General features: G+C 35.2%; 5 protein-coding genes and 3 long non-coding RNA genes across 8 annotated transcripts; all 8 read left to right on the forward strand.

Annotated features, from left to right (window-relative positions):
- Positions 1–362: 362 nt before the first annotated feature.
- Positions 363–1,124, forward strand: LOC126830734 (uncharacterized). Its single transcript, XR_007683951.2, has 3 exons — positions 363–402; positions 572–713; positions 1,007–1,124. It is a non-coding gene; the product is annotated as an uncharacterized LOC126830734 (long non-coding RNA).
- Positions 1,125–1,987: 863 nt separating this feature from the next.
- LOC126830507 (uncharacterized) lies at positions 1,988–8,196 on the forward strand. Its single transcript, XM_050560895.1, has 13 exons — positions 1,988–2,172; positions 2,647–2,895; positions 3,068–3,282; positions 3,556–3,664; positions 3,798–3,914; positions 4,212–4,347; positions 4,638–4,812; positions 5,090–5,360; positions 5,598–5,784; positions 6,410–6,627; positions 6,986–7,218; positions 7,514–7,667; positions 7,979–8,196. The coding sequence occupies exons 2-13, from the start codon at positions 2,841–2,843 to the stop codon at positions 8,194–8,196; spliced, it is 2,088 nt and encodes a 695-aa protein (XP_050416852.1). The 5' UTR covers positions 1,988–2,172; positions 2,647–2,840.
- A 172-nt stretch (positions 8,197–8,368) lies between these two features.
- Positions 8,369–48,228, forward strand: LOC126830716 (uncharacterized). The gene is made up of 12 exons (XM_056102838.1): positions 8,369–8,486; positions 8,681–8,846; positions 9,477–9,618; positions 9,839–9,960; positions 10,233–10,372; positions 10,519–10,666; positions 11,142–11,345; positions 11,916–12,119; positions 12,526–13,272; positions 13,529–13,741; positions 45,976–46,071; positions 48,221–48,228. Exons 1-12 carry the CDS (start codon positions 8,445–8,447, stop codon positions 48,226–48,228), a joined length of 2,232 nt encoding a protein of 743 aa, XP_055958813.1. The 5' UTR covers positions 8,369–8,444.
- On the forward strand, positions 43,373–45,558 carry LOC130013977 (uncharacterized). Its single transcript, XR_008788948.1, has 4 exons — positions 43,373–43,570; positions 43,956–44,159; positions 44,527–45,273; positions 45,428–45,558. It is a non-coding gene; the product is annotated as an uncharacterized LOC130013977 (long non-coding RNA).
- Positions 48,229–78,937: 30,709 nt separating the features above from the next.
- Positions 78,938–82,724, forward strand: LOC130014035 (uncharacterized). Its single transcript, XM_056102839.1, has 6 exons — positions 78,938–79,015; positions 79,809–79,949; positions 80,152–80,503; positions 80,701–81,004; positions 82,098–82,218; positions 82,470–82,724. The coding sequence occupies exons 1-6, from the start codon at positions 78,986–78,988 to the stop codon at positions 82,722–82,724; spliced, it is 1,203 nt and encodes a 400-aa protein (XP_055958814.1). The 5' UTR covers positions 78,938–78,985.
- A 386-nt stretch (positions 82,725–83,110) lies between these two features.
- LOC126830728 (uncharacterized) lies at positions 83,111–84,428 on the forward strand. Its single transcript, XR_007683946.2, has 3 exons — positions 83,111–83,317; positions 83,459–83,733; positions 84,322–84,428. It is a non-coding gene; the product is annotated as an uncharacterized LOC126830728 (long non-coding RNA).
- Positions 84,429–85,004: 576 nt separating this feature from the next.
- On the forward strand, positions 85,005–88,434 carry LOC130014036 (uncharacterized). Its single transcript, XM_056102840.1, has 5 exons — positions 85,005–85,223; positions 85,355–85,505; positions 85,722–86,005; positions 86,296–86,496; positions 88,246–88,434. Exons 1-5 carry the CDS (start codon positions 85,029–85,031, stop codon positions 88,432–88,434), a joined length of 1,020 nt encoding a protein of 339 aa, XP_055958815.1. The 5' UTR covers positions 85,005–85,028.
- Positions 88,435–90,047: 1,613 nt separating this feature from the next.
- Positions 90,048–106,540, forward strand: LOC130013974 (uncharacterized). The gene is made up of 28 exons (XM_056102641.1): positions 90,048–90,146; positions 90,434–90,623; positions 91,098–91,346; positions 91,520–91,734; positions 92,009–92,117; positions 92,251–92,367; positions 92,662–92,797; positions 93,062–93,236; positions 93,514–93,784; positions 94,036–94,222; positions 94,833–95,050; positions 95,410–95,642; positions 95,939–96,092; positions 96,396–96,574; positions 96,768–96,905; positions 97,105–97,270; positions 97,494–97,635; positions 98,003–98,124; positions 98,397–98,536; positions 98,684–98,831; positions 99,426–99,629; positions 100,067–100,270; positions 100,713–101,459; positions 101,716–101,928; positions 102,247–102,342; positions 102,984–103,318; positions 104,884–105,088; positions 105,369–106,540. Exons 1-28 carry the CDS (start codon positions 90,057–90,059, stop codon positions 105,644–105,646), a joined length of 5,661 nt encoding a protein of 1,886 aa, XP_055958616.1. The 5' UTR covers positions 90,048–90,056; the 3' UTR covers positions 105,647–106,540.
- The last annotated feature ends 17,401 nt before the right edge of the window (positions 106,541–123,941 follow it).

Below are 123,941 nucleotides of genomic sequence, written 5' to 3' on the forward strand. Positions count from 1 at the left end.
AAATTATTAAACAGCCTTATTCATAACTACAGTGTTTACGAATAAAGATTACCTCACAACCACATTTTTTACGAATACACATTGCCTCGTAAATACTGTATTGATGATTCAATTTAGATTACCCTTTGACATTTGACATCAACTATAATATCATTTCATAAACAATAGTTGGTGTAGGCCGACAGCAAGGGACACATTTATGTCTCTTGTATTTGATATTAAGTACTGCTGACAATGTACAATGCATACTATGGCTATAAATCTATTTTACTCCTTATTTTAATCCAAGTTTTTTCAAATAAAACATCACATTATATGCCTATCCTTATACCATATTACTTTTTTTTCACTTTAACAGACATAGAAAGACTATCCTGGCTACCAAACCACCATTCGCAACAGGTAAACTATTTTCCTAATATTAGTAAGATAAAAATAGTACAATATTGATTTTATTGAACTGATACTGGAAGTATTAACAGTTATTGGTATTATCATTTTTCATTTATTTATCTATAATAAATTCAATTAAGAACTCTCAAATATTATACGCCATTTTTTTCTGACACAGAATTCAAGCTCAGATTGTGAGTCGGATATTGACTATCAAATATCAACATCTTATTACATGGCACATTGGACAATATCAAATGCATATAAACATATGTATCCTGATATTAAATGGACGTTACAAATGAGACAGAAAAACACAGGTAAATAAATGATTGAATTAATTTGAAATAAATAGTTAAATTACTTCGAAATAAATGATTGAATTACTTTGAAATAAATGAATATAATGCATTGGTATGGGTTGATATTGTTGACTATAGCATTTGGATATATTTATAATTAGAATAAAAAAATAGAATCTGTAGAGTAGTAGCGTTTGATTGTTAAAATTTACATAAATTGTATGGTTGATAAAAATAAAGAACTTTGCACGGCAAACTGATATTAGAATGTTATTGTTGTTATTATTAAATTATTATTCATTGTTTAACAGAGGATATATGGCACAATGTAGAAGATAAGAAGTTTCTATCAAATTCTGGTCAAATCTTCCAACCAGTAGCATTAGATTATTGTAAAACATATAGAAGTAGTGTGAGGTTCTGTTCGGGTGATGTTTGTTCTCAACCTGTAGTCAGTAATGGTGTAACAGTGTTGAGCAAACCTGATATGCCACATATAGATATACTCCACAAAAAGATGCATGGTTCCCAGGTAATTCAAATATAAATAATATAATCCAACTAATTAAGGTGTTTTTTTTCTATATGTCCAATATTTATATACAATCAAATATTTAATTTGCAGCTCACTATAGTAATTGTTGCTGGCAGAATGATAACACAATCACCCAGATATCAAAATGTAACGTTGTACCAACACATTAATAAGCACAGCGACTGCATAACCTAACGAAGTATACAATTAACACTGTATGAACCTAAACTCTGCCAATGAGCTACTAAATGTAATCTGATATGAAGGTTTGATTTATTATAATACGGTTATCATTTTATGTTTTATTCCATATATCAGTTAGATGTTAGCTTGACTTACAAGAGTAATACCGAAGATAAAGTGTGTTCTGTGGAGTCTACCATAGATAAATATATGTGGAGTATAACAGATAATAAACACAATAGTCATTTATTAACTAAATGGAGTAAAGTAAACAATGTGCAGAAAATCACTGAGACAATGGTAAGAATCTAAATTTTAAGATTGTCTGTATGTTTTTATAAATCTGTTACAGCTGTATACATTATGAAAATGCCCTAAAAAGTAAACTTGATTACAGGTTTTAGGCAAACCAATAGACAGAAAAGGGATGGTAAGCACCACACAAAATGTTGCGTTGAAGCAAAAACATTGGTTCTTTTCAACATGATAACTATGCAACCACGCGAACCTTTGTTCGAAATTGTGCCATAAAGACAAACTATTTCATGTAATATTTTTTTATTTCTTAGTTTCAGTTTAGAATTAATTTAGATGGTGAAGTTGATTTTAGTGAATGCAGAAGATTGGCTGTACGAATATTTAATAAAGCTGGTTTATCAACAATAATATCGTCGGATATTAAAAACTGTTCATCTGTAGATCCGGTATTAATTATACCGGCTATTATTATAGATGCTATAGGACAGCCATTAAATAACGGTAAGTACTCTTTGAATATATCGTGAAATTGAAATAAACACACACACACACACACACACACGCACACTCGCAGTTGTGACAGATCCAATAATTATGTTGTTGTTAGTTAGTTGCAGGACGGAGGGGCTGACAAGGAAAGCTGTCTAGTAGTTCGGATGGGACGAAAAACCGAGGTCCCGTGTACACATTGGCGTGCACGTAAAAGATCCCTTGGTAGTTGGAATTCGATATAAGAGTAGGCCGTAGTGCCGCTGTCCGGGCAAAATTTCCGTCATAGCACACTGTATGGCGTATGCCCGTCTTCATTAGCCCAGGTTAGGAGCAGAACAGTAGGACGTTAAACCCCATTTCATTTCATTTTGTTAGTTAGTTATATTTTACGTCCGCTTCCACCGAGGTGATATCGCAGACATGTCCACCCTTTTATGAGTAGCGTTTGAATAATTTGAATATGTTGTTTGTTTTGTATTTCAGATCCCAACACAAATGAACTAGGAACATCAATTTCTCTGGATCAGAACGCAGTCTGGTCTAAACCAGATGTGGACTATACACCTTATAAAAATATTATATCAGCTGTATGGCCCACATTAAGACATAGAAACTATACTTGGGGTTTACTGGAAGACCCAGCATTCTCTACTCTAACACATTTTACTCAACCGAAGATGATGATAAGAGATCCTTGTTCACATCCAGATGTTATAAAGTGTGGACAAACCGGTGAGGGAGTTTCGGTAATCTTCAAACGTCATTAAGCTTTATTCTATTGATTCCGTGTGCCATTTCCTTAAGCCTAACAACTATAATATGAACACGTACTTTGAAGGAGTCTTGGTTGACTTCATCATTAAGACTCCAGTTTTACCGCATTTCTTTATATTTCTTTTCACAGAAAACGAATACATCAATGTATTAACTCAAAATACTTTAAAACACGGAAGGCGGTATTATATCTGTATCCATGCTGATGCTGTTGTTGCTGGTCATGAAAAATGGACGGAAGATTTGGAAGAAGTAAACGCATGTAGTGATGGTGTAACTGTTGATTTGACTCCACCAAATGGTGGTCGGGTGTGGGTGGAGAACTTGAAAGATATTAAATATCAGGTAAATAGTTCTATATAAATATAGTCGAACCCCATTATCTCTATCCTAGCATACTTGAACACGTATAATATTTGGTGCGTCATTCATTCCTTGTAATTCCCTGTTAGCCCGATTAATAGTGTTTCGGGATAATGGTTCCATCCTCGGATAATATGCTATATAGCTATCGGTTGTTTCTAGTATTTGATTATTGCTGCTTTAATAAACTTTACATCAGTACTGAATTAATGTATTTGTGATAGTTTTATATGAATAACCAATATATTATTTCAGTCATCCGACAGTGATGTAGCTGTCTACTGGGATAGTTTTCTTGACGTAGAAGAAAATGGTGGAAAAACTGTTCATCCAAGTGGAATATCAAAATATCATTTATATATCGGTAAGGTTAATTTGTTTCAAGGATACGACAGTGATCGCTGAATCAACAAGTTAAAAGTGAACGAACATACCTTATTGTCAATCTGTAAATATGCTGTTCTTTACATTCTGTAAATTTTCTTTTACTTATAAAGGTTCTATAGAGGGAGGTGAAGATATTGTAACTAAACATAATGTTGGTTTGATAAATCATAAAATATTACACCATCTTTCTTTACAAAATGGCCACACTTATTACGTCACTATAGAAGGTAGGTATAAATTCATGTTTCTGTTTCACAATTAGAACTATAAAAAATGTATAACTTAAATAAAAGCAAATAGAAACCATTAGATTAAATTTGTTAATCATGTATTAAAGTCGTGTAATTAATTATAAACCTACACACCCCAATCTTCAATAGAAAATAGATTGATTTCTATTGCCCGCTAGGCAACATTGCTCGTTTGTTAGAATTCACCCATTTCTTTCATCCCCTGGTTCCATAAGCTGGCTCCACTATTGCTTGTTTAGTGCTATTATTGTTTTTTTTTGTTGTTTTTTTCAGCAATTGATTTTGTAAACAGGACAAAAACCGTTTCATCTGAAGGTTTCATAATTGATAATAGTCCACCAGAAACTACATCTAAACCTATACAATTTACTAATACATATATACAGTCAAATGATGTATTGTCTGCGTGGTAGGTTTATATAGAATCTAGTGTTAGTAAACAAAATAAAATGAAAGCCATTAACCCCAGCCAAAGTATTTGGTTACCGGTGTTTTTGAAGGCGTGAAATAGTAAGCCTACCTCGACACGTGTACAATACCTTTTATCATTTATAGATCGGAATGCCTCGGTTTCGATCCCATGTAAAAGATCCCTTGGCAGTTGGAAGTCTCCCCTCATAGCACAAGGATGTTGGTGTTGAAATTAATTGTAAATAATGTATTAAAGAGCCTGAGCCCTTGTATTTGATTTATTTACAGTTGGAGTGGATCATTTAAAGACACCGAAAGTGGTATAAGTCAGTATCGGTGGGCAATAGGTACTAGACCAGGTCATGAAAACATTAGGGCTTATATGATAACCGATAATGATTGTGATGAAGCGAACCTAGAACACAAATTGCAAGATGGACACGTTTATTACGTCACAGTTCAGGTATATCTCTTGTTGTAATTTTACATTACGTTTTTAGATAGAAAAAAAGTTTAATGAATTATGCTTGATGTAACTATAGATAAGTTGGGAATAAACATTGTGCTTTATTATTTATCCCTTAATTATTTCAAAGAAATTGACACTAATCGTTAAGACGGTATGCTTATATTTGATGTAATTTCCAATAGAAAATTTTTCAAATTCATGCTATATGCTGGTTATCTTTGTATTCTATATACCAATTTTACAATAACTCTTGTCTATTGTGGTGTTTCAGGCCATTAATGGTGCAGGGTTATCTACTACATTAATATCTCATCCAGTGACAGTAGACACAACTCCTCCTACCACAGGACATGTGATCGATATTCTTAATACAAACTATACCGGAGATGACGTAGATTATATAACTAAACAATCACTACTTTCTGTTAGATGGCAAGGATTCCACGATCCCCATTCATCCATGCAATACTATACTGTTAAAGTTGGTACCTGTGATGATTGTGATGACATAATTCCAGAAATCAAAACAGGAATATCTACACGTAAGGAAAATATTATTACAAAGCACAATCCAACTTTTCTGTCATAGAACTATTGATGATATGGTTTAGTTTTATTGTAAAAATAGGGGCTATTTTCTTTAAAATAAAATAGGTAGATGTCGTAACAACCGATATTTCAGATTTTAGTTAAGTTTTATTGTAAAAATATGGACTATTCTCTTTCAAATAAATTAAGTAGATCTTTTAATAAATTTTAAAAACCGATACATATTTCAGATTTTACTTTTCCACCGTCCAAATTTACTCCTGGAACAAAATATATCACCATGGTAACAGGGTGCAATATGGCTGACATGTGTACGTCGGCCATTTCTGACGGGGTAATAATTGACGTGACACCACCGGACGTGGGACGAGTTTTAGATGGAACGAAAGATTTAGATGTAGAATTCCAAGCAACCAGGTAATTGAAACACGATTATCAAGTCTGTTTAGTTTTCAGAACAAACTATAAAATAGACATGAGGATCCACGAATATGATTGGATCACGTTTATCGAGTCTCCTCTGCTATGGGACCGCTGCAGTAGATATTGTCTTAGAAGGCATTTTACAATAAGCCATTTTTATACGTGGTCGTATATTGCAATCGCCCCCGTTCGCCCGTCCGTCCGTCCACAATTTCTTATGAACACTCTAAAGACTACATTTATCAACTGATTGTTTTAAAATTGATATTATATGCCTACATTATTGATATGAAGATTCTATTTAACAAAAGTTACAATCCTATCCGTATGATGTTGATATGCATCATTTAAACTAGTGAAACGAAGAAGCCTATTCAATATTTAATTTCGTCAATTTGTCCTGTAAATGACCTCATATGCTACCACCCTTGTCGATCGCCCGAACGATTTAGCTGGAAACTTATCTTAATTAGATGATTGACATTTATAAATTGGTTCTTAGCAGTTAGGGTTATATAAGAGTGTTGCAATTATTATCTTCCAGAATCAGATTCTACTACTGAATAAGTTAACATAATGTGTTGTGTGCAATTTTTAAGGATTGTCATCCTGATTTCAGAAACTTTGTTGGTGCCAAATGGCATGGGTTTAAAGATGCACAATCTGGTATAGCGAGATATGAATGGAGAGTAGGAACAACCATTGGAGGCGAAGAGTTACTTAGCCCTCAAGATTTACCAGTGGTCGAACTGGCCTATAGATCTAATTTACCTGATAATAAGCTATTGCCTATTGATACTAGAATTTATATTACTGTTAGATGTTACAATAAAGCAGGTACGACTCAAATTATTTTAATGACGCTAATGATGCTTACAAAAACAATAATTTAAGTTATATCTTACTTGAACAAGCATTACTGTTATGGACCCAATGTATAAATTCGCAATATAAGTAGTAAAAGGGTTCCTACACGAAATATGTTCCCTTTCTAAAATTGGTTAGAGTTATTACCCCTTTGCGGGATAGAATATAGAAACATGAGGGCATGTCCTCTAGACCCGGCTTCATTGTAGACGAATCGACATCTTTCTTTTGTAAAATTGCATAGGATTACTATTATATTTATATCATCATCGTTTGTATTATTTGTGTATTTCAAAGCCGCCACTGCACCTAGATTTTATATTATTAGGTTTATACAGCGAAGTTACATCAAATGGTTTTAAGATCGATACAACATTACCAGTAGTAGTACAAAGGGCAGTTCCCGTCTCATCGTTTAGTTCTATTTTACCTTCAACTACCATATCAAAATCTAGTATTAAAATTGAATGGAAGTTTACTGATGATGAATCAGATATAGAAAGACAATACATTTCTATTTCACCTCATTTATTGGGAGATTTTAATTCTTCAGCTATGGAGGTAAGTCCTATCGATAATTTTAAACATATTTTGTTTTTTGAAAAATGAAACATTTTGATAAAAAATAAGCATGCCTATAATGAATTCAGTAATTTAGAAAAATACAGTGGCATTACGAGGATGTCCACTGGACAGTGCCTGAGTAAAATTGCATAGTTGGAAAACTGTTAAGGGATAGATTACTATTTTAAAAATACAGTGGTTTCACAGGTTTGTCTAACGAACGGTGACGAAGTTAAATTGTATAGTTGTAATACTTTTAGTTTTAGAGAATATATTACTATTTTTGTTTCAGATTCCTAGTGTGGTAACAGAGTTCACATTTTCTGGTCTAGCTCTACACGATGGGAGTAAATATAAAGTTAAAGTGATTGGTTGTAATTTAGCTGGTTTGTGTCTGTCGAGTGTTACAGATGATATAACAGTTGATTCTACACCACCTACCAGAGGTACGTGTATTGTTTGTATCGATTAAAAGTGCTAATAGTTATATAACATTATATAAGAACAAATGTCATGATATCTGATAACTCATTCTTGATCTAAATAAATCCACGTACTCTAAGAAAACAGGCAATTTTAATTTTCATTTTTTTTTATTTGTTTTCCACTTTAAAATGACTAAGTAATCTGATAATTATGAAAAATCTGAACTCGATGTCGTTTTGCTTTTGTTCTGGTCATTTTGGAGAATTAAAGTTTTACCATATTACAAATTGTGTATCTTCCCCAATGAAATAATTAGTGAATGTTGTTTCAGGTATGTTTGCCATTGATACTGACCACGCCGCTAACTTAAACAGAGATAGGAATAACTGGAACCACTGGTCTACTACGTCTATTAAGTTAGAATGGTTGGGATTTGCTGATCTACACACTGGTATAACCGAGTATAAAGTCAGTGTTGGAAGCAAACCTTTCTTTACAGATCTCAACGAGGCAAGTATCTCTAATTACGGTAATATGTGGTATTCTTGAGCATAATACAATTTTTGGCGTAAATTAGCAGCATTCAAACACCCAAAATCTTATAAATAAAATGCTTGGTTTCGGTCTGCAATTAATCTTAGGTAATATGACATATTGTTTTTTACTTCACGAAATTCTTTTATGAAAAAATGTTTTAACAGGGCTATCAACAAACCACGTTTCAACATGTGGCTGGAGATAATTTTAATGATGAAGGAGTCGTACAATCAGTTACAATAACTACCAAGACACTTCATATGGGCAATTCTGTTTTCATATCTGTATGGGCTGTTAACGGGGTAATTATTGCTATTTAATCATTTTCTAGTATATCATATATGTACTACAGTAGAACAAGAGAAATTACACCTCTAAATCGGATGTATCAGACTGAGGCAAAATTGCCACTTCAGTATCCGTATCTATTAACTACCAATATGTTTTACTTCTAGTCGTTTTATTGTGTTACATATCATTTTTATTTTTGACATAGGTTGGATTAAAAAGTCAACCTGCTCATTCTGAATTTGAACTTGTAGAAGGAGGAATGTTAGATTTAGCCAGGAGATGTCAACCGTATAATTGTCTTGGACATTGTGTTTGTGCTGCACAAGACAAAACATGTTCAGATGCTGACAACTGTAGAGACATCTCAACAGGTATATATCTATCAACTTTATTTAAACATACATTATGCAAGAGCTAAATCTGTCTAATGCAGGTCTTTCTTTAGGCCTGAAATGTTATCTAAATTATTAATTAGACATTAATTAACCTATCCAGACCATAATCAACTCTAGATGGTATCGCTAGCCTGTGATCTTAAGTGGATTATGAGCCGATTTACTGACTAACTTTCGTTCACGAATTGACGATTAAATGGATAATCGAGTCTATGCTGTTTATCGTACTGACTTTAGTAATGATGATAGAGGCTAGGCGAAAATTTCAAACGCTTAGTTCTCGGTTCATAGTGGATCAATTTGAATGAAATTCAGCAAATTGCCTTTACATTATCTAGTTTTTAATTATTATAGTGAAAACTGCCAACTCGTTATCAAATCTCCCATAATGTATCTTTAAAATTATTCATATTAATTAATTAATTCTTTGTGAATTTTTCTGCCAGCTTTTCCTTGGCATTCGCCACAGTAATGGCCCACCGTGTTTAGTCTACCTTAAGTAATTCCAGATGTTATATGCCACCCTATTTCTGTATTTCTATGTTTTTGTATATTTTATGCAATCCGCCATGTGATTGAATGTTTTATTTATACTCATTCTTGCAGGGAATCCAAATAACATTATCCAAGTTACAGACATGACTAATTTGATGTCATCTGATGCTACACAGTCTTACTACACATCGTCTGATAATTTTCTAGCTGCCAGATGGAGGATAATAAACCCACAAGGCATCTCTCCTATAAGGTAATTTAAACTTAGATAAATTAAACCTCTTTAATAAACCAACACGGCCTCTCATCTATAAGATAAATTAAACCTCTTTAATAAACCAAAAATATCATACAACTTGGCGCAGGCCCGCTAGATCATGGTGCTCTTGGCTTCAGCCTGCCAAGACCAGTTTAGTTCATTATTAACTACATAGCAATTACCCTGAATTCAAACTCAGCATATGGTATTTTAGATATGAATGCAGTGCCGGACATTCCGGTGAAAATTCACCCAGTGGAATATATGACACTGATACAGAAAGGACATGGTTTGATGTTGGTGAAAATACCGAAACTATAATTACTTTACCTACAGGTATACCTTTTAAAAATGTTATTCATTTCTTTCAAGAAACAATTATTAATACTGTATATTTATTAGTATGTAATATTAACAAATCACACAAACTTCACTCAGTCACAGTAGGATACCTTATCAATACATTCAACTATAAACATTGAAACATACGTATAAAGCTCTATAAACAAAAATCTTCTTGCTTGTAAAGGTGTGTCACAGAGATCGGCTTAAGGTCCCACCGTGTTTCTAGTACATGTAATTTCGTAATATTATTTTATTTATTCCAGCTAAAGTTTTAGATAAGTCTATAACATATAGTGTATTTGTGAGGGTATGGTATAATGCAAATCAATATGCGATATTTAAGTCTCCTGGTATTACACCACTGATGTCTGCTCCGAGTGTCAGTCACATAGCGGGAGCTGATGTAAGTACTTAAAAATAAGTTAAAAACACCAAGCTATTTAATAATTATAACTGTCATTATATCACGATTTTTCCCCGTTTTGATTAACCTATTTTAAATAGAATTATTGATTTGATTTTGAGATATTTCTCTATTTTTTTATCCAGATAAAAGAATTAGAAACTATATTAAGTGTTAAGGATTTAGATTACCAAACATCCAGCAATCAGATTATTGTTGGTTGGAAGAATAAATTTAGAGGAGGAATTCATGGATTCGATTATTTTAAGCCTTATATAAGCACCCATCCACAAGGTGGGTTTTAATACTAACATAATCACATTAAATGTTTCACGGAAACATGTATTAATTAATTGTATGACAACATTTTTAAACTGATGTTTCCATTCCTAAAGATATTTTTGAACCAGTCCCGACCAATCTCATTATTAAGTATAGTTAGTCTTAAAGATTGCAAAACTTTATTTTTGCCTCAAATGTTATCAATTATTAGAAATTTATTCACAAGAAAACACGTAATCAACTCTCTAGGCCATCGGAATGTCAAGATTTGAAATACGATAACAATGGTTACATTAAAAAAAAATCGAGACTACGCTATTCTAAGCAAAACCTCAAACACTGACAACTTCCCTCAAAATAGAGAACTGCAATTTTCAATATATTTTTTTTTATTGCTGTTTCATTATCTATTTATCTAAAACTTACATATTGCATCTTTAATAATGTAATAAATAACGGTCTTGGGTTTTTTTCTCCTGAAATGTAGGCCACAACGTTCATCAGTCATCTACAAGAGTACCTGGAAATACTAGTGTATATACAGCTACTAATCTAAATCTACAAGAGAATAGAGAATATTATAGTACTGTACTAGCTTATAATAAAGCAGGATTATTGAGCTGGGCCAATAGTGATGGAATATTAATAGACAATACAACTCCCACTTCTGGTATTATATATGATGGTAATGGTAAGTAAACTATTGAAATTATTGAATATAGAGTGGCACCCCCAAAAACCAGAACACCGTAAAATTTTTATTAAATCCTACAGCTTCTTGAACTTAGTCTGCGTACGATCATGGTATCTTGGTCGCTTTGCACAAAAGTCATGTTCTTTCCAAGAAGAAAATTTACAATCAACAGTGTTATTCAAAGATTTGTGGGTTCTTGGGGGTGGGGGGGGGACGTTGCGGCCACCTTTAAATTACCCAACACTACTCATAGACTTATTTTAGCCGATTTCAATTTTTTAATCTTTTAAATCTGATACATATTTTCATGACATTTCCCTAAGAAATTTCCTGATTTGTGATAATAATAAGATAAAACCAAGTACGAACAATCCAAACCATTAGACAAAATTCGAGGTCCTAAATAAACGGTATAGGCAAAATGGTGTAATCAGCAAATGGACTGTTCACCGTGTACAAAATACACGACAAACAGTGGTAACAGTGATAAGTTTTATTATTCATGCTTTTTATAGACAACCATGATAAATTGGGGGATACAGTCTCTTACTATTTCATATTGTACAGATATCTATGATAAAGATTACCAAAACTCTACAACAGTTATATCATCATCGTGGTATGGTTTTACTGATAGTGGTACTAGTATAGTTAAATATTACTGGTGTATTGGTACTGGTATTAGTACTACAGATTGTAATATACACGACTGGAAGAATGTAGGATTAAATACTAGAGTGTCTGTAAACCTAACCTCACCTTTAAATCATGGTAGGCATTCTAAACTTTCCATATTAATTGAATAAAATCGAATCTCAATTTCGATTAGATGAAGAGTTGACTATTAAATAAAAATCATGTCATTATCGTGACATTATCTATACTACAGTAGGGATATATCACTCGTCATATTTTTGTCTTGCCCCGACACGTGTGATACTGGTCCCTTGCTGTAGTATAGTGGGCAAGATAATGAAAACAGTTTTTTTTATCTCTTCAAATGCCTTTGGAAAGAGTCCCCTCAAATATAATATACCTCCAGACCATCCCATAACGGCTCAAGCCATCTGTTTCCAAACAATGAATTTCTGAGTGTTTTGTTTTCAAATGTGATATATTATTATCAAAGTATTAGTGCCACCGTAACAAATACCATTACTGTATTTTATTGTTATAGGTATGAAAATTTATAATAAAGTGTATGCTGTAGATGGAAGTGGGTTGAAATCTGATGTAGCAGTGTCTGGTGGTATTACAATTGATATCACGCCCCCAGTACCGGTTGATATAGATTATATTGGAGAAAATCTCATCGCCAACCCATCATTTGAAGAAGGCGTGACAGAATCAAATAAGGAATGTGATGACCAACCACCAGCTCCTTGGTATATTGACTCCACCTCGTGTATTAAAATCATCCAATCACAACCTTCCGTTTCAAAAGAGGGTGGAACCTATATTAAAGTGAAAGGTCATATTCAACAAACAGTTTTTGATTTAAACACCCACAGTGCTTATCATGTTATAGTACATGTCGGATATCCACATGATGTTAGCATTCAGCATCACAACGTGGAAGGTTTCGTGCAATTCGGACAAGAAACTCACACTTTCAGCCTTGACCCAGAACGATGTCGGGGGATATGTGACATCAACCAACAGCCATTAATATTATGGAACAAATTTACTTATGTATTCTATCCAAGAGAAGCAAGCGAAGTGATAAGAATTGGTACAAGTAAATTACATATGATATTAGCTGTAGATGATGTATATGTACAACAAGTTAATTATATAGATATAACCAGTGATTCTAATCATTTAATACATCATACAGTGTTTAGACCTTATTGGTCATCTCTTCATCTTACCTGGCATTTTAAAGATGATCAAAGTCCTATTACAGATTATCAATGGGCACTAGGTAATTTTAGCTTGAATACATGTACTACTGTATGTAAATATATCAGTGACTATAAGTAATACAATAGTGTTTAAATCATGTAGGTATTTAGTTATAGCAATACATTTCCTGTTTTTGTAGATTTTATTTAGCAATCCAGTTGATTTTGGTATCAAATATATTTACTGATTACATTGTAAAATTACCCAGGGAGCATTCTTATTTTCTAAATCGTTTTGACAACGGTTTTCAATCAAAACAATCATTTTAATTTCAGGAACTGTGAAAGGTGGAACCCAGATTCAGTCGTTCACAAGTGTTGGCAGAAATCAGCACGCTACAGCATCTGGTCTAAATTTAGCCCATAATACATTACTTTACTTGACGGTGATGTCAACCAATGGCGCCGGACTAACAACTGTCAGCCAATCAGAGAGTATTGTTGCCGATATGACTCCGCCAATAATATCAGAGATGAACGATGGTATAGGTAAGAAATTAATTGTTGATTGTGGGGTACTTTAATGGAAAATATTACTGACCACCACAATGAAAAATCAGCTATTTAAATAAAATTGACAGAAGCCTATGTTATTATCAGAATGGTTATCCACACCAAGTTCAGGGTTAAAACTTGCTTATTACATGACAGTTTTTTTTACTGTTTACTAAGCCAGTCACAGTTAATATTTGATCAAAACCACGTAACCTTTGTCATCAGAACTCTGAAGGACGAATTCGCATCAACTCGAGTGTTTCTTGTCTGTCTTTCTCTTTTGTTGATTTAAATATGTTTTGATCATTTTAGAGGATGATGTAAATTTCCAGCTAACCAAACTCATATCAGTTAACTGGAAAGTAGGAGATCTAGAATCAGGAGTAGAATATTGTCAATGGGCTATAGGTAATACTTCACTATTTTCAACGTTGGAATAACGTAATTTGTTAATCGGTTATAGACAAGATTCCCCTCGTGGCCCACTGTATGGCGAATGCCCGTCTTTATTAGCCCACCAAATGTAGAACAGTAGGACGTTAAATCCAATTTCATTTTGCATTACAACATATAACAAATACCGTATCTCTATGTATGTAACCTAAGTCGACGGTTGGCTGTAATTATTGTTAATTTCTACAACATACAATCTACTATTTGTATCAACAAGAGAACATGTAGGCAGGGGCGGATCCAGGAATTTTTGCAGCAGGGGGTTTGCCAGGTTCCTGAGACAATGTATCCCCCCCCCCCACCTCATGGTCTCTATCGTCATTTGGGCGTATATACATACACATTAAGCTTTTTAAACAGAGAAATTCAACACCTCGTTTGACGTCAATTTTTATTATGAATTAATACAATGACATTGTGATTCAATCTCATGGGTGCAAAGCATTAATTGTGATATCACATAATGTTTATATCATTATCTCGTGCTTTAAGTGCCCATCCTGTCCCACATCTGACGATAAAGGACAAAGCACACGGCTGAGAAACTTTTCTCATAAAAGTGTTGATTTACAAAAAATTTATGTAGCTGAGCAGGGGCGGGGGGTTATTTAATTATTGACACGTTTATTCATTTGTTTTACATACTAGGTTCAACGCATGGCGGTGTTGATATACAGCCATTTACTCCTGTACCAGATAAACAATCATTTGCTCAAGTAGAACTCCCCGTTGATCAAATACAGAACTCTAAACAAGTTTATTCTACTGTAAGATGTTATAATAAAGCTGGGTTACCAACTACAGCTACTACTGATGGCGTTCTTCTGGTTATAAACAAAATGGCTGCCATAGCAGAGGGGCAAATCGCTATTCATCAAGATGGAGTATCTGCATATCCGGTGAAGGATGATTGTTATCCATTGACTAATAGTTTACGATTAAAATGGGATTTAGAAAATACCAGAATTGGTACCAAGTCTATACAGGTATTCAATTTTTAAGAAAATGAGAAATTCCAGACAGATGGACTTTTAATCTTATCTGTGCACATTTGAACGCCAAGAATTAGCAGTGTCTTTTTTCATAATAAAACGAGTTAGTGTTTCGGTTTAGAATAAGCACCCTGACTGAAAAACTGATCAGCCGTAGATATTAGCCAGGCTGCTACATCGATGCTGCTTAATGGGCCCCACAGATTAACTTTTTTGTTCTGCAAATGAAATTGTTGAACATCTGTTTTAAGGTTTAGAAAAATAAATAAAGGTTTTGAAAAATATGTCCTATTTAGTGTAAATGTCTTATGTAAACAATGCACGCACCATTGAGCCAATGATTGACGCCGTGTGATGTGACGTCAGGTGTTGAAAGCAGTCATCATTTACAGAGTTATTGGAAAAATTTCGTAATCCTCTGTGAAACAGATTGTCTTCTTTACACGATTTACATTGGTCGTTACAAGTATTAGATTTATGTTCTTTTATTACCAGGTATCGGTGTATGGTCCAGGTTATAATTTAGATAAGGAAGTTCGAGTTTCAGAGATCGGTTATAACCAGGCTAAATTAAGAAGTTTATCACTACAACCTAACTCTAACTATAATGTTAGTGTTTCTACTATTAATGTATTAGGAAGACAAGACAATTCTATATCAACAGTAATATCATCTGTAGCACAACCTCCAATTTTACAAGGTTTGTATAAGTCATTCTGCCAATAGAAAAATTTCAAATTTGATCTATGATGTGTAAAATTATCCACGGGTTACAAAAAGTCTTTACTTTTTTATTGGATTATGTCAGAAATTAAATTTCATTTGATCATCTTTAATTTCGTTTATGAAGTGGAGTTCGAAAAAATTTTAGTTCAACTATTCAGCTGTAAATTTGCAACGATAGCGCGTTTAACCGGATGTTTTGGCCCTGTTTTTAGAAATATGCTCATTTTCGTAATATTATTTGAATGAACCGTGCAGTGTGACTACTGGTTTATATTGAATGGTATATTCTGAATGAATAAAGTTACTATTATTACTATTCTATATATTTCAGCGGGTTCAAAATTATTAATTGCCCGATCATTTGATGGTAAATCTATGGAAATGTCATGGAGAGATTTATTTACGTCCCCATGGAAGAACCTGTATTATGAAGTCAGTTTAGGAACATCGCCAGGAGGAGCGGACGTTATACAATGGCAAGAGACAAAAGTTGCTTCCCTTACCATCGAGATGCCTGATATATCGAAGTTACCAAGAATATATTTAACAATAACAGCTGTGGACCCCTGCGGTCTTTTCCTACATTATAATCATACTATTGTACTTTAACATACTGAAATTATTAATTCCAGATATCTTTGTAGATGTTACAATATTACCTATACAAATAACATCTTGTTGCCAATCTTTATAATTTGTTCCTACATTTTCATACAATAGATATATAAATATTAAACCGCGCGGTGTTTCCCGTCATTATACTTATACAGCAAGAATATTCAACGTTGGATAGTAGATCTTTATAATTCTTTCCTGTATAATTATAGTGGCTGCTGTAAGTAGTATTCCTATATTATGATTAGATATATTACAGTGCCCGTTAGTATTTCCTATCTAATTAGGGGCGGTCTAGAATAGTTGTCAACCGGGTTTCAAGCGTTTGATATCGCTTCTTGGAGTATATATTCCACCGGGTGCCATTTGGGAAAAATCACAAGTATAGTTTTCTAGGTGTCAACTATTTACCTAGAAACGTCGAGTTTTCTGGGCAGTCCCCAATACATGTTCTATTAACACCATAATGACTAACTATCTTGTTATAAATTTCCATTTGACCTAATTAGAAAATACAGTTGCATCGGAGATGTTCGAGTTCGGCCGTATGTAAAATTTAAGACAAAGCTTCTATTCCATTGTATAAATTCATAGCGATTTGTTTACAGATTTTAAGTATTCAAGGATTTTCTATAATTTATCGCGTGTAAGGGTTTTTTTGGGAATTTTATAGAAAAAATTGCATCCTATTTTCTTCCTCTGAAATAGTACCCTATATTGATAATCACGGGACAAAAATGTAAGTATATTTTTAAAAGGTATATATTTACTGCATTCCTGACCTGTTTTGAAATTTCTTCCTTGTTCTTTCAGTTTAGCTTGTTTAATAGAGCGTTTGCACTGAGCGTAACCCTCATCCACGTGTTGTATTATTTGGCCTTATTATGTTGGATTGTTGCTCAAAATAAACTGAAAAATATCCTCTTTTATTTATGACAAACATGTCACGTGGTTGTATGTACTGATTTATTTTATTGGATGTATAAAAAGCTTAAGCCAGTGTTGTGTTTTTGTCCACATAGTAAACTAAGATTCAATCTTTAGAAACATAAATTGAATTGTGTAAAGATTACCAATCATTAATAACACATCAGGTGAATCAAATTCAATATTTTATTTTGGCCAAATCTAAAGAAGATTAGCCCCTCTTAACATCTATGTAGGTATATACAATTTGCCCTTTAGCCATGGCTGGGGGATCACGTGGCTAAGTGGGTAAGACGCTAGCTCGCTAGCCTGGAGGTCGGGTGTTCGATCCCTGCATTGGCCGAGAAAGTTCATCCAGATTTTCCGGCGTGGTTCTCCCTTGTCAGTGATGCAGGACGGAGGGGCTGACAAGGAAAGCTGTCTAGTCGTTCGGATGGGACGAAAAACCGAGGTCCCGTGTACACATTGGCGTGCACGTAAAAGATCCCTTGGCAGTTGAAATTCGATATAAGAGTAGGCCGTAGTGCCGCTGTCAGGGCAAAATTTCCCTCATAGCACACTGTATGGCGTATGCCCGTCTTCATTAGCCCAGGTTAGGAGCAGAACAGTAGGACGTTAAACTCCATTTCATTTCATTTCATTTAGCCATGGCTGTCAAGTGTCAAGTATTGCTCTAAATCTAACCGCCTCCAAAAATTATACATTTCTCTACCATATACCTAAAGGTTTTCACTAGAGTGGTACTCCTGTTCCTCTTTTGGATCCACTGTAATACTTTTAGTAGAATTTTTGCTCGAGAAATAACATATTCGCATAATATGTGATATGTACTTAAAATATTTAAATCAACTTAGGGTTTGAATGACATATTGTGATATAAAAACACTTGTAGGGCCATAACATAACTGGTTCTATGTCAACAACATGTTAACAGATATCTCACGAGAATATTCTTCAGTAAAATTCCATTCCACCATATAAGGGTGGGTTGTCAACGTCATTGGGCTCAATTAACCAATCTCTATAATTATTTACATCATATTTGACCAATTGGATAATTGGATGTCCAAAACCAGTAGATACAAAATTAGGATACTGGTGAGAATTCGCCAGGCTTCTATTAGGTTCCAGAGAGCTTACATCTGAGTTACTAGACAGCCGCGAGGCTGGCTAGGGTAGAGAAATGGTTTTAGCTAGTATTGTTATCTATTATGCTTGTATACCTGTATTCAGCTATATATATACATAAAATATGTAGAAGCAAACTGTCGCATTGTTATTCCTGGTAAGACAGACGTCTTAAGAAACTGTAAGAAGTAAATACACAACGTGAAGCAGAAGTAAAGACAGCTAGAGACAAATTCTAGACGATCACAAGGCTACAGAAAATATGTAGTAAGAAAAGATGCATGGGTCGTACGTAGGATGTGGCGACCGGTTTTACAACATTTACGCCCGCTCTCCACGTCAGACAAAGGACCTATGGTGCTACACCACCGCTGGCTATATGACGTAAAAATTATAACGTCGGCTTCCACCGGGTGATCTATATCTATCTAAGGCATCAAATATGTGAAATGGTTAGAACTTAACTTATCAATATGAATAATTTTTGGACCTGATAGTGTCTGGTTTTAAACTGAATATTCAATGTGGTATGTTTATACTACGTCATCATGAGAATATAACTAAGGTAGTAGAATTGGTTGCTCTAAATAAAATGTAGCGCATAAAGCAGGGTGACTGCTCTGGAGAGGCGCTAGACACCGTTTTACATTGTTTTTATAAGTTATGAATCTTAATCCATTAGTCCATTTCGATACGTTTTGATTCCCGTGGAAGTGATGAAACTCAATATCATCCAAAATCTTCGACAATGAAAACACGATTTTTTTTTAAAATTTAAATCAGCATTGGTGTTGTGGTCTTACCTGGAAAAGATGGGCTTCTGATATCCAACATTTAAGACAAAATAAACATTTTACCATTGGTACACGAATCGTGTACCATAATGCGTTTCAGCGCCATTTGTAACAAGTTGCTCGAAGAATGAGGCTAGACATATTCCACAAGTCATGTCAAACGGTGATGCCATATTCTTATTTGGAGAGCATGCGCAAAATATACTATCGGTGTTGACTGGAATAACCGGACGCTAGAAACTGTCTTTCCGTTGAGACTTCTGGCGTATTTCGCCGAACATAACTGATGACAATTCACAGTAAAACGGAAACGATTGAATGTAAAAAAGTTTATATAAATTCATATTACATTATTATATGTGTTTCGACCCATTTGTGCCAATTTCTAGGCCCAAAAGCTAAATCTGACTATAATGCGTCTTTTGTTTTCGCTTCAAATGATATATGAACTATTACTTATGTATTTATTAGCATAATAAATCTATATTAAACTCTAGGACATCGGGTGGCAGAGATTTAGAAGGATTAAAATACGAATGTCCTGTCCCGTTGCTACGATAATAAACGATCCGCGCTACATCTTCCAACACCGATAATTTCGCTAAGAATAAAGTAATTTCAATGAACTTTTTAACATATTCATTTTTCATTATCTTTTTTCAAAACCACTATAGCAAGAATGGCCATCTCTTTATGTAAATCTTGGCGAGCATGTAAAAGATGCCTTGGCAGTTGGAATTCAATATAAGAGTAGGCCGTAGCGCCGCTGTCGTAACCAAATGTTCCTCATTGCACACTGTATTCAATACAGTATACAATAAAGATGGCGCCTAGCTAGCTGCACATGTAATGGCTCTCTGAGTTTTTGGATAATATATCATAAAGTGGATTAATTTGTGGATTAATACTCGGCATACTGTTGTATTACACTATAGAGCTTTGTTTGTGTCTATTTCCATGAAATTTGGATATATAACTTTGGATATATTTTAAGATTTATGTCTTACATTAAGAATTTTATTGTGAATTTTACTTTCTGTGTTATTTTCCTGAACCTTACTCAGAACTCTACTCATTATAGTGACTACAACTTGCAAATTAATCACTGGCCAGACTCATTTAATCACACCTTGACTGAACATTTAATGATCTCTTACTCACCTGCTGATCTGCTGACTTACAGGGACATATCAAAAAGTGTTAAACTATCCAGTGAACTGTTTTCTCACATGAAATCTTTAGATATTTTAAAGCGTTTTCGTGGAAAACGTGGTGGCTCAAAAAATAAAACAAATGTAAAACATGTAATCTACGATCACGAGGAAAAGGACTTACATGCCAAGAAAGAAACCAAGTTTAAACCCAAACTACACGTTGCCCTTCTAAATACACGATCTTGTCGCAATAAAGTTTTTGACATTGCTGATTTAATTATTGATGACAAAATAGATGTTTTGTTTTTGACAGAGACATGGCTAAAAGCCGAAGGTGACGACTCCAGAATATCTGAACTTACACCTACCGGATATTCCTTTATTAATGCACATAGATCAACTGGTACCGGTGGTGGTATCGGAGTTCTATTTCAATCTTCTCTTTGCATTGAAAGACTACCTAATTACCAAACTTTTAAAACTTTCGAAAGCCTTAACCTAAAAATCAGCTCTTACAACACATGCGTTCATGCGATTTGTTTGTATCGCCCACCCTCATCTAGTAAAAACAGATACAAAATATCTGACTTTGAAGAAGAATTATCTGTTCTTTTATCAACAACATCAAAAACCAATTCTGTTATTTTAGGTGACTTTAATATTCACTATGACAAACCAGATTGCGCTAGCAGTAGGAGGGTAGTCAAGATTTTAGCCTCGCACAACTATAGTCAACACATTCAGCATACCACACACAAATCGGGTCACATTCTTGACTGGATTCTGACCCCAGAGCCATGTACTCTCATTCAAAGTGCATCAGTTACTGATATTCAAATATCAGATCACTATCTCGTTTCAACCCTATGGAATTTTGAAAAACCGAAGTTGCAGCCAGTTACCATTTCCTTTAGGAAGATTAAATCATTAGACAGGGAAGCTTTCAGCAACGACCTGAAGTCTTCAGATCTCCTATCAAATACACCTATAGAGCTTAACGAACTGTGCGGTAAATTTAATAGCACTTTACTTGCCCTACTTGATAAGCATGCCCCTATTGTGACTAAGAAGGTATATCTCCGGCCTGGCAGGTCTTGGTATAATAAAGATGTTCTCATAGCAAAAGAAGATCGTCGTAAAGCGGAACGAAAATATCGCCATTCTCTGCTAGAAGTTCATCGTCAAATCTACCGAAAAGCAAGAGGTGCATACTCAAAGACAATCAAAGATGCAAAATCCGCATACTGCGTCCAAAAGCTAACGGATGAATTTAAGTCTCCCAATCAGTGTCATAATTTTATGAAATCACTACTTGGTACTACAACTGAGATAATTCTACCAAAATCTGACGATGATGACAATCTTGCAAACTCTTTCTGTCAATTCTTTTCATCCAAAATAAATCAAATACGTGAACAATTAGATCACTCCAGTGAAAATGAAGAAGCTGAAGGCATTACACCTTTTTCAGCCACATGTGGAGATTATCTAACATATTTTGAGTCATTCTCTAACGATGAAATTGAAAAACTTATCAAATCATCTAAGAAGACAACTTGTCTACTCGATCCTCTTCCAACAAATATCCTTGTTGAATATCTTGATCTGCTTCTTCCAGTCATTACTCAGATTGTGAACACAAGTCTTAGTACAGGAGTATTTCCTTTAATATATAAAGATGCCGTTGTAAGACCCCTTATTAAGAAAACTTCTCTTGACCGGAATGTGCTTAAGAATTACAGACCCGTCTCAAATTTGTCATTCCTCTCCAAAATCATTGAAAAGGCAATAAACAATCGACTACAGTCCTTCGTAGTTTCTCGAAATCTTTTAGACAAATTTCAATCTGCTTACAGACCACATCATAGCACTGAGACAACTATCCTTTGTGTGCTAAATGATCTGCTGCGCTCCGTAGATAGTGGTAAACTTGTGTCCTTGACCCTGTTAGATTTGTCTGCCGCATTCGATACTGTCGATCATGAAATTCTCTTAAGAAGACTTTATCAAACTTTTCACATAACTGGTACGGCCTTACAATGGATTAAATCTTATCTTACTGACAGAAGACAGAAGATCATTATAAACAAATCTCATTCCGAGTTTGCAAACCTTAATTGTGGAGTGCCTCAAGGATCTGTTCTTGGACCGGTATTGTTTATACTGTACACACGATGTGTGGGGGATGTTATAGACCAGTTTGATATAAGCCATTTCTCCTACGCTGATGATACACAGTTAATCAGTAAGTTTAAACAAGACAATGCTCATGATTCCTTTGAAAATACCACTCGCTGCTCCAAAGCTGTTAAATCCTGGATGAATAATAATAAATTGAAGTTAAACGATGAAAAAACAGAAGCAATACTTGTTGGAACACCACAGCGTCTCGCATCAACTCCTGATTCTCGTCTTGTAATTTGCGACTCTAGTATTGAATTTGCAACAAGGGTTAAAAATCTAGGTGTTATATTTGATCCGTCTTTAACAATGGAAAAACAGGTTGATCAGTTATGCCGTGTTTGTAATTTTCATCTCCGTAGTATAGGAAACATTCGTCATCTATTGACTACTGCTGCTTGTCATCTTTTGGTGCGGTCTCTAATTTTTTCAAGATTGGACTATTGTAATAGTGCCTTGGCTGGAATATCTCAACATTTATTAAAGCGACTTCAAATAATTCAGAACAACTGTGCCAGAATCATCACAAGAACAGCAAAACGTCAACATATAACATCTGTCCTTAAATCGCTTCACTGGTTACCAATAGAGGCTCGTATAAACTTTAAAATCTTAACACTGGTCTACAAGTCTCAGCATGATTCAGCTCCATCCTATATCACAGATCTTATGCAGCCTTATGTACCAAACCGACCACTCCGTTCACAGAATAATCTATCACTTGTTGTACCTTCAACTAAATTAAAATCTTTTGGTGATAAAGCCTTCAGTGTATATGGTCCACGACTATGGAATGACTTACCTGACAAAATAAAGTGTTCAGAAACAGTTGCTCAATTTCGATCTAGAATTAAGACGCATATGTTCACGATGTATTATCCACAGAAGCCATTAACTTACAGCGCTTAGAGCATGCTCATGGATGGATTAAGCGCTATATAAATGTACATTATTATTATTATTCGTCCAGTCGGAGCACAAATTACAGTAGGAAGTTAACCCCCATTAGATTTCATTTCATTTTATGTAAATCTTACATAATGCATCTTTAAGTAAATGTCATGTTATTTGATACACAGGGAACCGATCTTTTCCTAGAAAACTGATTTAATAGCATGGGCGTTGCTATTTATGAAATCATATTGCATTCGGCATTCAGTTAAACTGAATACAAATTTTTGTGCTTAGTCCATTCAGATTATATCATAGAACGACATCTATCTTTATGTATTTCTTCTGAACTCACTGAAGTACGATTTATTAATTGAAGGCTACAATGAACCGAAGTAAATAATTGCAAATGTTATAAAAGGATTATTCGCGGGTTTACTTTTATGTTTTTATTTTAATGAAATTCATGCCAGGTAAGTATTTCATGACTTTATTTCAGAATATTTATAAAATTATATTGATTTATTTTATTATTTCATGCCAGGTAAGTATTTCATGACTTTATTTCAGAATATTTATAAAATTATATTGATTTATTTTATTATTTCATTCGTGGAATTAATTTAGAAATATTAATTTTATATATAGTATGGCACTTGCAAATCCCAAATCCAATTGTCGACCAGTTGTAGGTAATGACCGGATGATCTAAACAGACAAGGTGCGATGAACCCAGCGGGTACCCTCCCATTTCGACTACAGCTTTATAACAACAGGTTATACCTTCGGTGGTTTTATTATCCTTACTTATATACCCTCTCTATAGCTAAAATACATTCTTCCAAAAAACATCCCACTTTCGGCTACAGCGTACAACAGATTATACGGTCTAGATTCTTTCATAAAAACATATTAGATTTATTGACATAATTGGAAATAATATGTCAATAAATAGATCGTTCGCACTTCTTTATATTTCCAATTATGTCAATAAATCTATAGAGGTTAGGATGACTGTTGGGTATGTTTTTTTTTAGTCTTGAATGGAAACCTTCTAGGTTGTTTTATTCCTGGGTTCAGCAATTTCAAGGTGGTTCCATAAACAAACAGAAAACTAGTATTGGTAACGTTATCATTAAATTCATAGGCGTTGGTGATGTTTGGAGTTTCCTTTATTATTGACATCCAGGTTTCCTGTTCCAAATGGGCTGGTAATAATGCTAAATCTACTACTCTGCTAATCCAAGTCCTAACTTTTTTCATCTTCTTTGTATTGTACTGCAAAGTCTTAAAGCTTGAACTTTACGCCACATACACCGCGAAAAATGAAACAAAACATCCTTCATATCCACATCAAATTCTACAGTAGCAGCTTGGGTTGCAGGTAGTTCAAAATCTGTTTGAATGGTGAAAGGTTGATTTAACAAGTCTTCTACACAAGACTTCAATTTCACAAACAGGCGGCAGCAGTTTGTCTTCACCGATCTGGTAGTAAAGTAACGCAAACACAAGTGGATACATCACATTTCCATCTCTAGCATGAATAACGCACAGATGGTTCCATAACAAGGAGAATGTTGAAAAGGTACCATCCGTATATAAAACGTCGGTGGACTGCAGCAGCGTAAGTTGAGCATCTATCTAAAATACCACCATCTTGTCATACTTACCATTTTCAAATAATTAAAATCGTTTTTCGTCATTCGTCAGTGACCATGGACTGTCTAGTAATGTCGTAATATGGTCTCTGTGACCATATTGTCTCTATAGCTGATTATTGGTTTCACATATTTTAGAGAAGTCATATTTCACGCACGCAAATTGAATGAGTGATAGGTTTATGTATAAAAACAGTGATAATTTGGTAAATAAAAACACTGATTATGTCATTTACATTGTCAAAATGTCAATCAAATTCTCTCTTGTTCATGAAATGTGTTAGGTGGACCAAATCAGGTAATGTTCTCCCCTCGGTCTTCGGGGTATTGGGGATGCTTATTCTATATTTGGGAAATTTGCACCAAGGTCAGTCTATAACGTAAAGCAATTAGGGTGTAAGCAGATGTAAAGGGTGTTGGGCGAAATTCATTACAGCCCATTCATAAATGAAAATACAGTATGTTCTGATTGTCGTGTTTATAAAATATAGACTGATGTCCTGGTGAACGAAACTGTAGTCGTTTGCTTGGGACATAGTTCTAAATAATGTTTACGTACCACTAATGTTGGAGTCCGAATTAATTAATATCTCTGGCAAGTTAATAGATTCACATATTTGTACGTAAATCAAGTTAGCGAATGGGTGACAGAAGGTTACATAAAAAAGAGTTATAATGTGGTAAACATTCAATTCTAGGTTGATAACAGATATCTCATGGGAAATTTCTCCAGTAAAGTTCCATTACCATATAAGGGTGGGTCAATTAACCAATCTCATGGGAAGTTTCTCCAGTAAATTTCCATTACCATATAAGGGTGGGTCAATTAACCAATCGCTTTAATTATTTACATCATATTTGATAACTGAAGGTCCAAAACCCAAGCTACAAAACTATCATATTTGTGAGTAATCGCCAGAGAGCAGACAGGTTCTGGAAGGGAAAATATGTAGCAGTTTCTATCAGCAGACTCGCCCAGTGAGCCTGGCTGGCTAGTGTTTGAGAATGACTTTAGTATTGTAATCTATACTATGCTTGTATCCATGTATCCGGCTATGATATATAAAATGTAAACACGAACTGTTGCATTGTTATTCCTGGAAAGACAAACAGTAAGAAGTAAATACACAACGTGGAGGGGAAGAAAGACGACAGGTGAAAATACTAGCCGATCACAAGGCTAATAAAATATGTAGTAAGAAAAGATGCATGGGTCGTACGTAGGATGTGGCGACCGGTTTGAGAAGTTCTACTCTCCTCGTCTGACAGAAGGCCCATGGTGCTTCATATTAGATTTGGTTTCCGTAACCAGAATCGACCTTCAAGGGAATCTAGAAGAATACATATTTGATTTGGTGCACGTGACTAAAAGATCGAGTACCCTCGAAGAAATCTGGAAGAAGAAATCCGTAGAACCAGTACCCCAAAGCTCTGGTGGGAAAACAAATTGGTGGAAAAAATCTGGTGGAAGAACATTTTTTTTTTTTGCTGGAAATATTCGCAGAATTATTTAAATACATTTTGTCTGGCAAATTGAATTTGTTAATTTGTTTACAGACCAGATAATAGTAAGATAAGATTAAAATACAATAAATGTTAAAATGCAACTGTATAGAGAATAAAATATAGTAATATTTTGATAGACAGGTTTATAAAAAATATAATATCATTAGTTAGGTATGTATATTATCAGGTTAACATGACCTGTAGTAAACTTGAAATTAAAGTGGGGTAGTTTAAAAAGAAACGGAATAAGGAATAAAATAAGGAATTAATGTTGTCTCCGGATCAAAGTGGGAAGATGGCAGAGCTAAAAATAGAGTTGGCATGTTTCTGCTTTGATTCGTTAAAATGTGTGTTTTTGTGTCGTTCGTATATGTGGTTAGCTAATAAAGCTAATATAGTTTTGAGACTCTTAGTCCAAGTTTCAAAATTATGGTTTTAGTCGAGTAAGACTAAATTGGGTAATTTAGCTTTTGAATAAAAGGTTGAATTGCTATTATTTGTGTTTTTGTGTCGTCCATATATGTGGTTAGATAAGTAGACCTTATGTAATTTTGAGACCCTTAGCCCAGGTTTCAGAATTATGGTAATTTAACTTTTGAATAAAAAGTTAGGGTTTGTTAAAATCTATGTAAATCTAGGGATGTAGGTATAGTTTTCCTGAAAAACAAACTAAAATTAACGGCTCGTTAAATTGTGAGATTATCGCAAAGTCATTAATACGGGGTTAAGGTAAGAATAAGACACTTTTTAGAAATGTGGGGGATTATACTGTAAATTGTATCCGTATATAATTTTATGTATTTAATTTTTGATTTAGAAACGTAATATAAACGTTAAATATATATTTGCTAAATGCTATTTGGTCATTAATTAAATTTTGCTTTAAATTGTTTATGCGAGGTGATTACGAATGAGTAATTTGACATTATGTCTGGTTATTATAAACAATAGTTTTCACACTGTGTAAAATTTGACGTGTGTGAAAGTCACGTGATGCGTTAATATTTTGGATATAGTTAACTATTTGTGTAATTAAAAGCTAGGTATGTCATGTTAATATAAATATAGACTGGTGTTTGTGGGGAATGTTCTATTCTAAATAAATTATAGTCTAGTGTTTTCATACGTTTGAGCTCAGATTGTGTCAGTGTCAGTCTTATAGGAAATATTTATGTAATGTTAGGGAATGTTTATAAAAAAAAACCGAAATACTAAATTCTAAATGATTAGGTCAAAAGGTCACATAACTGTGACGGGGAAATATAAAATAATGTAATTGTTTGGCGGAATTCTAAAACAGAAACGGAAATTAAAATTATAAAATTGTAAGGTCAAGAGGTCAAAGTTAGTTTGGAGATTTATAATTAAAGAGACACATCAAAGTTTATAAATAATTAAATGAAGTTTGATTTTAATTATAAGTAACAGGAATTAGGCATAGTTAGTTCTTGGTCTGATGGCAATGACATGTTTGATTGACGGATAAAATTTGTATTTTGTCTCAAACCAATGATACTTAGAAGACAGTTTCAACTTGACACTATGGTAGCTGAAACAGACCAACAGAAATCCAAGAAGAGGAAATGGTTTACCAATTTACCAAATTGAGATTGCCAGTGACAGAATTTAAAGTGAAACCTGAACTTTATAAATTAGAAGTCATGTGTTATAGTGTTTTGAAATTAGGACACATGAAGATTGTGTTTTCCGTGTTTAGGCTTACTGAATTTTCATAGGACTTTTCAATACCGTGATGAACTTTTACAGATCTTTTGCATGCGATTTTTGGTTTTTATTTGTGTTTTCATTGATACTTATGTTTTTAGAACAGATTGATGCAGATTGTGATCATATGTAATCTTGTATGTTAATTATATAGTAATCATATATATGTGCATCTTGCATAAATAATTATAGGGTTTAGTACATGGAAGTTTTAAAGTTCATCTCGGGGGATTTTATGGACTCCTCAAGACTACTTCACAGCCAGGAGGGCCGATCTCAAAATTTCACCGTTTTCGAGAAACAGCCTCTGGGTGATTTTTGGCCAATTTTGCCATTTTTCAGGTCATTTTGGTCAATTTTCAGCCACCTATCAGTCCCCATTCGGTTCCCAATTTCACTTATTGCTATGTAATGTGCTAAAGGACGGGCCTTAATGTCCTTAATACACTCTTTCAATCTATTAAGTCATTTCATTGCTCATATCTTGGATATGTACCACATTTAATGGCCAAACATGAGGAAAACCCGCAATTTTGTGCGCTTTCGGGCACGCCCATCTTGGATAGGATACCAATTTAAGCCTCATCAAAGAGACTAGTTTTGCTCGAGGGGGTTTCAAGCTGCTACCAGTGAGCGCGAGCGAATGATTTATTGAAGAAACGGAGAGAGCTGGCTTAACCTGAATGAAAATAGTTGGCTATTTCATAGACAATGAGAGATTTACAATAGGGAAAATTCATCAACTTTGAGTTATGATTTCGCATTGATTGAAGAGAGGTGACAGAGATTTTATTTCTTATATCGATAGAGGGAGTCGAGCAGTGCATAAAACCATTTCGATATTTTGACCTACCCCCGCATCATAGAAAATAGAGCTAATCTTCGCAGGTGTGTATTTTCGGCTTTATTCGCCATATCTTACAATTTTGCTGATCATTGCTCCCAGAGAATAGATGCGACTTCATGGTCTTCACATTGGGGCACAGGAAGACCCCCACTAACACCACCAATCACCACCATTTTCATTCAAACCCTAGCTGACTGAAAATTGACCAAAAATGACCTGAAAAATGGCAAAATTGGCCAAAACCCACCCTGAGGCTGCTTCTCAATAACGGTGAAATTCTGAAATCGGCCCTTCGGGCTCTGAAGTAGTCAGGGCGAGTGCATATATTCCCCCGGAGATGAACTCGATCTGCCGACCCCCCCCCCCCCCATCTTCCCGATTCGGCACGATTTTGCATGGTTTTCTCATGGAATCACTCTTAAGAGTCTCCTACCTCATCATTTCGCATAAATCTTAGAGAGGGGGAGGTGAGAATTATATACGCCGATTTTCGAGATTTCTGCTACATTTATGAATACTTATATAACTCTACCTAATACCGATTAAAAAGTCTTTAACAGAGTGACGAATGTATTAATATTGCTAGAACTTTTGCTCTTGTAATTAATGATAGCATTATATTGTATTAATTAATATCTCTGGCAAGTTAGTTGATTCACATATTTGTGATTAAATCAAGTTAGCGAATGAATGACAGATGGTTACATAAAAAAGAGTTATAATGTGGTAAACATTCAATTCTAGGTTGATAACAGATATCTCATGGGAAGTGTCTCCAGTAAATTTCCATTGCCATGTAAGGGTGGGTTTCGACGTCATTTGGCTCAATTAACCAATCTCTCTAATTATTTACATCATATTTGACCAATTAGATAATTGAAGGTCCTAAACCCTAGCTACAAAACTGTCATATTTGTAAGCAATCGCCAGACAGCAGACAGGTTCTGGAAGGGAAAAGACGTAGCAGTTTCTATCAGCAGACTCGCCCAGTGAGCCTGGCTGGCTAGTGTTTGAGAATGACTTTAGTATTGTAATCTATACTATGCTTGTATCTATGTATCCGGCTATGATACATAAAATGTAAACACGAACTGTTGCATTGTTATTCCTGGAAAGACAAACGTCTTAAGAAAACAGTAAGAAGTAAATGCACAACGTGGAGGGGAAGAAAGACGACAGGTGAAAATACTAGACGATCACAAGGCTACTAAAATATGTAGTAAGAAAAGATGCATGGGTCGTACGTAGGATGTGGCGACCGGTTTGAGAAGTTCCGCTCTCCACGTCGGACGAAAGACTCATGGTTCTACATAAAATTGTAAATGATAAGTTCAAAAGGTTAGATTAAGATTACTAGTAATAGATGTTTATGTAACATGGGTAATGTTTATACAAAACAGAATCCAAACTTGGAAATGCGATAGTTAAATTCATGAGGTCATAGTTACTTTAAAGACATATGATGAAGAATAATAATAATTAATAATAAAGGATTGGGATATACTAATGACCGATTGATATTAAAACAAAGTTTTAAATTAATAATAGTTAGTTCTTGATCTGATGGCAATAACATGTTTTAATCTGACGGATGAAATGTCCGCCCAACCAATCATCACAGAAGAGTGATAGAAATTCTTAGAAATCAGAAGACTTGTGACTAACGAGAAAGTCTGCTTTGAACAAAGGGAAGGTTTCATTGTGAGACTTATGGTAGTTGAAACAGATCAATAGAAATCCAAGACGAGGAAATGGTTTACCATGTACCAAATTGAGAATTCCTGAGACAGAATTTAAAGTGAAAACTGTACTTTATAATTATTAAGTGCAGTGTTATAATGTTTAGAAATTGGGAATACTTATATAAGTATATGGTTTAGCAAATGGGAAGTTTTTAAGGAGTCTCGTACCTGATAATTTCGCATAAATCTTAAAGAGGGGAGGCGTTGTAGTAATATTGGGTAATTTATGCAGAGTAATTACATTAGGTGAATGAATATAACTGCACCAGAGGACATGATTTATGATTTGATAAATACATATGTTAACTGTCTTCTCCATTGTCAAATATTAACTTTGGTATGAGTTTATTTGAAAACGCAATTTAAATTGTCCATGAAATATTATGAAAATAACAGGAAATGGGATCTAGGACAAATTCTTATGGTCCAGATCACTTATGACAGGGAAAATTACCATTACGTCATTAGGCTTAGTAACAAATCATCATAATCAATAACGTAATAGAGAGAGAGAAAGAGAGAGAGAGAGGTCATGTAGACCCGTAGAGAGAGGCCGTTAAGACTGAAGAGACACCATCTGGATTCAGAATGCCCCGCTCGGTCGTAGGAGACAATATGATGTGGGTAGCCCGACAGTAAACTAGTTCTGCTAAATGGTGGGGTTGAGAGAGTAGAGAATGACTTTTATTGTAATCTATGCTTGTAACCTATGAATCGAGTGCTTGATATAAAATGTTAAAACGAACTATTCACTGAGTTACCGGCCCTTGCCGTAAGAGACAAGTGTCCCAACTGTTACTTTGTCTGAAACACTTGAGTAGTCAAGTCAAGTTCGCGCACAAGTTCACGATCTGTTGAAATGTCGCAAACAGCGTGGAACGGGAAAGTAAACCCTTTGCAAATAAATTTCCGAAGGCGTTAAGAGGAAATGGTTCACCCCGAAGATATTGACCAATATTGTACCTGATGTAAATACCAAAACTTTTAATGCAATACATGTAGATCGAAAAAGGTTTGCGACTGACATAAACTTTGATAATGAACGGGCCAGAGAAAATCTTGGATGCTAGAATGGAGGATTATTTGGCATTAGTTCTCGGCTATTAAAGTGTTCGACATGAAAGTATCTGAATCTGAATCTAGAAGGTATAGTAATAGCATAATAATATTATATGTATATCAATATTTGAAGAAAAACGTTGATATGGGTCACGCACGTGCATGCGTCACGCGTCTTTTGTGTTTAGCTGTGGAAGATTGATTAGGATGTATTAAATGTCTGTTTGTCTTTATTAATAATTTTGGGTGAGCCTGTTCGGCTTTGTTGTTCCGCAATATAATTATAACATAGAGCATCCACCAAAGGTTGTCTTATTTATTTCTACTGTGAAGCAAAGTAAGTGAGCTTACCTGTGTGGAAGCATAGTTTAGTTGGCTTACCTGTGTGGAAGCATAGTTTAGTTGGCTTACCTGTGTGGAAGCAAAAGGAGGCTTACCTGTGTGGAAGCAAAAGGAGGCTTACCTGTGTGGAAGCATAGATTAGTTGGCTTACTTGTGTGGAAGGGGGCTTACCTGTGTAGAAGCAGATTAAGGGGCTTACCTGTGTGGAAGCATAGTTTTTAAAGGGGCTTACCTGTGTGAAATCAAAGAAAGGTTGCAAAGCAATTTGGGATTTGGGTAGTCATCTATAATAGCCATTATGACCATTTTTTATCTGGGGCATTAAAATTTAGCTAGAATCATAGTGGTTAAATTATCGGGACTGAAACCACGAAGATATTCAAAAATGGGAACAGAATGTGTTTAGCTGTGGAAGATTGATTAGGATGTATTAAATGTCTGTTTGTCTTTATTAATAATTTTGGGTGAGCCTGTTCGGCTTTGTTGTTCCGCAATATAATTATAACATAGAGCATCCACCAAAGGTTGTCTTATTTATTTCTACTGTGTAGACAAAGTAATGAATGTTTTCTTCAATAATTTGGGCGAGTCGTGCTCAACCTTGTTGTTTCGCGATCTAACATGGAGCACAAAATAAGGTTGTCTTAATTTATTTCAACTGTGTCGGCAAGAAGTAAAGCAAATGTTTTCTTTAATAATTTAGGGTGAAACTGTTCAGCCTTGTTGTTCCGCAGTCTAACATGGGACAGAGACTAAGGTTGTTTTAATTTAAATTAGAGTGAAACTGTTCAGCCTTTTTGTTCCACAATCTAACATGGGACATACACTAAGGTTGTTTTAATTTATTTATTCTGTGTCGGCAAGTAGTAAAGTGAGACTGAGACTGAAACATACACTAAGAGGACTTATCTCTGCGCAAGCAAAGTTAAGGGGGCTTACCTGTGTGGAAGCAAATTAAAGGGGCTTACCTGTGTGGAAGCAAATTAAGGGGGCTTACCTGTGTGGAAGCAGATTAAAGGGGACTTACCTGTGTGAAAGTTGTGGAAACAAAGTTTAGATGACTTGAGTGGAAGCAATTTAAGGGGAGCACAGTTTAGATGGTTGACCTGTGTGGAAGCAAATTAAATGGGGCTTATCTGTGTGGAAGCGAATTAAGAAGCTTACCTGTGTGGAAGCATAGTTTAGATGGCTTCCCTGCCACGTTGAAGCAAAGTAAGTGAGCTTACCTGTGTGGAAGCATAGTTTAGTTGGCTTACCTGTGTGGAAGCATAGTTTAGTTGGCTTACCTGTGTGGAAGCAAAAGGAGGCTTACCTGTGTGGAAGCAAAAGGAGGCTTACCTGTGTGGAAGCATAGATTAGTTGGCTTACTTGTGTGGAAGGGGGCTTACCTGTGTAGAAGCAGATTAAGGGGCTTACCTGTGTGGAAGCATAGTTTTTAAAGGGGCTTACCTGTGTGAAATCAAAGAAAGGTTGCAAAGCAATTTGGGATTTGGGTAGTCATCTATAATAGCCATTATGACCATTTTTTATCTGGGGCATTAAAATTTAGCTAGAATCATAGTGGTTAAATTATCGGGACTGAAACCACGAAGATATTCAAAAATGGGAACAGAATGTATAAAAGTTCAAAGCCTTATGTACGGAATAATTGACCGAGATTACCAAAAATGGGTTAAACGGGAAAAATATGTGGTGGGATGAAGTGTGTTATGGGGCGAAGTGTGCTATGGGGCGAAGTGAGTTGTGAGTTGAGATAGTATTGGATGTTAATAAAGTTCGTATTGTTGTCATTGTCTTAGTTTTAATATTCGTAAAATGATTCCGGAGCAGAAGCACTGTGCCTGCAATACTTAAATCTATAGGCAAGACGGTAATTCAGTGGAAAGTATACTATTCACTGAGTTACCGGCCCTTGCCGTAAGAGACAAGTGTCCCAACTGTTACTTTGTCTGAGACACTGGGGGACTGTATATGTGAAGGGCACGAGTAGTAATATGAGGTCGTCCGCATGCCTCTTAAGTAGAATACAGTGGCTTAAAGCCGTGTTTAAGAATTATCATAACCCCTCCTTCCAGGCAGCCTACATGGTAGTTAGTAAGATAATGCCAAATAGGGATCGGGCTCTGTCATTTGTCAGTAGTGTACCCCTCATAAGTAAGGTATTAAAAAAATAAAATAAAAAAATAAGGAGTTGCGTTTTGCCTATAGGACTCCTCACAGTAGAAGCACTGTGCCTGCAATACTTAAATCTATAGACAAGGCGGTAATTCAGTGGAAAGTATACTATTGCATTTTATATGAATCTATGTATATCCTAGAACACGAAGGTCTATTTTAGGTGATTTTTTAAAATAAAGACTGGAATTTAATCATGATTTTTGATGAGTTTTTCTCGGAATTTTCATATTTTTCCTGTCTGTCTCTCTGCATGCTGGTTGATCTACCTGCTAAATTTAGGGAGTGAACCTTGCAAATCTGTAAAGGATGTGATTCTATGGCAAAGGGGTATTAACTTTCTAAAGTCGAAGATTTTCATAAGATTTGACATTATTTTTTTTTTCAATAGCTCAGCGACTGATGTATAGACTGTGTACAGGCTCTAAACCTTCTCGTTATGCATTGGAATTGTGATGAATTAAGCACTAATGTGTCAACATACTGTTCACAAAAAATTGCTTTGATCCATTTAGTAAGTCGTTTTATAGAATGATTTGATTAAAGTGCCTCTCTGATTTTGAAATCGTACTGACGTTTTTGGGGGTTTTTTTGCTGTTTAGATTAGTATATTATTATTTATCATTGTGTGGGTTTTTTTCAAGTTTTAAGATTTTATGTACCTTATTAATTTGCAATGTAAATGATGTGCTATTTAAGAGTCTATTATTGATATAATGTCTTCCCGAGAATACGCTACAGTCCGTCACACATAAAATCACACAGAACAAAAACTCGTTTCACTATCAATCAAAGCTATGACACAGCCGACATCAACAAGATATAATTAAATAATATGAAAATAATATGGTATTATATACATTATATGTGAAGATTCGACTTGAATTGTCTTTAAGAAAAATATAACATTTTACTTCACAATGGCGGTTTCAAAACGTTTACCATTTGTTTTATTAGAAAGGATTTAGTGGATCGGTTCTGTGACAAACCAGGCTTGTTTTATTAGAAAGAATTTAGTTTAAATTATTGATAGTTTACTGTGTAAAACTTGTTTCATTAGAAAGAATTTCGTTGAAATTGTTGGTCGTTTATTATGTAAAACCATCTTTCAATAGAAAGGATTTAGTTTAAGTTATCGATAGTTTACCATGTAAAACAGGTTTCACTAGAAAGGGTTTAGTTTAATTTATCGATCGTTCTGTAACACTGGCTTTAGATTTAGCATAGATATGACATAAACGTTGTCAACATTATTTCACGAAAATACATGACGTTGTTTTTACAATTTTCAAAAGTAAAAAAGTAAGTAAGTAAACATTTACATAATACATGAAGTGTCATATATTCACGACCGCTGATATTTGTTGAATTATGTCACGTCCGACGAAGAAATAAAACATTGATAAAAGCACACAAATTCTTTACAAGGATGTTCCTAGGGGTTAATACGTCTCAATAAACAAAGACCTATTTAAGGTTGAGATTACATCCGCTTCAAACCGCCAGGTGTTCTATTTAAAATGTCAGGCCGTTTGGAATTCCTTGCACTATTCTAGATAGTAATCCAGCCACTTGACATCCCAAATACGGTTCTCGGAAGGGAATCCGATAACATGACACCCCGTGGTCTATATTATTTCTGACACCACCGGAAATACTCTAGTCAAAACGTCAGGCCGTTTGAAAAAAAAGCCCCGTTGTACACACTTAGCGAGATATAGGTTTAAAACATTCAGGTACCCGACACCCCGAGAACTGCTCTAGAAATAGATTACTTACATCGATTACTTGGATCTCTTTCCAAAATAGTTCGAGACGGGGATCTTTATTCATATAAGCCAAAGCAGTCTCAAGCGAGCTAAGTCGTTAAACTGGTGTCAAAGAGGGTTATAAACATTTAACGAAATGTCTTTAAAAACCTAAATAAAACTATATGAAAAACAAAGTCAAAATCAAAAGTAAAATAGAAACCAAAGTAAAACTAAGAGCAAAAGTAAAAGCAAAGGCAAGAGTTAAAACAAAAGCAAAGGTTAAATCAAAAGTAAAAATCAAATCAAAAGCAAAAAATAAAAGTAAAAGTTTAATCAAAAGAAAAAGTTAAATCAAAAGTAAAAGTTAAATCAAAAGTTAAACCAAAATGTAAATTAAAATCAAAACACAAATGAAACTAAAATCATTTTTTTTAAAAAGGAATTTGAAATGTAAAACAAAAGTAAAAGTGAAACAGAAAATAAAAATATTTGTCAGCCTATCGCTATCAATCCATTTTTTTTTACTCAAAAGTAAAATAAATATTTTTGGTCGGCCTATTGCTATCATTCATGTCACATAATTAGACGCCCTTGACCCCAATCGGTAACCATCGGCTATTTCACACTGCATCGACTCGTCCGATGTTCTTCCTGCTCTAAGGTTTGAGAACCCGAAATGGACTAGTTAAGGACGAGACCTTGTCCGTTAGCAGAATAAACCAGTCTTTTCACTTCACCAGCCACGAGCGACCATGCACCACCACCTATTGAATCGAGAAAGTACTGCATGAGCGTCTATCAATCCTGATGATGTCTGGACCGGGTAAGTTGCCCCGTGTTGAGTCAAATTAAGCCGCAGGGTCTATTCCTTGTTGTGCCCTTCCGTCAATTCCTTCAAGTTTCAGCCTTGCGACCATTCTACCCGTGGAACCCGTAAAATCTCAGGGTGTCCGAAGCCGCCATCGCACTGTCGAACGAGAAGAGGAGGAGAGATGGCCGGGGTGGAATTCCTCGGGACTGTCGAGGCGTGGATTTGCGGTCGAACCGCGCCCACGAGCTTTTCACGCCTCACATTACACTGTGGAACACGGTGTAAGTTGTTGGATTTAGCATCCCTGGCCATGAGTTCGCTAAAAGATGAACTGGGTAGGACAGAAAGCCCTTGGAGACGACAAAATCGAGCCGAAATTTACTTTTACACGGTGGTATATCCTACCGACGACAGCGAAACACTGTATAGGAGGTCGTTAAGTGAGGCGAGACCTGGTACGGTCCTCGGCGGGGCAGTAAACTTTGGCAGAGAATTGGTTGGGCGATTTTCTTGAGACGTGCGATTCGCGGTGGAAGGTTGTCGGTCTCCCCTTGCTTGGTGTGTACACAGCAATTTTTTTAAAGCAAGAGAGTGTGTTTCGTGAAACTTCCGGCTACCCTTTTCGTCACCGTCGTGGCGTCGCTTGCTCGAGGGGAAGGATGGACCCCGAGACCGTGTCATCGCTCTGTTCTCTCACGACGTGCTTTTTTTTCTCTCTTCGCCACGGATAATTATTTTGTCCGATCTCTCGTCCAGTCACTGCGCACTTTCGTACGATCCAAGACTCGATGGGGACGGTGGAGCGAGCCCGACCCGGGGTCAACACGGCGCCTGGTCATAGCTCACGGACGTCTTCCTTAATGAAGAACGAGGGTGGGTGGGGCCAAGACGATCAAATACCGTCGTAGTACCGACGGCAAAATCTGTCGACCGGGCCGCGGACGAGGCTTGAGAACAGCGGTTATGGACACGTCCGTGGCGGCCTCGAGCAACCCGGGGGTTTACGGGTTCCGTGGGTTCTATGTTTGCAATCAACGTAAGGGCATTACAAGGAGTGGAGCCTGCGGCTTAATTTGACTCAACACAGGGCAACTCCGGGCAGCGTCAGGATCTTAAGGCACAAATGTTAATTTTAGTTTGGTCTTCATAACGGCCCGTCATTTTAATCCAATGTTATTGGCATATTTATCTGTGTATTAATCATAATCAAATTAAAGTGGTCTGAAATACCAATTTTTACTTTAGAATGGCTTTAATGATAACACATTTAATATGTATCAAACTCTGATCAAACAAATTGAACTTCCAATACATTATACATGATATTATTGACAGGTTGATTAATTAAGATTAAAACATAAATCAGTTCTCGGCTAAGTTTTGTTTCTACATGTATATATTCTCTCGTTATACATTTTATATCGTATCATTTGTTTGAGAAAGACTAGAGAAGCCTTGTTAAAATATTCCTCAGTAATATGGAGTAAAGGTATTCCATAGAGTTGTGACCTGTGTAAAAAAAACAATAAAAGTTCGATCAATCAGTTAATTTTGAACAGCAAGTAGGGGATTCTAATTAGATGATTTTACAATTGATCAGAAAAATATTTAAAGCCGCTGGTCTTCATTTGTTTTTGTTTTTTTGTTTTTTTTGTTTTTGATTTGAAGAATGTCTAAATTTTAACAGTTTAATCTACGTTGAAATTGATTGCATAGAATGATTTTTAAATTAAATGATATCGGCATGTTATTCTGGCCTGGGTTTAATCGGATTGAACGGGGCGCTTCAGAAGAATTTACGTGGTGCCGCCATGTATACATCGTCTGCAGAGGGTGGAGAGTGAAAAAAAATCATTGCCTTCTTTGTACCTACCATGTTTGGATTGATATACTTTTTAAGAGATCCAACCGTCATAATATTGTAATTATGACGGGAATTTTAAAATATCATTGATTCTGTCAATTATACAAACATTTCAAAGATCACATTTCTTTTTCAAAATCTTTTAAAATGATAATATCATTGCAACTACCCTTTTTTTCTAGGAATTACAAACATCCACTTCCCATGACAGGTTGGCTATAATAAGTCCCCATATTCCACGCAGTGTAACCATAGGTATATTTTTGCCAATGTTACAGTGGTAAAAGATCGTCACGATTATCGAGACACATTTTGGCATTTTATTAACGTAATTAAACCTACTTTTGTCACGTGTACCTGCCATCTACAATTTTTTTAGTAATTACAATTTACAATTGCTTGCAAGCAGACCAAGTTCAATATCGGGTTAAAAAGTTAAAATCCTTGCATGTGTCAGTTCTATTTCTAAGCCCATTTCTAAATCCAATTTAATACACAACGTGTTGTTTCACACTTTGTACATGTCAAATAAGTTCACCAATGAATTTAATCATTGATTGCAATTAGCTTTTACTAAAACGAAATACCTATTCGATCTTTTATAAACCCATGAAACAGATTTACTCATCGAATTTCCTTAGGTTGTCTAACCTTGAGAGATCACACTCTAAACAACGCGTAGGTTCATGAAATCTAACTATTTGCGAACGCTATTGTATTTGATTCACTTATGCGGGTATTAAACTATTTGTGTATATTATGCATGGAGTAGACAACATGCTCTAATAATTTAATGTAAAGGTTTATATCTGCCTGTTAAGATACGACCAATAATACTTTCATTCTAAGTATCCGATGTCTATGCAACGGATGAAAATTTTGACTAAATTTTGAAAAACAAATTACACTTTAGATTATTCGAAATTAAAGTAATGTAACGATATGCGTCGCTGGTTAGATGTGGAAAGCCCACGTGCCAAAAACGCCTCACAACGAATGTGTGACGCATACTCTCTCCTGCTACACATTATTTTAGTCTTGTGGTTGTCTAGTATTGTCTCTGGTTATATTTTTTATACGCCCACATTTTCATGTGGACGTATATTGTCGTTGCCCCTGTCCGTCCAGACGTCCGTCCGTCCGTCCACAATTGTTTGTGGACACTCTACAGGTCACAATTCTTATCCGATTTTGACGAAACTTGAAATATAGGTTTATCTCCAAAAGATCTCGTCTGCTTTCGATATTGGCATGCATCGGATCGAAACTTCATGGATTATGGCCCCTGTTTGTACGAAAAATCACAATTTTTATCCGATTTTGTTGAAACTTAAAATGTAAGTTTATAACCCGCATATCAGACCATAACTTCATGAATTATGGCCTCTGATTGTACGAAAAATCGCGTTTTTAGCTTGTGAACCCTATAGAGGTCATAATTTTTATCCGATTTAAAAAACCGTATTATTATATCACCGTTACACCCTAAGGACAGCTGAGTTCGAATTTCGTAAAAATCGGCCCAAAAATTGACAGACAAAATGGCCGCCGTTCGTTCTCAAATAACGTAAAAATATGGTATATCAAGGTAGTGGACCCTATAGAGGTCACAATTTTTATCCGATTTTGTTGAAACTTGAAATGGAAGTTTATAACCCAAAGATATCGGTTCCTTTCGATATTCACGCATATCGGACCGTAACTTCCTGAATTATGGCCCCTGATTGTACGAAAAATCGCGTTTTTAGCTTGTGGACCCTATTAAGGTCATAATTTTTATCCGATTTAAAAAAAAAAAAACGTATTTTTATATCACCGTTACACCATAAGGACGGCTGCGTTCGAATTTTGTGAAAATCGACCCAAAACTGGCAGACAAAATGGCCGTCCTTCGTTCTCAAATATCGTAAAAATATGGTATATCAAGGTTGTGGATCCTATGGAAGTCAAAATTTTTATCCGATTTTGTTGAAACTTGAAATGTAAGTTTATAACACAAAGATCTTGGTACCTTTCGATTTTTACGCATATCGAATTGTAATTTCCTGAATTATGGCTCTTGATTGTAGGAAAAATCACTTTCTTTTTAGCTTGTTCTCTATCCATCTCTCGAAAATGTGGGCGTATCCTGCCTGGCAGCCGCTGGTAATTCTCTTCCTTTGGCTAGGACTCACGTAGTGTATTCATTTTTTTATCTCAGCCGCTAAAAAGTTTGTCTACCGGGAACAAGAATGAATCCAGATGGTAGCTCTTCAACTTAAACGATTTTTCCCAACAAACCTACATGATATCCCCCACACTGATCAGAAGTGAATATTCGCTAGGCCGCTACAATCACTGATAAGGATGACATCGATGCGAATTAATGAGTCCCAAATATTAACTGTTTTTCCGTCAAAGTAGGGGATATTTGATTTTGGGGGCATAATACTAAAATATACAAATGACTACGAAAAAAGTCATTATAGAACCTAACAGAAGAAACATTTCCAGTTACATGTGACGCCCAAACGCACCAATAGCTACCGCATGGAATGCAGGTGATGCTTGGGATCATCATGGGGGTCCAACCCAAGATTTGCACGACTCTGACTTTGAATGTTACAGTCATTGTGGCATTGAATTCCAGGGTGGAAACATCAGTTTAATTGTTTTAGTGACCAGAAAACAAATTTTGATATGCGTCGGCTTACCCAAAATGAAAGGTTACGTGCCCTTGGCATGCTACAGATCGGCACAACACAGGCGGTTGTGGCGCGGACGATGAATGTTTCTCAGTCTGTCATAAGCAGGCTATGGTCCAGATACCGTGATACACAATCTGTACAGGACAGACCACGCTCAGGTCGACCAAGGGCGACAACTCAAGCCCAGGATCGATTTATCCGTACCTTGGCCTTGAGAAATCGTGTCATCACAGCAAATCAGACCAGCGCTCGTCTTCAAACAGACACTGGTGTGAGAGTGAGTGGCCAGACGATTCGGAATCGACTGCATAGGGGTCACCTTCGCGCCCGACGTCCTCGCGTGATCCCTTGTTTGAGAGATCATCACATTCAGGCAAGACGTCGTTGGAGTAGGGATCGTCAACACTGGGATAATCGACGCTGGAGCAATGTGATGTTTTCAGATGAGTCAAGGTTCACTGTTGATTTTTTGGACAGACGTAGGAGGGTGTGGCGTCGTCGAAACGAGCGCTTCCAAGACGTTAACGTCATCAGACATGATCGATTTGGGGGTGGTTCTGTTATGGTGTGGGGAGGCATCACTGTTGCTGGAAGAACGGCTTTACATGTTGTTGCAGGGCGTGTTACAGGCCAGTACTACCGGGACAACATCTTGGCAGTCCATGTTGTGCCGTTCGCACGACGTCATGGCCGCCGTTTCATCTTCCAGGATGACAACGCAAGATGTCACAGGGCCAGGATCGTTACAGGTTACCTCCAACAACAGAACATCACCACATTACCTTGGCCAGCACTGAGTCCCGATCTCTCCCCCATCGAGCATGTCTGGGACATGCTTGGACAGAGATTACGTCAACGTCAACAACGTCCTGCCAATGTCCAAGAGCTTGCTGCTGCGTTGCAACAGGAATGGAACAATCTGGACCAAAATGACCTTAGACGTCTCATTAGGAGTATGCCACGTCGGATCAATGCTTGTTTGGCAAACAGGGGAGGATTTACCCGTTACTGACTTGGTTGTGATGCTGTGGTAACTTTGCTGTTTGACCCCGGGTATCATTTTACCCTTATAATGGTCAGTCTGTGCCTTACTTAGTCTAACGATCATTTGGAATAAATCGATGAATGTGAACTTCATTTCATTTTGTCATTTGTTTCTTCGTCAGTTTCATTAGGTGACTTTAATAACACATAAAAATCAAATATCCCCTACTTTTTTTGAATAGTATATATAACAGTTAAATCTTCCTATTGCAAATCTTTCCGGGGGCCTTAAATGCATTTATTCACATGAAAAGCCTGTATTCAACCACCTAGATAATCTGAATATGATGATTTGAAGTACGATAATCGAGACATTGTTTATTATCGTAACAATGGCAGCAATAAAATTCGAGACCACTCTATTCTTAGTAAAACCGCAAACACTGATAACTTACCCCAGAATAGAGAATTTTGACTGAAATTTTCAATATAATCGCCTTTTCATTATCTATTTTGAAACCATTATAGCGAGTACTGTTAGCTCTTTATCTTTATCATTTTTAATAATGTAATCAATAGCGGTCTTGTTTTTTTCTCTGAAATGTAGGCCACAACGTTCATCAGTCATCTACAAGAGTAGCTGGGAATATTAGTATCTATACAGCTACTAATCTAAATCTACAAGAGAATAGAGAATATTATAGTACTGTACTAGCTTATAATAAAGCAGGATTATTGAGCTGGGCCAATAGTGATGGAATATTAATAGACAATACAACTCCCACTTCCGGTATTATACATGATGGTAATGGTAAGTGATCTATTGAAATTATTGAATATAGGGTACCCCCCCCCCCCCCAATTACTTGAACTAATTCTGTGTACGATCATTCTCCAAAGTTTCAGTTATCTTTGTCGCTTTGCATAAAAGTCGTGATCTTTCCAAGTAGAAGAATTACAATTTGTGGGTTCTGTTGTTTTTGTTTTGGTTTTTTTTTCGTTTTTTTTTTTGGGGGGGGGGGGGGGTGTGTGTGTGCGTGTGTGGGGGGGGGGGGGGCACATTATACTTATTTAGCCGATTTTAATTTTTTAAAATCTGGTACGTATTTTCATATTTCGCAAAGAAATTTCCAGCTTTTTATAAACAACCATGATAAATTGGCGGATATGGTCTCTTATTAATTCAAATTTTACAGATATCTATGATAAAGATTACCAATACTCTACAACAGTTATATCCTCATCATGGTATGGTTTTACTGATAGTGGTACTGGTATAGTGAAATATTACTGGTGTATTGGTACTGATATTAGTACTACAGATTGTAATATACACGACTGGAAGAATGTAGGATTAAATACTAGAGTGTCTGTAAACCTAACCTCACCTTTAAATCATGGTAGGCATTCTAAAGTTTCCATATTAATTGAATAAAATCTCAATTTCCACCAGATATAGATTGAAATGATTAAATAAAAATCCTTTCATTATCGTGACATTATATATACTACAGTAGGGATATATCACTCGTCATATTTTCGTCTTGCCTAGACACGCGCGATACTGGTCCTCTATTGTAGTATAGTGGACAAGATATCTCTTTAACTGTCTGAGGAAAGAGTCTGCTCAAATATAATATACCTCAAGGCCACCCCATAACGCCTCACGCCATCTCTTGCAAAATAAATGGGTTTCTGAATTTTTTGTTTCCAAATGTGATCTATTGTCACTATAACAAATACGACATTTCTATTTTATTTTTATAGGTATGAAAATTTATAATAAAGTGTATGCTGTAGATGGGAGTGGGTTAAAATCTGATGTAGCAGTGTCTGATGGTACTACAATTGATACCACGCCCCCAGTACCGGTTGATATAGATTATATTGGAGAAAATCTCATCGCCAATCCATCATTTGAAGAAGGCGTGACAGAATCAAATAAGGAATGTGATGACCAACCACCAGCTCCTTGGTATATTGACTCCACCTCGTGTATTAAAATCATCCAATCACCACCTTCCGTTTCAAAAGAGGGTGGAGCCTATATTAAAGTGAAAGGTCATATTCAACAAACAGTTTTTTATTTAAACACCCAAAGTGCTTACCATGTTATAGTACATGTTGGATATCCACATGATGTTAGCATTCAGCATGACAACGTGGAAGGTTTCGTGCAATTCGGACAAGAAATTCACACTTTCAGCCTTGACCCAGAACGATGTCAGGGGATATGTGACATCGACCAACAGCCATTAATATTATGGAATAAATTTACTTATGTATTCCATCCAAGAGAAGCAAGAGAAGTGATAAGAATTGGTACAAGTAAATTACATATGATATTAGCTGTAGATGATGTATATGTACAACAAGTTAATTATATAGATATAACAAGTGACTCTAATCATTTAATACACCATACAGTGTTTAGACCTTATTGGTCATCTCTTCATCTTACCTGGCATTTTAAAGATGATCAAAGTCCTATTACAGATTATCAATGGGCACTAGGTGAGTAGTTTGAATACATGTACTACTATATGTAAATATATCAGTGACTATAATTAAGTAATACAATAGTGTTTAAATCATGTAGGTATTTAGTTATAGCAAATCGTTTACTGTTTTGGCAACGGTTTTCAATAAGCAATTATATTAATTTCAGGAACTGTGCAAGGTGGAACCCAGATTCGGGCGTTCACAAGTGTTGGCAGAAATCAACAAGCTACAGCATCCGGTCTAAAATTAGCCCATAATACACTACTTTATCTGACTGTGATGTCAACCAATGGCGTCGGACTGACAACTGTCAGCCAATCAGCGAGTATTGTTGTCGATATGACTCCGTCAATAATATCAGAGATAAACGATGGTATAGGTAAGAAATTAAATGATTATTCTGAGGTACTTTAATGGAAAAATATTATTGACCACCACAATGAAAAATCGGCTATTTAAATAAAATCTATTCAGAATGGTTATCAACACCAAGTTCAGGGTTGAAACTTGGTAATTACTTGGCAGGATTGTACTGTTTACTAAACCAAATCACAGTTAACATTGTCGAAGGTTTAATCTTTGGTTCGTATCAAACCCACATAACGGATGAAAACAGAATTCGCATAATCTCGATAGCCCCAAAAATTGTTTCTTGTTTAATACATTAACTTGGCTTTCTCTTTTGTTGAATTAAATATGTTTTGATCATTTTAGAGAATGATGTAAATTTCCAGCTAACCAAACTTATATCAGTTAATTGGAAAGTAGGAGATCCAGAATCAGGAGTAGAATATTGTCATTGGGCTATAGGTAATACTTTACAATTTTCAACGTTGTAATAACGTAATTTGTTAATCGGTTATAGGCAAGATCCCCTCGTAGTAGACCTTTTGGCGAATACCGTCTTTATTAGCCCAGCCAGTGCAGAACAGTAGGATGTTAAACCCAAGTTAATTTTGCTTTACAACATGCAACGAATGGCGTATATCTATGTAACAAAGGTCGAATGTTGATTGTAATTATTGTTAATTTCTGCAACATACAATCTATTACTTGTATCAACTAGACTACATGTAGGTTATTTGATTATTCACAACGTGTATACATTGATCAATTAATGTTTTATATACAAGGTTCAAGGCACGGCGGTGTTGATATACAGCCATTTACTCCTGTACCAGATAAACAATCATTTGTTCAAGTTGAACTCAGTGTTAATCAAATACAGAACTCTAAACAAGTTTATTCTACTGTAAGATGTTATAATAAAGCTGGTTTACCAACTACAGCTACTACCGATGGCGTTCTGGTTATAATCAAAATGGCTGCCATAGCAGACGGTCAGATCGCCATTGATGAAGATGGAGTATCCGCATATTCGGTGAAGGATGATTGTTATCCATTGACTGATAGTTTACGATTAAAATGGGATTTAGAAAATACCAGAATTGATACCAAGTCTATACAGGTATATATATTTTAAGAAAAGGAGAAATTCCAGATAAGTGGACTTTTAACACTTATCTGTGCACATTTGAGCGCCTAGAATTAACAGTGTCTTTTTATACGCCCACATTTTCATGTGGACGTATATTGTCGTCGCCCCTGTCCGTCCGTCCGTCCACAATTGTTTGTGAACAGTCTACAGGTCACAATTTTTATCTGATTCTAATGAAACTTGAAATATAGGTTTATCACCCTAAGATCTCGGTTCCTTTCGATATTGGCATGTATCGGACCGTAACTTCATGGATTATGGCCCCTGATTGTACGAAAAATCATGTTTTTACCTTGTGAACACTGTAGAGGTCACAATTTTTATCCGATTTTGTTGAAACTTGAAATGTATGCTTATAACCCAAAGATCTCGGTTCCTTTTGATATTTGCGCATATCGGATCGTAACTTCCTGAATTATGGCCCCTGATTGTACGAAAATACGCGTTTTTAGCTTGTGGACCCTATAGAGGTCATAATTTTTATCCGATTTAACAGAACGTATTTTTTTATCACTGTTACACCCTAAGGATGGCTGAGTTCGAATTTCGTGAAAATCGGCCCAAAACTGACAGACAAAATGGTCGCCCTTCGTTCTCAAATAGCGTAAAAATATGGTATATCAAGGTTGTGGACCCTATGGAGGTCACAATTTTAATCCGATTTTGTTAAAACTTGAAATGTAAGTTTATAACCCAAAGATCTTGGTTTCTGTCGATATTCGCGCCTATCGGACCGTAACTTCCTGAATTATGGCCCCTCATTGTATGAAAAATCGAGTTTTTAGCTTCTGGACCCTATAGAGGTCATAATTTTTATCCGATTTAAAAAACTGTATTATTATATCACCGTTACACCCTAAGGACAACTGAGTTCGAATTTCGTGAAAATCAGCCCAAAACTGACAGATAAAATGGCCGCAATCGTTCTCAAATAGCGTAAAAATAGGGTATATCAAAGTTGTGGACCCTATAGAAGTCACAATTTTTATCCGATTTTGTTGAAACTTGAAATGTAAGTTTATAACACAAAGATCTCGATTCCTTTCGATATTTGCGCATATCGAATTGTAATTTCCTGAATTATGGCCCTTGATTGTCGGAAAAATCACTTTCTTCTTAGCTTGTTCTCTATCCATAATGTGGGCGTATCCTGCCTGGCAGCCGCTGGTTCATAATACAATAATTTAGTGTTTCAGTTTAGAATAACCCCTCTGACTGGGAGGAAACCGTTTAAAATAAACTTAAGCCAAATATGAGACATGTCATCTTTACACGGCTTATATTGGTTATTACAAGTACATATTAGATTTATGTATTTTATTACCAGGTATCGGTGTATGGTCCAGGTTATAATTTAGATAAAGAAGTTCGAGTTACAGAGATTAGTTATAACCAGGCTAAATTAAGAAGTTTATCACTACAACCTAACTCTAACTATAATGTTAGTGTTTCTACCATTAGTGTATTAGGAAAGCAAGACAATTCTATATCAACAGTAATATCATCTGTAGCACAACCACATATTTTACAAGGTTTGTATAAATCATTCTGCCAGTAAAAAAAAATTCAAATTTGATATACGATGTGTAATATTATTCGAGTGTAACAAAAGTCTTTACTTTTTTATTGGATTATGTCAGAAATTGGATTCAGTTTGAGGTATCTTTAATTTCGATGTGGAGTTAGGGCAACCATGCTTCTGTAAATTTGCAAAATAGCGCATTTAACCAGATGAACTCAAAACACTTTAGGTCAACTATGGAGCTGTAAATTTTCAACGATAGGGCATTTAACCTGATGAACTTTGTTTTGGCCCTGTTTTTAGAAATATGCTCATTTTCTTAATCTTATTGGATTGGACTGTGCAGTGTGACTACTGGTGAATATTGAATGATATATTCTAAATGAATAATGATACTATTATTACTATTCTACATATTTCAGCGGGTTCAAAATTACTAATCGCCAGATCATTTGATGGGAAATCAATGGAAATGTCATGGAGAGATTTATTTACGTCCCCATGGAAGAACCTGTATTATGAAGTCAGTTTAGGAACTTCGCTAGGAGGAGCGGACGTTATACAATGGCAAGAGACAAAAGTTGCTTCCATTACCATTGAAATGCCTGATATATCGAAGTTACCAAGAATATATTTAACAATAACAGCTGTGGACCCCTGCGGTCTTTTCCTACATTATAATCATACCATTGTACTTTAACAAACTGAAATTATTATTTAAAATTATCTTTGTAGATAGTTTCTACAATATTACCTACTGCAAATAACTGTGATACGTTTCCTCAATATATTTTAAAAATGTATTTAACACACTGCTGCCAGTCTTTTTATTTTATTCCTACATTTTCATACAATAGATATATATAAATATATAACAATTTTGTAGATCTGCATGGTGTTTCTCGTCATTATACTTGTACAGCAAGTATATTCAACGTTGGTTATCGTAGATATTTATAAATATTTCCTGTATTATAATTAGTGTTTTCCTGAATAACCCAAATATTGGCTGCTGTAAATAGTATTCCTATACTATGATTAGATATATTAAACAGTGACGGTTATTATTTCCTATCTAATTAGAGGCGGTCTGGAATAGTTCTGCGGTGGTCCACCGGGTTTCAAGCGTTTGGTGTCTCTTCCTAGAGTAGTTTAGAACATATAGTCCACGTGGTGTCTATAATAGTAAGTGCAGGAGGACCGCACTGCACGTAAAACAAAAATCTACAAGATAAACCTGCGGACAAGACAGAAAATAGACTTTGCACCAAATAATCAAATAAATATATATATAAATAAGGTGTAATCCTTTTTCTAGAATGTTTCAAGTGGTATTAAGCCCCATACTAGTAATCTACTGGGTATAAAGCGTGAGTAGTTTCTTCCATGAGCAGATCAAACTGCCGAAATTGTTAACTAAACTATGTATATTAAAGATACATTATGGGAGATTCGGTAACGAGTTGGCAGTTCTCACTATAATAGTTAAACACTAGATAATGTAAAGGCAATTTGCTGAAAATTTCATTCAAATTGATCCACTATGAACCGAGAACTAAGCGACTGAAATTTCGCAAGCCTGGAGGTCGGGTGTTCGATCCCTGCATTGGACGAGAAAGTTCATCCAGATTTTCCGGCGTGGTTCTCCCTTGTCAGTGATGCAGGACGGAGAGGCTGACAAGGAAAGCTGTCTAGTCGTTCGGATGGGACGAAAAACCGAGGTCCCGTGTACACATTGGCGTGCACGTAAAAGATCCCTTGGCAGTTGGAATTCGATATATGAGTAGGCCGTAGTGCCGATTTCCGGGCAAAATTTCCCTTATAGCACACTATATGACGTATGCCCGTCTTCATTAGCCCAGGTTAGGAGCAGAAAAGTAGGACATTAAACTCCATTTCATTTCATTTCATTTCATTACAGTCCATTTAGTCGTTAAATCGAGAAGGAAAGTAATGCAGTAAATCGGCTCACAATCCACTAAAGATCGCCGGCTAGCGCTGCCATCTAGAGTTGATTATGTCCTGGATAGGTTAATTAATGTCTAATTAATAATTTAGATAACATTTCAGGCCTAAAGAAAGACCTGCAATAACCAGATTTAGCTCTCGCATAATGTATGTTTAAGCGGGCTTATGCTTGAAGTAGAATATTTCACAGTTTCAAAGAATAGTCAACAAATCTTAGTTAGATTTGTTTTTAACTAAAACAGTATTCGGTGTGTCAAGCGGTCGAACTTTTAACTATAGTAACCCTAGATCTGGCGAGTGGTGTCAACACCGAAGAATGTCTTTCTAAAGAATTTGTGTTTTGTAGTTGTTTTTACACGCCAACATTTCAGAGAAGGTGTATTATGTCGTCACCTATGTCTGTCGCTCCTTCATTCATCAACATTTGGCTCAATAACACGATAGAGGTTGTATTGTTTAATGTGTAGAGCATTGGGGTAGTGATCGGATGAACCCTATTAAAGGACAATATTGGTGCAAGTCATTATCACATATTGGAAAGAGCTGGTTAAACACATTCCAAATATAATTTTAACACAGAGATCATTGCTACGACAGCTGAGTAATACAGGTTTCCTGAATCGGAAGTGACGAACGCCAAAGGAAAACACGAGTCATCCCGCTATATAACTGACTGATGTGACAGTGATAACAGATACACGGCCGAATTTCTGCTCACTAATAATCCCTTCGAAGACCAAAAGTTGTTATATGGGACTGTAAGAGGATACCTGAAAATTAAGTAATTGAATGTCATTAGATAAGAGAACGCGAGAAAAATAGTCCGCACATTCCCTTGTTTATATTCATTCCATACATTATAAAAACATGGTACTGCACGGACTTTTTCTGGGGTTTTTTCGTGTTCTCTTATCTAGTGGCAGTCAATTCTTTTTATGAATTGTCAGATATCCTCTCACAGTCTCACATATGTGATAATGACTGACACCAATATTGTCCTTTAACATTCAGCGATTCACGACCTTCCGTTACCACCACCCCTTTTCTGAAAACCTTGTTAACATGTTAGGGGCTACAGATTAAAACGAATATTTTCAAATTAGGTGTGACGCATATTGGTCATGATGGAAAGAACTCTGGGTTTTCGACGTTCCATTGCCGATTTATCACCCTTGTTAACGCCAGTTCAATCCTACATTCACTTTATTTTGAGCGACTGGCATTTATTGTGGAGGTCCCCGACTTAGGGGTGTTTGGGGGCCCAACTAGGCCCCGAGCCCCGCTGTCATTGTAAATGTTGTACTGTGTGAAACGACATGCTTTTCGGACAGTTCCCCGAGCACTCGGCAAACCTCGGCAGATTCCGGTATCCTACATCTAGCCTCGGCTGTGTGACAGTAAGTGATATGTACCTACGCCTATACATTTGCGATGCGGCACCGGTTTACTTATAAGGGAACTTGCCCGCGTTTAGAAAGAAGTTCTCAAAATTGCGTCGTTCGAAGAGTATGTAGAATTTTCAGTGCAAATTCGTCCTTGTTTAAAGAAAATCGGATAAACTTGAAAGAAAAACAGCTTCAAACTTTGAAAATTTTGTAAGATAAAACATTCTTCAAATACGTCGTCATCAATGACATCATTGGTCGTCATGGACAACGCCATTGTAATCCGGGAACTTGAAAGTAGTTCTAATGGCGGACTTGGTCATACAGCCGAGATTAGATGTAGGGTACTGGAATCTGTTGAGGTTTGCCGAGTGTTCCCCGAGATGTCGGGACTAGAGTATGACTATGAGTCATATTCCATTCTCAATACATGTTCTTTTAACACCATGATAACTGAACTATCGTTTTATAAATTTATAGAAAATACAGTTGCGTCGGAGATATTCGATTTCGCTCGTATGTAAAATTTAAGACAAAGCTTCTATTCCATCGCTAATTGCATAAGTTCATTATATTCCATAATTCATAATACATTGATAATTACGGGGAAAATGTTAATATATATCATAGAGGGTGTAGTTTATTGCATTCCTGACCTATTTAAAATTTCTCCCTTGTTCTTTCATTTTATTTTGTTTAATAGATCATTTTCTCTGAGCGTAACACGCATAAACGTTTAAGCTTATTATGTTTGATTATAATGTAACCTGTCCTCTTTCATTTGTGTCAAAAATTTAATTGAATTTTATGTGCTAATTTCTTTTATATAAACAAAATTAAATAATTTTAATATGTGGACGTATACGTGTGTTTGCTCGTAATACTGAGTTCTCCGTTAAGTGGGATTTCACCCTAGTGTGCTTAGTCAATATCCGGTCTTTCAAATTTCTAGAATTCTGTCACACACAGGAAGGTTATATGATAGCAGTACATATATCTTTATTTACTTCCTCTGAACTGATTGAAGTACGATTTATTAATTGAAGGTTGCAATGAAACAAAGTAAATGATGGCAAATGTTATAAACGGATTAATTGCTGGTTTACTCTTATGCTTTTATTTTTATGAAATACAGGCGAGGTAAGTATATTATGATTTTATTTCAGAATATTTAGCGCGTCTGCCTATTGCAGGTTTTTCTTTAGGCCTAAAATGTTATCTAAATTATTAATTACACATTAATTAACTTACCAAAATTATATTTAACTATAACAGCTGTGGACACTTGCGGTTTTTTCCTACATTATAATCACACCATTATTTTAACAAACTGAAATTATTATTTAAAATTATCTTTGTCGATTGTAGATTGTTTCTACAATATTACCTACTGCAAATAACTGTGATTTATTTCCTCAATATATTTTTGAAATATATAGAGGAAATAAGACACTGCTGTCAATCTTTATAATTTATTCCTGCATTTTCATACTATAAATATATAAATATTTAACACTGGTGTTTCTCTTCATTATACTCATACAGCAAGTATATTCAACGTTTGTTATCCTAGACCTTTATAATTCTTACCTATATTATAATTATTTATCTTTTGAATAACCGTATGTCGCTGCTGTAAGTAGTATTACAATTCCGAGTACGGGATTCCCAGTTCAATCATACATACACTTTATTTTGAGCGACTTGCATTTATTATTGAGGTTCCCGATTTATTATTACTTCAAAAGAAAATGAAACCTGTCCACTTAAATTTGTGTCAAAAATGTCACTGAATTTTATGCGCAAATTTGTTTTATTTGGTGACACACTATTTTTGTAGAAAATGTTTAAGTTCTATCCATAAAGCTTATGTTGTTTTTTTGTTGTTGTTTTTTTTTTCTTTTTTTGGGGGGGGGGGGGTTGTTGAACTGTTGACATAGTAAGCCAAAATTCAAACTGAAATTCGTAAACCACTCGACTTCCTCTACATCTTCCTTAACGAAAATTTAATTGTGCAAAGATTACCGATTACTAATCGAAATAACACCCCAGGTCAACCCTAATTCAATATTCTATTTTGACCAAATTTAAAGAAGATTATGCCGTTTTAAGATATATCTATATAATTATAATTACAATTTGTAATTTAGCTATGGCTGTCAAATATAACAAAACGTTTTCGCCAGAGTAGTAATCACGTTCATCTTCTGGACGCGCCGCTGGGTATTGTTGGAATTTAGGAAGTCTTGTCTAGCTAAATATTTATGTATACGTGAGATCATTAGAACTCAGTGTAAACGTTAAATGGCAGGAATTTAACTGATCAGTATTAATATGGTTGGACCTAAATATATACAAATATAATAAATCTTGGTCCGAAAGGAAGAGGAGGCGGCATCACAGCAATGTGCTACAACGCTCAGACCCCACGTCATACCACATTTCGCACGCCATCGAAATAACGTTTTCCAGCATGACAACGCCCGCGCCCACACCGCCAGGGTTACTCGGGACTTTCAACGTCAGAACAGTGTCAACGTTATGCACTGGCCAACCCTTAATCCGGACTTAAACCCGATTGAAAATCTTTGGAATTAAATTCAGAGGAGACTTAATACCGTCGTACCGAAACCAAATACAGCCGATGGATTGCGCCAGGCTTTTCTGAGAGTCTGGTTCCCGGTGTCAATGGCGTTCATCAATCGTCTGGCCCACTCCATGTACAGACGCTGCGCTGCTGTTATTCACACTCGCGGTGGACACACCAGATACTGATGTATAGACTGTGTACAGACTCTAAACCTTCTCGTAATGACATGGAATTGTGATGAAATTAATCACTAATGTCACAGTGTCACCATACTGTTCACAAAAAGTTGCCTTGATCAATTTAGTAAGTCGTTTTCTAGAATGATTTGATTAAAGTCCCTCTCTGATTTTGAATTCGTACTGACATTTTTTGTTTGCTGTTTAGTAGATATAATATCTGAGATAGGTACACAGGAGCCAAACCATTTAGACATTTAAAAGTTAACAGAATGATTTTATAGTCAATTCTGTATGTAATAGGTAGCCAGTGGAGGTTAAATAATAGTGGTGTTATATGACTAAATTTTGAGGATCCGGTTATAAGCGGGTTTTGGAGATTTTGAAGTTTGTCATGTGATTTTTTTGGAACAACAAAAAAGCAGTGAGCTGAAACTGTCCAGTCTAGAAATAACTAAGGCTTGAATTAGTGACTTAGTAGCATGTATTGAAATATATTTCCTGATTTTACCAATGTTTCTCAGGTGAAAGTAACACGTTTTGCAAATGTAATTTATTTGGCACTCCATATTAATATGTGAATCAAAAAAATGCGCCGATGTTTCTGACAGAATTAGATTGAAATATAGTAGACTCTCCTACACGAACTGATAAATCGCCATCCAGTTTGGAAAGATTGAATTTTGGGTCTATTACTAAATATTTTAGCCCAAAATGGAAATTTCCTGGATTTTGATTGGTCGAAAAGAGGCGTCGAATGTGTGTAACAGTCCTATAAATGTCCTGGGCATATTTTCAGTTTGCAGTGGCCAAAAAATTCTACACCTCAAAACTTTATTCTAGGAAACCTTCATGATTCTTTTTTTGTATGTCATCATCAATGAAATTCAACCATTGGCGTATTGAAACACACACCTAAAACACACAAAAAACAAAGTTAGTGAGTGTATTTGAAAGATAATACCTACATAATAACATGATGTTAAATTTACGTAAAAATGGTCAGTCAGTTTACCATCATTTTGCTCATCTTTTTAATGAAAACTTTACGTCAGGAAATGACGTTAATGTAACGTAAACTGTACGTCATTTTACGTCATATTTACGTCATTTTCTGACATAAAGCTAACGTAAATTATGCGTTAGATTTATGTCAGAAAATGACGTAAACTTTACGTCAGATTCACGTCAGAAAATGACATAAATATGAAGTAAAGTTTACGTTAGATTAACGTCATTTCCTTACGTTAAATTGTCGTTAAAAGGATGAGCAAAAAGATGGAAATCTAACGACCATTTGAACGTAAAACTAACAAAACTAACATTAAATAAACATCATTTTTGGATACAATTCTAAAGTCAAATTTTGATGAGCAAAGTGATGAAAATATGACAATCAATTTAAACCTTCAATAGAATTTGTTTTTTGCGGGTTGTAAATGTGAAATTCAGTCAACCAATAACCTAATGTTCTTTACCCATAAGAAAGGCTTGATGGTCAAGTGCTCTAATGAATGCACTTAAGATCATACGGTCTGTTACTGATACAAGTGGCTTCAACTGGCTTCGATACCAGACGTGAACTTGTATTCTCTGTATCCTCGCTAGCACAAGCAAATCATTGTACTTAAATTGATGCGTTGCATCATATGGTCTGTCATTGGATCTAGTGGCGTGGTTTCGGTAATTTGAACCACATGACCTAATGTGAGTCGAGTTGAAGTTAAACCCCATTTCTCTCTCTATTTACCAATAACCATTTAGATTTCTAAATGTAATTGCAACCAAATGTAAAAAAACACAGCACATATTACATTGTAAATCTAATTTGCTATGGTTGATCTATCACAAAAATTTAAAGTATTTGTAAGGGACCCAAAAGGTTATCGTTAACTGGATGCAGTAGAGAGCAATAACAGGAACACGGATGATTTTCAACTCACTGATACAACTCAGTTTATGCCAAAGAACTGGTTTATGATGCTGTGCCAGGATATCCGCTCGAAACAAAACTATTCATAAAAGAATTGACTGTCACAAGATCCCACAGAAAATATTTTAGGCATGCTGCTTGTAAATTAAAGCTTTGGCCTACATTCTGATGAATTTTGTGCTACCATGGATACATATATATTTATATCCGTACATTATTAAAAAGTCTATTTCTTTGCCATCTGGGCGGTTTGGTGGACGAGTGCTCTGATACATGTGCTTTTGATCATGAGGTCTGTCATTGAGTTCAGTGGCATGGTTTCGATCGAAGTCTGTATGTTACAAGTAGTATTGTTGTCTGGCTTCCATATACAAAGCCCTTATAAACCTTTTTATAACTTCTTTGACATTACTGCCACCAATGGTGCTCAAATATAGGATCTGTAAAAACAAACAAAATAAATGAAAAGCAACGTTATACTCCAAAATACAAACGAAATTGAGTTTAACGTCCTACTGTTTAGCTCCGACTGGGCTAATAACAATGGACATACACCATACAGTGTGCTATGAGTGAATTTTGTTTGGACAGAGGCACTACAGCCTACTCTAAAATAAATGTCCAACGGCCCTGGGATCTTTTATGTGCATGCCAATGTTTACACAGGGCAAAGGTTTTTATCCCATCCGAATAATTATACGGAACAGAGAAACCCCATTGAAGGTAGATTATGGCCTTTTATAGCCATCCTACTGGTGATCTTCAATAAAATGGGGTTCAGCATCATACTGTTCTGAGTCATATTCCATTCTCAATACATGTTCTTTTAACACCATGATAACTGAACTATCGTTTTATAAATTTATAGAAAATACAGTTGCGTCGGAGATATTCGACTTCGCTCGTATGTAAAATTTAAGACAAAGCTTCTATTCCATCGCTGATTGCATAAGTTCATTATATTCCATAATTCATAATACATTGATAATTACGGGGAAAATGTTAATATATATCATAGAGGGTGTAGTTTATTGCATTCCTGACCTATTTAAAATTTCTCCCTTGTTCTTTCATTTTATTTTGTTTAATAGATCATTTTCTCTGAGCGTAACACGCATAAACGTTTAAGCTTATTATGTTTGATTATAATGTAACCTGTCCTCTTTCATTTGTGTCAAACATTTAATTGAATTTTATGTGCTAATTTCTTTTATATAAACAAAATTAAATAATTTTAATATGTGGACGTATACGTGTGTTTGCTCGTAATACTGAGTTCTCCGTTAAGTGGGATTTCCCCCTACTTAGTCAATATCCGGTCTTTCAAATTTCTAGAATTCTATCACACACAAAAAGGTTATATGATAGCAGTACATATATCTTTATTTACTTCCTCTGAACTGATTGAAGTACAATTTATTAATTGAAGGTTGCAATGAAACAAAGTAAATGATGGCAAATGTTATAAACGGATTAATTGCTGGTTCACTTTTATGCTTTTATTTTTATGAAATACAGGCGAGGTAAGTATAATATGATTTTATTTCAGAATATTTAGCGCGTCTGCCTATTGCAGGTTTTTCTTTAGGCCTAAAATGTTATCTAAATTATTAATTACACATTAATTAACTTACCAAAATTATATTTAACTATAACAGCTGTGGACACTTGCGGTTTTTTCCTACATTATAATCACACCATTATTTTAACAAACTGAAATTATTATTTAAAATTATCTTTGTCGATTGTAGATTGTTTCTACAATATTACCTACTGCAAATAACTGTGATTTATTTCATCAAAATATTTTGTAAATATATTGAGGAAATAAGACACTGCTGTCAATCTTTATAATTTATTCCTGCATTTTCATACTATAAATATATAAATATTTAACACTGGTGTTTCTCTTCATTATACTCATACAGCAAGTATATTCAACGTTTGTTATCCTAGACCTTTATAATTCTTACCTATATTATAATTATTTATCTTTTGAATAACCGTATGTCGCTGCTGTAAGTAGTATTACAATTCCGAGTACGGGATTCCCAGTTCAATCATACATACACTTTATTTTGAGCGACTTGCATTTATTATTGAGGTTCCCGATTTATTATTACTTCAAAAGAAAATGAAACCTGTCCACTTTCATTTGTGTCACTGAATTTTATGCGCAAATTTGTTTTATTGGGTGACAAACTATTTTTGTAGAAAATGTTTAAGTTCTATCCATAAAGCTTATGTTGTTTTTTTGTTGTTGTTTTTTTTTTTTGGGGGGGGGGGGGTGTTGTTGAACTGTTGACATAGTAAGCCAAAATTCAAACTGAAATTCGTAAACCACTCGACTTCCTCTACATCTTCCTTAACGAAAATTTAATTGTGCAAAGATTACCGATTACTAATCGAAATAACACCCCAGGTCAACCCTAATTCAATATTCTATTTTGACCAAATTTAAAGAAGATTATGCCGTTTTAAGATATATCTATATAATTATAATTACAATTTGTAATTTAGCTATGGCTGTCAAATATAACAAAACGTTTTCGCCAGAGTAGTAATCACGTTCATCTTCTGGACGCGCCGCTGGGTATTATTGGAATTTAGGAAGTTTTGTCTAGCTAAATATTTATGTATACGTGAGATCATTAGAACTCAGTGTAAACGTTAAATGGCAGGAATTTAACTGATCAGTATTAATATGGTTGGACCTAAATATATAGAAATATAATAAATCTTGGTCCGAAAGGAAGAGGAGGCGGCATCACGTCATACCACATTTCGCACGCCATCGAAATAACGTTTTCCAGCATGACAACGCCCGCGCCCACACCGCCAGGGTTACTCGGGACTTTCAACGTCAGAACGGTGTCAACGTTATGCACTGGCCAACCCTTAATCAGGACTTAAACCCGATTGAAAATCTTTGGAATTAAATTCAGAGGAGACTTAATACCGTCGTACCGAAACCAAATACAGCCGATGGATTGCGCCAGGCTTTTCTGAGAGTCTGGTTCCCGGTGTCAATGGCGTTCATCAATCGTCTGGCCCACTCCATGTACAGACGCTGCGCTGCTGTTATTCACACTCGCGGTGGACACACCAGATACTGATGTATAGACTGTGTACAGACTCTAAACCTTCTCGTAATGACATGGAATTGTGATGAAATTAATCACTAATGTCAAAGTGTCACCATACTGTTCACAAAAAGTTGCCTTGATCAATTTAGTAAGTCGTTTTCTAGAATGATTTGATTAAAGTCCCTCTCTGATTTTGAATTCGTACTGACATTTTTTGTTTGCTGTTTAGTAGATATAATATCTGAGATAGGTACACAGGAGCCAAACCATTTAGACATTTAAAAGTTAACAGTATGATTTTATAGTCAATTCTGTATGTAATAGGTAGCCAGTGGAGGTTAAATAATAGTGGTGTTATATGACTAAATTTTGAGGATCCGGTTATAAGCCGGTTTTGGAGTTTTTGAAGTTTGTCATGTGATTTTTTTGGAACAACAAAAAAGCAGTGAGCTGAAACTGTCCAGTCTAGAAATAACTAAGGCTTGAATTAGTGACTTAGTAGCATGTATTGAAATATATTTCCTGATTTTACCAATGTTTCTCAGGTGAAAGTAACACGTTTTGCAAATGTAATTTATTTGGCACTCCATATTAATATGTGAATCTAAAAAATGCGCCGATGTTTCTGACATAATTAGATTGAAATATAGTAGACTCTCCTATACGAACTGATAAATCGCCATCCAGTTTGGAAAGATTGAATTTTGAGCCTATTACTAAATATTTTAGCCCAAAATGGAAATTTCCTGGATTCTGATTGGTCGAAAAGAGGCGTCGAATGTGTATAACAGTCCTATAAATGTCCTGGGTATATTTTCAGTTTGCAGTGGCCAAAAAATTCTACACCTCAAAACTTTATTCTAGGAAACCTTCAAGATTTTTTTTGTATGTCATCATCAATGAAATTCAACCATTGGCTTATTGAAACACACACCTGAAACACACAAAAAACAAAGTTAGTGAGTGTATTTGAAAGATAATACCCACATAACAACATGATGTTACATTTATGTAAAAATGGTCAGTCAGTTTACCATCAGTTTGCTCATCTTTTTAATGAAAACTTTACGTCAGGAAATGACGTTAATGTAACGTAAACTGTACGTCATTTTTACGTCATATTTACGTCATTTTCTGATGTAAAACTAAACTAACGTAAACTTTACGTCATTTTCTGACATACATCTAACGTAAATTATGCGTCACATCACTTACGTTAGATTTATGTCAGAAAATGACGTAAACTGTACGTCATTTTTACGTCATTTTCTGATGTAAAACTAAACTAACGTAAGCTTTACGTCATTTTCTGACATACATCTAACGTAAATTATGCGTCACATCACTTAGGTTAGATTTATGTCAGAAAATGACGTAAACTTTACGTCAGATTTACGTCAGAAAATGACATAAATATGAAGTAAGGTTTATGTTAGATTAACGTCATTTCCTTACGTTAAATTGTCGTTAAAAAGGTGAGCAAAAAGATGGAAATCTAACGACCATTTGAAGGTAAAACTAACATTAAATAAACATCATTTTTGGATACATTTCTAAAGTCAAATTTTGATGAGCTAAGTGATGAAAATATGATAATCGATTAAAACCTTTAATAGAATCTGTTATTTGCGGGTTGTAAATGTGAAATTCAGTCAACCAATAACCTAATGCTCTTTACCCATAGGAAAGGCTTGATGGTCAAGTGCTCTAATGAATGCAATTAAGATCACACGGTCTGTTACTTATACAAGTGGCTTCAACTGGTTTCGATACCAACGTGAACTTGTATTCTCCGTATCCTCGCTAGCACAAGCAAATCATTGTACTTAAATTGATGCGTTGCATCATATGGTCTGTGATTGGATCAAGTGGCGTGGTTTCGGTAATTTGAACCACATGACTTCTATTTACCAATAACCATTTATATTTCTAAATGTAATTGCAACCAAATGTAAAAAACACAGCACATATTACATTGCAAATCTGATTTGCTATGGTTGATCTATCACAAAAATTTGAAGTATTTGTAAGGGACCCAAAAGGTTATCGTTAACTGGATGCAGTAGAGAGCAATAACGGGAACACGGATGATTTTCAACTCACTGATACAACTCAGTTTATGCCAAAGAACTGGTTTATGATACTGTGCCAGGATATCCGCTCGAAACAAAACTATTCTTAAAAGAATTGACTGTCACAAGATCCCACAGAAAATATTTTAGGCATGCTGCTTGTAAATTAAAGCTTTGGCCTACATTCTGATGAATTTTGTGCTACCATGGATACATATATATTTATATCGGTACATTATTAAAGAGTCTATTTCTTTGCCATCTGCTCTGATACATGTGCTTTTGATCATGAGGTCTGTCATTGAGTTCAGTGGCGATGTTTCGATCGAAGTCTGTATGTTACAAGTAGTATTGTTGTATGGCTTCCATATACAAAGCCCTTATAAACCTTTTTATAACTTCTTTGACATTACTGCCACCAATTGTGCTCAAATATAGGATCTGTAAAAACAAACAAAATAAATGAAAAGCAACTTTATACTCCAAAATACAAAAGAAATTGAGTTTAACGTCCTACTGTTTAGCTCCGACTGGGATAATAACAATGGACATGCACCATACAGTGTGCTATGAGTGAATTTTGTTTGGACAGAGGCACTACAGCCTACTCTAAAATTGATGTCCAACGGCCCTGGGATCTTTTATGTGCATGCCAATGTTTACACAGGGCAAAGTTTTTTTTATCCCATCCGAATGACTATACGGAACAAAGAAACTCCATTAAAGGTAGATTATGACCTTTTATAACCATCCTACTGGTGATCTTCAATGAAATTTGGGTTCAACATCATACTGTTTTGCTCCGACTGGGATAATGAAGACGGACAAATGCCATAAAGTGTGCTATGACGGAAATTTTGCCCAGGCCGTGGTGCTACTGCCTACACTTCTATTGATTTGCAACATGCATGTCAATGAGTACAAACGATCTTGGTTTTTCGTGCCATCCGAACATTCTTGGCCACCGCAAGGATTGAACATGGGATCTCCATATTAGCGAGCCAACATCTTACCCAGCCACTGTGGCTAAGATTATGGCCTTTTATAGCCAACCTACTGCGGATCTTTAATGAAATGGGGTTCAACATCATACTTCTCCGACTGGGCTAATGAAGACTGACAAATGCCATAAAATGTGCTATGACGGAAATTTTGCTCAGGCCGTGGTACTACTGCCTACACTTAATATATTGATTTCCAACATGCATGCCAATGTGTACAAAAGATCTTGGTTTTACATCTCATTGGAACATTCTTGGCCACCGCAGGGATTGAACATGGGACCTCCATATTAGCTAGCCAACATCTTACTCAGTCACTGTGGCTCTAGATTTTTAATGCGCACTACATGTACAATGTGTCTGCCATATGGAACAAACAAGTTTATGAATTTATCAAACTATTGCTTTATTTTGTAAGATTTGGAAGATAGGTAGAATAAAGAACATATTCTAGTATACGAGAGAATTGTTTAGTTTGTACATGCACTAATGCCATCTTCAGTTATGCAGGTAGATTACTGATAAAAAGCAATGGCAGCAGGGGTCCAAGGTGGAGACGTCAAGTTTGGAATGGGGTCTGAGGGATTATACTATTACAGAAGAATTTGTTATATTTCTGCTTATTTGGGTGTATAAGGTAAAAGAGATGCCAATGCTTTGAAAGTAAAAGAAAAATTACTCTGCGCGGGCTGGGGAGGGGGTTGCTCAAGCCTTTATTTACATGTATGTAAAGGCAAAGCTTGTTAATGTTATATAAATATAAGCTTAAAGATGCATTATGTAGGTTTTAGATAAAGAGCTGACAGTTCTCAATATAATAGTTAAAAACTAGATAATGACAAGGGAATATCTTGAAAATTTCAGTCAAATCTTCTTATTCTTTAAACCTGAAATGTTATCTAAATTATTAATTAGACATTAATTAACTTATCCAGACCATAATCAACTCTCGATGTCAACGCTAGCCTGCGATATTTACTGCATTACGATCAGATTTGTTGCTCAACTTTCATTCATGATTTAATCATGAATTGAATAATCGAGACTTTTTTTATAGTACCGACTTTAGTAATGATGATCGAAATTAGGCCGTAAATTCAATCTCTAAAATCTTGGTTCAGAGTGGAAGAATTTGAATGAATTTTCAGCATATTCCCTTTACATTATCTAGTTTTAACTGCCAGCTCTTTATCTAATCCCCGATAATGTATCTTTAATAATTTATGTAACATTTGGCTTTTGCATTATGCATCATTAAATTTGCAAAAATATCAGTACAAGAATAAACACCCCAAAAAGCTGAAACACCCCTATAAATATTTAGAAAATGCTTGTTATATTATAATTAGCATAACCTGTATTTTAGCAGTAGGGCCTAAATGTGTGATGGAAGTTATATTATACGGACAATGTAACAAAAATACTGGCTATTTGAAATACGAATTTTACGTACGAACTTTTTCCCCCGGGATTTTTCCCCACCTATTGGTTTCGATTAATTTTTGCCAACAGTCGATCTATCTGTATGCTGTCGACGAATGTATAATTAGCATAACCTGTATTTTAGCAGTAGGGCCTAAATGTGTGATGGAAGTTATATTATACGGACAATGTAACAAAAATACTGGCTATTTAAAATACGAATTTTACGTACGAACTTTTTCCCCCGGGATTTTTCCCCACCTATTGGTTTCGATTAATTTTTGCCAACAGTCGATCTATCTGTATGCTGTCGACGAATGTTCGTATAAAAATGGCACTTACCTTCAACTTTACTTAGCTGAACTTCAAATCGTGTGTGAAATAACTTTATTTAACTCTAAATCATAGCACTGTTTCTTCTACGGGAAATAAATCATACCATATTATGGGGCCATTTTGAAATCCCAGAATACCGTAGGTTCCGGTCAGAAGAACACAAAAACAATATATTTAATAAATAATTAAAGCGATGTAGATACTAAAAACAATAAACGTAACCTGTTTAAAAAATGTAATGTCAATAGAAATACTATAATATATACCGATCTATAAACAACCATCAATTATGTAAAAATCGTGACCTTGACCTTGCACGACACGATGATAATGTTATTTTTACTCTACTTTGTAGATATAAAAAATGGCGGCTGTACGAAAAGCTTGCATATTTCTGATAATGAATCTATTCATATAATTTTGTTTCTATACGCTCTACCATATTTTATATGGGGGTTGCATAACTACGTAAAATTCTAAAAAGAATAATCAAATCGGGCAGTTTTAATTTTCAGAGAGAGAGAGAGGTCTTTTATCGAGACAATAAAAATGTAGATTTATATGAATTAACTGGGTCATTATCTGCCGGTATATGTTAACTCGTAACTTTAAAAAATGGAACTTGTCTTAGCCATACCACACTTTTCCATTCGTTCGTCTACATGTTTACAAATGGTTTGGATGAAAATTAAAATTGACTTGGGTGAACATATTAAAAAACAAATAATATTAAAATTGACTTGGGTGGAAATTATAAAAAACAAATTATATTACAAATGACTTGGGTGGAAATATAAAAAAAACAAATAATATTATAAATGACTTGGGTGTAAATCAAAATTGATTTGGGTGAAAATTATATAAAAAAACAAATTATATTAAAATTGACTTGAGTGAAAATTATAAAAAAAAAAAACAATCGATATTACAAATGACTTGGGTGAATATTAAAAAAAATAAATGATATTATTTTTCATGTCGCATATCAACCACCGTAGATTTGAATGGACTAAGCGTACTTATTTATATTCAGATTAATAGAATGTCGAATGCAATTTGTTTTCATAAATAGCAACGCCTATTCTTAATCCGTTTTCAAGGTTTGGTTATTTGTCTACATATTAACTAAAACTTGTATTTTCGCTTTCGATTTAACAAAGTAAATACCCGTAGCGTAAAGAAATGGACTTCATTTACAAAGTAAATTTAAAATGTAATGTATATAATATATCAGTTATGTCCATATAAGCTCTGTATTTGTTGTTGTGAATGTTTACGCCTCCCTGTAGATGTCAATTAGTAGTTATTGATGTGGGTAATACGTCCAGATCACAGTAATATGTAATAACGTCGGTGGAAAGGTTATGTAGTAATGCCCACTCAATTACATTGCTCATTTTCATGTTAATATGATTTTGTACTTTCCTCCAGTTTTACACCCTCCCCCAATCAAGTCCCTCGGGGTTTGATTAAATCACGATATTACCCTTTTGACAACTCTGTACCCGGGGGTCACGGTGGCTCAGTGAGTAGGGCGTTGGCTCACTAACCTGTTCGATTCCTACGTTCGCTGAGAAAATTCATCAGGTATTTCGACGTGGTTCCGGGTCCCTGGTATAGCTGTTCGGATGGCATGAACAACCCAGGTTCAGTTTCAAATCCGTGCAAATCACCTTTATATTAGCCGACAGGACATGCACTGGTATGCTTCTATTCAACGACTTTACTTTCTTATTGTATAGGCCTATTCACAATTGTATGTAGTTATAGGCATTTGAGTTTCTAAGTACTGTAATACAACTCTGTTTTATTTTGTACTGAATTGACCAGGGTTTACACCATTTGGACTAATTCGCTTTGTGTGACATTTTTCGGACATCGATCATCTTTTTTCATCAATTTTTCGGAAATTTTATTAAATTGACAAAAGAATTAGAATAAAAAAAATAAACTTATTAAAACACTGTCTAAGGGCCACTATAGTATAGTCACCTGCTTTATTAGCGTCATTTTATTTGGAACATTCCATACAGCAGTTAACGCTATCAGGACTGAGAACGGTTCTCAGTACGGATTACTGTCAATTGAACCTTGACTTTTTTTTCTGCTACCAGTGTTCTAAAGGATACTAACTTAGCCTATGATATTGTGATTTTTTTTTTGTTTTGTTTTTTTTTTTTGTTTCCCCTTTCGTTAATTTTTATTATTTAATAATTTTCACATAAAAGTAAATTCCCTTCGTCAATTTTGATTATTTAATAATTTTCACATAAAAGTAAATTCACGAACGATCTAACGGTGCCCATTTGTCCACTACGAGTGTAGTTCTAATATCCAACTTTATATCATTCTTACAACGACAAAGGGCTGTCCATTCAAACTTTCGGCCATTTAGTGTAAGACCAGGCGCAATTAATATATATATTAAGGTATATGGAAGGGAAATTTTAATTTTTGGAGTCTGTTAAATTTATGAGGGACCATATTTGACAGCCATAGCTAAATTATATAGATATATGTTAAAACGGACTAATCCTCTCTAAATTTGGACAAATTAAAACATTGAATTGGGTTGACCCGATGTGTTATTTCGATTAGCAGTCGGTAATCTTTGCACAATTAAATTTTTGTTCAAGAAGATTTTAGCGGAAGTCGATTGGCTTACTAATTTTAGTTCGAATTTTGGTTTACAATGTCTACAGTTGAATACAAAAATACGACACTGGTTTCGTGACTATAAGTAATAATCCAACATAATAAGCTTAAATAATACGAACCCGGACCTATGGATTCGACAAGTGTATCCGGGTAAAGCCCAGAGCAAACGATCTATTAAATAACAATAAAATGAAAGAACGAGGAAGGAAATGTAAATAGGTCAGGAATGCAGTATACTACGTCTTTTTTATGGTATATATCAACAGTTTATTAATATATTAAAAATTATGGAAAATCATTGAATACTTAAAAAAGAGTGTGTAAACAAATCATAAATGTACTTATACAATCAGCGATGGAATAGAAAATTTGTCTTAAATTTTACGTTCAAGGGAAGTTGGCTATCTCCGATGCAACTATATTTTCTAATTACGTCAAATGGAAATTTATAACAAGATAGTTCAGTCATCATGGTGTAAATAGAAAAGGTATTGAGAATGGAATAATATGCGTTTCACACTGTACAATATCGACAATCATAGTGCGGCTATCGGCCAATAGAATGTTAATGGCTGTGAATCTGAGAGTATATAATTAATAGAATGTGCGTTCTAGGGTAGACACCAGGCAGATTCTAAGAGAGGAGAGACCGTTGAGGTTCAAGTGACACCAGCTGGTCCGAGAATGGGTTCTTGCCGGACTTGAGCAGCCTGGAATGCGTTCGCGAACATGTTCCCGTTCTCAAATCCCACACTACCTCATTAGCTGGTGTAAGGCGAGAACAAACATGGTTGACGCGTTGATAACTGCCGAGAAAACAGCATCATGGGTGCATTTATTAATTTAAAAGTTTAATACCGTTCGAAAATTGGATGTAGTATGTGGCCAGTATAACATCAAGTAAGATAGGTTGCCAGGCAACGAAACATACGCCCACAGCAGTTAAATCGTCCGCGCGGTCAACAGGGATTTTCGCATATTCATTCTTTTGTAGGTAATGGGGGCATTACAAGAAAGTTACATGGAAGATTATAATTTTCGTCGTTTGTGGGTTTACAAACTGAAACAAGGGCCTTAATTGTTGGAATCTGACAGATTTTTTTGTTTTTTGTTTTACTAATTTAAATAATGCATATAGATTTCATACAGATCTGATGAAAATTTTGTTGTTCGCGCGTTCACAAGGTTCGACAAAGTGAAACAAGGGCCACACCTCTAGACGTAATTCACAGAAATTGCAGACATTTAATAGGCGTCTTCGTTTCACTAATTTAAATTATGCAAATGAATTTCACAAAGTGAAACAAGGGCCATAACTCCAGAAGAAACTAACGGAAATTATTGAAATTAAATAGGCGTTATCTCACTAAAATAAACAAAATATCAATTTCAAAACAATCAGGTCTGTAGACGACGGACGAGGGCGACGACAATATGCGACCACATTTCCATGTGGGCGTATCAAAAGGCGATGTAATCGTCACCGAAAGAATCGAAAAGGAGTAAAACGGAGTCATAATTTATCAAAATTATGCTTAATAACGAAGTCAGTACTAAACAAGTTATCGTAACAGATTGTATAAATTTAATTCATCTTGTTACCATGGATACCGTTCTCTCTCATGTTCGAGACTTATGAAAGTGTTCTCATGTTCTTCCGCCGTTCTCGAACCTGCACGAACACTGTTTCGAATACACTCCTACACGCAAGCAAATCATTCAAATACAATTGAACAATATTTTAGTCTCGAAATTACCTAGCGCCAGTAAGTATAAAGGATCTATCCGACAAACACTAACAAAAACTCTAGGTTTATGCAGAATTAATATAACACAACATACACAGATGGCAATAGAATGAGACAGTCACAGTTCTCAGGAAAAGGGCGGAAACGGAAGAAGACTATCTGTCCTACTTGATTCTAGGACATATATATAGCATGGACCTACTTGATTCGACCAATTTAATACAAGGACATGAATGGCATAGTTTGTATCAAGGGAATTTCGTAAACTTTAAACCCCATTTCCCCTCACTCTCTCTACAGAGATAACTACAGAGATAAATACTTTTCGTGTTACATACAATAACAATTATTGGGCATTATTAAAAAAATATATTAAAAGGAAATGAAATTTTGTTACCTGTTTTTCTTTGTGGAGTGCATGCTAACATCAATGACTGGGAAAAAAAATAACGAAACTATAGAGAAACTTCTGAATCAGTGAAAGTCTAATTTTACACATTGATGACATTGATATAAAAAAGGGCTGATTTGTTTGTTGTTTTGTTTTTTTTTCTTTTACAGAAATAAGATTACATTCAACTAAACAATTAACACAAAAAGTAGTATCTAGCTATAGTCCATGTCTGGTCTTACATGTATTTCTCATTTTGCTCGAACGTCTATAAAAATCAAAGATTGCGGCCAATAATTGCCACCGGGTATAAAATCAAGACAGATTCTTACCTGCTGGTCCTAGTCGGGGGTTTCTCGCAATTATAAGTATTTGAACAACGTTGTAGCCCCGATTAGCTAATAATAATTAAGCACGATTTCAGAAAAATTAAGACAGATTCATTAGATTGCTGAATTAGCGGAGCGCTTTTAGAACACATCATAAATTTTCTTTGTCCGCCATTATCTAAATACAGACTTCCGGTGCAGTCAGTGGCAGTGGTTCTAAATCTGACTGTTTTAAACGAAACGAATTATTAATATACATAGAAGTAATATATCGATGCTAAATTAAATACACGGTTTTATTTTTTGTAAAAATCTACAAACCTGCCGTCTGGTATTTTATGTGACCATTATAATTTTTAATATTATCACGGCTAAAGCACTCTGTTGATGCTAACTTCACTACATTTAGATATCTAACTGAATGTCGCTGATATAATATCAAAGAAAGAATTTGTCGCAATGAATAAAATATAGATAACTTGGAGAACAATTATATCAATAACTCGATTATGAGATGCATGTGGATGATCAATTAAATTTGATTGGTTACTTTTCAGTTAACCAATACTGTCCAATTTCGATTACATCAACCAATAATATTATTAAGAGTTTTACTCATTTTTTTCCATTGCACATTGAATCAATTTTCGAAAACACCAGGGTGCTGAAAATCACATGTACACTATATATTCATTTGATCTATCAGTTTATTGGGCAATACAAAAAGACAGACATTTTAACTATACAGACAACTTAACACCAATTAACATTCAGGTCTGCCTGGTAATTGTCTGATTAATTGGTACTCACACCCTTCCAGTGAAGACCAGCATGTTATTTTCGGGGTCTGAATTAAGCCCTTTATTACTTTTCTTAACCTTGTCGACTCCCGAATTCAGACTTTGTATGGAGTTTTTTTGTAAAAAGAAAACAAGTCGTGGACGGTACACATTACTTGTGTTAATGATATGGAAAAAAAATACACAAGATTTTATAAATCGACACAAGTTTGTGTTAATGCAATGCAAAACAACACATAACTTGTGTAGATTAGTTTTAACACAAGTACTTGTGTTGAGATCCAACACAAGTGTTTTTTCAGTGTACCATGATGTAAGACAGAGATCCATATTAGACTCATTCTAATTAGTTTGTATATAAATGATATTTGATATATGTGTTTCATGACATAGTTTTATCATGTTTGATGATTTACAAATGTCCATTATACACAATATCAATTATCATCTGAAAATCAATATAGGCCATAGCGGGTTCGACAGGTTATCTATGGTTTTGGATCGATAACCTGAGAATAAAACCATAATTTTATTACAAAAAGGTGGAATCTGGATACACGTAGTTTCTATATTTAATTTGTAGTAGTCATGTCTGTACAGCACAAGAATCACACCAAGAGAAATACACTACACGCTGTAGTTTGTTTGGTTGGGGTAAATGCACAAGATATAGGTAAGATATTGTGATTTTGTTTTAACTTAATTTACTGTACTAAACAGATTGTACTAAAATAGTTAACATTTCAGATCTAGGACTAGTTTTACCAGTTGAAGATGATATTACTTTAGGGTTTTAAAGTTAAACCAGCCAGTATTGCTAGTCACTTTTATCTTTGTAAAAAAAACAATATTTGGCAAGGCCAGAAATGTGGCAGTGGTGTTTCATGTACCTCAGAAAGTACATACAAATCTCGTGTGTCATAAATCATAAGTGACTGATAATCAAAGACGAAGCGTCGATAAATGAAAGGCAGATACAGGTAAACAGTAAGAGGACTATCAAAATAGTAACAAACAATAATCTAGAAATAGCAGTTATTCATGGCAAATTTGGCAATGACATAGCTCACTTCGAAATAAGAAGCAGATTTGGGGTCGTGCACGGTACATTGATGTTGGATCAGCGCATTTTTGTTTCCGTTTCCCAATGGATTGAGCAAGAAGAATATATCCGAAATGGAATGATGCCACTCCACGTTTAAGTTAGATATCTAGATATATGTTGCATTTTGTGTATTACCACCCTATAGAAAATTAGGTATCATAATAATGATCCATTTACTATAAGGGACACGGTGCTATAATACTCTCGTGATATGGTTAAAATTATATGTACCAAGTTATGTGGTTGACAGTGGTGAAATATGTTTTTTTCCAGAAATAAATATAGAACTAGAAGTTTTTGTTGCATTGGGTGGAGATCCAATGGTCTTTTTACTTTTTTTACGAAAAAGTGTAATCAAGGTAAATATTTTTTATATTATTAGGCCTAGTAGTAAAGATACACTTCCTGATAAAACGGAATAGGGTTAACTACCCTTAGTAAACCAGTCGGTAGAGAACAGTACTACGTTAAATCCCATTTCATTTCACTTTTAATAAAGGGTAAACATGTGTGTTTCAAATTTGTGGCGTGTCTCGCCTTGTCCATGGTTGTAATGTTGTGTATTGAACTTAGCAATCACACGATGAAATTTTAATTGGTATATGGGGATGGTTTGTTGGCTCACGGGAAAGTGTCCGTGGAAGTGCGTATTCATGTTGTTTTTCTTATTTGTCATTTATTGTTATTTTGTTGGGTCCTTTTAAGTGTTAAATAAACATAGTATTACCTTAAAAATAAACGAGCGAGGAAAGCTTAGAGATCCCAGTGGCCGATGGACACAAAACGTATGCAAAAAGGACACAGCGGACGAGCAAACTTTCGGGGGTGGCTCCGTCCGTTTTCATCCGCTCCAGAAATGGACAAATTTGACGAAAATTTGCGAAAACAGAACGGAAGTATGTAGCGGGGATGTTAAATGGATGTTCATCGGAAGCTTAGCGGATGAAAGCTGATGGAAGTGGATGACAGCTCCGACAAACTCCAGACATCCTTCAATATACCAGATACATCCCAGATACAAACGCTTTGTCCGTTTTAAAAACTTTATATACAAGATGCATACGCTTACATCCTTTCTATTGCCGTGCTACTAACGTTGTATAGACGTTCCATGTGCCTTATCTTTCCTCCCTCTTTCCGTTTTCAGCTGGAGCGGATGTGAGTTGCGAGAATGCAGAGAGGATACAGTGGACGTTTAACAGATGATAACGGACATGGAACGTTTGGTGGTCGTATATGTCGCGCATTTACATCGTACACGGCAGAAAGTTCATCCGTTATAAAAGTTTTGTGCAGCTCAAAACTTTTTGCGCGGATGAAATCAAGGTGAACGGATGCTCGATGGATAGAGCGTATGAAACACGTATGCAATGAGTACACAGCGGATGCGTGGCGTTTTCAAACGGAGGGCACGTTTTTTCCCCCATTTTGCATCCTCTTTGCATCCGTAAGTGCAGTGGGACCGGGCCTTAACGAAGTTCATTGATGTGTTACTTCGTTCTGACCAACGGCCGAATGTCGTTTATCAATATTCAGACAGAAATCGAACAAAACACTAATTTTACTGGCTGGAATACCAGTAAAACGCGTTTGCGGCCGTCAAATATTCCAAAATTTTCTTGGGGGGGGGGGGGTTCCATACAAGGTCAGCTCCGCTACTTCGCCTCTCGAAGAAAACCGGCGCCGCTGTCTGTAAACCTGAAATGTTTTCGGGCATTTCTAGTTTTGCTTCCCTAACTGTCATCGAGCCCTAATAAAACACTAATTTTACTTTTATTTTAATTGAATACCACGAATTTGTTTGATTGCTCAAATTTTACATGTGAATGCAAACTATTACTTAACGACAGTCACGACTGAAGTTATTGATATTTGGCCTCTCAAACGGAACAATCAACATACCTTATATGTGATCCTACATCCTATCTCGTGTTATGTTATAAATATTCATCTCTTGCTTATAATTAAAACTTTGCTAAATGTCGGTTGCATAGAACAAAACCCTGGCCCGTTAAATGCATTAAGTTCAGGTAACATTTCTATTGTTCACAATAATGTCTAGCCTATTGCCAAAATTAGATATAATTGAAGCTGAATTCTCTAACCATGATATAATATGTATTACTGAATCTCATTTAGACAACACTATTAAAGATTCATTGATTTTACTGCCCGGTTATACATGCCCTGTTAGATTTGATAGAAACAGGCATGGGGGTGGGGTTGTTGTCTATATTAAAAATAATCTACACTTTCAGATTAGGCATAAACAATGATATTGAATTAATATTTATAGACATATTTAATGATCATACCAAATTCTTACTCGGGGTAATTTGGAGGGGAAATTTATCAGCAAGTGGTCGGTATCCCCATGGGCACCAACTGTGCACCTTTGCTTGCTGATTTGTTTCTCTATTCCTACGAAGCCGATTACATACAGGCACTCGTAAAATCAAATAAACGATTAGTCAGACATTTTAATTTCACTTATCGATATATCGATGATGTTCTATCACTGAATAATCCAAAATTTAGTGATTATGTAGAATTCATATATCCTGATGAGCTCGAAATTAAAAACACTACTGACAGTGACAATTACGCTTCCTACTTGGATCTGCGTCTCGATTTTGACAATTGCCATAAACTTAGTGTTAAATTGTACGATAAACGTGATGACTTTGACTTTCCGATTGTTAACTTTCCATTTATTAGTAGTAACATTCCAATATCATCAGCTTATGGAGTGTTTGTGTCTCAACTAATTCGTTACGCGAGAGCTTGTTCATTTTATTCTGATTTTTTAAGTAGATCGAGGCATTTGTCATCTAAGCTTCAACTACAGGGATACTTGCGAACTAAACTTATTAAAACCTTTAAAAAGTTTTATGGGCGTCATATTGACTTGATTGGTAAATATAACATGTCTCGCTCGGCTATTATTCTAGATATATTTAATTGACGCGTATACAATCTCCCTGATTATGTCTGTCTACTACATCGTTAACACTGTTCATCACGTGCATTTTGCATACCGATAGTCTATTGGCCAATCACGCTATTTTACCGAGATTTCGCCTAATAGTTTGGATGCAGCTATGGCGGCTGTGGCGCCATGCAGGGTAAGCTTACTTTTCCGGACACCTGTTACCACTGTTTGTCGTGTATTTTGTACATGGTGCACAGTTCATATGCTGATTACACTATTTTGCCTTATTACACTATTTTGCCTATACCGTTTTTTTAGGACTTCGAATTTTGTCTAATGGTTTGGATTGTTCGTACTTGGTTTTATTTTATTATTACAGACCTCCAAATACAAGGGTTGCCTTTTGGGATACATTTTATTATATGTTATCAAATGTATTAGACAATGGTTCCTTTCTTATATTAACAGGGGGTTTTAATATCAACATTTTAAGTAATTCAAGTAATTGTGTTAAATTTAAAAAACTATTACAAAGATTAAATCTTGAAAATCTGATAAATGAACCGACTAATTTCACAACTCTACCCGGGTCATGTATTGATCTTTTTATTACTAATAAGAAATCACTTATATCAGATATTAATGTTAATCAATAATATGACTAAAACTAAAAACATACAAAAATTTCTCCGGGAAGGTGAGGCCCCCATACCCCGCGACGATTGATTGGATGTTTGGAATTCGGGTCAGCCAGGTAGGCTATATTGGACCAAATTGAAGTTGCTGTATTCACAGGCTGGAATAGCCGGAAACGCGTTTGCGGCAGTTAAATTTTTAAAAAATTTTACCAACGGTCCCGTCTCCGTAGACTGTAAACGATTGATCTTTTGATTGGAATTCGAGTCAGCCATCTTAATTAGCCTATATTAGACCACGTTGAAGTTGCTTTGTTCACGGGCTGAAATAGCAGGAAAACGTGTTTGCAGCCGTCATTCCAAAATGTTCTGGGGGGGGGGGGATCCACACTAGGTAAGCTCCGATTCGTCGCCTCTCGAGGAAGACCGCGCCGCTGTCTGTAAACCCGAAATTTTTTCGGGCATTTCGGGTTCCTGCCCCCCTAACTGTCATCGTGCCTATGGAAGAGTTTTTCTTTCATTATTGATATTTTGAATTTGGTGGTGTTTTAATTCATTTGTTTTTTCTTAAGAACATTGACTGGTCACGTAATGGATAGGTGGGGTTAGTAAAGGAAGGGATGTGGATATATGATGTCATGATAAGCGAATGTCTTTCGTCTATTTATACTTATTCTCCCTTTCCTGAATATCCATGATTTGGAGGTGAAAAGTCTAGGAGGAAACATACGCGTTATAGTGAACTCATCCACGAACAAAACGTCACGGCATTTGCATTATTTATTATGACTTCGCGGAGACAAAAATCTAGATGATTGTAACATGTGGTCGAAATGTCATAGACCAAGAAATGACGTGTATGACGAGAAAGACCAGTACCTATTATGTGGCACTGCCATTGGTATTACGCTATGGCCTATTACATATTAAACAGTTTGTACCTTATATTCTAGCTGTATGTGATAACAAGATTGACCCACCAGCTTGTGATAACTATTTCCCCAACTCCCATATAAAATATAGTGATGGTAGTACTCAAATATATATAAAAGGTACATGTTCAAGTCCTGGACGATGTAGCTGTCCAAAAGATGGTTTTTATTCAGCTGGCCCGACGTGTGAGAGTACGTATTCATAATCTTCTTGTTTATCATTTATTGTTGTTTTGTATTTTTTTAAATGCTAAATAAAGTTGGTATTGACTATACGAGCGTGGGAAACTTAGAGGTCATGTTAAGTAAGCGTAACGAAGCTCAACGATGTATTACTTGGCGCTGATCCACCAATGCAATGTAATTCAGAATTCATTTAGAGAGTGCCATTTAAAATAGTCAGTAATATTTATATATCTATTGTTTTTTCATACACTAAACCTAAATGTGGCAACAAATTGTATAAAAACAAAAGAGTAAGTTACGCTGAAAGATAGTGTAAACCCTGATCCACATTCAATAGTAACCAGGCATTTAATAATTATGATAGTGTAGTATGATTTAGTAACTTATTTTCATTAAATTTTATAGTGTGCTCAGCTATTACAAACTGTGATCTTGAAACCTGTACATCATCATGGAACGAGAGGTGCTCTAGATGTGAAGGAGTACGAGATGAAAAGCCTGGCTTTAGAGCTTATGTTATTTCCAGGGATAAAACACGTTGTACAAGTTAGTATGTAATGTACAGGTATCAATATTCTATAATATGTGGCCAACTTAAATTCCAACCATGTAGTGACGGTCGTTGTGTTTGATGCAGACGTTCCAGAACATAATGGAAAAATAGAATAAAAGGGGGTTAACGCCGACTGGGTTAATACGCCATACAGTGTGTCACGAGAGACATTTTGCCCGGCAAATTCAAACTGCCAAGGTATCTTTTACGTGCACGCCAATGTGTACATGGGACTTCGGCTTTTCGTCCCATCATAACGACTAGACAGCTGGCCTTGACAGACCCTCTGTACTGTACCACTGACAAGAGTAAGCCACGCCGGACAACCCGATAAACTTTTTCGGCCAACACCGGGAGCGAACCTGCAACCTCCAGGCTAGCAAGCCAGCGTCTTACTCACTTAGCCCCCGTGGCTCCAAGAACATAATAGAATCACAAAGTTGACTAACTCTTGCTTGACGTTTGTATGTGTCGTTATATTTGGCAGAGGTCAGTGGTTCAGGACTTTAATAAACCCAAGGTCAACAGTATAATTAATTTTCTATTATTACAGAGGCGTGTTCCTGGCGATCTTACAGTACTCCATGTTATCCTGGAAGCTGTGCTAATGAACTGGCATCAAATTGTATATGTACATCAGGATTTACACGATCAAAATGCGATAAAAGTAAGTATGGCTGCTGTTTTCTTTTAAAATCAACAGAAAAAATAATGGCATAATCAAACAAACAGGTAGTTGTTTTTTGTCGACATCGATTTAAGAAAAAAAGTATCATAGTATGTTCCACTAAGGTCTAGCCCGCGTCTTAATTCTCTGTCTAATTTCCTGAATAAGAAAACTTTAAGCATCATATTCTGCTGAGTTACCTAATTCAGATGGTGTGTTGCTAAGCAGTAAAAGTAGTCTCTTCTCTTCACAACTGATTGGGTTTGTTTATTCTGCAGCATTGCATATTGCGATTATACAGCAATGTTATTTACACTAGCAACCAAAGTGGTCACTTCACTAAGTAGATGAGGCTGTTGTCAGTGACATTAATATTCACATTAGCAGTGCCGCATGTCACATATATTCAAAGAACAGTTGCGAAGTTACTAATGAATAAACTAGTCACAAATTCCTATTGTATATTATTGAGTACCGTAAACGTAAATCAGTTACTGGACAATGTCTATTAATGACAATTTATGTTTTTAGTAACAGAAAAGCCTTCAATAAAAGAGAATATACTAAGTCTGACAGCCAACAATGGAGGTAAAATTGATGCACCAGTAAATACTAATGCCGGACCAGTTCAAGACACTGTATGGACTAATATCGTTAATCCTGTTAATATTCACTTTAGATTTACTGCGGATTACCAACCAGTTGTGCCTTCTCGACAGGCGTATGTCAATGATTTTAAAGCTGGCATTATTAGTGCGAGTTTACGTCTGAAAAGAGGTAGATGTCTTTGTAATATTTACTCATAAATACATCCCACGGCACTGTCTTAATCCAACACAAACCTGTAATTCCTTATTCGTTTTGTTTCCATTAGCATTAATTTTCTTATTCCTATGGACCATACTATTTAGTAATGCATTTGTTAACAGCACATCGTTCCGCTTGATGCCAGTCTCAGATTGCTTCATTTGTTCTTGGAATACATTGTTCTATTTCAGATGTCAATAATATTCTTTCTCATTCTTGTGGCGGACCACAGAGTCGAAGTAATCCTAATCAGGGCGTGTTTACCTGTGAACAGACATTAACAGATTTATCTCAGTTATCTCTACCATTTAATCACAAGGATGTGTAAGTTTTCGTAAATAACAAGCATGATCCATGATATTATAAAACACGTGAACGACAGAACAAAAAATGTTTTCCGATTTCTTTGACATAACAAAAACAAAATACTGTGTATGCACATTACTTCCCACACAGTTAATTATTATGCTCAAGGGGTAGACAGTAAAAGCCCAATTGTCTGCCTTAAGGACTTGAAGCCTTGGGTAAAGTACCAAAATGAGATGTCTATAGTACGAAAGAGTTTCTATGTAACTGCATATAGCAGGGTAGATTGGAAATAATTCTGATAATAACTGCCAGACATATTTAAATGTGTTGAATCTTGTGAATGCGATAGAGGATAAAGTTATTTTCTTGTCTATTTAAGATTATATCTGTTTCAAAATGAATTTACACTGTTGACGGATATCTTTATATAGATATTACACCCAATAATTGATATTCTGCAGTTTAAACAAGCTGCTTTGTTTACAGTTTACTATAATGTCCATTTTAGACTCTCGTTTTCGATGTCAGTTGCCAATGGTGGATTTGTTAAGATTGAAAATAAGGAAACACGCTTGGTGGAAACTAAATATCTACAAGGATTGACTCAAACCAATACATTTTCTATAACATTTGACAGTGTAGATCCATATCATTGTAAGCCCCAGTCAGGATGTTCTCTAGATATGCTCTCTGATGTAGACTTATCTAAACAGGTACATAATTATATACTCTAGACCAATATTATTGTAAACCTCGATATTCACTATATATGCGGTCTGAAACATATATGGTTGCTGTTGACATATATTATTGATATCGTTTCTTCAGATATTATTTGAATTATAAAAACAAGTAGTTGTATACCATAAATCCATATTATTGTGAACGTTAATGACCTGCTGCTTTCTGGTGTTGATGTTCTGGACAGTATATTTATGTTAATGTAAACTTCCAGGATGGTCTTAGACATGTAGCCAAACTGTCCTCAGTTACATGTTCTTTAGATATGCTGTCTGATGTATACTTGTCTAAACAGGTAGAAACGTACCCCAGTCACATGTCACTGTAATAGTCAACATTGGATTTAGACACTGCCTATTATTATCTACTCAATACTTTTTTGAAAAGTCATATCTACTACTACTACTACCTTAGTTCCTTAACGTCTACGACCACAAAAGTGATATCGCAGAGAAAGTTATATCTACAACTCTTATATGTTATACCCCATCTCGATACTGTCGTCGACTATTACAGCTCCAAATGCTCCGTTTACGGCAAATGCAATGGCACAACCCGATTCTGAATACTTTGGCGGGGCATAGGCAAGTTTCATTACCAAGCTAGTATTTCATGGGTAATCACTGGCGTTGTTCCTTTTTCGAAATTTAATATGAGTTCGAAATATTGGTTTGTGCTCAGTGTTAAACAAAGAGGTCAACGGAGTATATTAGCCAATAAAAGAATACACCATGTGTGAATAATCATACATTATTTATTGTGTAGCGTACCAAAAGCTTTTCTTGGGACGGTTGGATTGATGCAGATGCTGGGATTAAAGAATATTCATATGAACTGTTTGAACTTCATCCTGTTGGTAATGAACTTGGAGTCAAGGCTAGGAAGACGGGGTCAAGCACTACATCAGTAAGTATCAGACAATACTTACTATAACGAAACAATGCTTCCGGGATCAATGTAAAGCTCAGATGTACATGAGTATAAATAACATAATATTTTATAACCAGATGAACTGAATACTAAAATGTTCAGTTTCAAGAAGATATCGATGTATAAACACTTTATAATATGTTTGTCATTGTTAAAAATAAACATTTTATACTTACAGAAAAGTGTTGATGTTACCTTTTCCAAACCTGCCGTGTATTCCATGATTTTATCAGCCTATGATAAAGCTGGAAATTATAAGAAGGCTAGACGATTGGTTATATTTGATGATACATCTGCTGTAACAACGACGTCCGGGAGTGTGCTTAGAGTGACTACTGCTCTTTCTACTACCAATTACAAATGGCAGACTAATTTAAATTCTGTTACAATCAGTTGGACTAATAGATATATCAACACTATACATCATAATGGTCGTTTTCTAGCAGCAGTTAGATCAGAACCTGGTGTAGAGTCTCAATATGATGATAATTATGGGTCTAGAACAACTCAGGCAATTAGCAATGTACAAGGTAACCGTGGCTTAATTATGGGATATGGTTGTAGACTCTGAAACGTTTCTACCATTCCAATAAATTTTAAAGCAAGGAAAATGAAATAGTTTAGACCTACTATTACACTCGCTTAAAAAAAGATTGTTCAATTTCTATTAACAGAGTGGTGTGATCTTTTCTTTGACATTTGATTATAGTATCCATTTATGTTGTAGGAATTGTTGGTATTAAAACCATATATAAAGTGGACCACGCTGGAGGAAGTTCGATTAACCAGCCTTCTCAAAATGAATTCGTAGATCTAGGAACTGATCAACAAGAGACAATAACACCAGTTCTGAAAGATGGCGATACTTTACGATATTTTATCAGAGCTTACGATATTTTATCTCAATACAAGGAAGAATCGTTGACCGTCCATTTTGATAGTTCACCACCTGTTATTGAAAATCTATGGTTAACAAAAGGTGATGAGGTTAATCTAGCAGTTCATGGTTTTGAGGAACTTGATAAAATGGTGTAAGTATTTGAATACTGGAACAATCATCCTGATATTAACGATATCTTCAACGTATGTCGCATATGTTAAAGGGCAAATCCCGATAATATTTTGGAGAATAAAACTGCTTAATTTTGTGTTAAAACCCCTCAAAATCCCGTACCTAAGGGCCGAGCAACTAATTCTATATTTGTGATATGTTTTCAAACAACTCACACCCGTCATCCGGAAACGGAGACCGGTGTCCCAAGCTGTATTATGCGGTGTCTGGATAAAATGAGACTTTTATTTTATAAAAACAATGTGTAGGTGAAATTTACCTTTCGTTATCCAGTACGGCACATGGGCCATTCACTGTATAGACCTCTAAAGGAACGGCGATAGATTATCAGGCCACCCAACGAAATAATTGACCAGCAATCTTAAAAGGGTTACGTGCCCGGATAAGCATTTTTGACGTTCGCGTCCAAACAACTCAATATTTTGAGCTGAAAATTTTGAGACAAGGTAAATACACCATTCCTCTATATTTTGGCCCTTAAATTTCATACGAATTCGGATTTTTATTTTTGAGACTCTGTTTAAGTCGGTATAGTCCCTTTAACTTGTAAACTACCAATAAAAGAATGGAAATTAATCTAAACTTGAATTGAGTTATGTAGGTTACTTCCTTTTCATTTAGAATTTTCATTCAGTTTATCTGACCAGTTTCTGTTTGACGTTGACGCCATATTGAGCAAATCAGAATGATTAACATTATGTTATAGATAGCTTGGTTGATAGTACTGAATGGTTGAATTATCGACAGGAAAGATGGAATTATGTTGTGAACATATTAAATATTAACACACATGTATTGATATTATATGATATAGTAGTTTCTGTTTGACGTTGACGCCATATTGAGCAAATCAGAATGATTAACATTATGTTATAGATAGCTTGGTTGATAGTACTGAATGGTTGAATTATCGACAGGAAAGATGGAATTATGTTGTGAACATATTAAATATTAACACACATGTATTGATATTATATGATCTAGTAGTTACCTTATAGGATAGGTAATAGTGACAGTATATACTGAATGATATCTTGTTATATAATTTACAGCATAGAATGGGTAGCCTATGATGATCATAGTGGAATAGAAACAGTACAATGGAAGATATTGGATCATTTAACGGAAGTAGAACATGGATCTCAGCGTATTCCACCACAAGGCGAAACAACGGTAAGTATACGACAATGAAAGGAAGGTTTTATATACCAATAGGGAAACTGTGTGAATATCTTCCCGTGAATTGCTTATTAAATTCTTTATTCTTCTAACAAAAATGAGTACACGATATTTTGTATTTAAAAATACTTGGATATTAATTAAAGGGAGAGGATTGGGTCTTCACAATGCAACAGGGGAGACAAGTCCTCACGCATGAGCCATTTGACTACTATTGTTTACTCTGTATTGATTTTATCTTTCAGAACATTAAAGAGTGCCAAAGTAAATATTCTAATAATGCCAGAGGAGCCAATTGTTATTGCATTCCTACTAGCACATGTTATCATCGCCATTTTCAAATAAAACAACCTACGACTGCTACACCCGGAGAAGGCATCTTAAACAATAAAAATACTGGTACGCATGATCATGATTATCGTATCGTGGTTACTGTGATGAACCAAGCTAAATTAAAAACAATTCTAACTAAACAGGCATGTATTAGATTTTCATTATAATACACATTGACCGCAAAAATACACTACAAGGTTTCACACTTTACATTATTCCTTGCTCCAAGCAAGATGCGTTTGGATTTTTAACCACAAATATACTCTACAATGTTTCACACTTTACATTCTTCCTTGCTCCATGCAAGATTTGTTTGGATTTATTATGATTGCGTGATAATTAAACATTGTAACATTGTTATGAATATATTATGACAACAAATTTACCTTTTTAGGGTGATATACCTTTTTATATGTAGAATAATTTAATTTGTCAAGGTGCATTGTCATGTTGGATTTATCAAAATTTTGCTTTTGAGGAATAGAACTGGATCTGGCGGAAATATTAATTATTAACTGGGTCTATACATTTTAGTCTATTTTAATTTCAGATTACAATTGATATTAGTCCACCACAACAAGGGATGGTGCATGACGGTAAATATGGTACACCGGAAGTAGACTTTCAGCCAGATTTAGAACTATTTGCACACTGGGAAGGTTTCTTTGATAGAGAGAGTGGAGTGAAATTTTATCAGTATGGGTTTTCCACGTCTTGTTTGGGTGCCAATAAATTTCAACTGGATCTTGCAAATAGACAGGTAATCTAAGCAAATGAAATAAAAGAAATAAAATGAATCTTCATTAATGTAAATGTATTTGTCCTTGGTAAGATTTATCCTTTAATGGTAGAACCGACCCGGACATTTATAAGGGCTCATCTCATACTATTATACTTTTAGGATGTTCAACAGACTACATCTACGCATGCTTCTTGGACAGCACCGTCTGGTGGTAAATATTACATCACCGTGGTAGCATATAACCGAGCTTTAGAAGTATCTGTACCAGTTTGTTCTGATGGAGTGGTTGTAGATAGAACATTACCTACTATAAGTGAAATAGATATAGAAGGGGCCAGAATTAAAGGTGGTTTAATAAAAGAAAATAATCAAGTATATTATATATCAAATACAAGACGCAAATATTTACTTAAAGACCCAGATGCAGCTTGTATGTAAGTGCAATCTTTAATTTAAGTCATTTTCGTATATTAAAAATATAACGTTAAACTTCTTGTATCCATGTATTTATCATACTAGTTATCTCATTTACAATGGCAGGTTTCCGTTTTACATTCGTCCATTATAGTTTCAGATGTCCACCCCTTCTTCTTTCAATACCATCATTAGTAACAGTTCTGTACATTTTTAATATATTTCATTAAAATAAATCATTTTATATAGCAAACCAACCCATTGATACTTGTTCAACTAATGTTAATTATCAGCTAACAAAAGGCCTAGTCTGATAATATCTCCATCCCTCACCTTAACCGTTATTAAAGATCCCCATATTTATATCTTTAAAACATTAGAATAAGTAAACAAATTAAACTATTTTACAGTACAACATATTGTTTACACATACAAGCTAAAATTAATTAATGTGCTACTAAATCATTATAAATAAGGTAAAAGTAACATATTTCATTACAAACGAAGCTTAAAATAGAACGAATTTTTTCGATGAATTTTAACCTCGAAGTATTCCTTAATTAAATGAAGAGAATGCTATTTTAACAGAATAGATAAATATATTTCAGGAGAAAAGCCAAAACGGTCGAAGTTACTTATCTTTTTCCTATTGAGAGGTTTTCCAATGGTACAATACATACATATCCGGCGAATATGTTTTGTGATGAAAACCCAATGACAGATGTATATTTATCAAAGATGTATCTTGCTATGCATTATCATGTAAGTATATTCTTCCAGAGGTGAATTCAGAATTTGGACTCCCCTAAACAGAGCATGTCATTAACGTCCTGTTGTACTGTTCCGACTAGGTCAGCCATAACTAAAAGATAAACCCAATAACATATACTAGTTAGATTTGTGAGTTTATCATGCCCAAATTAACCACTTGGCTACTCGTAGAGTTGAAGGAGCCAGTGCGATGTATAACAGTCTTAATTGATAATATTGACGCAATTTGATTTTTGGACGAATAGCAATCGGTATATAGAGAATCTCCTACGAGTCTTTTTGATATCCAAAAATATCAACACAAGTCGATAAAGTAAAATAAACGAGGCTCTGCCGATTTTTTTTTTTTTTTACTTTATCAAATTACTTGGTCAAATCTCTAGTAAATCAGAATTAGTAACGCAGTAAAAAATATTTATCGAATTCTCTTTACCGGGTTGAGTCCCATTTTCATAGGTCTGAACAATCTAAAAACAAGACAAGAACATAACATATAGTAATTTTATTTCAGTTATATGTTAATTGGACTGCTAAGGGTAGTTTGATGAATACAGAAATTTACAATTATGAATTTGGTCTAGCATCTGCAGAAAGTTCAGTTTCTGCCCCTGACATTTTACCATTTACATCAACCCATCACCATTCTTGGTACCGTGGTTACCACCCACAACTTAGTGATGGAACCGAATTCTACATCAGTATTAAGGCAATTAACAAAGCTGGAAAGGAAACTGTTCAGGTTGGTGGCGCTTGTTTATGATTCTAGTACTTTAATCAAATATTGGTTTATTTTTCTACAAAAGTTTAAAAGGTTAGAATATTCCGATAAGACTTATGGTACCCATAAAACATGTTATAATTATTTTCCAGGGATTAGGTCCGATCTTAGTTCATACTATTCCCCCTACTCTTGGTGGTGAGGTATTGGTTAAATTTGAGGATGAGATATTGGAAGCCGATTGGTCAGCAGCAACTGTATCTGATCCGGAATCGTCGCAACTTACCTTTACAGCGGCCGTAGGTAAGTTTATGCATGAGTTCTGCCTTCGCGAAAACCCCTTTTTTTTAAAGAAGATAATATTTTTAATAAGTAGTTTATAATAGTGTTCGGGAATGGGGTCAAATCTGACAACTATTAGGAGAATAGTCATCATAAAATTGTATTCGGATCTGAAAAACGAAACGGTTGTTCTTTGTCATGAATATACAGAAGCAATGTATATATTTCATTATACAGGTAGTTCACCGGGAAGTGAAGACGTCTATCCTTATTCTTCCTTATCGTCTGGTGGAAGTTGTATGTTAGCTAACCCGCCAACCTGTACAGCTTTTTCCATGGAGGATCTTCATTGGGATTTACATCACAACTTTACCTACTATGTATCTATAAGAGTAGAGAACATTGTTGGATTACACAGTGTGTTCACATCTAATCCATATATTCATAATACCAGAAAACCAGCAAAGGGAGTTGTATTTGAAGTTGTTCTACCTGATGAGGCAGCTGACTTTGGAGTTAATGTAAGCTTTTTCATGTAAGCTTTTTCATCTATGCTTTTTCATGTAAGCTTTTTCATCTAGTTTAATGCACATAATAACCTTATGGTATTGTTATCATGTCTTTGTGTTAGCTGTTTGGTAACTTCGACCGGGTATCTCTTCTCATACACTGCAATCTACATAGCTGATTACAGAAACCTCTATATCCACTAAACGGATATTACAAAATACCTTTGTAACATAGGCTTTCATCTGCGTTGTATTTCTCTATTGGAACACATTTGTTTATGTTTATATAAATTTCCCTTTAGGAGTTAGAAGACAGTAATTTTCAACTGTCGACCACTAAATTAAAAGCAAGATGGTTTGGGTTTGAATCTGATGATGTGGCCGAACACGTGACTTACAGTATTGGTATTGGTTCACAACCACTTGTTAGTGATATAAAAGATGAAAACGTTGGCAGTAAGACCCAGCATACGTTTCTCGGGCTTAATTTACAGCTGCACAAGGTAAGTATAATCTTTTAATGCAACAATTGTATACAAAAGCTACAAGATACTCGTTCGTCAGAAAAATCTCCTTATTGCTCTGTCCATAAATGCTCCCCATCCTTTCAGACCCGTGTAGACTGGTTAAATTTCCGGAAAAAGGCCTTCCTTAACAATCAAGGAGCATTTTTAAGTAAAAGTGGGGAACCAGGCCTTTCTAATGATTTTGGTGTGCTGAATAAGAATATACATGTTCCCAAGCCGAAATACGAGTTTTTGACCGTCTAATTAGCATAAATACAAAATGGCCGCCAAATGCTGCTAGATTGTCAGATATATTGTTAACTATTGACTTTTGGGCCTAATGTATTACAGACATATAGGAAGTCGACCACAATAAAACAAAAAATGATGTCATTATGCCCCTGTGAAGTCACTATTACGTCATATCCAAGATGGCCGCCATATTGATCAAAATTTTGTATTGATGTCCCTTTCCGTTTGGATATTTGTGCGTGTCTACCATAATGTACAGGGAATAAGCTGAAAATTTCAGTCAAATTGCTCAACTCTGAACCGAGATAATAGCGATTGACTTTTGGGCCTAGCCTCCACAGCAAAATAAACGCCAGTACGATTTCAAAATCATAGAGGCACTTAATCAAATCATTCTAAAAAACGACTTACTAAATGGATCAAAGTAATGTTGACACATTAGTGATTAATTCATCACAATTTCAAGACTTTACGAGAAGGTTTAGAGTCTGTACACAAGTCTATACCTGGTGTATCCACCACGAGTATCAATAACAGCAGCACAGCGTCTGTACATGGAGTGGACCAGACGATTGGTGAACGTCATTGGCACCTGGAACCACACTCTCAGAAAAGTCTGGCACAATCCATTGGCTGTGTTTGGTCTCCACTGAATTTCATCCCAAAGTTTAAGTCCGGACTAAGGGCTGACCAGTGCATAACGTTGACATCGTTCTGCTGTAGAAAGTCCCGAGTAACTCTGGCGGCGTGGGCACAGGCGCTGTCATGCTGGAAAACGTTGTCTCGATGACGTGCGAAATGTGGTATGGCGTGGGGTCTGAGAGCTTGGTCGATGTAGCGCACTGCTGTGATGCCGCCTCCTCTCCCTGGACCAAGATTTTGGAACATCACAGGACACACTTTCTAGTACAGGCCAATTCCACCCCAATCCATTATGCTTGGACCACCCCATGAGTCACGTTCCATGACACATTGGTCAGAGCAACGCTGGCCACTTCGACGCCATTTTCTGGTCCTGCCATCTGCAGTTGATGCGCAATACCGACTCTCAAATGTGTTGTTGGGCAAACTGTAGACGTTCACGTCGATGACAATCTAGCAGCATTTGGCGGCCATTTAGTATTTATGCTAATTAGAAGGTCAAAAACTCAAATTTGGGCTTGGGAACATCGATATTCGTATTCTTATAGTCTTAAGTCAAGAAATTACTCAAAATTTTTCGCCTTATTTTAACTGAAATATAGCCCTTATAAAACAGTGTATCAAATGCGTCAATAAGAAACTATGTGCAAAGTTTTGGGTTTCTGGATCAAAGATATTTCTCATAAACAGTGACTGAAAATTGAGTAAATTCTTAACTTAAGTCTGAAAATGTTTTGTGAACTTGGGGTCAGATTTAACGAACATTTGACTAGTCTAGTGCACAACTACAGAAATCTACATTTGTATGTATTGGTATTATTTTGTCAATATTACTATTGTTACTATTTTTAGACATACTTTGTAACAGTAACAGCTAGGAGTGACGCTGGAACAACAAAGGCATCGTCTAATGGTATCACTATAGTCCAGAAAAATGTTAACCTGAATAATGAAGTTCGGATAAAAGATGGCTCTGATTGTCAGCAAAAGGGTAAATTATTAAACAGCCTTATTCATAACTACAGTGCATTTTACGAATAAAGATTACCTTACAACCACATTTTTTTACGAATAAACATTGCCTCGTAAATACTGTATTGATGATTAAATTTAGATTACCCTGGTAGATATAAACATTTGACATCAACTATAATATCATCTCATAAAACCAATAGTTGGTGTAGGCCGACAGCAAGGGACACATTTATGTCTCTTGTATTTGATATTAAGTACTGCTGACAATGTACAATGCGTAATATGGCTATAAAGCTATTTTACTCTTAATTTTAATCCAATTTTTTTTCAAATAAAACATCACATTATATGCCTATCCTTATACCATATTACTTTTTTTCACTTTAACAAACATAGAAAGACTATCCTGGCTACCAAACCACCATTCGCAACAGGTGAATTATTTTCCTAATATTAGTAAGATAAGAATAGTACAATATTGATTTTATTGAACTGATACTGGAAGTATTAATTGTTATTGGTATTATCATTTTCATTTATTTATTTATAATAAATTCAATTAAGAACTCTCAAATATTATACGCCATTTTTTTCTGACACAGAATTCAAGCTTAGATTGTGAGTCGGATATTGACTATCAAAAATCAACATCTTATTACATGGCACATTGGACAATATCAAATGCATATAAACATATGTATCCTGATATTAAATGGACGTTACAAATGAGACAGAAAAACACAGGTAAATAAATGATTGATTTACTTTGAAATAAATCATTGAATTACTTTGAAATAAATAGTTAAATTACTTCGAAATAAATGATTGAATTACTTTGAAATAAATGAATATAATGCATTGGTAGAGGTTGATATTGTTGACTATAGCATTTGGATATATTTATAATTAGAATAAAAAAAATAGAATCTGTAGAGTAGTAGCGTTCGATTGTTAAAATTTACATAAATTGTATGGTTGATAAAAATAAAGAACTTTGCACGGCAAACTGATATTAAAATGTTATTATTGTTATTATTAAATTATTATTCATTGTTTAACAGAGGATATATGGCACAATGTAGACGATAAGAAGTTTCTATCAAATTCTGGTCAAATCTTCCAACCAGTAGCATTAGATTATTGTAAAACATATAGAAGTAGTGTGAGGTTCTGTTCGGGTGAAGTTTGTTCTCAACCTGTAGTCAGTAATGGTGTAACAGTGTTGAGCAAACCTGATATGCCACATATAGCTATACACCACAAAAAGATGCATGGATCCCAGGTAATTCAAATATAAATAATATAATCCAACTAATTAAGATGGTTTTTTTTCTATATGTCCAATATTTATACATAATCAAATATTTAATTTGCAGCTCACTATAGTAATTGTTGCTGGCAGAATGATAACACAATCACCCAGATATCAACTTTACGTTAATATAAAGTTGTACCAACAAATTAATGAGCACAGCGACTGCATAACCTAACTAAGTATACAATTAACACGGTATGAACCTAAAATCTGCCAATGAGCTACTAAATGTAATCTGATATGAAGGTTTGATTTATTATAATACGGTTATCATTTTATGTTTTATTCCATATCCCAGTTAGATGTAAGCTTGACTTACAAGAGTAATACCGAAGATAAAGTGTGTTCTGTGGTGTCTACCAAAGATAAATATATGTGGAGTATAACAGATAATAAACACAATAGTCATTTATTCACTAAATGGAGTAAAGTAAACAATGTGCAGAAAATCAGTGAGACAATGGTAAGAATCTAAATTTTAAGATTGTCTGTATGTTTTTATAAATCTGTTACAGCTGTATACATTATGAAAATGCCCTAAAAAGTAAACTTGATTACAGATTTTAGGCAAACCAATAGACAGAAAAGGGGTGGTAAGCAAACGTGGTGTGCACCACACAAAATGTTGCGTTGAAGCAAAAACATTTGTGTGGTTCTTTTCAACATGATAACTATGCAACCACGCGAACCTTTGTTCGAAATTGTGCCATAAAGACAAACTATTTCATGTAATATTTTTTTATTTCTTAGTTTCAGTTTAGAATTAATTTAGATGGTGAAGTTGATTTTAGTGAATGCAGAAGATTGGCTGTACGAATATTTAATAAAGCTGGTTTATCAACAATAATATCGTCGGATATTAAAAACTGTTCATCTGTAGATCCGGTATTAATTATACCGGCTATTATTATAGATGCTATAGGACAGCCATTAAATAACGGTAAGTACTCTTTGAATATATCGTGAAATTGAAATAAACACACACACACACACACCCAAATACACACTCGCTGTTGTGACAGATCCAATAATTATGTTGTTGTTAGTTAGTTGCAGGACGGAGGGGCTGACAAGGAAAGCTGTCTAGTCGTTCGGATGGGACGAAAAACCGAGGTTCCGTGTACACATTGGCGTGCACGTAAAAGATCCCTTGGCAGTTGGAATTCGATATAAGAGTAGGCCGTAGTGCCGCTGTCCGGGCAAAATTTCCGTCATAGCACACTGTATGACGTATGCCCGTCTTCATTAGCCCAGGTTAGGAGCAGAACAGTAGGACGTTAAACCCCATTTCATTTCATTTTGTTAGTTAGTTATATTTTACGTCCGCTTCCACCGAGGTGATATCGCAGACATGTCCACCCTTTTATGAGTAGCGTTTGAATAATTTGAATATGTTGTTTGTTTTGTATTTCAGATCCCAACACAAATGAACTAGGAACATCAATTTCTCTGGATCAGAACGCAGTCTGGTCTAAACCAGATGTGGACTATACACCTTATAAAAATATTATATCAGCCGTATGGCTCACATTAAGACATAGAAACTATACTTGGGGTTTACTAGAAGACCCAGCATTCTCTACTCTAACACATTTTACTCAACCGAAGATGATGATAAGAGATCCTTGTTCACATCCAGATGTTATAAAGTGTGGACAAACCGGTGAGGGAGTTTCGGTAATCTTCAAATGTCATTAAGGCTTTATTCCATTGATTCCTTGTGCCATTTCTTTAAGCCTAACAACTATAATATGGATACGTACTTTGAAGGAGTCTTCGTTGACTTCATCATTAAGACTCCAGTTTTACCGCATTTCTTTATGTTTCTTTTAACAGAAAACGAATACATCAATGTATTAACTCAAAATACTTTAAAACACGGAAGGCGGTATTATATCTGTATCCATGCTGATGCTGTTGATGCTAGTCATGAAAAATGGACGGAAGATTTGGAAGAAGTAAACGCATGTAGTGATGGAGTAACTGTTGATTTGACTCCACCAAATGGTGGTCGGGTGTGGGTGGAGAACTTGAAAGATTTTAAATACCAGGTAAATAGTTCTATATAAATATAGTCGAACCCCAATTATCTCTATCCTAGCATACTCGAAGACGTATAATATTTGCTGTGTCATTCATTCCTTGTAATTCCCTGTTAGCCCGATTAATAGTGTTTCGGGATAATGGTTCCATCCTAGGATAATATGCTATATAGCTATCCGTTGTTTCTAGTATTTGATTATATCTGTTTTAATATACTTTACATCAGTACTGAATTAATGTTTTTGTGATAGTTTTATATGAATAACCAATATATTATTTCAGTCATCTGACAGTGATGTAGCTGTTTACTGGGATAGTTTTCTTGACGTAGAAGAAAATGGTGGAAAAACTGTTCATCCAAGTGGAATATCAAAATATCATTTATATATCGGTAAGGTTAATTTGTTTCAAGGATACGACAGTTATCGCTGAATCCACAAGTTAAAAGTGAACGAACATACCTTATTGTCAATCTGTAAATATGCTGTTCTTTACATTTTGTAAATTTTCTTTTACTTATAAAGGTTCTATACAGGGAGGTGAAGATATTGTAACTAAACATAATGTTGGTTTGATAAATCATAAAATATTCCACCATCTTTCTTTACAAAATGGCCACACTTATTACGTCACTATAGAAGGTAGGTATAAATTCATGTTTCTGTTTCACAATTAGAACTATAAAAAATGTATAAAATAATAGCAAATAGAAACCATTAGATTAAATTTGTTAATCATGTATTAAAGTCGTGTAATTAATTATAAACCTACACACCCCAATCTTCAATACAAAATAAATTGATTTCTATTGCCCGCTTGGCAACATTGCTCGTTCGTTAGTATTCACCCATTTCTTTCATCCCTTTGTTCCATAAGCTGGCTCCATTATTGCTTGTTTAGTGCTATTATTGTTTTGTTTTTTGTATTTTTTTCAGCAATTGATTTTGTAAACAGGACAAAAACCGTTTCATCTGAAGGTTTCATTATTGATAATAGTCCACCAGAAACTACATCTAAACCTATACAATTTACTAATACATATATACAGTCAAATGATGTATTGTCTGCGTGGTAGGTTTATATAGAATATAGTGTTAGTAAACAAAATAAAATGAAAGCCATTATCCCCAGGCAAAGTATTTGGTTACCGGTGTTTTTGAAGGCGTGAAATAGTCAGCCTACCTTTTAAAGATCGGAATGCCTCGGTTTCGATCCCATGTAAAAGATCCCTTGGCAGTTGGAAGTCTCCCCTCATAGCACAAGGATGTTGGTGTTGAAATTAATTGTAAATAATGTATTAAAGAGCCTGAGCCATTGTATTTGATTTATTTACAGTTGGAGTGGATCATTTAAAGACACCGAAAGTGGTATAAGTCAGTATCGGTGGGCAATAGGTACTAGACCAGGTCATGAAAACATTAGGGCTTATATGATAACCGATAATGATTGTGATGAAGCGAACCTAGAACACAAATTGCAAGATGGACACGTTTATTACGTCACAGTTCAGGTATATCTCTTATTGTAATTTTACATTACGTTTTTAGATAGAAAAAAAGTTTAATGAATTATGCTTGATGTAACTATAGATAAGTTGGGAACAAACATTGTGCTTTATTATTTATCCCTTAATTATTTCAAAGAAATTGACACGAATCGTTAAGACGGTATGCTTATATTTGACGTAATTTCCAATAGAAAATTTTTCAAATTCATGCTATATGCTGGTTATCTTTGTATTCTATATACCAATTTTACAATAACTCTTGTCTGTTGTGGTGTTTCAGGCCATTAATGGTGCAGGGTTATCTACTACATTAATATCTCGTCCAGTGACAGTAGACACAACTCCTCCTACCACAGGACATGTCATCGATATTCTTAATACAAACTATACCGGAGATGACGTAGATTATATAACTAACCAATCACCACTTTCTGTTAGATGGCAAGGATTCCACGACCCCCATTCATCCATGCAATACTATACTGTTAAAGTTGGTACCTGTGATGATTGTGATGACATAATTCCAGAAATCAAAACAGGAATATCTACACGTAAGGAAAATATTATTACAAAGCACAATCCAACTTTTCTGTTATAGAACTATTGATGATATTCCCAAGAAGAGGTGGTTTAGTTTTATTGTAAAAATAGGGGCTACTTTCTTTAAAATAAATTATGTAGATGTCGTAACAACCGATATTTCAGTTTTTAGTTAAGTTTTATTGTAAAAATATGGACTATTACCTTTCAAATAAATTAAGTAGATCTTCTAATAAATTTTAAAAACCGATACATATTTCAGATTTTACCTTTCCACCGTCCAAATTTACTCCTGGAACAAAATATATCACCACGGTAACAGGGTGCAATATGGCTGACATGTGTACGTCGGCCATTTCTGACGGGGTAATAATTGACGTGACACCACCGGACGTGGGACGAGTTTTAGATGGAACGAAAGATTTAGATGTAGAATTCCAAGCAACCAGGTAATTGAAACACGATTATCATGTCTGTTTAGTTTTCCGTTTTCGGAACAAACTATAAAATAGACATGAGGATCCACGAATATGATTGGATCACGTTTATCGAGTCTCCTCTGCTATGGGACCGCTGCAGTAGTTATTGTCTTAGAAGGCATTTTACAATAACCCATTTTTATACGTGGTCATATATTGCCATCGCGCCCGTCCGTCCGTCCACAATTTCTTATGAACACTCTAAAGACTACATTTATCATCTGATTGTTTTAAAATTGATATTATATGCCTACATTATTGATATGAAGATTCTATTTAACAAAAGTTACAATCCTAACCGTATGATGTTGATATGCATCATTTAAACTAGTGAAACGAAGAAGCCTATTCAATATTCAATTTCGTCAATTTGTCCTGTAAATGACCTCATATGCTACCACCCTTGTCGATGGGAACTTATCTTAATTAGATGATTGACATTTATAAATTGGTTCTGAGCAGTTAGTTAGGGTTATATAAGAGTGTTGCAATTATTATCTTCCAGAATCAGATTCTACTACTGAACAAATTAACATAATGTGTTGTGTGCAATTTTTAAGGATTGTCATCCTGATTTCAGAAACTTTGTTGGTGCCAAATGGCATGGGTTTAAAGATGCACAATCTGGTATAGCGAGATATGAATGGAGAGTAGGAACAACCATTGGAGGCGAAGGGTTACTTAGCCCTCAAGTTTTACCAGTGGTGGAACTGGCCTATAGATCTAATTTACCTAATAATAAGCTATTGCCTATTGATACTAGAATTTATATTACTGTTAGATGTTACAATAAAGCAGGTAGGACTCAAATTATTTTAATGACGCTAATGATGCTTACAAAAACAATAATTTAAGTTATATCTTACTTGAACAAGCATTACTGTTGTGGACCCAATGTATAAATTCGTAATATATGTAGTAAAAGGGTTCCTACACGAAATATGTTCCCTTTCTAAAATTGGTTAGAGTTATCACCCCCTTTGCGGGATAGAATATAGAAACATGAGGGCATGTCCTCTAGACCCGGCTTCATTGTAGACGAATCGACATCTTTCTTTTGTAAAATTGCATAGGATTACTGTTATATTTATATCATCATCGTTTGTATTATTTATGTATTTCAAAGCCGCCACTGCACCTAGATTTTATATTATTAGGTTTATACAGCGAAGTTACATCAAATGGTTTTAAGATCGATACAACATTACCAGTAGTAGTACAAAGGGCAGTCCCCGTCTCATCGTTTAGTTCTATTTTACCTTCAACTACCATATCAAAATCTAGTATTAAAATTGAATGGAAGTTTACTGATGATGAATCAGATATAGAAAGACAATACATTTCTATTTCACCTCATTTATTGGGAGATTTTAATTCTTCAGCTATGGAGGTAAGTCCTATCGATAATTTTAAACATATTTTATTTTTTGAAAAATGAAACATTTTGATAAAAAAATAAGCATGCCTATAATGAATTCAGTCATTTAGAAAAATACAGTGGCATTACGAGGATGACCACTGGACATTGCCTGAGTAAAATTGCATAGTTGGAAAACTTTTAAGGGATAGATTACTATTTTAAAAATGCAGTGGTTTTACGGGTTTGTCTAATGAACGGTGACGAAGTTAAATTGTATAGTTGGAATACTTTTAGTTTTAGAGAATATATTACTATTTTTGTTTCAGATTCCTAGTGTAGTAAAAGAATTTACATTTTCTGGTCTAGCTCTACACGATGGGAGTAAATATAAAGTTAAAGTGATTGGTTGTAATTTAGCTGGTTTGTGTCTGTCGAGTGTTACAGATGATATAACAGTTGATTCTACACCGCCTACCAGAGGTACGTGTATTGTTTGTACCGATTAAAAGTGTTTATAGTTATGCTTACATTATATAAGAACAAATGTCGTGATATCTGATAATTCATTCTCGATCTAAATAAATCCACGTACTCTAAGAAAACAGGCAATTTTAATTTTTTATTTGTTTTCCACTTTAAAATAAGTAAATAATCTGATAATTATGAAAAATCTGAACTCGATGTCGTTTTGCTTTTGTTCTGGTCATTTTGGAGAATTAAAGTTTTACCATATTACAAATTGTGTATCTTCCCCAATGAAATAATTAGTGAATGTTGTTTCAGGTATGTTTGCTATTGATACTGACCACGCCGCTAACTTAAACAGAGATAGGAATAACTGGAACCACTGGTCTACTACGTCTATTAAGTTAGCATGGTTGGGATTTGCCGATCTACATACTGGTATAACCGAGTATAAAGTCAGTGTTGGAACCAAACCTTTCTTTACAGATCTCAACCAGGCAAGTATCTCTAATTACGGTAATATGTGGTATTCTTGAGCATAATACAATTTTTGGCGTAAATTAGCAGCATTCAAACACCCAAAATCTTGTTAATAAATTGCTTGGTTTCGGTCTGCAATTAATCTTAGGTAATATGACATATTGGTTTTTTACTTCACGAAATTCTTATATGAAAATTTTTTTTTAACAGGGCTATCAACAAACCACGTTTCAACATGTGGCTGGAGATAATTTTAATGATGAAGGAGTGGTACAATCAGTTACAATAACTACCAAGACACTTCATATGGGCAATTCTGTTTTCATATCTGTATGGGCTGTTAACGGGGTAATTATTGCTATTTAATCATTTTCTAGTATATGATATATGTACTACAGTAGAACAAGAGAAATTACACCTCTAAATCGGGTGTATCAGACTTGGGCAAAATTGCCACTTCAGTATCCGTATCTATTAACTACCAATATGTTTTACTTCTAGTCGTTTTATTGTGTTACATATTATTTCATTTTTATTTTTGACATAGGTTGGATTAAAAAGTCAACCTGCTCATTCTGAATTTGAACTTGTAGAAGGAGGAATGTTAGATTTAGTCAGGAGATGTCAACCGTATAATTGTCTTGGACATTGTGTTTGTGCTGGACAAGACAAAACATGTTCAGATGCTGACAACTGTAGAGACATCTCAACAGGTATATATCTATCAACTTTATTAAAATTATTCATTAATTAATTCTTTGTGAACTTTTATGTTAGGGTTTCCTTTGCATTCGTCACAGTAATGTCCCACTGTGTTTAGTCTACCTTAAGTAATTCCAGATATTGTATGCCACACTATTCCCGTATTTCTCTATTGTTGTATATTTTATGCTATCGGCCATGTGATTGATTTCTTATTTATCATCATCCTTGCAGGGAATCCAAATAATATTATCCAAGTTACTGACATGACTAATTTGATGTCATATGATGCTGCACAGACTTACTACACATCGTCTGATAATTTTCTAGCTGCCAGATGGAGGATAATAAACCCACAAGGTATCTCTCCTATAAGGTGAATTAAACTTAGATAAATTAAATATCTGTAATAAACCAACACGGTCTCTCATCTATAAGGCAAATTAAACCCCTTTCATAAACCAACAAGGTCTCTCGTCTATAAATTAAATTAAATTTAGATAAATTAAACAACCCCTTTAATAAACCAACAGGGTCACTCATCTATTAGGTAAATGAAACCTCTTTAATAAACCAACAATGTCTCTCATCTATAAGGTAAATTAAACCTCAACATATCATACAACTGGGCGCAGGCCCGCTATATCATGATGATCTAGGCTTCAGCCTGCCAAAACCAGCTAAGTTCATTATTAACTACATAGCAATTACCATGAATTCAAACTCAGCATATGGTATTTTAGATATGAATGCAGTGCCGGTCATTCCGGTGAAAATTTACCCAGTGGAATATATGACACTGATACAGAAAGGACATGGTTTGATGTTGGTGAAAATACCGAAACTATAATAACTTTACCTACAGGTATACCTTTTAAAAATGTTATTCATTTCTTTCAAGAAACAATCACTAATACTGTATATTTAATAATATGTAATATTAACAAATCACACAACCTTCACTCAGTTACAATAGGATACCGTATCAATACATTCAGCTATAAGCATTGAAACATACGTATAAAGCTCTATAAACAAAAGTCTTCTTTCTTGTAAAGGTGTGTCACAGGGATCGGCTTAAGGTCCCACGGTGTTTCTAGTACATGTAATTTCGTAATATTATTTTATTTATTACAGCTAAAGTTTTAGATAAGTCTGTGCCATATAGTGTATTTGTGAGGGTATGGTATAATGCAAATCAATATGCGATATTTAAGTCTCCTGGTATTACAGCACTGATGTCTGCTCCGAGTGTCAGTCACATAGCGGGAGCTGATGTAAGTACTTAAAAATAAGTTAAAAACTCCAAGCTATTTAATAATTATAACTGTCATTATATCACGATTTTTCCCCGTTTTGATTAACCTATTTTAAATAGAATTATTGATTTGATTTTGAGATGTATTGCTCTATTTTTTATCCAGATAAAAGAATTAGAAACTATATTAAGTGTTAACGATATAGATTACCAAACATCCAGCAATCAGATTATTGTTGGTTGGAAGAATAAATTTAGAGGAGGAATTCGTGGATTAGATTATTTTAAGCCTTATATAAGCACTCATCCACAAGGTGGGTTTTAATAGTAACATAATCACATTAAAAGTTTCACGGAAACATGTATTTATTAAATGTATGACAACATTTTTAAACTGATGTTTCCATTCCTAAGATATTTTTGAACCAGTCCCGACCAATCTCATTATCTAGTATAGTGAGTCTTAAAGATTGCAAAACTTTCTTTTGGCCTCAAATCTTATAACAATTATTAGAAATTTATTCACAAGAGAAGCCCGTAATCAACTCTCTAGGCCATGGGAATGTCAAGTTTTGAAATACGATAACATTAATAAAAATCGAGACTGTAACGCTATTCTTAGCAAAACCTAAAACACTAACAACCCCACTCAGAATAGAGAACTAACTCTCTAGGCCATGGGAATGTCAAGTTTTGAAATACGATAACATTAATAAAAATCGAGACTGTAACGCTATTCTTAGCTAAACCTAAAACACTAACAACCCCACTCAGAATAGAGAACTAAAAGGAATTGTCAAAATATTTTTTTATTGCTGTTTCATTATCTATTTATCTAAATCTTGCATATTGCATCTTTAATAATGTAATCAATAGCGGTCTTGGCGTCTTTTTTTTTTTAAATGTAGGACACAACGTTCATCAGTCATCTACTAGAGTACCTGGAAATACTAGTGTATATACAGCTACTAATCTAAATCTACAAGAGAATAGAGAATATTATAGTACTGTACTAGCTTATAATAAAGCAGGATTATTGAGCTGGGCCAATAGTGATGGAATATTAATAGACAATACAACTCCTACTTCCGGTATTATATATGATGGTAATGGTAAGTAAACTATTGAAATTATTGAATATAGATTGTGGCCCCCCCAAAAAGAACCCCGTAAAAAATTTATTAAATCTTACAGCTTCTTGAACTTTGTCTGCGTACGATCGTTGTCCAAAGTTTTAGTTATCTTGGTCGCTTTGCATAAAGTCATGTTTTTTCCAAAAAGAAAAATTACAATCAACAGTGTTATTCAAAGATTTGTGGGTTTTGGTTGGGAGGGGGTGGGGGCATTGCGGTCACCCTAAAATTACCCAACACAACTCATAGACTTATTTTAGCCGATTTCAATTTCATAATCTTTTAAATCTGGTATGTATTTTCAAGCTGTTTCCCTAAGGAATTTCCTGTTTGGTGATAAGGTTTATTATTTATCTTTTTATAGACAACCATGATAAAATGGCGGATACGGTCTCTTATTATTTCATATTTTACAGATATCTATGATAAAGATTACCAATACTCTACAACAGTTATATCATCATCATGGTATGGTTTTACTGATAGTGGTACTGGTATAGTTAAATATTACTGGTGTATTGGTACTGGTATTAGTACTACAGATTGTAATATACACGACTGGAAGAATGTAGGATTAAATACTAGACTGTCTGTAAACCTAACCTCACCTTTAAATCATGGTAGGCATTCTAAAGTTTCCATATTAATTGAATAAAATTGAATCTATTAGGTATTTTATTCAAAAATACAAACCCTTTCATTATTGGGACACTATATAATATGCTACAGTGTGTATAAATATATTACTAGTCATACTGTTTTCTTATCTCGACACGTGCGAAACTGGTCCCCTACAGTAGTATAGTGGATAAGAAAATGAAAATAAATTTTTTATCTCTTCAAATGCCTTTGGAAATGAAATGAAATGGGGTTTAACGTCCTACTGTTCTGCTCCTAAACTGGGCTAATGATGACGGCAAATGCCTTTGGAAAGAGTCCCCTCTCAAGCCATCTCGTTCCCAAGAATGAATTTCTGAATGTTTTGTTTCCAAATGTGATCTTCTATTATCAAAGTATTACTGCCACCGTAACAAATACCATTACTGTATTTTATTGTTATAGGTATGAAAATTTATAATAAAGTGTATGCTGTAGATGGAAGTGGGTTGAAATCTGATGTAGCAGTGTCTGATGGTATTACAATTGATACCACGCCCCCAGTACCGGTTGATATAGATTATATTGGAGAAAATCGCATCGCCAATCCATCATTTGAAGAAGGCGCGGAGGAATCAAATAAGGAATGTGATGACCAACCACCAGCTCGTTGGTATTTTGACTCCACCTCGTGTATTAAAATTATCCAATCACAACCTTCCGTTTCAAAAGAAGGCGGAACCTATATTAAAGTGAAAGGTCATATTCAACAAACAGTTTTTGATTTAAACACCCAAAGTGCTTACCATGTTATAGTACATGTTGGATATCCACATGATGTTAGCATTCAGCATCACAACGTCGAAGGTTTCGTGCAATTCGGACAAGAAACTCACACTTTCAGCCTTGACCCAGAACGATGCCAGGGGATATGTGACATCGACCAACAACCATTAATAGTATGGAATAAATTTACTTATGTATTCCATCCAAGAGAAGCAAGAGAAGTGATAAGAATTGGTACAAGTAAATTACATATGATATTAGCTGTAGATGATGTATATGTACAACAAGTTAATTATATAGATATAACAAGTGATTCTAATCATTTAATACATTATACAGTATTTAGACCTTATTGGTCATCTCTTCATCTTACCTGGCATTTTAAAGATGATCAAAGTCATATTACAGATTATCAATGGGCACTAGGTAAGTTTAGCTTGAATACATGTACTACTGTATGTAAATATATCAGTGACTATAAGTAATACAATAGTGTTTAAATCATGTAGGTATTTAGTTATAGCAATACATTTCCTGTTTTTGTAGATTTTATTTAGCAATCCAGTTGATTTTGGTATCAAATATATTTACTGATTACATTGGAAAATTACTCAGGGAGCATTCTTATTTTCTAAATCGTTTTGACAACGGTTTTCAATCAAAACAATCATTTTAATTTCAGGAACTGTGAAAGGTGGAACCCAGATTCAGTCGTTCACAAGTGTTGGCAGAAATCAGCAAGCTACAGCATCTGGTCTAAATTTAGCCCATAATACATTACTTTACTTGACGGTGATGTCAACCAATGGCGCCGGACTAACAACTGTCAGCCAATCAGAGAGTATTGTTGCCGATATGACTCCGCCAATAATATCAGAGATGAACGATGGTATAGGTAAGAAATTAAATGTTGATTGTGGGGTACTTTAATGGAAAATATCACTGCCCACCACAATGAAAAATCAGCTATTTAAATAAAATTGACAGAAGCCTATGCTATTATCAGAATGGTTATCCACACCAAGTTCAGGGTTAAAACTTGGTTATTACATGACAGTTTTTTTTACTGTTTACTAAGCCAGTCACAGTTAACATTTGATCAAAACCACGTAACCTTTGTCATCAGAACTCTGAAGGACGAATTCGCATCAACTCGAGTGTTTCTTGTTTGTCTTTCTCTTTTGTTGATTTAAATATGTTTTGATCATTTTAGAGGATGATGTAAATTTCCAGCTAACCAAACTCATATCAGTTAACTGGAAAGTAGGAGATCTAGAATCAGGAGTAGAATATTGTCAATGGGCTATAGGTAATACTTCAGTATTTTTAACGTTGTAATAACGTAATTTGTTAATCGGTTATAGACAAGATTCCCCCCGTAGCCCACTGTATGGGCGAATGCCCGTCTTTATTAGCCCACCCAATGTAGAACAGTAGGACTTTAAATTCAATTTCATTTTGCATTACAACATATAACAAATACCGTATCTCTATGTATGTAACATAAGTTGACGGTTGACTGTAATTATTGTTAATTTCTACAACATACAATCTACTATTTGTATCAACAAGAGAACATGTAGGCAGGGGAGGATCCAGGAATTTTTGCAGCAGGGAGTTTGCCAGCTTCCTGAGACAATGTATCTCCCCCCACCCCCACCTCATGGTCTCTATCATCATTTGGGCGTATATACATATACATTCAGCTTTTTAAACAGAGAAATTCAACACCTCGTTTGACGTCAATTTTTATTATGAATTAATACAATGACATTGTGATTCAATTTCATGGATGCAAAGCATTAATTGTGATATCACATAATGTTTATATCATTATCTCGTGCTTTAAGTGCCCATCCTGTCCCACATCTGACGATAAAGGATAAAGCACACGGCTTCTGGTAGGTTATTTAATTATTCACACGTTGATTCATTTGTTTTACATACTAGGTTCAACGCACGGCGGTGTTGATATACAGCCATTTACTCCTGTACCAGATAAACAATCATTTGCTCAAGTAGAACTCAGTGTTGATCAAATACAGAACTCTAAACTAGTTTATTCTACTGTAAGATGTTATAATAAAGCTGGGTTACCAACTACAGCTACTACTGATGGCGTTCTGGTTATAATCAAAATGGCTGCCAAAGCGGACGGTCAGATCGCTATTCATCAAGATGGAGTATCTGCATATACGGTGAAGGGTGATTGTTATCCATTGACTAATAGTTTACGATTAAAATGGGATTTAGAAAATACCAGAATTGGTACCAAGTCTATACAGGTATTCAATTTTTAAGAAAATGAGAAATTCCAGACAAATGGACTTTTAATCTTATCTGTGTACATTTGAACGCCAAGAATTAGCAGTGTCTTTTTTCATAATAAAACGAGTTAGTGTTTCGGTTTAGAATAATAATAATAATAATAATAATAATAAAACCTTTATTTAATGAGGCAACGTATTTAGTTTGCAAAAAAAAAACTAATCTTCCATAGGTCCCTCCTAAACTACAAAGACATATATACATGTAATATCAGGATAAATTTAAAATCATTAGAAATGCAATAGCATTTTAAAGTGGGAAGTTTGATAAGTCACTCCCAAACTACAAAACATATACATTATACAAGTAGAATATAGGAAGAACACTATAATTACACACAAAATAAAATAGAATGCAGTTGCAAGTTAAAAATAATAAGTATGTCATCAGTTGAATATTATGGTTCCTTCAGTGTGCAAAATAAATGAGTTTTCAGTTTAATCTTAAAATTTTCAACATTTTTACACATCTTTATATCAAAAGGCAGATTGTTCCATAAAAGACATGCAGAATAATGAAAAGTACGTTTCATGGATTCCGTTTTGCATTTTTGAAGAAAAAGAGATTTACTGGTCTGTGAACGGAGTAAGATATCCGTTTTGGAAACAAGAGATTTTTCAATAAAATGGAAATTTAGATAAAGTGGAGTATTAAATGTAATAATTTTGAATGATAAGACAATTTTATCGTAAAGAATCCTCTGTGTAAGGGTAAGCCAACCGAGTTTAGTAAATAAAGAGGTGGACGGAGTTTCAATCGGTGCATCAAGAATAGCTCTTGCTGCCCTCTTTTGTAATTTTAAAAGAATGTCTAATCTACTTTTGGTAGCATTTCCCCAAATAATAGAGCAATAATCAAATATTGGTAGTATGTAACTGTTATAAAACAAAATTCTTGTCTCGTAAGATAAATGATCTTTTATCTTATTTAGGAGAAATATTTTTGATGCAAGTTTTTTAGACATATCTGCTATCTGTGCTTCCCAATTAAGGTCTTGGTCAATTTGAATTCCAAGTAATTTTGCGGTAGTAACCGTCTCAAATTTCTCACCATGGAGTGATAAAGTTAGGTTTTTTTGATTTCTTTTGTGTTTTGTTGAAATCACCCTGACTGAAAAACTGATCAGCAGTGAATATTAGCCAGGCTGCTACATCGATGCTGCTTAATGAGCCCCACAGATTAACTTTTTTTGTTCTGCAAATGAAATTGTTGAACATCTGTTTTAAGCATTAGAAAAATAAATAAAGGTTTTGAAAAATATGTCATATTTAGTGTAAATGTCTTATGTAAACAATGCACGCACCATTGAGCCAATGATTGACGCCGTGTGATGTGACGTCAGGTGTTAAAAGCAGTCATCTTTTACAGAGTTATTAGAAGACTTTCGTAATCATCTGTGAAACAGACTGCCTGACTGGCAGGAAACCTTTTAAAATAAACTTAAACCAAATATGAGACATGTCATCTTTACACGGCTTATATTGGTTGTTACAAGTATTAGATTTATGTATTCTATTACCAGGTATCGGTGTATGGTCCAGGTTATAATTTAGATAAAGAAGTTCGAGTTACAGAGATTAGTTATAACCAGGCTAAATTAAGAAGTTTATCACTACAACCTAACTCTAACTATAATGTTAGTGTTTCTACTATTAATGTATTAGGAAGACAAGACAATTCTTTATCAGCAGTAATAGCATCTGTAGCACAACCTCCTATTTTACAAGGTTTGTATGAGTCATTCTGCCAATAGAAAAATTTCAAATCTGATCTATGATGTGTAAAATTATCCACGGCTTACAAAAATTCTTTACTTTTTTATTGGATTATGTCAGAAATTGGATTTCGTTTGAGCATCTTTAATTTCGTTTATGAAGTGGAGTTCGAAAAAACTTTAGTGCAACTATTCAGCTGTAAATTTGCAACGATAGCGCATTTAACCGGATGTTTTGGCCCTGTTTTTAGAAATATGCACATTTTCTTAATATTATTTGACTGATATTTCAGCGGATTCAAAATTACTAATTGCAAGATCATTTGATGGTAAATCAATGAAAATGTCATGGAGAGATTTATTTACGTCCACGTGGAAGAACCTGTATTATGAAGTCAGTTTAGGAACTTCGCCGGGAGGAGCGGACGTTATACAATGGCAAGAGACAAAAGTTGCTTCCCTTACCATCGAGATGCCTGATATATCGAAGTTACCAAGAATATATTTAACAATAACAGCTGTGGACCCCTGCGGTCTTTTCCTACATTATAATCATACTATTGTATTTTAACATACTGAAATTATTAATTCCAAATATCTTTGTAGATTTTACAATATTACCTATACAAATATCATCCTGTTGCCAATCTTTATAATTTGTTCCGACATTTTAGTTATATAATAGATATATAAATATTAAACCCCGCGGTGTTTCCCGCCATTATACTTAATACAGCAAGAATATTCAATGTTGGATATAGTAGATCTTTATAATTCTTTCCTATATTATAATTATAGTGGCTGCTGTAAGTAGTATTCCTATATTATGATTAGATATATTACAGTGCAGGTTAGTATTTCCTATCTAATTAGGGGCGGTCTAGAATAGTTCTGCGGTTGTCCACCGGGTTTTAAGCGTTTTATGTCGCTTCTTGGGGTACTTGTTATAAATTTCCATTTGACGTAATTAGAAAATACAGTTGCATCGGAGATGTTCGAGTTCGGCCGTATGTAAAATTTAAGACAAAGCTTCTATTCCATCGCTGATTGTATCAATTCATAGCGATTTGTTTACACATTGTAAGTATTCAAGGATTTTCTATAATTTATCGCGTGTAAGGTTTTTTTTTTGGAATTTGATAGAATAAATTGCATCTTATTTTTTTCCTCAGAAATAATATATTGATAATCACGGGACAAAAATGTAAGTATCTATTTAAAAGGTATATATTTACTGCATTCCTGACCTATTTTGAAATTTCTTCCTTGTTCTTTCAGTTTAGCTTGTTTAACAGAGCGTTTGCACTGGGCATAACCCTCATCCACGTGCTGTATTATTTGGCCTAATTATGTTGGATTGTTGCTCAAAATAAACTGAAACCTATCCTCTTTTATTTGTGTCAAACATGTCATGTGGTTGTATGTGCTGATTTATTTTATTGGATGTATAAAAAGCTTAAGCCAGTGTTGTGTTTTGGTCCACATAGTAAACTAAGATTCAATCTTTAGAAACATAAATTGAATTGTGTAAATATTACCAATCATTAATAACACATCAGGTGAATCAAATTCAATATTTTATTTTGGCCAAATCTAAAGAAGATTAGCCCCTCATAACATCTATGTAGGTTAATAAAATTTGCCTGGCTCGCTAACCTGGAGGTCGGGTGTTCGATCCCTGCATTGGCCGAGAAAGTTCATCTGGATTTTCCGACGTGGTTTCCCTTGTCAGTGGTGCAGGACGGAGGGCCTCACAAGGACAGCTGTCTAGTCCTTGTGATGAGACGAAAAACCGAGGTCCCGTGTATACATTGGAATGCACGTAAAAGATCCCTTGGCAGTTGGAATTCGATATAAGAGTAGGCGATAGTGCCGGTGCCCGGGCAAAATTTCCCTCATAGCACACTGTATGGCGTATGCCCGTCTTCATTAGCCCAATATAGGAGCAGAACAGTGGGACGTTAAACCCCATTTCATTTCATTTCATTTATACAATTTGCCCTTTAGCCAAGGCTGTCAAGTATTGCTATAAATCTAACCGCCTCCAAATATTATACATTTCTCTACCATATACCTAAAGGTTTTCATTAGAGTGGTACTCCTGTTCCTCTTTTGGATCCACCGCTGGCTATATGACGTAATTATAACGTCGGCTTCCACCGGGTGATCAATAACGATATAAAGCATCAAATATGTGAAATGGTTAGAACTCAACTTATCAATATGAATAATTTTTGGACCTGACAGTGTCCGGTTTTAAACTGAAAATTTAATGTGGTATGTTTATACTACGTCATCGTGAGAATACAACTAAAGTAGTAGGATTGGTTGCTCTGGAGAGGCGCTAGACACTGTTTTACATTGTTTTTATAAGTTTTAAATCTTAATCCATTAGTCCATTTCGATAAGTTTTGATTCCCGTGGAATTGATGAAACAAATAATAATCGATTCACGAAAAATGTCGCACAAATCATTGTCTTAATCCATTATTTAATCAGAAAAAATTAGGAGTCGTATAACGGTATTTAGTTTGAAACTTAATATCGTGACATTTTGGCGTTGATTTTTAAATTGTATGATCATGATTTCCATATGGCGGCCACTTTGCCAACGAAAATACTATGCATATATGGACATAACTACTATATACTCATTATATATCATTACCTGGCTAACACTTTAATTTTAGTCTATAAAAGGAGCCCATCTTCAAGTTACAATTATTTAGGATGTTTAATCGAAAGCGAAAACAAGGTGTTCATAATCATGACACTTACTATGCAAGTTTTAAGATGCATTATGTTAGAGATAAATCTGACTATAATGCGTCTTTTTTTCGCTTCAAATGATATATAAACTATTACTTATGCATTTATTAGCATAACAAATCTATGTTAAACTCTAGGACATCGGGTGGCAGAGATTAAGAAGGATTAAAATACGAATGTCCTGTCCCGTTGCTACGATAATAAACGATCCGCGCTACATCTTCCAACACCGATAATTTCGCAAAGAATAAAGTAATTTCAATGAACTTTTTAATATATTCATTTTTCATTATCTTTTTTCAAAACCACTATAGCAAGAATGGCCATCTCTTTATGTAAATCTTGGCGAGCATGTAAAAGGTGCCTTGGCAGTTGGAATTCGATATAAGAGTAGGCCGTAGCGCCGCTGTCGTAACCAAATGTTTCTCATTGCACACTGTATTCGTCCAGTCGGAATTTAACCCCCATTAGATTTCATTTCATTTTATGTAAATCTTACATAATGCATCTTTAAGTAAATGTCATGTTATTTGATACACAGAGAACCAACCCTTTCCTAGAAAACTGATTTAATAGCATGGGCGTTGCTATTTATGAAATCATATTGCATTCGACAGTCAGTTAAACTGAATACAAATTTTGTGCTTAGTCTATTCAGATTATATCATAGAACGACATCTATCTTTATTTATTTCTTCTGAACTCACTGGAATACGATTTATTAATTGAAGGCTACAATGAACCGAAGTAAATAATGGCAAATGTTATAAAAGGATTATTTGCGGGTTCACTTTTATGTTTTTATTTTAATGAAATTCATGCCAGGTAAGTATTTCATGACTTTATTTCAGAATATTTATAAAATTATATTAATTTATCTTATTATTTCATTCGTGGAATTAATTGAGAAATATTAATTTTATAGTAATGCACTTGTAAGTTCAATTGTTTGGCATTCATTAATCCAAAATCCAATTGTCGACCAGTTGTAGGCAATGACCCGATGATCTAAACAGACAAGGTGCGATGAACCCAGTGGGTACCCTCCCATTTCGACTACGCCCCATTTCGACTACAGCTTTATAACAACAGGTTATACGTTTGGTGGTTTTATTATCCTTACTTATATACCCTATCTATAGCTAAAATAGATTCTTCCAAAAACACATCCCATTTCGGCTACAGCGTACAACAGATTATACAGTCTAGATTCTTCCATAAAAACATATAAGATTTATTGACATAATTGGAAACAATATGTCAATAAATAGATCGTTCGCACTTCTTAATATTTCCAATTATGTCAATAAATCTATAGAGGTTTGGATGACTGCTGAATGGAAACCTTCTAGGTTGTTTTATTCCTGGGTCCAGCAATTTAAAGGTGGTTCCATAAACAAACAGGAAACTAGTATTGGTAACGTTATCATTAAATTGATAGGCGTTGGTGATGTTTGGAGTTTCCTTTATTATCGACATCCAGGTTTCCTGTTCCAAATGGGCTTGTAATAATGCTAAACCTACTACTCTGCTAATCCAAGTCCTAACTTTTTTCATCTTCTTTGTATTGTACTGCAAGTCCTAAAGCTTGAACTTTACGCCACATACACCCCGAAAAATAAAACAAAACATCCTTCACATCCACATCAAATTCTACAGTAGCAGCTTGGATTGCAGGTAGTTCAAAATCTGTTTGAATGGTGGCTGGTGTTAAAGGTTGATTTAACAAGTCTTCTACACAAGACTTCAATTTCACAAACAGGCGGCAGTAGTTTGTCTTCACCGATCAGGTAGTAACGCAAACGCAAGTGGATACATCACATTTCCACCTCTAGCATGAATAACGCACAGATGGTTCCATAACAAGGAGAATGCTGAAAAGGTACCATCCGTATATAAAACGTCGGTGTTCTGCAGCAGCGTAAGTTGAGCATCTATCTAAAATACCACCATCCTGTCATCTTTACCATTTTCAAATAATAAAAATAGTTTTTCGTCATTCGTCAGTGACCATGGGCAGTCTAGTAATGTCGTAATATGGTCTCTGCGACCATATTGTCTCTATAGCTGATTATTGGTTTCACATATTTTAGAGAAGTCATATCTCACGCACGCAAATTGAATGAGTGATAGGTTTATGTATAAAAACAATGACAATTTGATAAAAAAAAAACACTGGTTATGTAAAACTAGATTGTCAAAATGTCAATCAAATTCTCTCTTGTTCATGAAATGTGTTTGATGGACCAAATCGGGTAATGTTCTCCACTCGATCTTCGGGGTATGGGGGATATTTATTATATCTTTGGGAAATTGGCACCAAGGTCAGTCTATAACGTAAAGCAATTAGGGTGTAAGCAGATGTAAAGGGTGTTGGGCGAAATTCATTACAGCCCACTCATAAATGAAAATACAGTATGTTCTGATTGTCGTGTTTATAAAATATAGACTGATGTCCTAGTGAATGAAACTGAAGTCGTTTGCTTGGGACATAGTTCTAAATAATGTTTACGTACCACTAATGTTGGAGTTCGAATTGTTTTATACATTCAATGGCGCAGGATAACAATTATTTTTGTTTTGGCTGACACAAAAAAAGACAAATACTAATGTATTAATATTGCTAGAATTTTTGTTCTTATAATTAATACTAGCATTATATTGTATTAATTAATATATCTGACAAGTTAGTAGATTCACATATTTGTACGTAAATCAAGTTAGCGAATGAGTGACAGATGGTTACATAAAAAAGGGTTATAATGTGGTAAACATTCAATTCTAGGTTGATAACAGATATCTCATGGGAAGTTTCTCCAGAAAATTTCCATTACCATATAAGGGTGGGTCAATTAACCAATCTCTCTAATTATTTACATCATATTTGACCAATTAGATAATTGAAGGTCCAAAACCCAAGCTACAAAACTATCATATTTGTGAGCAATCTCCAGACAGCAGACAGGTTCTGGAAGGGAAAAGATGTAGCAGTTTCTATATCAGCAGACTCGCCCAGTGAGCCTGGCTGGTTAGTGTTTGAGAATGACTTTAGTATTGTAATCTTTTCTATGCTTGTATCCATGTATCAGGCTATGATACATAAAATGTAAAAACGAACTGTTGCATTGTTATTCCTGGAAAGACAAACGTCTTAAGAAAACAGTAAATGCACAACGTGAGGGGGAAGAAAAACGACAGGTGAAAATACTAGACGATCACACGGCTACTAAAATATGTAGTAAGAAAAGATGCATGGGTCGTACGTAGGATGTGGCGACCGGTTTGAGAAGTTCCGTTCACCACGTCTGACGAAAGACTCATGGTGCTACATAAAATTGTAAATGATTAGTTCAAAAGGTTAGATTAAGATTACTAGTAATAGATGTTTATAATAATAATAATAATAACATGGGTAATGTTTATACAAAACAGAATACAAACTTGGAAATTTGATAGTTAAGTTTATGAGGTCAACGTTACTTTACAGACATATGATGAATAATAATAATAATTAATAATAATATGATTAAGATATACTAATGACCGATTGATATTAAAACAAAGTTTTAAATTAATAATAGTTAGTTCTTGATCTGATGGCAATAACATGTTTTGATCTGACGGATGAAATGCCCGCCCAACCAATCATCACAGAAGAGTGATATGAATTCTTAGAAATCAGAAGAGTTGTGACTAACGAGAAAGTCTGCTTCGAACAAAGGGAAGGTGTTATTGTGAGACTTATGGTAGTTGAAACAGATCAGTAGAAATCCAAGACGAGGAAATGGTTTACCATGTACCAAATTGAGAATTCCTGAAACAGAATTTAAGTCCAGTGTTATAATGTTTAGAAATTGGGAATACTTATATAAGTATATGGTTTAGCAAATGGGAAGTTTTTAAGGAGTCTCGTACCTGATAATTTCGCATAAATCTTAAAGAGGGGAGGCGTTGTAGTAATATTGGGTAATTTATGCAGAGTAATTACATTAGTTGAAGGAATATAACTGCACCAGAGGACATGATTTATGATTTGATAAATACATATGTTAACTATCTTCGCCATTGTCAAATATTAACTTTGGTTTGAGATTATTTGAAAACGCAATTAAATTGACCATGAAATATTGTGAAAATAACAAGAATTTGGGATCTAGGACAAATTCTTATGGTCCAGATCACTTATGACAGGGAAAATTACCATTACGTCATTAGGCTTAGTAACAAATCATCATAATCAACAACGTAATAGAGAGAGAGAGAGAGAGAGAGGGAGAGAGAGATCATGTAGACCCGTAGAGAATAATTGATAGCAGAAGTCCAGGTATAGAAAATGCCAGACCTGTGCGGCGTTAGATCGACAAACATTGAGTGAGAGAGAGAGAGAGAGAGAGAGAGAGTGGAAGAGAGAGAGAGAGATCATGTAGATCCGTTGAGAGATGTCGTTAAGGCTGAAGAGACCAAAGAGACACCATCTGGATTCAGAATGTCCCGCTAGGTCGTAGGAGACAATATGATGTGGGTAGCCCGACTGTAAACTAGTTCTGCTAAATGGTGGGGTTGAGAGAGTAGAGAATGACTTTTATTGTAATCTATGCTTGTAACCTATGAATCGAGTGCTTGATAATAAAATGTTAAAACGAACTATTGCATTTTATATGTATCTATGTATATCCTAGAACACGAAGGTCTATTTTATGTGATTTTTTTAAAATAAAGACTGGAATTTAATCATGATTTTTGATGAGTTTTTCTCGGAATTTTCATATTTTTCCTGTCTGTCTCTCTGCATGCTGGGTGATCTACCTGCTAAATTTAGGGAGTGAACCTTGCAAATCTGTAAAGAATGTGATTCTATGTCAAAGGGGTATTAACTTTCTAAAGTCGAAGATTTTCATAAGATTTGACATTATTTTTTTTTTCAATAGCTCAGCGACTGATGTATAGACTGTGTACAGGCTCTAAACCTTCTGGTAATTGTGATGAATTAAGCACTAATGTGTCAACATACTGTTCACAAAAAATTGCTTTGATCCATTTAGTAGGTCGTTTTATAGAATGATTTGATTAAAGTGCCTCGTACTGACATTTAGTTTAGTATTTTATTATTTATCATTGTGTGTTTTTTTTTCAAGTTTTAAGATTTTAAGTATCTTATAAATTTGAAATGTAAATGATGTGCTATTTAAGAGTCTATTATTGATATAATGTCTTCCCGAGAATACGCTACAGTCCGTCACACATAAAATCACACAGAACAAAACCTCGTTTCTCTATCAAACAAAGCTATGACACAGCCGACATCAACAAGATATAATTAAATAATATGAAAATAATATGGTATTATATACATTATATGTGAAGATTCGCCTTGAATTGTCTTTAAGAAAAATCGCTAGCCTGGAGGTCGGGTGTTCGATCCCAGCATTGGCCGAGAAACTTCATCCAGATTTTCCGGCGTGGTTCCCCCTTGTCAGTGATGCAGGGCGGAGGGCTGACAAGGACAGCTGTCTAGTCGTTCGGATGGTCCGAAAAAGCGAGGTCCCGTGTATACATTGGAATGCACGTAAAAGATCCCTTGACAGTTGGAATTCGATATAAGAGTAGGCCGTAGTGCCGCTGTCCGGGCAAAAGTTCCCTCATAGCACACTGTATGGCGTACGCCCGTCTTCATTAGCCCAGTTCGGAGCAGAAGAACAGTAGGACGTTAAACCCCATTTCATTTTCTTTAAGAAAAAAATAACATTTTACTTCACAATGGCGGTTTCAAACCGTTTACCATTTGTTTTATTAGAAAGGATTTAGTAGGGGAGTTCTGTGATAAACAAGGCTTGTTTTATTAGAAAGAATTTAGTAAAAATTATTGATAGTTTTCTGTGTAAAACTTGTTTCATTGGAAAGAATTTCGTTTAAATTGTTGGTCGTTTATTATGTAAAAACATCTTTCAATAGAAAGGATTTAGTTTACATTATCGATAGTTTACCATGTAAAACAGGTTTCACTAGAAAGGGTTTAATTTATCGATCGTTCACTCTGTAAGACTGGTTTTAGATTTAGTATAGATATTACATAAACGTTGTCTATATTATTTCACGAAAATACATGACGTTGTTTTCACAATTATTTTCTATTTGATGCAACAAAGTTTCAAAAGTAAAAAAGTAAGTAAGAAACATTTACATAATACATGAAGTGTCATATATTCACGACCGCTGATATTTGTTAAATTATGTCACGCCCGACGAAGAAATAAAACATTTATAAAAGCACACAAATTCTTTGCGAAGATGTTCCTATGGGTTAACACGTCTTAGTAAACAAAGACCTATTTTGGGTTGAGATTACATCCGCTTCAAACCGCCAGGTGTTCTAGTTAAAATGTCAGGCCTTGCACTATTCTAAATAGTAATCCAGCCACTTGACATCCCCAAAACAGTTCTGGGAAGAGACTCCGACAACTTGGCATCCCGTATAGTCTATATTTCTGAAACCATCGGCAATACTCTAGGCCGTTTGAATAAAGCCCAGTTGGACACACTTGCGAGATACAGTCTACGAGTTAAAACATTCAGCGATCTGACACCCCGAGAATTGCTCTAGAAATAGATTATTTACACCGGATGTGATGCGGATTGTATCTCTTTCCAAAATAGTTCAAGAGACAGGGATCAGATAAGCCAAAGCAGTCTCAAGCGAGTCGTTACCTAGGTGTATTAGCTAAAGTGGTGCCAAAGGGGGTTATAAACATTATCGATTCCCAGAACCCCCCTTCAACAGAACATTCAGTCATTCAGAAAAAAAGGAAATATTATGCTAATTTTTATTCAGTGTGTAATGTATGGTTACCTATCCTTATCATTCAGGAATTTAACAAAATGTCTTTAAAAACCTAAATAAAACTAAATGAAAAACAAAGTCAAAATCAAAAGTAAAATAGAAAGCAAAGTAAAACTAAGAGCAAAAGTAAAAGCAAAAGCAAAGGTTAAATCAAAAGAAAAAAAAATCAAAAAAGTAAAAGTTAAATCAAAAGTAAAAGTTCAATCAAAAGTAATACCAAAATGTAAATTAAAATCAAAACACAAATGAAAACTAAAATCATTTTTTTAAAAAAGGAATTTGAAATGTAAACCGAAAGTAAAAGTGAAACGGAAAATAAAAATATTTGTCAGCCTATCGCTATCATTCAACTTTTTTTTATTCAAAAGTAAAATAAATATTTTTGGTCAGCCTAATGCTATCATTCATGTCACGTGATTAAACGGTCTTGACCCAAATCGGTAACCATCGGCTATTTCACACCGCTTCGACTCGCCCGATGTTCTTCCTGCTCTAAGATTTGAGAACCCCAGATTTGTTCGTTAGCAGAATAAACCAAACTTTTCACTTCACCAGCCACGAGCGACCATGCACCACCACCTTTTGAATCGAGAAAGTACTGCACGAGCGTGTATCAATCCTGATGTTGTCCGGACCGAGTAAGTTTCCCCGTGTTGAGTCAAATTAGGCCGCAGGTTCCATTCCTTGTTCCTTCAAGTTTCAGCCTTGCGACCATTCTACCCCCAGAACTCGTAAACTCTCAGGTTGCCCGAAGCCACCATCGCGCTGTGGAACGAGAAGAGGAAGAGGGATGGCCGGGAAGGAATTCCTCGGGACTGTCGAGGCGTGGATTTGCGGCCGAACCGCGCCCACGATTTTTTCACGCCTCACATTACACTGTGGATCCAGGTGAAAGTTGTTGGATTTAGCATCCCTGGCCATGAGTGGACGCTAAAAGATGAACTGGGTAGGACAGAAAGCCTTTGGAGGCGAAAAAATGGAGCCGAAATTTACTTTTGCACGGTGGTATATCCTAGAGACGACAGCGAAACACTAGTGTAGGAGGTAGTTAAGTGAGGCGAGACCTGGTACGGTCCTCGGTGGGGCAGTGAACTTTGGCAGAGAATTGGTTGGGCGAGTTTCTTGAGACGAACGATTCGCGGTGAAAGGTTGCCGGTCTCCCCTTGCTCGGTGTGTACACGGCGATTTTCTGAGAGCAAGAGAGTGTGTTTCGTGAAGCTCCAGACTACCCTATTCGTCACCGTCGTCGCGGCGCTTGCTCGAGGGGAAGGATGGAGCCCGAGACCGTATCCCCGCTCTGTCCTCTCACGACGTGTTTGTCTTCTCTCTTCGTCTCGGAGAATCATTTTGCCCGATCTCTCGTCCAGTCACCGCGCACTTTCGTACGATGCAATAAATGATGGAGACGGTGGAGCTAGGCTGACCCGGGGACAACTCGGCGCCTGGTCATAGCTCACGGACGTCTTCCTTAATGAAGACGTAGATGGGTGGGGCCAAAACGATCAAATACCGTCGTAGTACCGACGGCAAAATCTGTCGACCGGGCCGCGAACGAGGCTCGAGAACAGCGGTTATGGACACGTCCGTGGCGGCCTCGAGCAACCCGACGGTTTACGGGTTCCGTGGGTTGTATGTTGGCAAGGCTGAAACTTAGAGGAATCGACGTAAGGGCATTACGAGGAGTGGAGCCTGCGGCTTAATTTGACTCAACACAGGGCAATTCCGGACAGCGTCAGGATTTTAAGGCACACATGTTAATTTTAGTATGTATACAAATGTCGAATTAAGAACACTGAACAAAGAGCTGTTTGTTCTTCATAACGGCCCGTCATTTTAATCCAATGTTATTAACATATTAATCTGTGTATTAATCATAATCAATTTAAAGTTGTCTGAAATACCAATTTTTACTTTAGAATGGCTTTGCTGATATTTAGTCTTTATCAAACTTTGATCAAACAAACTGAACTTCCAATACATTATACATGATATTATTTACAGGTTGATTAATTAACATTAAAACATAAATCAGTTCTCGGCTAAGTTTTGTTTTTACAGGTATATATTCTCTCGTTATACATTTTATATCGTATCATTTGTTTGAGAAAGACTAGAGAAGCCTTGTTGAAATATTCCTCAGTAATATGGAGTAAAGGTATTCCACAGGATTGTGACCTGTGTAAAAGTTAGATCAAACAGTTAATTTTGAACAGCAAGTAGGGGATTCTAATTAGATAATTTTACAACTGATCAGAAAAATAATTAAAGCCGGTGGTCTTCATTTGTTTTTGTTTTTTGGGTTTTTTTTTTTGGTTTTTAAAGAATGTCTAAATTTTAACGGTTTAATCCCTGCTAAACTACGTTGAAATTGATTGCATAGAATGATTTTTAAATTAAATGATATCAGCGTGTTATCCTGGTCTGGGTTTAATCGGATTGAACGGGGCGCTTCAGAAGAATTTACGTGGTGCCGCCATGTATACATCGTCTGCAGAGGGTGGAGAGTGAAAAAAAAATCATTACCTTCTTTGTAGATACCATGTTTGGATTGATATACTTTTTAAGAGATCGAACCGTCACTATATTGTAATTATGACGGGAATTTTAAAATATCAATGATTCTGTCAATTATACAAAAATTTCAAAGATCACATTTCTTTTTCAAAATCTTTTAAAATGATAATATCGTTGCAACTACCCTTTTTTTCTAGGAAATACAAATATCCACTTCCCATGACAGGTTGGCTATAATAAGTCCCCATATTCCACGCACTGTAACCATAGGTATATTTTTGCCAATGTTACAGTGGTAAACGATCGTCACGATTATCGAGACACATTTTGGCATTTTATTAACGTAATAAAACCTACTTTTGTCACGTGTACCTGCCATCTACAATTTCTTTAGTAATTACAATTTACAATTGCTTGCAAGCGGATCAAGTTCAATATCGGGTTAAAAAGTTAAAATCCTTGCATGTGTCAGTTCTATTTCTAAGCCCATTTCTAAATCCAATTTAATACAGACCGGCATAGTAGTGCTATACATATTCACCCTGTTGTGTCACACTTTGTACATGTCAAATAAGTTCACCAATGAATTTAATCATTGATTGCAATTAGCTTTTACTAAAACGAAATACCTATTCGATCTTTTATAAACCCATGAAACAGATTTACTCATCGAATTTCCTTAGGTTGTCTAACCTTGAGAGATCACACTCTAAACAACGCGTAGGTTCATGAAATCTAACTATTTGCGAACGCTATTGTATTTGATTCACTTATGCGGGTATTAAACTATTTGTGTATATTTTGCATGGAGTAGACAACATGCTCTAATAATTTAATGTAAAGGTTTATATCTGTCTGTTAAGATACGACCAATAATACTTTCATTCTAAGTATCCGATGTCTATGCAACGGATGAAAATTTTGACTAAATTTTGAAAAACAAATTACACTTTAGATTATTCGAAATTAAAGGGCGTATAATGTAGCGGTATGCGTCGCTGGTTAGATGTAGAAAGCCCACGTGCCAAAAACTCCTCACAACGAATGTGTGACGCATACTCTCTCCTGCTACACATTATTTTAGTCTTGTGGTTGTCTAGTATTGTCTCTGGTTATATTTTTTATACGCCCACATTTTCATGTGGACGTATATTGTCGTCGCCCCTGTCCGTCCGGACGTCCGTCCGTCCGTCAACAATTGTTTGTGGACACTCTACAGGTCACAATTCTTATCCGATTTTGACGAAACTTGAAATATAGGTTTATCTCCAAAAGATCTCGGCTGCTTTCGATATTGGCATGCATCGGATCGAAACTTCATGGATTATGGCCCCTGTTTGTACGAAAAATCACGTTTTTAGTTTGTGGACCCTATAGAGGTCACAATTTTTATCCGATTTTGTTGAAACTTGAAATGTAAATTTATAACCCAAAGATCTCGATTCCTGTGGATATTCGCGCATATCGGACCGTAACTTCCTGAATTATGGCCCCTGATTGTACGAAAAATCGCGTTTTTAGCTTGTGGACCCTATAGAGGTCATAATTTTTATCCGATTATAAAAACCATATTATCATATCACCGTTACACCCTAAGGACGGCTGAGTTCAAATTTCGTGAAAATCGGCCCAAAATTGACAGAGAAAATGGCCGCCGTTCGTTCTCAAATAACGTAAAAATATGGTATATCAAGGTTGTGGACCCTATAGAGGTCACAATTTTTATCCGATTTTGTTGAAACTTGAAATGGAAGTTTATAACCCAAAGGTATCGGTTCCTTTCGATATTCCTCTGTTGATTTCGACCACCGTTTTACATAGCTTTATGTAAATGTCAAAATGAAAATATGGAGCAATACATCATTAATATATTCTGTCATGTAATATTCAACAAGTATAACACTTAACAATGATACATTATTACAATTACCACGGTGTAAGACAGAGATCTATATTGGATCGAATTTTTATTTTGTCTACAAAGGAATACGTAATATTCAACAAGTATTACACTTAACGCGATAATTGCATATTTTCTAAGAAAGTTAAAGCATACTTATTTCAATATCTATTACTTAATAGGTTGTCAAATCACTACTATACAATCATAGGAATAATTCTAGAACTTAAAATTCATTCACATAAAAATTTGAAATAATTTCTCCTGGGCGAAGTTATTTGAAAATTGTATCATTTCTTGTCACTGGAAAGCTAAGTCTACACAATGAAAGCGGGTATTGTCTCGATTGTCAAGGTCCGTTGTTAATGTTGCCTTGATAATAATACCGTAAAAAGAAAATTATATATTTGCCAATTTCTCAACTGACACAAGCGAATTATCGGAATTAAGATTATTCTTTAACAAGGTAGAAATGTGTGTATAGATGCCATGGAAAGCAGTTTTGCTTGTAACTGCATCATATTCACTTATATTCTTTTAAATGATAAATTATAAATACTAATGTTCTCCTGAATAAAATACTGTTTAAACTATTTTAACATATGACTTTGAAAAAATTCAATTATCACTTTAACAATGATACAATATTACAAACATCATGGTGTAAGAGATCTATATCCGTATTACAATTACGAATGGTGTAGCACTATGCAGTTCGGCAACTAAAATCAAATATGCAGTGCTATGAGTCGCTGTTTAAGTGTGGAAAGGTTACATAGGTTACAAGCATAAATTACTTTTAACGTCACTCTCTCTCTACCTCTCGACCCCAACCAACTTGCTAGGGCGCGTCTATCGTCCTCTCTTAAAATTTGTCAGGTGTCTAAATGATGTCTGTTTCCCAGCCTCTCAATCGAGGAGAATATTAATGATGTCTAGAGAAACTTAATCGCACTCGTTCTTATAACATGAAATGGGGTTTAACTTCATATTCTGCTCCGAACTGGGCTAATGAAGTCGAGCATACGCCATACAGTGTACTATGAGGGAAATTTTGCCCAGACAGCGGCACTACGGCCTACTCTTATATCGAATTCCAACTGTCAAGAAATCTTTTACGTACGCCAATGTGAACACAAGACCACGGGTTTTCATCCCATCCAAACGAATAGACAGTTGTCCTTGTCGGGCCCTCCGTCCTGCTAGCGAGCCAACGTCTTACCAACTTAGCCACCGTGACTCCCCGCTCGATCTTATAAAGAGGATATGTGCATAAGTCATGGACTGAACCCCGGGAAAGATGCCAGTAAACTACCCAAGAGCGCTAGTTATATATTTGCTTGAAGATTAATGTCTTTAGCTGTGACAAAAATGAAATGAAATGAAATGGAGTTTAACGTCCTACTGTTCTGCTCCTAACCTTTATCTGTGACTTAAAAGTGTTTCGGATCTTTTGATGTCTATGGAAAGTATGTTCCATAAAACTACAACACATCGCAGAAAAGCACGATCTCCATACTTGGTTCTTCATTTTGATGGCACTGCCAACTGTAGATGATCGGCTATCTTAAAGCTCGCGATGGTTGATAAAAGGAGAACAGATCTTGAAAGTTAATAACTTGAAATTTATTCGAGCACAAATTGTAAGCCAATGTAAGCTCTTAATATGTAATATGTTCACGGATATTTGTGTGAGTTATAAGTGTGGCGGCAGTGTTCTGTACACGATGTAGGTGATCAAGCTTTTGAGATTTACACCGTAAAGGAGACTATTTCAGTAGTTCAATCTAGGTGTGACAAATGCCTAAATCAAACGTTTCGTGTAGACCGTATCGATATATTTCCTAATATCGATATATTTCCTAATATCGATATATTTCCTAATATATTTCTTCATTGAGTTTCATGATATGACTGGTCATCCAGCACTTAATATCTTCAATACATTTTGAAAGTGAATTGAAAACATTTGGGTTGTTTGCGTTCAGTGGACGGAACCCCAAATGCAGTTGGGTTTCGTCTGTGTAAAGGTGGAAAGGAACGCCATATGATCTAGCTATATCTCCTACAGACAGAGTGTATATTGTAAACAGTATGGGACCCAGGACCAATCCTTGTGGAACTCCAAAACCCAATTCAGACTTTGATGACCCAACACCATCGATCACCACCGATTGGAAACGGCCAGAGAGATAGGATTTCATCCATACGAGGGCATCATCAGTTATTCCTATCCGCCTTTCTAGAGTATGCAACAGGAAGTCATGATCGATTGTATCGAAGGCAGCTGATAAGACTAATAAAACCAATATGGCTGCCTCGTCAGAATCAAGATTCTGGCGAATGTCATTCTGGACACATAGTAATGCAGACTCGGTATCATATCGTTATTTGTAGGCAGATTGTATCTGATTGACCAGCTGCTCAGACGCTACCCTGGATTTAAAGCCAGTGTACTAATATGGGCACTTGATTTTTGTCCACGTATCTTAAAAAATGGGATTACAATATTTGGATTACCAGACTATGATTTCGGCAATACTATATACCGGAAAACAACCGGAAAACAACATTTTATACTGAATACCGGAAAACACCGGAAAAACACTAAATACCGGAAAACACCCTAAATAGGTAACCCGGAGCCTGGTCCTCTTTGTGCGGTTTTGAACCAAGTGAGCGCCGATGAAGGAAGGTCAAAGTCATTACGATGTTCGTTTTACAAACAGCCCCCCACCCCCCAAAAATAATTCCGATTTTTTTTTCTCCCAAATTTTTTTGACGAAAAAAAATTTCTGTCACAAAACAAAAATTTCGAATTTTTCCGAAAAATTGGTTTTACAAAAAAACATTCCGTAGAAAATAATTCTACAGAGAAAATTACTGGAAAAAAAATGGATTTTGTTTTGAGAGAAATTAGGGAGAAGAAATTGTTAAGAAAAATCTGAAAAGAAATTTTTCTTTGACCGTAGGCGATCGCTCGCTTGTATGTTAATGAACTTATTTCATCAGCGCTCACCTGGTCCAAAACCACACACGAGGACCAAACTCCGGGTTACTAAATAGCTACCGGAAAACTTAGAAGAGTAAACTGTGCCCGAGATTTTTTTAGAGAGCGCGCCGCGCCGCTCCGGGAGGGATCAGTGTGGGACGGGGGTGGAATTTCCAGTCACGTGATGAACATAGATCTCCCGTTCCTTAACCCATATTATTTCCACAGTCATTGTCATTAATCACAAATTACGGGATGATATACGAAAATGCAGGTTTACTTTGAAATAGTGCAAATGATACTTTTCCATCTACAATCTTCAGATCAAAGGATGCAAGTTCTTACACTGTGCAGCATAATTTGTGCAACAGAAGACATCTCGAATATCGATTGTCTGAAAAAACATTTTCTCCGGGACATTTTGTTCCGAATATGCATTCGGTGTAAGTCTTCAGCCACCAGGAAGTGGTTAACATAGTAATGTTTTATTACGATAGTAGTACATAAAACAAATTGGTTGCATAAGGTTTCTTGGGGGGAAAGTAGCCTCATCGGTTAGAGTCCTCTATTTCACAAACAATTGCTTCCTTGAAAATTTATCGATCAACCCTTTTCACAGACGTCCAGCTTACCACTTCCCGTCAATGCAGTAAGATAGAATATGTAGTTTTCTCATGGACAATTGGGCGAAAGTTGGGGTTTTCTCAAGGAAAACTGATCAACAAGTTGGGGAAAAAAGCTCGAAAAGTAATCCAGAAACAAATCCTGTGTGCGGCCCTCGGAATATGATGGAATATGTTGAATATTATTATGGTTCAAGTGATTATATTTGACCCTGGAATGTAAGTAAGCTCAGCAACAAGTAGATTGTTAGCCATTCCAATGAGATGGATAGCTCTTGGAAAGGATAGACACTTTTCAGATTACAGCCTGTCCGAGAATTGCGTGGCATCCATTTCGTTTGGTGATTAGGACACATAGCGGTTAAACTCGAACTATTCAGAGATTTATTAACTCGCTTTTGATGATACTTGCTGTTTTATGATGCGATTGTTTGTTTCCTAGGCAGGAGTTGACCTAGTCGGGCCTTCCACTAATTCGTACCACCCTGATGCCAGCGTTACTGGTAAGGATAAGGAGACCGGCGCAACCGGCATATAATGGGGCCCTCCGAGGGCAGTGTTTAATCTAATGAAATACTGAAACACTGAAATCTACTGAAATTTATTGAAAACTAAAATTCAAATACAAAATAAAATATGGTCAATGATGGAGGTAGACCGATTGCGTCTTTTAAAACATTCAAAACATAATAGGCATCAACAAAATTTTGGAGAAAAAAAATGGGAATTTTTTTTGTTTTTTTTTTGGTTTTTTTTTTGGGGGGGGGGGGTATTTGTAAAACGAACATCGTAATGACCTTGACTTTCCTTCATCGGCGCTCACTTGATCCAAAACCGCACACAGAGGACCAGGCTCCGAGTTACCTATTTAGGGTATTTTCCGGTATTTAGGATGTTTTCCGGTATTTAGGATGTTTCCGGTATTTTGTGTTTTTCCGGTGTTTTCCGGTATTCAGTATAAAATGGTGTTTTCCGGTTGTTTTCCGGTATTTTCTGATTGTTTTCCGGTGTTTTCCGGTATATAGTATGGCCCCTATCATTTCATTATCCGATGGTACTATACAAAGTAAACTAATTCATTATTTAAAAAAAAGAGTATATCTCATTAGCTTGGTTCTCGTTGTCACTTGTACCAACTAACGACTTATTTACATTAACCAGGGCATCATTTAGAGAACCCAAATAACCTATACAGTATATAGGCCGTATAGTATTATAATGATAGTATTA

Source organism: Patella vulgata, chromosome 8 (assembly GCF_932274485.2).
Source record: "Patella vulgata chromosome 8, xgPatVulg1.2, whole genome shotgun sequence".
NCBI lineage: Eukaryota > Metazoa > Mollusca > Gastropoda > Patellidae > Patella > Patella vulgata.

Bases quoted from the DNA above. Each gene is read 5' to 3' on its own strand.
- LOC130014035 (XM_056102839.1), top strand. From the start codon at position 78,986: ATGCTCTCTGATGTAGACTTATCTAAACAG. The intron at 79,016-79,808 runs GTACATAATTAT...TTTATTGTGTAG, and splicing joins ATGTAGACTTATCTAAACAG to CGTACCAAAAGCTTTTCTTG. The intron at 79,950-80,151 runs GTAAGTATCAGA...TTATACTTACAG, and splicing joins CGGGGTCAAGCACTACATCA to AAAAGTGTTGATGTTACCTT.
- LOC130014036 (XM_056102840.1), top strand. From the start codon at position 85,029: ATGAATACAGAAATTTACAATTATGAATTTGGTCTAGCATCTGCAGAA. The intron at 86,006-86,295 runs GTAAGCTTTTTC...ATTTCCCTTTAG, and splicing joins CAGCTGACTTTGGAGTTAAT to GAGTTAGAAGACAGTAATTT. The intron at 86,497-88,245 runs GTAAGTATAATC...TACTATTTTTAG, and splicing joins TTAATTTACAGCTGCACAAG to ACATACTTTGTAACAGTAAC.
- LOC130013974 (XM_056102641.1), top strand. From the start codon at position 90,057: ATGTGGAGTATAACAGATAATAAACACAATAGTCATTTATTCACTAAA. The intron at 93,785-94,035 runs GTAAGGAAAATA...TACATATTTCAG, and splicing joins CAAAACAGGAATATCTACAC to ATTTTACCTTTCCACCGTCC. The intron at 105,089-105,368 runs GTTTGTATGAGT...CTGATATTTCAG, and splicing joins ACAACCTCCTATTTTACAAG to CGGATTCAAAATTACTAATT.
- LOC126830507 (XM_050560895.1), top strand. From the start codon at position 2,841: ATGATGATAAGAGATCCTTGTTCACATCCAGATGTTATAAAGTGTGGA. The intron at 2,896-3,067 runs GTGAGGGAGTTT...TTCTTTTCACAG, and splicing joins TATAAAGTGTGGACAAACCG to AAAACGAATACATCAATGTA. The intron at 7,219-7,513 runs GTAAGTCCTATC...TTTTTGTTTCAG, and splicing joins TTAATTCTTCAGCTATGGAG to ATTCCTAGTGTGGTAACAGA.
- LOC126830716 (XM_056102838.1), top strand. From the start codon at position 8,445: ATGGGCAATTCTGTTTTCATATCTGTATGGGCTGTTAACGGG. The intron at 8,847-9,476 runs GTATATATCTAT...TCATTCTTGCAG, and splicing joins CTGTAGAGACATCTCAACAG to GGAATCCAAATAACATTATC. The intron at 9,619-9,838 runs GTAATTTAAACT...ATGGTATTTTAG, and splicing joins CAAGGCATCTCTCCTATAAG to ATATGAATGCAGTGCCGGAC.